The 144,179-nt window shown below is 43.5% G+C and overlaps 1 long non-coding RNA gene across 2 annotated transcripts; it reads right to left on the bottom strand.

Annotated features, from left to right (window-relative positions):
• Window positions 1-64,775: 64,775 nt before the first annotated feature.
• LOC125634008 (uncharacterized) lies at window positions 64,776-140,106 on the bottom strand. Of its 2 annotated transcripts, none has more exons than XR_007355763.2 (3): window positions 139,957-140,106; window positions 67,436-67,520; window positions 64,776-66,033 (listed from the first exon to the last, which is right to left on the bottom strand). It is a non-coding gene; the product is annotated as an uncharacterized LOC125634008 (long non-coding RNA). The 2 variants fall into 2 exon arrangements; XR_012667457.1 differs by lacking the exon at window positions 139,957-140,106 and adding an exon at window positions 136,566-136,673.
• Between the last annotated feature and the right edge of the window lie 4,073 nt (window positions 140,107-144,179).

Genomic DNA, 144,179 nt, shown 5'->3' with positions numbered 1-144,179 from the left:
AATCCTTTCTCAATGGCTTGAAGACACAATTTGGAGAATAGAGGGTCTCTCAAACAATTTCCCTGACTATCTAACAAAAAGATGATGCACTCACAGCTCCTCAAATGATCCCCAGGTTCAGAGCTGAATCTGGACTCCTCAGGACCTGCAGAGGGGCTGACAATTCCAGTTGGAGTCATTCTCTTTGCACAGGAATCAGGCTGCTTCTGTTCCCAAGATTTCCCCTCACCACAAAGGGATGCAGGGATCAGGTGCAAATCACAATAACTATACTAAAAATCCTAACTCCTACCCTAGAGCTCTGATACAGTCACAGAGGGTAAGCAACCCAGAACTAGTAGCCAAAGTAGTACTTGACATGGGGTAACTGCTTTATCTAAGCAGCTGAAGGACTAACTCAGCCTGGTTGGGAAGGGAGTTTTTCCAACAAAATTCTAGGCACTGGGAGCCACCTGGGACAGGAAAGGAACAAGTTTAGGGATACTGGGTCCAGGTACCTGGAGGCCAGTTATGAGGGGGATCGCATACGCAGGCCTGGGACTCATGAGCTCACCAAACAGCAAGTTCTAGCCTTTCAGTGCCTAGCTCTAGAACCTCTCAAAATGACTTCTCTCCTCCCACAGTGCTCTTGGAGGTGGGCATCTCACTCAGGCCCTTCCTTATTGGTCAGGATAGCTGTGCTTTCCCAGGCTCTTTCCTATCAATAATTTGAACTCTTCCCCCCCAGCCCCTTTCTCTCATACACTGCTCCTCCTCTGAGCAGGCACGCTGGTGGCCAGGCAGGCAAGCCTTCTATACCTCTCCTGAACTGACAGGGGCTCCTGTTGCTCCAAATAACATCTCTCCTCTCCCTTGCCTAGCAGCCAGGACTCTGATTGGCCCTTGGCCCCCCTGCCTCCCAGGGACAGTGTGCTTCTCCCCAAGTAACTAGCAGAGAGACACCCCAGAACCAAGGTAATTTCCATGGGGGTTACACATACATTTTCTTTGGCGTGTCTTTGGGAACATGATAAGATATTGGAGATTTTGGGGGCAAATCTCCACAGTGACAATTCTGAATATGGATTGGGCTCTTTGCAGGGGGAAGAGGGAAGGATCCGCCCCCCCCCCCCACAGGCTGGGGAGTGACATCTGAACCATTCTTCAGCTGCTAGTCAGGGCTGGAGTAGGCTCTCTGGTTTTAGCACCACTGCTTCACAAGTGGCAATGGCCATTTGGGGTTCTCCTGGCTCCTCCCCATACTACCCCCATGTGCATGACAGTGTGCCTGGAGCCTCTGTGAAGTTAGGCTCTGCTGTGCAATAGTACATCCCCTTTATACAGGCTCTTGAAATCTTGCTTGCTCAGTCAGTAGAACTGTTTTCAGTGCATCTGAGAATGCATGTATCTGTGGAGGATCTGGAGGAGATAGGATCTGCCTTTTAGTAAATAGGCCAGTCACTGTCTTCAAGGCATCTCTCAATATGCTGTTGACACAATTTACTACAACTTGAATGTGATGAGTGGGATTTTAGCCATGCGATTTCCACTGAAGTCCATAGAAGGCCTAAAGCTGAAGCTTTGATAATGTACAAATTGCAGTTTGTAATGTAGCAAACATTAGTCCTGAGGGCATTCTGTGCCAAAACATTTAAAAGTCTGAGCACAATATTTTAAAATTCTGCAAAATTCTGCAAGTTTTATTTGTCAATAAATAAATGCAGAGGCTCTAGCATGGCAGTGGGGAGCACAGACCACTGGCTGCACAAAGGTGGGAGATCACCCTGCAGCCTCTCCACCTTGGGGACACGGACTCAGTGGTGAGGCTGCATCCAACCCTGACACAGCACAAGGCCTGGCCCTGCCCCAGAAACACTCTTGGGCCCTGCCCCTCCGTGCAAGGTGCGCCAGGTGTGGGGCAGGCAGGCTCAACCAGGTAGGATCCAAGTGTGGAGGGGCTCAGTGTGGGGAGATCCAGGTGTGGGACAATCTGGGTGAAGGCAGCTCAGTGGGGGGTCTAGGTGTGGGGGGATCTGTATGCACAGAGGCTCATGGGGGGGGGTTCATGTGCAGAGGCAAGGGGACTGTGCAGGGGCTTCCAGGTGAAAGTGGTTGGGGCTCAGCCGGAGTGGGGGTGGGTGGTGTCTGGGTTGTGGGGGGAGTGGGGCTTGGTAGTGTGGTGGTCTGGGTGCAGCTAATTGGGGATCAGTGGTGTGGGGGTCTGAATGTGGGGGCTCATGGTGGTGCAGGGGGGCGGGGCTAATCAGGATGGGGGTTTGAGTGCAGGGAGCTCAGTGGGGGGTGGTCTGGGTGCAGGGGTGAGGGGGTCCATAGGCAGGGGCTCTGGGTGCAGGGGGCTCTGGGTGCAGTGGTTTAGGTTCAGTGGGGTGAGGTTCGGGGTGGGGTTTGGGTATGGAGGGCTAGGGGGGTTCTGGGTTTATAGGGTAAGGCTTGGGGGTGTGTCTGGGTATGGGAGATCTGGATGCATAGGGGTTGGGTGGGTGGGGGAGCAGCTCCATGTTCAGTGACCCCTCCCCGCGCAGCTGAGGAGCGATGGGGGCAGGAAGCAGAGGAGGATGCTGAGCTTCCTGCAGCTGGGGAAGATTTCTGACGGTGGGTCTGACACAGCCCCAGCCACTCCTTGCAGGGGAAGAGGATAAGGTGACCAGACACCAAATGTGAAAAATTGGGACGGGGGTGGGGGGTAATAGGAGTCTATATAAGAAAAAGACCCAAAAATCGGGACTGTCAATATAAAATTGGGACATCTGGTCACCCTAGAAGAGGAAGTCCCATCCTCTCCTGCCTCCAGCCCAGCTGGGACTAGCAGCTGATCCTGGCTCAGGGTAAGAGCCACTGGCTGAGGTGTCCCTAGCCCTGAGGTGAGTTATGCTCTGCTGGCTGCTCCGGGTACCTGAAACAACGTACCTGCACAGTTATGGAATGGTACATGACTTCTCTTGCAGCTTCCCTTTGCTTCCCTGTCAGAAAGTAATTTTTCTGCAGGGAAGCAAAGAAATCTGCAGGAGACATGAATTCTGTGCACATGCAGTGGCACAGAATTCCCCCAGGAGTAAAACGTACCTCAGAGTGCAGATCTGTTGGAGGACGTGATGCTGGGGAGATGAAGGTGTATGACTGAGGCAGCATCAACCATTCCTATGCTCTTCGTTTGGAGTGGCAATTGTTTTGCCTGCCCAGTGTGGAAGTCCCAGGTGGATCACCAGATTTTCAGTTTTGCAGTTCAGGATTTTGTCATGTGGTTTGAGGAACATTGTCCTGTGGTTTGGGCAGTTGGGGTTGAAGCTGGGCAGATTCCTGAAGACAGTTATAAACATTAAGCTTAGCTCCTTTCAGCTTTGTGTGTTTTATTAGTTTTATTCTTGGTACACTGCAATGTATATGGATCTTTTTTAATGTATAGAAATTGTCAGAACATTTTGGAGAAGATACTTGTTTACGCTTTCATCCATGTATGAGGTAATTAATTTACATTTAGATCAAATAAAACATTTTATATTAACTCCATGCCAATTCCATAATGATACAGAGTTATGAGTCACCATACAACTCTTGTAATGAGACATATCTTTAGATCTAATTGAACAATTATTATATTTTTATCAAAAGATAGTTTGCACATAAACTGAGATCTAAATTCATATAGTAGAGATGTATTTATTACACAGTTGTTAAACCTCAACATGTTCTTTATATCTATGTATATTTATTGCCTGCACAGAAACTATTATAATGGGCTTTATTTAATTTTGCCAGACTTTTTATGGGGTGATACTTAACAGTATGTCTGTCTGGACTTGGCAACTTGTTTTAAGATAGTATTTTCTATCTCTCCATCTCACTATCTGTTTAGGCATTTACACTGCAGTGATTGCCACGGTAACTTAGTTCCTCAACATAGTATCTGCAAATATCTCATTGATGAGACTTTCTTGGGGACATTTTGTTTCCATTATCACATTTAAAAGGAGTCTTGATTTAAGGTTTGGAACTCCAAGTTCCACATGGGGACTAAAAGTCACAGATGAAATGCCACACAAGATAGGACCATATCGTACTGAATTAACCATGAATAAAATACGTATTTGGAATATTTCACTGTTATCAACCACAAACCCTCCTTTGGCTCCGAAAGGGCTATCCGTATGAAAAAAAAAATTCTACCTCAATTGCATTAGCTACAGGAGATGGATATTTTTAAAAAAGAAAAACTGAGGTCATAGTACTGATTCAGAAAAAAGAGTTTTGCAGTCTCTGCTCAGATTCTAAGTTCAAAGCGTTAGCTTTCTGTGATCTCCCACCAAGCCGGCCTGACAGTGGTTTGCAGAAACAGGCAACAGCCACATTAGCATGACTCAAAGATAACACATTAAATGGGAACAGTAGGACTGAGATCTTTGAACAAGAAGTAATTCTTTCTAAGATGTTTTTCCACTTTTATCTCTGGCGGGATTGTGCGCAGTTAGAGTCATCTGAAATAGCAAGCCAGGCTTGGCTCAGCCAGGGCTCTTGTCCCTTGCAGAGAGCCCTTAACATTTATCATCAGCCTCTTTTGAAGACATGGCAGTCCAGAATGCATGGCCGCCCAGTCCCTTGCAGCATCTCAGGAAGCCGCCTTCACTAGGCGGCAAAGGCAAAACCTTTCCAGACATTTCTGTTTGTTCAGTTAAAGAAAACTCTCTGGACAAATGTGTGTTCAGGAGCATGCTATGGTAATGATGAAGAGCATTTGTGGCATATTTACAATTCAGGTGGATCCTCTAAATATGTAATTGTTCTCTGCTGAAGGAGAAAAAGCCAGCCAGTAACCTCATACTGCAGGCTGAAAAAGCAACAGTCTATGCCCTGGTCTACACGGGGGGGCATGGGGGGGGGAATTGATCTAAGTTAGGCAACTTCAGCTACATGAATAATGTAGCTGAAGTCGAAGTACTTAGATTGATTTACCTTGGTGTCTTTACCGTGGTGAGTTGACTGCTGCTGCTCCCCCGTTGACTCCGCCTGCGCCTCTCGTGGAGATGGAGTACAGGAGTCGATGGGAGAGTGCTCGGGGGTTAATTTTATCTCATCTAGACTAGACATGATAAATCGATCCCCGCTGGATTGATCGCTGCGTGCTGATCCAGCGGGTATTGAAGACATGCCCTATGTCTTTATTAATATTGTGGACTAAGCCAAGATCTTAGCATGCTCATCCTTAAATAACTTTATATGGGAGAGAGAAAATGGTTTAATAATAACTGCTGCTCTGTAAGGGATAAAGAGTAACACCCTCAGTAAAGGATTCTAAAGAAGATCACTTTAACTGGTGATGTTAAGACTGCATACAGACTACCGCTCCCCTCGTCTCATCCTGCTCACACATTACTCATTCTGTCAAAAAAAGTCTCGGACAATAGACAGGCCTAGCAAAAGCAAATAGCTCAGTATCTTATTTAGTGAGCCATGTTAAGACTAAGGAGGTCTGTCTTCTATTCTTGATTCTTCCACCTACGATCTATGTGACTTTGGGCCTGTCCTTTATCTCAGTTTCCTCACCTATACCTTCTGCAAACACTGTCCATTGCAATGTGGCTGTGCTAGGGAAGATGGAAACACTGAGAGGGATGTTTTGGTAAATCAAAGTGATTCTGCTGACAAGAATCTAACATCCACAGTTGCAAATTAAGCATGCACTAGCATGTGGTGAGGGGAACCACAGCGAAGTACCAGAATACCACTCCAGTCTCCTGAAAGATTGTTTCTGAAATATCCAAGTTAATGTTTTATAATTGTATGACCATATTACTTTGGTCCAAAACAAAGAGTTCCAATGACTCATAGCAGCTCTGGTCAGGAGTGACATTTTTCTCTTGAAGTTCTGGAATTGTAGGCACATGTGATTCACTATGTCGTCCCAATCCGACCATTGATCAACACATCCTGTGATTCCGCCTCTGGCAGAGCTCGACCTGATGCTTCAGGAGAAGGGGAAAACTCTCCATAATGCACCTAACCAATTGTGTGATGCTAAATATTGAGGGAGTGGTAGGGGGAATTCCTTCTTGACTCCTGCAGGAAACCATCTTATTTCCTGGAGCATGTGATTGCATTACTCTTAACGTTATCATTGCTAGCTATGTAATTAGTGGGTCTCCAATTTACCAAGCCTTTTAATACTCCAGCCACAAGTATTTGAGGCATCAGTCCATTTAGAGTTTGGTAGCAGTTATGTGGTCTTTATCAAACCGAGAAATGAAACTAGTCAGTCCTTGAGCCAAATGCTTTCTGGAAGAAATCCTTCAGCAGCTTCTCCTCTGACTAGGTGCTCAGACCTAGAGAGAGGGGAACTGCTATTGTCATGCAAATTGCTGTTGCCATTTATGAGCAGGGTCCAGGGCCACATCACCCCAGGAGGAGCCTGGGAGAGATTATATCTCTGGGAAGTATCATCTGCCAGAGAATCACCTCTGAGAATCAGCTGAATACTAAGACATGCCCATATTCTGGGAAGCCAATGAAAGACCAGACCCTACTTTGAGGGAGAACTTCCTTGGAAGTGCTGCTGTGAATAGACTATGTAGTGTTGCTTCTCCTGGTAATTATTATTACTGTCATTATTTATGATTTTACTGTGGTAGCACCTACAAGTTCCAGTCCAGGATAGGATCCCATTGTGCTGGGTGTGGAATTTACAGAGACTCAGGACACCATGCGGGCAGATTCAAAGGTCAGAACATGGCTGGCAAACATGCAGCATGGGGCCCAATGGTCATGTGACCTTTAGCTTTTTAAAACTTAAAAAGAAACCCCAAACATAAAGCATAAATCACATGCCTAAACTAAAGTGGAATCTCACTCAAAGTGTGTTGGCTTGAGTATTTCCATTTATTGGAACCTCCCACCACGAAGACACTTTTCCTTGGCAAAGCGTTCTGTGACGCTGTCCAGCTTGAACCTTTCCGTCTTGTCTTTCTCAATTGCAAGGAGAGCTAGGTCACTTAGCTGAGTCTGCAATAGTATTGAATGCATGTAGGCTTTGACACGTCTTTAACCTGCTCACTGTGCATTCAGCACTAGCCACTCCAGTTGGTATGGTGAAAGAGAATTGATACAACATTTTCCATTTTTGGTAAAACATCATCAAGAGAACTAGACACTGTGAAATTAAAGTAGCTCTGGATGCCAAATGACAAACTGAACACCTCTGTGTTCTTTGTAAAACAGTACATCTTGAAAGACATAATCTCATGAACCAAGTCTAAAGAAAATGAGTATTTTCCCATGAGTTTAAGAACTTCCTCCTTTGACTCTTCTAACATTATATTTTGAAGTTGTTTGGCATGCAAAAACTCAGTAGAGTAGCTACCTCTTGAAATGACTCACATTGAGATTTTTGTTCCCTGATCATCTTATCATCTTATCTAAGACCTTAAAATGTTTCCTTCAATGGTTATCCTCTGCTTCTAACACAGAATCATGTGCAAAGTCATCATCCCTGTGATGTGCATGTCACTTCCTGGATAGTTTATGTTTTCAAAATCCATTGCTTCCCACATGCTCTGAGATTCTTTTACAATTTCCTCATAATTTTCTTCAGATCTGAGATTGCTGAGCTCATTCACTGTGCCTTCAAGTGTCTGAAGGACCTGTAACGGGTCAATTTTCTTTGAGTGAAGGATTTCTGAGGCTATGGCTACACTTGCAGATGTAGAGCGCCGGGAATTAAACCAGCTCTCGGAGACAGCAGCAGGGAAAGCGCTGCCATGTGTTTACACTGTCAGCTGCAAGCGCACTGGCATGGCCACATTAGCAGCTCTTGCAACGCCAGAAAGAGCAGTGCATTGTGGTGGCTATCCCAGTGTGCAAGTGGCTGCAACGTGCTTTTCAAATGGGGAGGGGGTGGAGTGTGATAGGAGTGTGACAAGGAGTGTGTTGTGTGTATGTGGGGGGAGAGACAGTGTGTTTTGGGGGCAGAGAGAGTGTCAGCATGCTGTCTTGTAAATTCAGACAGTGGCAGGGGGAAACCCCGACATCAGCCCTCACCCCTGCCCCCCTGCCTCTCTCTCTCTCACACACACATGCACAAACACCTGCCTCGGCAGCAGCAGCATTCCACGCTAATGGTTGCTTAAGATGTCCCGCAGCAGATGAGCAGCTGGCTGTCAGAAACGGAGCTTTGAAAGGGGATATCCGCATGCCTGCAGCCAATTTCAGAATAAAGAGAAGAGTGGCCACTTGACTTCAGGGGATTGTGGGACGTTTCCGGAGGCCAATCACAGAGCTGTAATGCAACACCTCGTCCATACTGATGCCCAGGCATTTCAGCTGGGGCACAGCAAGCTTTATGCTGCTCCTGGAGGTGGATTACCAGGAGCGCTCCAGCTGCAGAGTCCAGGCACTCTACGTGCATTGCCAGTGTGGACACCTCAGGAGTTAGGGTGCCTGGGACTGCTTTAATGCGCTCTAACTTGCAAGTGTAGCCAAGTGCTTAGGCTACATCCATGCTAAGTAAGAACTTATACTACCATAACAAATTGAGGTAAAACATCCAATCCAACGAAAACAGGTTGCTTTTTGCTCGCCATATGTTCTCACTACTCATGCGTTCAGCGACAGTTTCATCTTCTAGGCATTCAGTTATACTCTGGAAATTTTCAATCATTGCCTGAGTGGCTTTCATTCAAGCTGCCCATCTAGTCTCGCAGAGTGCCTTTACATGTAAAGGTCTCTTTCATTCTTCAGAAGCCTGTTCAATTTCATCTGTTGTATCAGTTCTGTCAACTTCTTCAGGGTTCTGAAGTGTATCATCAAGTTCCGCTTCTCTTTGCAAAACTGTACTTTCTTGAGCAAGTATTTGAAGATAAAGATTATTTTTAGACATAGCCTTTAGTTTTTCCCATTGAAGGTTAGCGTCTGTGAAATATTTATATATTTCCTCCAGAGTTACAAAGAAAAGCCTACAGGTCAGGACTTCAGTAGCATGGAGCAAAACTAGGTTAATTTGATGTGGTGGGCAATGGCTGTATGGTGCATAGATTTCTTTTTCCTTGTCTGAAAGATATTCTCTCATTTTTGCTTACAACACTCCATGAGCTCCAGCCATAACACTGGCCCCATCATATCTCTGTCCAGACTTGTATTTGGGGTCTAAACTATACTTGGAAAATAAAACATTAGTTAACTGGTCATCCAGGGATGCAGCATCTATCTCAGTTACAGCCACAAAGCTTCAAAAATGCTCGTTTAGATCAACTTTTCCTTCGAGATGATCAATATTAACAAAACAAAGCAAAGCAAAATAACTATTTGAGCAACATGGCTAATATCCGTGGTTGCATGAGAAACAACATTAAAAAAACTTAGCTTCTTTGCCTCTATTACATATGTATCTCCCAGTTTCTGATTCCAAAAACTTATATTCATGAGTAATTGTCGTGCTCAAATATTTGATTCTCACGGTGTCATTGATATATAGGGCAAAAGTTGCACTAAGTGTGGCAAGTAGTTTAATGATGCTCAAGTAAATACCACAATTGTTGCTTTTCAACACTTCACAGTGACCATGGAAGAGGAGACCTAAACTAGCTAAATTTTTGATTGTGTCAAGCAATGTTCCCTCTAATTTTTTCCATTCATGTGCAGAATAATTTTGTTCTGTGCACCAATATCGAAGTAATGTACTGATGTGTGCCACAAGCAGAAACAAAAAACCTAGATGTAATCTATATTCTTAAAAAGTTACCATAGGGATAATTATTCCAGCCACGACATATAGGCATTTTAGAACTCACTACTCAGAGAATTAAATTTAAGCATAAGAGAGAAATAAAATTATGAAATGCATAGACCAGTCAAAAAATTAAAATAACAGCACTTTGAAAGAATAAAATTACAGAGAATATATGTGCATTGCAGGAAGTACCAAGAAGTAATAACAATAATAACTCAAGTATGTGTTGGGAGGTGAGTGTGAAAGAGACTGTGTGTGTGTGAGACAGAGACAGTGTGTATATGTAACAGACACAGAGACATTATGTGTATGTGCATGTGTGTGTGAGACAGAGACAGAGTGTGTGTGTGCTGGCTGCTGGGGAAGTGTATGAGAGACCACACCTTATCTCTTTAAGCGGAGAGGCACTCACCCACCAGTCTGAAGGCTCGAGCAGACCTCAGCAGCTGCCAGCAGCTCCATCCTGCTTTTGAGCCCTTTCCTCCCTCCCGCACTCTGCAGAGATGGGGTACATGGGTGAGGAGAGGGGGAGAGACAGTGTGGTGTGTGTGTGTATGTGAGTGAGAGACACACAAAGACAGAGTGTGTGTGTGCTGGCTGCTGGGGAAATGTATGCAGACCATGAACTATGTCTTTAAGATGCCACTGCATGCATCCGATGAAGTGAGCCGTAGCTCACGAAAGCTTATGCTCAAATAAATGTGTTAGTCTCTAAGGTGCCACAAGTCCTCCTTTTCTTTTTGCGAGTACAGACTAACACGGCTGCTACTCTGAAACCTTTAAGAAGGGAGGCACTCACAAAGAAGGCTCCTTCAGATCGCAGCAGCTGCCAGCAGCTGCGTCCTGCTTCCGAGCCCTAATGCCTTCCCCCTCTCTGTGGAGATGGGGTACATGGGTGGGAGGGAGGCAAGGGGAGGGGGACACCCTGACTTCAGGAAGCAGGAGCAGCTGGCCAGGGGCTCCAAGGCAGAGGGCAGGAGCAATGACTCTTGGGTGGCTGGGCGGCCATGCAGCTTAGAGGGAACACTGGTGTCAAGCAATATTTTTAGTACTTCTTGATATTTCCTAATATTTTCAGATGTTTATTTATCAACGCATAGCATTGATACGATGACTCTTTGTGAATTGTAGAGCTGCCACATGTGACTACATGTGTTGTTTCCTCCTCTCATGAACAAGCAGAGGCTGATGTGGGCCGGGGGGGTGGGTGGGCGGCAGATAGCAGTGGCAGAGAAATAGCAGGTGCAGCTAGGGTGGCCATTTGTGGAATACCAGACATTTCAGTATTTCCAGGAGCAGCATGTGCTTGCCCCCACTCGTGTGACCTCTCACGCTGCACAGAGGGTGCCGTTTTGAGGAGCATGCCATCCTGCCCCCACCGGTGTGACTGCACGCACAGTCCATGCGAGGTCACACCGGTGAGGGTGGAGCGGCATGCTGTACAAAATGGTATTCCCCGTCTGACACCAGACAAACCCATGTCTGGTTTTGCTCAGTACCAGACAGGGGGACGGGCCAAGCCATCCAAAAGGAGGACTGAATGGTTCAAAACCAGATGAGTAGCCTCTCTAGGTGCAGCTGCTGAGGGGCCCATGCACTTAGAGGGGCCCTGCAGGCTCAGGGCAGCTTGGGTGTGCACCATTGTTTGCAGCCTGCTGGAACTTCTAGGAAGAACAATGCAGCGGTCCCCACTGCCCACATTCAAATATGCCTGGGGAGGAAGCCTCTAAAATGGTGGCTCTGCCGTGAATTCTGATTAGTGGGACCACTGATGGCAAATCCTCCATTTTGGTCAGAGGCTTCTCCTCCCCTCCCACTGCCCGAGCAAATTCAAATGTGGGCAGCAGGAACCAGCCTGCCGCTCTTCCCAGAGGTCTCTGGCTCTAGCTCTGGTGGCGGCAGAAGTGGTGGTTCATGACAGCAGTTCTGGATGTGGCAGGAGCAGCGGTGATGGCGCTAGAAGCAGCAGCATGGGTGCATGGCCCCCTGGTTCAGGGGGAGCAGGTGGCATGGCGTGGAGCTGGGTGGAGAGGGGGACAACGGGGGAGCAGAGCGGGGTTGGAGAGCAGGGACGAGTGTGGGGGAAGTGAGAGTTTATTTGAATGTGGGGCAAATGGGGGCTGACAATAAAATCCTGCACTAGGGCTCATCTTTGAGCAGATGGGAGAGAGAGATGGGGCCCCTGGACCAGGTCGGGCCTGGTCAGCATTTATGGACCTTGCTGACTGTTAAATCTGCCAGTGGGTGGAAGTGAACACAAGATTGACTTTATTTCCTGTTTCCACAGGCTTATATTTCCCTGCTGCATGCCTCCTAGTGTCTCTATCTTTTCATAATGAACACCACACTGGGCACTATACAAACAAGTAAAATAAAGACTGAACTTTCCCCCATGAGCTCACAGTCTAGGATTATGACAAGATGTGGCAGTAGCTAAACAAAGGGGAGGAATAAGGGATAAAGTAACAATGAAGATGACATTTTTGTGTAAGTCAGGTCACCCATTGGCTCCCCAGTAGTAAAAGTGGTCGACTACACCTAGAAAAGAAAAGCCAAATCACTCCCAAACCACAAAAGACTACCAGTGACTGAAGCATGTTAATGTAGCTGGTAGTCATGAAGAAAGATTCATTGAAATGCTTTGGAAATTGTGAAATAGACACACCCCAAAATTTAAAACAAACAAACCACTAAAAGGTTTTTAATTGCACAATATCCCTGTGGAGGAAGAAAATGGAATCATGTAAAAATATGAACTGAAGACAGCAGGTGAAATAACTGGGCTAAATCTGAATATTTTTATGTAAGGGACAATACATTAGCCAGACATTAGCTTACTAATAGCTGCTGTCCAAGATGCAATCAGAAAAGAAAAGGCATGATGTAAACTGGGGTGATTCATAATGAACTAGATGGCAGAACAGAAGGCTGCATACTTATGACGATTATAATGCATAAACTCAAGCATGGAAGACTGAAATAATGCATGTGAGAAGCCAGTATTCTTACTGTCATGAGAGAACTCAGAAACTGATGGACCCATGATCAACTTGTCTGTAGCCTGCAAAACAATAACAAAGGAGTAGGTGAGATGAACACCCGGGCAGCTCAGTGACCACATTTGTACATCTAGAAACAATATTTCAGTTTTGTAAATCATTTCTTTGACCACATCAACTTCTTTTTGCTAAACAATTGGTAATGTCCATAATTAGATATACTTTTTCTTCACCTGAGCTTCCTATAGACTGAACTGGTACTGATTGTGGACAGAAGTGGAAACAGGGAACATGTTAAGTTCCCATCAAAAATTACAAAATACTAGGACATTCCTTCCATAATATATAGGAGCATCCTGTTCTCTGTGCTCAGAAACCACGGTGATGGATGCAGTGTAGGAACCTAGTTAGATAGATAGGATGTAACTAGTGACCATCTGCCTGCATAAATGGGGTGAAGTAAGATGAGGGCTGGAAGGTTTATAGAGCTAAGACCATAGGGCAGGGCTGAAGTAAACACACCAAGTAGCAGTATACAGTGACAAGCTGGATGAAAGACCAGCAGGATCACTTGGAGCTGTCAGTTATGTCTGAGTCCACTTTCTCAGTGACGAGGGACCATTAGTATATGACCTTAACTGGTGGCGAGGAAGAGATGAAAAATATTGGAGAAATCTTACAGAAATGGTCTAAGAAAATCTAAATGGCCATAAAAACCATCCAGTTCATTCCCCTTTTAAGCATATGGTATGTAGGAGTGTTTTATGTCCCGTATAACATGTTATGAAGCATCTGGTTCACATGACTTGGGATCAGAGCAAATGTTATAACTTGTAGTAATATGAAGAACAATTGCACAGTGCACTCTTATCAAAATTGAGCAGATGTAATGAAATGTTGGTCCAATGTGTTTTTTCAGCTGAAAAGTTGATCTGTGGCTGAGAGGGATTTTGAGACTCATTAAGTCCTCCATCTTCCCCCATCAGCCCCCCGGGATAGTGCACATATGGTGATGATCAGTATAGAAATGACTTGTTATTGTCATTGTGATCAGCTATATCACACATTAAGAGCCAAAGGCACACATGAGTTCAGGCATTTTGTACCCATTAATATGGAAGAAATTGCCTATAAAATGTGTTTATTTACAATTTCCTTAATGTAAATATGGTAAAGGAACTCAAGCCTGTATGGGAGGGGGGTTCAGGGTGAATGTGCTGCCATTTTTCTATGGGGAAGAGGTAGCCATTCTTTCTGAAGAGAGGTAGCCACTCTTCAGAGGTAGGGGAAGTGACTTCTGGAGGAGAAGTGGGGGACAGTGGAGGGCTGAGGCAAGCAGTGGGGTGCCTGAGAAGGGGAGGCAGAGAGAAACAGAAAGTCTGCAAGCAAACAGATAGGCAGAAGGAGGGATAAAGGGCAGCGAGAGGGATGTAGAGGGAAAGGGTGAGGGCAGAAGACAGGATGGAGAGGGCAGAGAGGAATGGAAAGGGCAGCCAGAGGGACAGAGGGAAACAGGGACTAAAAGAAACCAAGAGCAAGTGGAGAGACTGAGGTTGAGCAGGTTTTTGTAAAGGGAAATCATGCCTCACCAATCTACTAGAATTCTTTGAGGGGGTCAACAAGCATGTGGACCAGCGGGATCCAGTGGATACAGTGTACTTAGATTTTCAGAAAGTCCTTGACAAGGTCCCTCACCAAAGGCTCTTCAGCAAAGTAAGCTGTCATGGGATAAGAGGGAAGGTTCTCTCATGGATTTGTAACTCGTTAAATGATAGGAAACAAAGGGTAGGAATAAATGGTCATTTTTCAGAATGAAGAGAGGTAAATAGTGGTGTCCCCCAGGAGTCTGTACTGGGCCCAGTCCTATTCAACATATTCATAAACAATCTGGAAAAAGGGGTAAACAATGAGGCGGCAAAATTTGTAGATGATACAAAACTACTCAAGATAGTTAAGTTCCAGGCAGACTGCGAAAGGCTACAAAAGGATCTCACAAAACTGGGTGACTGGGCAACAAAATGGCAGATGAAATTTAATGTTGATAAATGCAAAGTAAAGCACATTGGAAAACATAATCCCAACTATACATATAAAATGATGGGGTCTAAATTAGCTGTTACCACTCAAGAAAGAGATTTTGGAGTCGTGGATAGTTCTCTGAAAACATCCACTCAGTGTGCAGCGGCAGTCAAAAAAGCGAACAGCATGTTGGGCATCATTAAGAAAGGGATAGATAATAAGACAGAAAATACCGTATTGCCTCTATATAAATCCATGGTACGCCCACACCTTAAATACTGCGTGCAGATGTGGTCGCCCTATCTCAAAAAAGATATATTGGAATTGGAAAAGATTCAGAAAAGGGTAACAAAAATGATTAGGGGTATGGAATGGCTGCCATATGAGGAGAGATAATAAGACTGGGACTTTTCAGCTTGGAAAAGAGACTACTAAAGGGGGATATGATTGAGGTCTATAAAATCATGACTGGTGTGGAGAAAGTAAAAAAGGAAGTGTTATTTACTCCTTCTCCTAACATAAGAACTAGGGGTCACCAAATGAAATTAATAGGCAGCAGGTTTAAAACAAACAAAAGGAAGTATTTCTTCACACAACGCACAGTCAACCCATGGAACTTGTTGCCAGAGTCTGAACCAAGACTATAACGGTTCAAAAAGGAACTAGATAAGTTCATGGAGGATAGGTCCATCAATGGCTATTAGCCAGGATGGGCAGGGATGGTGTCCCTAGCTTCTGTTTGCCAGAAGCTGGGAATGGGTGACGGGATGGATCACTTGATGATTACCAGTTCTGTTCACTCCCTCTGGGGCACCTAGCATTGGCATTGTCAGAAGACAGGATACTGGGCTAGATGGACCTTTGGTCGTTCTTCTGTTCTTATAACAGACAAATGTGCAGAAGAGGGTCCCTGCAGTTTAAGGTTGGTTAGTCAAGTTAATTCATGTTTGATGATGTGTTCCTAAGCATATGTTTGTTCCTGATCATTGGTTCAGGTTGTCTCCTGTCATTGATTCCTGTGGTCTCGGAGAGCCAGAGGGTCCTTCAGATCCCAGGGGTCTGGTCTAATGTTCATCCCTGCAAGCAAGCACCACTGGAGTTGAGTCCATCCCTTCAGAAAATCACAAGAGTTGCTTGAGACTCAAAGATTGACTTGGGGGTTAGACAGCACTCACTGAGAGATCTGGAGAAAGGGGAACCTTGAAATAATAATAATAATAATAATAATAACAATAATTATTAATAAGTAATAACCTACAAGATAATCACCTGTGCATATCGATATATTTATTTATTTAGCGGGTTAAATTTAATTAAGTACACTAGCAGTAAATTATAGTGTGTGTGTATGTTTGTGTGTGTATGTTTGTGTGTGTATATATATATTTGAACTGTTAATTTTTATTATTATATATTCTTTATTGATTTAATGTTTTTTCATAGATACTAAGGTCAGAAGGGACCATTATGATCATCTAGTCTGACCTCCTGCACAACGCAGGCCACAGAATCTCACCCACCCACTCCTGCGAAAAACCTCTCACCTATGTCTGAGCTATTGAAGTCCTCAAATTGTGGTTTAAAGACATCAAGGAGCAGAGAATCCTCCAGCAAGTGACCCATGCCCCATGCTACAGAGAGAGGCAAAAAAACCTCCAGGGCCTCTTCCAATCTGCCCTGGAGGAAAATTCCTTCCCGACCCCAAATATGGCGATCAGCTAAACCCTGAGCAGGTGGAATCCAGTTCCATTTGTTCTGGTTTAAATAAAATCCCCATTATGTTACATTTTTGCCAATCAATTGTTTTATCTTGGCTACCATTAAATAACCATTTATCAAGGAGTAAATTACCTGCTAGGTAAATTATACTGCCACTGTGATGGACCATTACTAAATCTTGCTTCGTCCTTTTCGGACAGGGTGACCCTCTAACATATTTCAAATTATAACACAATAACCCTACTCTCAGAGGTCTGTTTACACTAACCTCCACTATTCCTTTCTCAGGGAACGTAGATGGGGAAAGAACAAAGATACATCCAGAGATTCAGGCAACAATTATACTATCTGTCTAATCACGGAATCATAGAATATCAGGGTTGGAAGGGACCTTAGGAGGTCATCTAGTCCAAGCCCCTGCTCAAAGCAGGATCAATCCCCAACTAAATCATCCCAGCCAGGGCTTTGTCAAGCCTGACCTTTAAAATCTCAAAGGAAGGAGATTCCACCACCTCCCTAGATAACCCATTCCAGTGTTTCACCACCGTTCTAGTGAAAAAGTTTTTCCTAATATCCAACCTAAACCTCCCCCACTGCAACTTGAGACCATTATTCCTTGTTCTGTCATCTGCTACCACTGAGAACAGTCTAGATCCATCTTCCTTGGAACCCCCATTCAGGTAGTTGAAAGCAGCTATCAAATCTCCCCTCATTCTTCTCTTCTGCAGACTAAACTATCCCAGTTCCCTCAGCCTCTCCTCATAAGTCATGTGCTCCAGCCCCCTAATCATTTTTGTTGCCCTCCGCTGGACGCTTTCCAATTTTTTCACATCCTTCTTGTAGTGTGGGGTCCAAAACTGGACACAGTACTCCAGATGAGTCCTCACCAATGTCGAATAGAGGGGAACGAACACGTCCCTCGATCTGCTGGCAATGCCCCTACTTATACAGCCCAGAATGCCATTGGCCTTCTTGGCAACAAGGGCACACTGTTGACTCATATCCAGCTTCTTGTCCACTGTAACCCCTAGGTCATTTTCTGCAGAACTGCAGCCTAGCCATTCGGTCCCTAGTTGGTAGCAGTGCATGGGATTCTTCTGTCCTAAATGTAGGACTCTGCACTTGTCCTTGTTGAAACTCATCTGATTTCTTTTGGCCCAATCCTCTAATTTATCTAGGTCCCTCTGTATCCTATTCCTACCCTCCAGCGTATCTACCTCTCCTCCCAGTTTAGTGTCATCTGCAATCTTGCTGAGGGTGCAATCCACGCCATCCTCCAGGTCATTAATCTTTAAGTAATCATCATACTTACATGGTTCTCATTACCATAGTGTCTGTCTGAACACCTCACAGTCTTTAAGGGGAGGTGGTGTTGGTAAAGGAGACAACAACATATATAAAATGGGTCTCCTTTGAATTCATACAGGCACTATCTGGGGATGGCTGACTATTGTGCAACTCATTTTTAGTTTGGTTATGTTATGGATCTGATCCAAAGCCCACTGAAGTGAACAGAAATTCACCTGACTTCACTTGGCTTCCACTGATGCCAGGAGGGTGGTGGGGGCGGCTGAGATGTCCGACAGATGATTGCTAGGGACATTTTACATGTGGCAGTCATAGTAATTCAATGGCTTTTTAATGTTTTTCTCTGTGTTTCATTTTTAGTTGCCTTTGTCCCTCCTTTTCCTGTTGTTTCGGTTTATTTTGCCATTGGAATATTTTGAGTTCTTTACCAGGTTGCTTTTTCAGGGTGAAATTCACCCCTGTGCAGAGACCCCCCCAGCCAAGACTTAGGCACTGCTTAAATCTTTGAAATAGGAATTAGCAGAGATTAAAATAGGGCCTTCTGCTGGCCCTCTGCACAGGGGCAAATTGCAGTGAAAAGCTCATGATGGATTCTAACAAGCGTTTGGCTGTAAACTCTTCAGGTCAGGGAACTGGTCTTATGTGTATTTTGCTACTGTAAAGCCCTATGGATATCCACAGCACTGAGCCATTTTAACACGTTGCTAGAGGCTGCTACAGCTATATGAATACTCCATGCTGCCTACAGATTGGTGAACAGCACATCTGGTGACTGCCTTTACAGATTTCAATGGCATTAGTGATGGAAAAGCTCTAAGATGTTAACTTGCCCATCCACTGCCAGTGCAGGCTTGTTCCATGCAGTATATTCATTTTTTTATTTTATTTTATATTTTACACCATCCATCTCACACTCTTGGTGCTTTACAGATTATCAAATAACGATGTCCAGTACAAAACTTCTAACTGTAACCCTTCTGCCAGATGGAGACGGCAGCAACAAGGGCCAGGTTCAATATCTAGGGGTTCCTCTTAAACATACAAAACAGAACCAGCTCACGCTCCAACCCAGTAATCTGTGAAAACCTGGGTGCCTCTAAGAGGCAATACTTCCCCACTTGCAAGCACTGAGTCTGTGTATAACAAATGAGAACTTTTATTAAAAGTGAAAGGGAACCAAGCATTAGTTTGGGAAAATACCACTATCATACTGACAAACATGTGACCATAAGCAAACCTGGACACACAGTGCGGGCAGTGTCCTCTGCCTCAGTTTCCCACCTGGTGGCACGAAAGTCCAACAGTTTTCCCTTTAACTCATCACTCCCCTCTCCCCCTGCTGCACCCCACTCACAGCTGGCTGTCCTTGGTTAGCCAAGACTCAGAGTTCAGAGGGGCCCTCACAGAGTTTACCTCCCACCCTGGGGGAAGAGGAGGCATTGAGCAATGCTTCGGATGCTGCCTCTGCAACTGGCTCCCAGCTGCTGCTGTTTCTCTGCTGCTGCTGGGCACTGTTGTTGCTGCTTCTCTGTTGCCACTAGTCACAGAAGTTGCTGCTCCCACAATGCCACGCTCTGAAGTTCTGCCCCTTACCCCAGCTCTCAGTGATTTCAGCAGAGAGTGGGGAACCTCACAGCCAGGGAAGGCTCTGTGTTGTCTTTCACTATTCCCACACAAGGTCTAAACCTTAGCTCCTAGACATGCTCAGCAGTGATGTCAGCTCTAGGAATCTCCAACGGGAAACAAGGACTCTCAATTGAGTCCAATCAGCTCTGTTATTAAATACTGGAGGGAGCAGGTCAAATGGTGTCTAGGACTCTTTGGGCAGAGTCCACACACCATCAGGTAGGAACACCTGTCCTTACCCACTCCCATCTTCACTAGGATTTGGCATCCCTAGCCCCTGCCTAGCTAGTGAAATTCAGTTTAAGGTGTCCCCTTCAATGAGGGCCTGCAAAGCACAGTTCTGCTGCCCGTTACTCGTACAATAAGGATAACAACATTTCATTACCCCGCATTCAAATACTAGAGTGATTTGTAACCCAAAACCAGAAAAAATTGATCGTTTTGGCAAAGCAGCTCCATCATGCTGCGCACCTAGGCAGAGTAGGTGTGTCTATGCACCATGGACTGCTCCTCATGCCTTTTCCCCCAGTGCATCACTAGATGTCAGGGCAGAGCTCATTCAGACCCTGCTTACATCACCATTAGCATTTTAACTGAGTTGTCACATTAAATTCTCTTTAGCAACCTCCATGGAACCTGGAGGGAGGATCTTGGGTTGCGGGAGGGAAATATTTGGAGGGGACACCAGATTTTGGAATTTGGCCAACTGCAGTTGGTGCAGCTCTGTAAATAGCTGATTGAAGAAAGAGCTGATCAAAAATTCCCAAAGGGACCAGTGCTCCGTCAGAAAATGCTGTTGTGACACAGCCAAAATGTTTTGTGGGAGTGTGCTGATTCTGTCAAAACTTGTGATGGAAACCAGGCAGGGAGTTAAGGGAGCCTGGTGGGCTTCCTGGGCTCCCAGATCCTTGGTAGCCTGCTTGGCAGGGAGCTTGAGTGCCAGGGCTTCTAGAGCGCCCAGGTTCCACAGCACCCTGGGCAGCTGCCTCCCAGGCTCCCTGGCTCTTTGGGCAGCAGGCTCCCTGGGCATGGTCAGGTTGCACTCACTGAGGAAAAGGCTGAGTAGCGCATTGGTGGTTCAGTGGTAGAATTCTCATCTGACATGTCGGAGGCCCAGGTTTGATTCCTTCCCAAAACAGAAGCTTGCTGTGGGTGTGGCTGGCTTGTAAGCTGAGCATCAAGGTGTATTTTCTGTGCTGAGCTGCTTGAGGGAACCTCTTGTTTGCTCTTTGCCCCTTCCTTTCTTTTTGAGGAGCAGTGGCAAGGAGCAGCTTGCTGAGAAGAGTGCTGTTGTGCCTTCACCCCCCGTATGTCTCATTGGTGGGAGCTTCACCTGTGTGGTCCTTTCCTTTAGTGGCCCCTTGAAGAGTGCGATGAGCTTGTCTTTGCTTGAAAGAGGTTTAAAGGGAGCTCAATCTGTGGGGGCCCAGGCTCACACCACAAGCCAGGCAGGAGGCAAACCTGCAATCTCTTGATCCATAGGTAGATGCATTCTCCATTGTACCACTGGACCCTGTGTCTGGACCTTTCTCCCTTGGCAGCCGTGCTGCCTAAGTGAGGCAGAAAGGCAGCATGTGGGGAGACCTTCTCTCTCAACCCTGCTTTCCTCTCCCAGAAGACCAGAGGAGAGAATGCAAGAAGAAAGATAGTGGTGGGCAAAGGTGAGGAACTGGGAAGATGCAATTCCACAGCTGGGCAGCAAGTGGCTGGAGAATGCCTGCGCACCTTGTCAAAGCCTGCCTTTCTCAGCCTTGTCAGGAGCAAGAGCAGGGCTGTTTCTGCCTGGCTTTAAACTGTGGATCTTTTTTGTGTGTGAGGTGAATGTGATAATTGCTACACTACAGAAACAGAGGGCCACCTGCCTGCTGGTGCCACACTGGAGAGGCCCCCTTTGGCTGCCATGAAGGCCACAGCAGGCCCCAGAAAGAGGCAGAAGGACCTGGCTGGCGTTGGCTAAAGCCATTGGCAGAAAGCACATGGCCTAGTTGCCGTTGTTAAGGAAAAGTCTGAGAAGGGCATTGGTGGTTCAGCAGGAGAATTCTTGCTTGCCATGCTGGAGGCCCAGGTTCAATCTGTAGTCAGAGATGTTATCCATTGTGCCCCTGCACCATGCCCTTTTTCTTGGGATAGCGGTGCCACCTAAGTGAGGCGGAAAGGCAGCGTGAGGGGAGACCTTCTGTCTCTCAGCCCAGCTTCCCTCTCCCAGGAAACCAGGAGAGAATGCAAGAAAAAAGGCTTGGACAGCCTGGGGAGGCAGCTGCATGGAGAATCAGGGAGCCAGCTAGCTGCCCAAGGAGCAAGCCAGAAAAATTCTATTTTGATTCCTCCAACATGGATTTTTTCATGATTTTTCCTCCTGTAAAATGTTATGAATTTTTTACCTTTTGTCCTGACTTGGGATGTTGGTTTTTTCCCCTCCCCCAAAGTCAAATTTTTTGCAGGAGGAAAGTTCCCTTTTCCCACCAGATCTAGTTCAGAGAATGGAGTTCTCTCATGTTATTACCCAGCACTCTGCATAGCAAGCATGATGGCAAGAGTTGGTCTAGGAGGGTCCATAACACAGCAGAGTGGGACTAAAAGGACCACAAAGCAGCACCTATAACATGGAGCAGCCTGCATGGAGGGGCTCTGGCCCTGGGAAAAGCTAAATTTTCAGACATGAACTCCGGCGCAAGGTTAGAAGCAGTGGAAACAAGACATGAGCAGGTGTAGAGAGCTGGCCATAACCCATCCATCCATATGCTCCCAAATGCCTGTACAAAAAGTCAGGCTTTGCAGTGTGTCTGGAATCTAGTGAACCAAGGGGGGGAAGCAACTTCTAAAGTCAAGGGACCTGCATGGAGAGTATGTCCCCTCCCCCATCCCATTTAAACCAAGGAGACTCCAGCTTCCAGTCCAATGATCCCAAATATGACAGTGCTGCACAGAAGGAGAAGTGGTCTTGCTAGTAACCAAGTCTCAAACCACTTAAGGCTTTTTAGGTTAAATCCAACACCTTGAGTTCCATCCAGAAACTTATGGGCAGCCAGTGCCACCACAGAGAACCCGTGTGATATGCTATGGGTGACTCACCACTTCATAAGTAGGCAGCCACATTTTGAACTAGCTTCGATTTCCTTTTACTATAATCTTTTTCTGATAATAAACAGTAATTTCCCAGAATGCATAAAGGCCTGCAGCCAAACCATAGCCTCATGCTGAGCCCTTGAAGACAAAAACAGTACACAGACAGGTGATTCATCTTGAGTCCCTGTGCCTCCTAACCAGACAGCCTGCAACCCAGCCAGCTGAGAATAGTTCCACCTAACCCAGATATTCTTGAAAATGATCCAGTGAAAATAATGAGAATTCCAGCTTCAGTGGCTTAAATTCCACCTTGGCCTGCCTTTTTTTGGGTGCTACACAAGAGGTTACTGTCCAACTCAGCATGGCCATCTTTTTGCACAGTTTATTTCTTACCTTATTTCCATCCATAACGAAATATCATCTGAAGTGTCATGTCATAGGAACTCACAAGGAAATGAGATGTATACTACCTTGAACAGAAAGCTATGATATGATGTGTTTGTGTTCCCACTACCCCCCAATGCCCGCACTTAGGTAGGAAGTCAAGCAAACATATTTTTGGCATATGAACGTAGCCATGAGATTGTTTCTGTGCAGCTACTTTATGCTAGCCTGGGTAGCTTGAGGGAATGTGCTGACGTCACTGCTCTTGGTGAACACCCTGCCACTGATGTTTCTAGTCTGAACCTTTGTACATCTGTGCAATTAAGATTTAATAGCTCCTGTTGGTTTCTACAAGTTGTTTCTTTTATACTACAACATGTTTATTTTATGTGGTGGTCTACTGTGAACACAGCAGAATAGCCAGCAGCTAATGGAACCATTTTTTGGTTGTATTGGATGGGGAGGAACCAGAAACAGGGGACTTGGGCTGGGGGGTGGGATGTGGGGACAGGCAAAGGAGAGGGCTTGCAGCTGCAGAGGAGGCAGGAAATGAGGACAGGTGGTGTGACTACTTCCTGATCTCGGTGCAAATTAATTTGGTGTTTCCAAAGACACATAGCCTGGAGGTGACAGACAGTGCAGGTACCTTGACCACTGAGAGAAAAGAAATACATGTGCTGCCAGTGTGTGGATTCTGGATTCACACGGTTGCAAAAGGTTGCAAGAGACCAAGGAGTACCCCATGACATGGGGATTGTTGACGACAGACTGACCTGGTTGGAGAGAGGTGGCCTGCGTTGGCATCGTATTTTATCCACTGTACAGTGTCTAACTGGTGACTTAAGAAATTGTGATCTAGTGGACATGGTGAGGATTCACTCAGGCGGACATGAGCTGGGCCTTAGTCCTGGTGTGTACCTCATACAATGTATGAGAGCAGATTTGGACCACATCAGAGATTCGTGTCCAAGAGCTGTGATAATTTTCTCTGATTTGGCTGAGCATCTGAATAAATGCTACAGCGACCATATGAAAGTGATTAATAAGTGTTGAAGAACATGAGTTAGGAAATTAGAGGGTTCATGACTGACCAGAAAATATGTCCTGTATGGCATAGAAACATTACAGAACCCATCAGCCCATGCATTCTAATACCTAACTGTTTCTCAGAGATGGGGCATGTCTGTTGGACAGGGCTCAGAGGATCTTACTCTGAAACATAAAACTGTCAGTATGTGTCTCACTGGCTCTGCCAAAACCATTCTGAAACGTGCAGGAACACCATTTCCTTGTAACATCGTTTGCCTTCGCTCCAAGCGCTGCTGGTAAGTCGGTTATGGGTGGTGGTGGTGGGAGTAATGGCAGTAATTCCAGGGTAATCCACCGATCTCAGAAACATACCTCTACCAAGCAGAATTATAAACACCTCAGGAACGGAGGTTTGTTCGTAACTCTGAATAAAAGGTTACGGTTGTTCTTTCAAAAGTTTACAACTGAACATTGACTTAATATAGTTTTGAAACCTTACAGTGCAGAAGAAAAATGCTGCTTTCCCTTTTTTAAAAATAGTTTACATTTAACACAGTACTGTACGGTATTAGCTTTTTTTTGGGTCTCCGCTGCTGCCTGATTGTGTACTTCCGGTTCCAAAGGGGTGTGTGGTTGACGAGTCTGTTCATAACTCTGGTGTCCGTAACTCTGAGGTTCTACTGAGGTTCTATGTCTCCACCATTCAGTACAACTGCACCTGACACAGACCACATTCACTTTACCTGGACTGCATGCAGATAATAAGTGCTTAGACTACTCTCATATCCCAGCTCGCTACTGACAGTACCCTTTGCAATAACACCCTATGCCCTGCTAAATATATAATGTACACAAATGTGGATTGAAAAAAAGCATCCTGGATCCTGAGATACACATGCAGCTCTTTCCTTTGCTCCCACCTGTCAGAGGGTGCAAAACATAGATCTCCTCATATCATAATTGCAACTCTGTCAGACACGGCAAAATAATCCACACACGTCTTCATATCATAAACACACCTTCACCAAGCAGGCCTAAGTACTGCCTCCGCCACGTAGTGTAGGTACATCTAGCACCTAACATGCTCACTGTGCCTCGAGTATATGCAAATAATTCCCATTGGCTACTGCCAGCTCCAGGGGAACAGAAGGGTGGTGACTTGGGCAATATTTTTTCCTTTTCCTTTTTGTTCTTTAATAATGTTAGAAGGAATCCAGTGGGCGGGAGTGAATGGGTTGTAAAGGGAGGTGAAATGCCGAAGTGTAAGGAAGAGAAGAATTTGGACTCGTATATCTCACATTGATGATCTTACAGTCTGTTACAGTATTAGTCATAAATGTAGGTGAGTGGAATGGTTTTTCAAATAAGTCATTATTGTGAGCATCAGATTTTCCTGGATTTTAAAGAGAGGGAACAATATAGTCATTCTGAAGAGGGTCTATTAACCTTTGAATATTGCTTTTTTGATGGGATGGGGAAGGCAGATTCAGGCAAAGCTAATGGAAAACTGTAAAAAGGAATGAAAATTAGAGTCTTTGCTCTCAAAAACAAACTAAGGTACAGGATTAGTATATTTATTTAGAGGGCACATGTCCCTTTTCTGGCTTGCACTTAATGCTTAGACCCCACCCAAAGTGCCATTTAGTCTCTTTCCACAGCAGAGGCAGCTTGGGTTTACACACTTCACCGAATCTCAGTACTTGGGTGCTTGAGTTACACCCACCTGACTGATAAAGATGTCTCTTACAGCACCACAGGAGATCCAGTGCACTGTATACAACTGGATATATTAGTTAGCCGACATTAACATGACCCTGCAGCAGTGGAAAAAGCAACTCTCATGGGGACCTATAGATTACTGCCGTTGGCTCCGGTGACTGTCCTTTTTGTTAAAGTTTGGACAAAATGCTTTTTCTATCTTTTTTTCTTTCCCTAACTTCAGTCTTCTCCCCCCCCCCCCCCACCGGCCCCTTTCCAACCTGTAGTCAATGAGAGACTTTCACTTTCCTTCTCCTACACATTAACATAGTCATTTTTTAAATGGAATTGATATAATCCAATCTTTATTCCTTTCACACAGTTTTCTGTCTGTCTGTCTGTCTCTTTATCTATCTACACACACCTTAATTTCTTTTTCAGAACAAAGAATCTAACTTTCACTCTTTTTTACAGTTAGTGGTGTAAGGTAAGGTAGACCTCACCCCGCTCCTATGACGCTAGATCAGGACTCATAATACAAATCGCCACATCACTCCTGTAACTCTCTCCTGTCCCTGGGATGGAAGTTGGGATTCAAATCCCTCCCAAAACATACTTCCTCTTTAGTCTAGTTAATGCTAAGCTTGGCAGAAGTGCTGGCACACCAGCTCCCATTAACAAACACGTTCTTTAATACTTGCAATGCTGTAAACTATGACAGTTCTATCTCTAGCAACATAGGGTGTTTTGCACTGCAATTGCTTTGTCTGTTCATTTATAAGTTCCTAAGGGAAGAGAGAGCCTCTTTCTCTGTATTTTGTACTCGGTCAAGCACGCTGTCAATGCTTTAATAAGTAATGATCTCAGGACTGTATGAAATACTCACATGGAATGATCCTTTGTGCATTAACTGATGTTCTGTGCCTTGTAATGGGCCCTTCAGAACATTCACAAGGTCAGCTGTACGCCAACATTAATGATGGCAATACTATGGAATTCTAAAATGTTAGTGATGGAAGAGTATGATGGCATGCAGGTAACAGATACAGAATCCAAGCAAAGGTTTGGTTTGAAACTGTTACACGGCTAGTGAAAGGAATGCAATGGTTCTATTCATTTGGTATCTTCCAACACACCAGCCCAGACACAGAGAAAAAAACTAGGTGGAGCCATAAGAATTTCCAAATGTTTTTTTCTTTAAGATGGGGACAGAGCTGAGGAATAAATTACATTCAAATCTTTTTTTATAATGAATATAGCGCAGCGTTCAGAGCCCTGGAATGAAATTCCTGTGTGCACCAAACAGATGTGTACAGCATATCTCACAAAACTTGTCTTGAACATACTTGAAACCTGACTAGAAGGGCCTAACATCTAACAAAAAGAGGGTAATTCAGTTTCCATACCTGCTCAGTCCTTTCCTTAGTCTCTTCAGACTGCCAACAAGTGTTCAACCAGTGATGTGGACTCCCATATACCAGGACCAGGACTGGGACCACCCAACTTATTTCCCACAGGCCACTAGGAAGTCCTCACATTTTCACTAACAGTGTAGCCTGGCTTCACATCTAGTAGCAAATGGCTCTGAAACCATTCAGTCCCTCTAGGCTAAAAGTTTGCTGTTGAAAAGTAAGTTTTGACTATACTATCTCTCTTTTTTTCTGCACCCAGTTAGTGCAGTTGTCAGAGCAATAGAATGTGTTTTGTCTCCTATTATGGATAGGATTTTCTTTTATAAATGCGAGCAATAAAGTGTAAAGAAATAATCAAACCTCCCTGGATGTTCTAGGTCTGACAAACCACCCGCACACAGATGTACAGGGATCACATAAACGTGTGTGTCATGGCATCCCCCCCAAATGTGAAGTGATCATTATGACTGTATAACATGTCTATGTCACAATGCTCAGTTCTTAAAGAATATAATGCATACAGAGTCAAATTGCACCTTAAAGGCATAGGCCAGTGTCCGGGGCAGTATGGAGCTGCAGCTCCCAAACTCTCTCCTTGCACTGAGGAGAAGAATATTTTATGGCATCCCTTTAAGGGGTGCAGCAATTCCTCTGCTGACCCCACCCTTGTTCTCTTCTCCATAGCTGACTACTGTATGGGAGGTGTAGCAATAGCTCTGCCTATACCCTGGCCCTTCCTATCCCTGCTTCACTGAATTTTTCCCAGGGGGAAGTAACTCAGTGGCAACCACTGCACTCCACTGCACTCCTCCTAACACAACTATTCTGGCTGGGCCTTGTGTGGGCTTCACAAGGGGTAGGGAAAAGGGTCTGCTCACTTTCTTCCCACACATTATGCAGCCTCACTAGAGGAGGTGACAATCTTGCACCAGCGAATGGGGTAAGAGACAAGGAATAAAGATGTCTCATGTCATCCAAGTTCTTTGTCCAGGACCTTGAAGGTAATACAGTCCAGAAGGTAGGATTTGTTTGTGTAACTGCAGCTAAGTATTAGTTGTGAGTGGGGTGGGCCTAGCACCAAACAGTAGTTTCCATGATTATTTATTGAAATTTTATTGAGCACTTTGAAGATATGTTCTCTGTGAGGGGTAAGTTTTAGTAGCTGTTCCTCACAGACGCTTAGACCTTGATCTAGTCTTACAAAGAGGCCTATGGCAGATATACCATTCAAGGAATTCAATTATCTGAGTTATTTAAGTATTTACCACAAGCCAGAATCTATATATCTTGGGACATTTCCAAACCACAAGGAAGCAGGAGCCATGTAATATCTTTTATTCAGTGCATTCTGAGGGCACTTAGCATATCGATTGGGAGCAATATATGCTCTGTATAGTAGGAAGGTTTGGGAGTCTTGGTATTTCCTTGAGAAAGCTTCTATGGTAAATTAATCAGGCAGAGGATTTAGCAGATCTCCTTGAGGTGTTTCCTTGAGACTCTTGAGGGGCACTTCCTCCTTGGTTGGCAGAGGGCCGTTTAAAATAGAAATGGAATGGGGCCCAGTTTTTTAAAGACAATTGTGAGTCTGACAACACACCTCATTTTCATCCCTCTGTGGAGATATTTTACATAATGTCATACACAAAGCTCCAGATTTTTCCCTCAGATAGGTGCATGCTCCTCCCCCTGAGGGTTGGTCTAGGCTTACTTTGTCCTTCCTCAGCACAGGGAGCCAGACTAAATGACCTCTCAAGGTCCCTACCAGCCCTATATTTCTGTGCTTATTTGTCTTGTTGCCCGTAGAGGTCCCAATTGAGATTGGTGCCCCCCTTGTCTCGGCATTGTGCAAACACGTAGGGTATGTCTTTTTAACTTTGTTTTTATTCTTCGTATATAAATTATAAGCATGTAACATAACAAAACATATATAAATACATACACAAAGTGGAAACAGCATATAATGAATAAAGTTCACCGTTCATTATTTGCAAAACCTAAAAAAAAGCCAAACCCAAACTGAAGCCACAAAGGTCATGCATGGTTATTAAAGTGGCTAAATAGAAAAATACGTGAGAACATAGTTTCTGAGTATCAGGGACATATTTAGTATGCCTATGCTGGAGCTGGAGGTGTAATTTCCAGCCTGAGGAGAAATACCTTCTCTAGCTCTGATTAAGCTAGTGCATTAAAAATCGAAGTATAGCTGGAGTGGCAGGACTGGTGAGCTGCTCTGAGTACCTGCCTAGGGTTCCAGACAGGATCGTACTCGAGGCGGCTAACCCGTCCTGCTGCTCACACAGCCACAGTGTCATTTTTAGTGTACTAGTTCAATCACTGCTAGCACACGTAGTTTTACCTGAGCTGGAAATTACATCTCCAACTCCACTGGAGACACACCCGTGGTAACAGATTGTAAATTCTGGGCAGAGACTATCTTATCCAAAGTGACCACCATTGCAAAACATAGACTGAATTGTGACTAGTACATTTCAAGACCTAGATTGACATCATATTTATTCACTTTTGAGTAAGGTGCCCACAGGGAGTTGAATGAACTCCCACTGCAGCATTCCTTCTACTGGCAGACCTGGACAATGTGCTTGGCTGGGTATTCAATTTTAGTTTTCCACATGGGTCCTTCTCAGGGCTCCCTCATCTCTTGTTCGTCTTTGACCTGACAGGTCTAATTTAGAATTTAAGTGCCTTGGGGCAGGGACTTGTCTTTTTTATTTGTATGTAAATTGACAGGTACGCCTATGGCACTACAGAAATAATAAAAGCAGCAGCTAGAGAAGCAGAGCTACAATGGAAAGAACTTGGGGGAATCTACTGTGCTCAGCTACAGGGTACAGGGTATGATGGCTTAATCATAATCAGAGAGGTTGAAAAACGTTACCCATCTTGATTGTCTCATCTTTTTTTCCTTCCACCACTCATGGTCTTCAGAGTCAACAGGAGTCTCAGCACCAACCTGTAACTCTCTAAGCTTTCTCCTTTGACATATTCATGAGACCAAACAGCTTTCAACCTCCTATTTATATAAGGCAACCTTTCTTACTGGCCCTTCAAACCAACAGTTTTGGCCTGTGTGATATGGTTTGGGCCAGGCAGAGCAAGCCCAACTGTTGAGGCAATCCTTCCTTGTCAGTTGGGGAGCTCTGCCTCAGACCCATAGCCATGATGACTGTCCATGGTCCTGAAGTTGAAAACCAACAGAGTGGGGGATTTTAAGGGTGGGGTTTTCATGTACACTCAGCCCCGGTGTAACTCTGTTGCCACTGAAGTCCATATGAACTGATTTGTGTGGGAGCAGAGTTAGGCCAATGCTGAGTGTTTTTGAAAATCCAACCCTGAGGCTAATTCTACACTAGAAACATTTGCCAGTATAATAATGCTGGGTGAGCCACGCTTTTTTTGTGACATTTCTGTACTGACAAAAGCCCTAGTGTAGACACACTTATACTGGCATAGAGCACTTTTGCCAAAATAGTTTATTTTGCTCAGAGAACCAATATAAGCTATACTGGCAAAACAAAATTGTTGCCTGTATAGGCTGCATTTTCACTCAGAGGATTTGCTGGTACAGCTATCTTACAGTACCTATACCATCAAAACATTTCTGGGATAGACTTGCATCTAACACCCTTAAATCTGCCTCACAGGAGCATTAATCCCAATGAGGGCCTTCAAACTGCATTTGGAAGACATATAGTGGCTGTGTACCTATAAATGGTCTTCTTTGTTGCTTGCAGGATGGAGGGCTGATGCCTTCAAGAATTTAGACAGTAACTTAATTTAACCCAATTGTCAGGGAAAATGTCAGAGTATATCACTGACCTATTAACCTGAGTGGTAGGCTAATCCAAGTGCCGATCTTGGGTGTGAGACTCCTCACAGCAAAGTCCTGTGTAATAGGGCCTTACTGTTTCTGCACTTGCCCATATGTGCTGGTTCTTTGTACTCAGACACTCTAAGATTCTTTCCCAGTCAATTGTGGGAGAATTTGTCTGCTGTTTTTGTCTGCTGTTTAGGGGAATTGTGTGAAGGGCATTGAAGGATTATCAGTACTTGAATGATTTATCCTGAGTCTTCACTGCAAAGTGGGTGAGTTCCAATCTGAGTTACAGCCTTGGTTCTAACCTATACCCCCAACTGGGCAAGCTAGCCTGGGCTTACAGAACCCAGGTTGGAAGGTTTTCTATGTGGATGATTGTGGGAATTGGACTAAAGCCCAGGTTAACTGTGCAGTAAAACCATACCATGAGATGTTACTGAGAGGGTATTTTATAAGTTAAATCAGGGGTAGGGGATCTTTGGCACATGGCCCATCAGGGTAATCCACTGGCGGTCCGTGAGATATTTTGTTTGCATTGACCATCTGGAGGCACGCCCCCCGCAGCTGCCAGTCACTGTGGTTCGCCGTTCCTGGCCAATGGGAGCTGTGGGAAGTGGCAGGCCACAGGGACGTGCTCGCTGCTGCTTCCTGCAGCTCCCATTGGCTGGGATCGGTGAACCACAGCCACTGGGAGCTGTGGGAAGCCATGCCTGCGGATGGTCAACTTAAAAAAAAATGTCTTGCAGCCCGCCAGCGGATTACCCTGATGGGCCGCATGCCGAAGGTTGCTGAGCCCTGGATTAAATCAACCCTTATCTACACCATTAGTAAAAAGGGAAGCTGTCTGGCTATAGAGATTTGTTCCCCTCTGGCTTTTGTTAAGGTTGCAGACATGGACCATGGTTGAAAGATGTGACACAAAATGTTAGGAACCCTCATTAGACCAGGCTGCACAGTCTTGCCACAAGAGGTTTTCCTCTTGCCTTTCTTTGTATTTTCAGCCATTTCCTAAAACACGTGGAGAGGAAGGCCAAAGTGAATGAGCTAGACTAAGGACAATTCTGAAATAAAGAATAAAAGCTAATCACTTGTGCTGCTCACTGTGAGGCAGAGTGTCAATGGAAAAGCTAACAGGAACCCCCAGAGAGAGCCTGTGCTGGTGCCCCAAAATTCTGCAATATCATTGGTCAGTTGTACTTGTTCAGGCTTGATGAAAATGGAAACCAGCTTTGCCCCCTCAGAGAAAGTTAATTCCCTAGTACTGGTTTCTTTATCAGAACCCACAGTGCTGACTGCCGTTGCTACTTGTATGGGAAATCCACTAGTTCTCCTATGGATAGTGCTTACTCCAGCTTCTGTTTTTCCACATAGTGCTGGAAATCATAGAATCATAGCAAGGCAGGAGTGGAAGGGACTTCAGTAGGTCATCTAGTCCAGTCCCCAGTCCCACTGAGGCAGGACTAAGTATTATCTGGAATATTTTCTAGAAATAGCTAGAATAAAAATGTTTTGTTTCTGCCCTTTATTTGTTCTGAATAAAAGGAAATATTTTTTTTACCCATTTAACCTTTACAGAAATTTTGGAAGAAGCCAGTTCTTCCATTGACACCAGCCATATACTCTTGGTTACTGGTCTTTGCTATTTTGTCTGTAGCAGTGAACCACTCAGAATAGTGCTGATGTAGAGGTCTGTGTGTGTTGCCAAGATAATAACACACAAGGAGTCATAAACCCACTTCTTCTGTTTCTTTCCCCTTGCACATGATAAGCTGAAACTCAAAGCATTTCTTTAAAAAAATTCCCAGACTGATTTTTATTGACTATTGTGGTCAGGGAACTATCTATGCTGTTTTAAACCAGGCACATTATGATCTTTACTCACTGCTTGAAATGGGCTCACATTGCTTTTGCAGCCCATTTCCAGACATCACTGGTCTCTACTGAATCCTTCCTGCTCCCTTCCTTATGGTCCCTGAAATGCAGTCGACCTGCTTTCTCCCAATCTACTCTTGTGCGGGCAGCCTCTCCTGCTGATTCTTCCAAGCATGCCATTTGTGCAAATTGCTTTCTGCTACAGCCAAATCCAAAGCCACAAGGTTGGTGTTTGTTTGAAAAAGACAGCTGGCTTGGGTGGAGTTGGAAGCTAATGTGCAATGGAGCTGTAGTGAGGACGAGATCAATTTTCTTTGCTGTAGCTGGAGGGTTCTATACAAGCAGTTTTGTTCCTTAGTTCTTGGAGCAGTGTTTTTCAGGTGGGAGAAAAATACTCTTGAGTTCAAGTATGCTTTTCTGGCAAATCCCATTCGGCTGTAGAAAACAACCCTAAAAAATGAAAATGGGACTTGGGTAACTGGCCAAGAATGGCTCTGTGGATTTTAGAACATAAAAACAATATAAAAAAGTCTTTTAACAAATGAAGACTGTATGAAGTGTGGTGAATACAGTACCCTTGCAGCTTGGACGAAATGTGTATTTATTCATGGGAGCACATGATGGATTTTTGTTCTTAATCTAACACACAGTATATGAAATGTATCTGGGGCCCAAGAGATCTAGTTGGAGAAATTATCAGATGAAGTCCAAAGTGGAGTGGTGGTACATGGTGACAAGACCTTAGAAAAAGTAAAACCAATGCACTTTAGACCTCACCTTTGCCACATTCAGTACAAGTTTGACTTGCTTTCTTCTTGTATCAGAAATAGCCCTGTGGTGTGACTCTGGGGGTAAGACAAAGGACTGCTGGGTCCACTGCCCAGGTAAGCAACTTGCTTAATGTCACAAAGGGACTCCATGACAGAGCTAGGATCAGAACTCTGGAATACCTAGCTCCCCGGGATGTGTGTAGACCACTGCAAACATGCCTCTGTCAGGATGACATTCAACCATGTGCAGTGAGCTAGCACAAGACCTATGCATCACATAAGTCCCATTTAGGCCCTCAACACAGGTCTTAAGTGAGATGTAAGTATCACATAGGCCTTGGGCTGGCCTACTGCATAGGGGAGATTTTCACCCTCCGCAAGCTTCAAAAAAGACCCTTGGAGAAGAATTAAATTAAAGAAATGCAATAGCATGAGGGTATGTTTACACTACAGTGGCACTGCTATGGCATTCTTCCATCAACATGGGGCTGTCTAGACCTGAGGTTATGTTGCCCTAACCACGGCTCTCAGGGTATGAAATTTTTCACAGCCCTGGGTGTTGTAGCTAGATTGATCTAATTTTTTTAAGTGTAGGCCATGCCTTAGTCTCTGGAGACAGTTGCATATAGCAACTTACATCTGACTTCATTTGGTAAAAACAAAGCTCCACTCAGTTATTGATTTGAGGTTTTTAATTCTTGCTCACACTGACTTTTACTGGCTTCTTAAAATAATGCTGGTGTTTAAATGCAACTTTTCATCTGCACAGAAGATTAATTGATCTGGTCAGAATAAGTAAGAGAAGTCATGTGTATTTCTAAACAGAATAACATATACAAATGACTGATTTTTATCTAGTTTAGTCATTCAGACCTCTGCTAATACTTTTTTACGTAAAGAGAGAGACATAACAAAGCAAATGTTTTGGCCACATTATGTATCATTATTTACAAAATGATCTAATTCCAAGGTCAGAAGTCCTTTGCAAAGTGTTGTATGTGTTCCTATTTAGCTTTTACAGTTTATTTCCTAGTGCAACTGCATTTCCCATAAGAAAAAAATTTCAAAATAGGAGCATTCTTCACTGAAAGTCCTCACCAGATCTGATGGCTGGTTTTGGTGAGCAGTGTGGAAGGAAATGGTATCAGTGCAGTTCCCCAGGGGTCATGCCCACATCACAAAACCACCAACATCATTGGCACTAAGGTGAGGAGCCATGGGCTCAATGAGTATTTTAGTATTATTATTATTTATTATTTATGTGTATTATTATAACACCAAGGAGCCCTCTTCATGGACCTCTATCATACCCTGCAAGCTGCTGTGCATTATGGCTGCTGGATTATTCTGGACCACACCATGATACCATTACTCACACCAAGCAGTACTTCACTTTGTGAGTCGTGCCACTTAATTCAATGGAACCACTCACTGAGTAAGGTGCTACTCCCTGTGCCTCAGGGTAAGAGAACTGAGTACAAGTAATTGTAACTGAGAATAACAGGACAATTATAGCTAAATATTTTGCAGCTGGACCATTTTAGAAAGTCTGAACATCCCATTAAAGTAACAGGTCACTCACTAAACAGATGCACTGTATATGATCTCATAAAGCCACTTTCACAATTATCCTTGCCCCTTTAAATTGCTTCAGTTGTATTCCTGACAGACAGTTTGGGCCAGATTCAGTCATACATTGCTGCTCTTTCATGTCACTCCAGCAGCATAAAAGTGGCCCCTGTAGACTATCCCCATTAGAGGGGAGTTCTCTTACCCCCATAGAGCGGGTGTCACTTCGCTATGCTGTGCACCATCCTCTGCCTCCTGTCCCAGAACAGGGGCTGCGTCAGACTCAGGAGGGAGAAGGAGTAAGGCTGGAGCAGACTGTGCTTTAGCAATTCTGTGCCAGCATAACAGTCCACAGAGTGGGTATTAGAAGCCGGCACAATTTACAACAGCCTTGAGATTGTGCCAGCTTTTTGCCAGGAACCAGGCAGGCCTACAGCACTGCCCAGAATTAAGGAAGTGAAAAGGTGGTTTAATGCCATCTCCCTCCACCCCTGCTATAGTCCTACATCCAGTGCAGGAACTGAGCTCACTATCTCTAATTGGGTTGTATTTGTAGGGTATTCAAACAAACAGAAGGGAGCTGACCCTGGCATAAACCACAGCAGATACAGAATTTATAATGTTTAAGTTAAGCTATTGTTTTTTTTCCTTATCTGACGTGACCACAGTTCATCTTATAAAGTGTTCTCAGCAGAATAAAATGCCTGGCAATAATCAGGCAACAATATTACAACACACACCTTGAGGATGAGACTTTAAAAGAAAAGGTCCCCACAATGATTTCCGTGTCTCCTTATCTACATCATATGTATGTTTTTCTTCTATAAAATCATCAAACATATGGTATCTTTTAATTTACTTCAGGTCATATAGGGGACAACGCCCTTTGAAATATGGGATGAATAATAAAGAAATATAATGTCACAAAGTACAAAACGGCAAATTCCAAACCATGTAGAACTGTTTTCAGTGTCAGTAATATGGCTGGTTCATTAGATCAGTGCTTCTGTTGCTAATAGATTTCAGAGTGGTAGCCAGGGCCGGCCCACAACATTTTGGCACCTGAGGCGGGGAGCTCAAATGACACCCCCATGTCCCCTCATTTCAAAGGTCTCAATTCTGCCTTCTTCCTGTTCTACTCCTCTCATGGTACTGGTCTGCTACCTACCACAATAAAGGAGAACTAACAACTTAAAATGCCTTGTTCAAAAATTTTAAGTAACACTTAACTTTCAGGTTTCAGAGTAGCAGCCGTGTTAGTCTGTATCCGTAAAAAGAAAAGGAGTACTTGTGGCACCTTAGAGACTAACAAATTTATTAGAGCATAAGCTTTCGTGAGCTACAGCTTTCGTGAGTACCTATGTTGTGCTGGGTCTGTTTGTCCTATATCTTAAGTTTCTTTTCCTAGGAAGCCCTCCAAGTCCTTCTTGAAGCCTTTTCTTTTATTTATTTATAGGCTCTTATGCTCTTCATTATAGTATTTGACTCCCTCACAAACATTAATAGAGTTATCGTCATTATACACCTGAGGGGTAAGGAACTTCAGGTATTGGTATCCTCATTTTACAAGAAGGGAGAAGACGCTCAGCACTTTCTAGTGGCCAACTGTCAAAGAATGAGTGGCTTTCTTACGGGAATACTACATGCTGTCATGGAATGAGTTATGTAGCTGTAGAAGATGATTCTAACCAAGGTGGGATGGAGAATTTTCTAAGGACCTACCGGTGAACCGAGTCATGGTGGACAGTGGTTGGAAATAGTGCTTCTTGAAAAAGTGGAGTCATTAAGTCTGCTGACTGAATGGAAGGGAGATTTCCTTGTGTAACCCTTGGCCAGCAAGTACAATGTTAGTCCAATAAATTAAAAGGATTTATTCTTAATTAAAAGAGGGAAGGAATAGGTTTAGTTTGTAAATACAAATTCAAACACACTTGGTAACTAAGCAATTTGGCTAGGATCTTGCTTATATAGAGTAAAGTTAGCCATTGAGATCAGAATAACAGCACATGGCAATACATTACATATTTGTCATGAAGTGATTTCATCTGTGCTTCAAGGCAATATATCCCAGTGTGACTGCTGTCCTTTTTAAGAGTCAGACAGGGTAAAGGGAAAAGCTGTTGCCTTTGAAGAGAGAACAGCATACTCCATGTACTCAGATGTTAGAGACTATATTAATCTGCATTTAGATCTCATATTGGCCTTAATATCTCAAATATATTTTGATTCCAGTCTTTGTGCTCAGCTCTACCACAAACATACAGCTCTTACTAGTATTAAAAAGATGTTTCTGGTTTTTTTTTACAAAACAAAACAACTTCTGTACCTGTGTAACTAACAAATATTGGATAACTAAAACTCAAACCTTTTTTAAATTTGTAACTTACTTTTCACAAGTCATGCTGTGGGCTCACTTTTTGCATTTTTCTTGACTTGGACATTGAAAATAGACTAGTCAGTTTCACATTTGTTTCCAGTCAGTTTCAGTTTCAGATTCTCATTAACACAGTGCTGCAGTGCTGCTGGAATAAACACAGGAGGAAATGTTTGGATTCAGAACAGAACCCCCCCGAAATACTGGGGAAGTAAAAATCTTAAGGACTGGTTTGACCCATCCTAGAGGCAGATTCCAACTGTTGTGTTTGGATTTGAGCTAATCCAAAATTGCAGAGGTTTTTGGCCCCAAGAGACTGGTTTGAGTTTGTCTCTAAGTATTAGGTTCCTACAGTACTTCAGTGACCACACTGGGTGACACACTAACAGAGAAGGTGAGGCCTTTATCTTCCCAACACCTTGCTTGGCCACCATGGAAGCAGGCAATTTGCCTAATATCTGATCAATTTTCTTCACAAAATCAGAAGAAATGACCTTGCAGTGGGCGGGGCTCAGACCGCCTACAGAATGGAGACATTAGCCAGACTATGTACCACCTGGATCAAATCTGCTGTTTGAGGTTTTGTGGGTGCTATAGTGGAGGAAAATAACTTTTTTTGGCCTTCTACACAGCGACAGAATAAGATAAAGTCTTTATGCTGCAATTGCTCTGCCTGTGCATGGGATGCCTGCCACCAGCACACTAGCTGCCTTTTCTCTTGCTTCATTTGTCACAAATCATCCATAAATCAGGTTCCATCTCATCAGCAGAGGAGGGAAAAGATATACCAGTGATACTCAGACTGAGGCTCAGGAGCTGCAAGTGGCTCTTTAATGTGGCTCTTGTGGCTCTTTGCAGCATGTGATATTAAAATACTGTGTGATTTAATCATTAACCAGTCTAAGTTATTAACCAATCAGGATCTCTTACTATGTAATTAACCAATTGTAGTTGATAAAATAATAATATTTGGTCAGAATAACCAACTATATAAAATAGTAAACAAAACAATGAATTCACCCTACTGTGGCTCTTTTGGGAAATGTTGATTGCTAATTTGGATCCTGAACCACTGAGGTCTGAGTATCACTGTTCTAAACCATCAAAGGTGTGGTCTGTCATCCTTCTCAGATTTTTGGAACATTTCCCAGTATGCTCTTAGGGGCCATCTTCTTCTCTGAGGGCACTTTGAGTTCACTCCCATTGAGAACATTAGAAGATGATAGCCATTTGAAAATGGGCAGGGCTTCATGGAATATCCTGTAGGAGAATATTGTTCATCGTTTTCTGATGAAGAGGAAACTTTTAGTTATGAGGAATAATGGGAAAAAATAAAATCTTCAAATGTAGTCTATGCAAAAGATTTCAGTGAATGTAAACTATAAAGGAATTTTGAAGCATTTGTGTTAGTTGGTTATCATTCAGAACTAAAAAGGTCTGACACTAGATGCTAAATTTCTTAAAAGACCCATTTACAAATGAATTTGAATTGCTAAATCATTTATTTATGTGTAAAATATCGGAAAAATCTATCTATCTATCTATCCATCCTTTTTCCTATGTGTGTGTGTGTGTATTCATATATATGTGTGTGCTGGAAGAAGTAGATGAAGATGTGTGTGTGTATATACATCCACACACAAAGGAGATAAATCAAAGAAAAGTGAGATGATTATCCACTAGCACTGCATGAAAACATACATACTGCTATTATGCTGCTTCCTTTCATGATATGAATCAGTAATAATTATAGCACATAGACTCATAGACTTTAAGGTCAGAAGGGATCATTATGATAATTTCGTCTGACCTCCTGCACAATGCTCCAGGTAAAAAGTTCCTGATCCTCCCTTAAATGGTTTTCTTACTGCTCTAAAACAAAAGTTATCCCAGTTACCACAAAGTGCTTGAAATAGTATATTTAATAAGGTAGTGTATTTAACTAGTGGATGCTTTTATTTAGTCAAGTTAAATCTGTATCATAATATTGGCATGTTATTGTTGTAGGAAGGGTTTTTTTGTTTGTTTGGGAAGATTTAAATAGATATTTTGGTGTAGTTTTAGGCCAATAAGTTTTTAAAATGAAGTAGATCACGTCATGGAATGGCCACTCAAATGCCCCGAGAGAACATGCTTCAATACTGGAAAAAAAACCTCTCAGACCATACATCCCTAGTTGTCACCTCCCACCCCACAATGGAACTCTTAAACAACCCATAGTGGATGGGGACCACATCCTGAAAAAAATCTTTCCTAAACTCCCTTTTCTGACCCTGAAATATCCCCCAACCTCACTAAGCTCATCATCAGAAGCAAGCTCCCCACAGACGAGGACATGCCAATATAAAGCAGCACCAGACCCTGCCAGAATAATAGATGCAAAACCTGCAGCCATATCTCCACTTCTACGATGATCAATACCCCCCATAACACACCTTTCAAGATCTGTAGGTCCTACTCATGCCTATCACAGGTGGTGTACCTCATCCAGTGCACTAAATGCTCCAATAACAATCACTACACTCTCTAATGAACTCACACATAAAAATGATAAAAGAGAAAAACACTCTATCACTCATGGGCAAACACTTTTCACTAATTGATCACTCCATATCTGACCTCTCAGTCCGTGTCCTCAAAGGAAATCTGAATACCACTTTCAAAAGACAAGCCTGGGAGCTTAAATTAATAACTTTACTAGACACTAAAAATCTTGGTCTTAATAAAGACACTAGAGTCGTGGCTTATTACAACAATCTGTAAACCACTAATCACCCCTTGTTTGTCCTATTACTGCAGAGGTGTTCATGGTACTGTTCACCTTGAATGGTCTCTTAGAATAAGTGCTTAACTCCTTATGCTACACAATATGTTCCACCTTGTATTTAGCAGTGACACTCTGGCTTTCTCTACATACGGATAAAAACCCCATGGTTGGTCTGGGTCAGCTGACTCAGGCTCACGGTGCTCAGGCTGTGAGGCTAAAATTGTGGTGTAGATGTTCAGGCTTCGGCTGGAGCCCAAGCCCTGGGACCTTCCATCCTTGCAGGGTCCCATCAGGGGCCACAGAGTCTTCATAAAAATAGAGAGGCCATGAGGTCCTGCCTACTCTATGGCCCCACCCCTACCCTTCTTCTTCCTCTGAGGTCCCACCCCTGGCTAACCCGGAAGCTGGAGTTGGGCTGGAAACCCTGGGCCCCTCCACTTGCCCAGGCTTCCCAGGCTACTCTTACCTGGGCCAAGCTCCAGTTTCTGGCCTAGCCAGGAGGAGGGGCCTTGGCGGGGAAGAGGAGGGGCAGGGGGTTGGGCCCAGGGCGAAAAGTGGATGGGCCAGGCCTGTCCACTTTCAAAAATTGGGAGGGCCATGGGACCTTGGCCCCTCCTGTTCCGGCACTTTTGAGTCCCATCATTTCATTTTCAGAAACCACAAAGGGTTCAGTTTTTACTCCTGGGGGAATTCTGTGCCACTGTGCACGCACAGAATTTATGTTCCCCACAGATTTCTTTGTTTCCCCACAGAAAAATGACTTTCTGATGGAGAAGCAAAGGGAGCCACAAAAGCAGTCATTCAACCCTCCCCAGTAGTATGTTTCAGGTGCCCAGGGCAGCTGGCAGAGAGGTAAATCACTGTGGCGCAGGGGCGGGACTGGGGAAGACACGGTTGGTGGCTCCTACCCAGTGCCAGGCTCAGCTGCTAGTCCCAGCTGGACTCGGGAGGACAGGACTTCCTCTTCCCCTGTATGGCATCTGGAGCCAGGTCATACCGACCCCCAGGTTTCTCCCCCAGCTGTAGGAAGCTCTGCAAACTCCCCGCCATTGCGCGCTTCCTGCACCCATTGCTTCTCAACTGCAGGGGGAGGGATCACTGTACAGGGAGCTGCTCCCCCATTCGCCCAACCCCTATGCATCCAGACCCCCTCATACCCACACCCTCCTGCCGAGCCTCACCCTCCTGCACCCAGAACTCTCCGAACAAGCCCCACTGCCCCTTCACCCCAATGAGCCACCCGCACCTGGATCCCCACCCTACAGAGCCCCAACCATATGCACCTGGATCCCAACCCCACTGAGCCCCACTCCCCCAGAATCTGGACCCTCCCATGAGCCCCACACACTCAGACCCCCCCGCTGAGCCCCAATCACCTTCACCTTGAACCCCTGCAGAGTCCCATTACCGTTGCACCCAGAACCCTCCACCAAGCCCCTGTGCATCCAGATCCCTCCACACCCAGATCACCCACTGAGCTGCCCACGCCCAGATTATTCCACCAAGAACCCTCTCAACCCATACCTGGAGTCCCCCCACACTAAGCCCCTCCACACTTGAATCCGGCCGTGCTGAGCCTGCCTGCCCCCCACCTGGTGCATCAGGCAGGGCTCTGGGGTGTTTCTGGGGCAGGCCTGGTCCTTGCGCTGAGTGCAGCCTCACTGCTGAGTCCCATGTCCCAGGAGAGGGGAGCTGCACAGTGACCTCCTACCTCTGTGCAGCCAGTGGCCTGTGCTCTGCAGTGCTATGCTGGAGCCTCCACATTTATTTGACAAATAAAATCTGCAGAATTTTGCAGAATTTTAAAATATTGTGCACAGAATTTTTTATTTTTTGGGGCAGAATGCCCTCACAAGTATGTTTTGCAATGCTTACATATGCTGAGTAACACTTAATAATGAGTATGCTATGTCATTGTAGCTGTGTTGGTTCCAGGATATTAGAGACAAAGTGGGTGAGGTAATATCTTTTAGTGGATCAACTTCTGTTGGTGAGAGAGACAAGCTTTCAAGCCACACTGAGCTCTTCAGATCTGGGAAAGATACTCTGAGCATCACAGCTAAATGCAAGGTGGAACAGATTGTTTATCATAAATAGTTACCACATATTTTAAGGGACCATTTATGGTAGAATGGCCCATTAACACCTCTGCAGTCATAGGACAAAAGACCTGAAGAGCTCTGGGTAAACTTGAAAGCTTCTCCCTCTCATCAACAGAAGTTGGTCCAATAAAAGATATTAGCTCATCCACTTAATTAAGAGAGCATTTCTGCTGACTTCCATAGGTATTGTCTACACAAATGGATAGATTCTCTGCTGGTGTCAATTGTCATAGCATCAATGATTTCAATGAATCCTATCTTGAAATTAATAGAGCTATGAGTATTTACACCAGCTGAAGATTTTCTTCACAGAGCATGTTTTCAAGTTGGGAATCAACAATTAACAAATGACTATTAATTGGATGTGTAGGTGTGTCTGGTTAGATTCTGAGCTCAGTTACAGTGATGTAAACCAAGAATTGAAATCAATGAAGTTAGGCTGGATGTACATTAGGGTAAATAAGGTCAGAATCTGGCCTATAATATTTGTTTCTTGATTCCCTTGCTGGGTGTGTTGCCCAATGTCTCCTGGAGGGAAGTGTTCCTGGGTGTAAATGTGGGCTGTGATTTTCAACAGTGCCTAAGTGACTTTGGAGCCCACATCCTGTTGGAAATCAATAGGACTAGTGCTCCTACATCACTTAGACACTTCTGAAAATCCCATCCTTGGTGTCCCGATTTCCTGCTCATACGTGAAATCTCTTTCCGTAGAGCAGCTGTTTTAATTTGTCTCTGGACTCTTCATAACCAATTTCTCTAAACACAAGGAGCGGAAATCTCACAAACAAAGGGCATGTGTGTTTGGGGCCCTTCCAACCCATAGAATTATACTTAACAACAGGAGCCCTAATACCAGGTACAAAACTGGGGCTGTGCACTGTGTGCCTCTGCCCCCAGGGGTGAGCTGAATGAATTAAGCCACCCCAGTAAATTCTCTGGGAATGAGACCATGGCACGTGTTACAGTACTGAAAAACCCTTCTGTGGCACATGAATGATCAACCGGGCTGTGGCCCAATCAGATTTCCCAAAAGTTAGTTACAAGTCAGGTCAAAGGCCTCAGAGCACAACCCCAAAAGGATCAGAGAGGAAACTTCTCCAAGAGCAGCAGAGGACCATTAAATCTGTGAGGGGGACTCATTCCCTAGGAGGTAGATTGCTGCAGTCTAGGAAGCATGGAATTCAGAAGAATTTATAGCATTTACAAGCTCAGATTCACCACTGACATGCGTAGGCCCAGCTCCGTTGATTTAACGACCCACTGATGTTAGTGGGTGTAGGTTGGGGCAGAATTTGTCTGCCTGCATCTGCGTAGTTTGAAGATAGAGCAGGCTGCGCTCTGGTTTTCTCTGATTTAACATTTACCTTGTCGGCTTTGTTTTCTTTTAAGTATTAGATAAATTGATAAAAAATGGACTTTAATGACAAGGATTAATACTGAGAACTAAAGAATATGACTGAAAATAGAGTCCACATGACCTGCCATTTTGTGAGGGGCTGCTTTTGATCAAGGAGGAGGATGTAAATACAGCAAACAAAATGTTGTTGTCCTTTGTGACTGAAGATGACACTGATGATGACATTATGTTTTGTGAGTACGGCTGTGGCTGAAAAGACTGATGTGCACATGGCAGTCCTTTCCTCATTGAGTGCATATGCAGCTTGATATCGAGCGAGAGATTAGAGTCTGTGCCTGCTGAATCTGGGCCTGTTTATGAGACAGCCTCAGTGCCTCAAAATCCATCAACGATTAATCTTGAATTGAGTAATCCCATTGTTGACTGTTGCTCACAAGTGTGATCGGTCTGTTGCTGATGACACCCCGATGTCAATGTCAATATTGCACTGCTTCAAGATATCCCTGTGTGTCACAGGGTATATATAATATAATCTGTATCTCTGTCTTTATAGACCAGAGTCAGTCTGCTTTTCCATCATCTCTGTTGTGTTCCTGGTTCCACTACTCACTCATTTGCTAATCATCTTCTCTTTCTCTTGTTCCAGCACATGTTGATGTGAGTCTTCCTTAAGTCCTCATCCACATTTGTTCTTTTCTAGGCCAGTGGCCCCAGCTTCCTTTTCTCTTTATTCTATCCACTTTATTTCATTCTTTTTTTTAAACTTTCATTTGACATTCCATCTTTAGTTTCCATTTTCCCTGTAGCCTTGTGAGACTCTTGGGTTAACCATGACCAGCTAACTCATTTTGACAAAAGGCTGTCCTTGTCCCCCAGTAAGGGAAACACCATGTTAGTTTAACATCAAGACATTGGTTAACATGTTTTCTACCCTGATACATTTTCCCAGTATAGACTGCTATTATTTTTCCATTATCTCCTTCTCCTATTGGTTTCTTCTTGCTTTACACTTTCTGGCCTATCTTTCTGCTTCTGTATCCTTCTCTTCTTGTCTCTTCTCTTCTCCACCTTTCTTTTACTCCTTTCTTTTTGCTTTTATTTTATTCCATCCTCCCTTTTGCCCCTTATCATACTATTTCTCTGTCTGCTGCATTTCCTCTTGCTTCTGAGATGCTTTTCCTGCTCACTGATCGTTATTCAAAACATTACAGAACCAAGCAGTTCTCAGAGCAATTCACAGAAAATATCACAAGAACAGCTGTTTGCATGAGGTTTTCACCAGCAAGGGCATGTGTTGGTGAATGACTGCACTCAGGTCTCTGAACAGAGGTGCTTTGGTACCAATTTGTTTTTCAACAGATGACACAAAAGGGAGGGAAAAGTGGGATTATCATTCACACTGTTCACTCCCCCCTGCTTAGCTGGGACAGTGGTTGAATAACACTGGCATGGGCATGACTGGGAAGGGTAACAGGGAGAGCAGCCCCATTTCTAACAGCTCTGAAGAGATAGTAAAAGGGAAGAAATGAAAGCCAATGAGAATCACAAGGAAAAAGTTATGGGAGATGTGGCTTGCAGCACACGGCAATATGCGAAGAATGACTCTTTGAAAGGAGGATATAGTTACATTCTGTTGTAATATCTAGTGTGTTTCAAAGTGGTTTGAAGATTAGAAACAGAGGGTCAGGTTCTCAGCTATTGTAAATCAGCCTAGCTCCATTGACTTGATTTACACCAGCTGCGGATCTGGCACCAACTCTTTATTTTTCAATTAAGTGTTTAGTTTATATGTGAGCAAAACAGCTGATTGTGTTGGGCTTGATCCTGCAAGATATGAAGCACTCTGGCCCCAGTTCTGCAAAGCACCAAAACTCATGCATACCCTTAAGTATGCAAATAGTCTTATTGGCTTCAGTGGGACTACTCATAAGATTAAAGTTTAGCATACATGCTAGTGCTTTACTAGTGGGCAGAGTGCTCTGTAGCACCTTGCAGGTTTGAATCCCATGTGTGTTCTCAGACTGCTGCACTTTCAAGACACCTCCTGTGATTGGGGTATTCAGCAAACTTGGATGAGCTAACCTTTCAAATCTGAGCATGTGAAATCACTAACGTTCAGTCCTGCCTGGGCTCTACGCTTGGAGATCCTGCTGCCAAGGAGAAGGAACCCTATCAGAAAGCACCTCATAAGGGACTCTGGTGAAGAAGAAGAGTAGCACCATCAGCCAGCTTCCTAAAGATCATTCTGGGGAAAGAAGAATGAGTGGAAGGTAACGCAGGTTGCGGGAGATCAGTACCCGAGAATGATAGATCTTGGGATTTGTGGAAGGGATGTGTGGAACCGGTCCTCTAGGACTGTGCTACTCAAAGTGGTGGTCCGTGGACTGGTGGCGGTCGTGAGCCATCAGCTGCCAGTCTGTGTGCACACTGGGTAAAAGTATTGCCGGTCCCCCACATCAGATAGCTTGAGAGCCACTGCTCTAGGAGGTGGGAAATCAGGGGAAATGAAATCTGGTGTGGGTATCTACTACATGTGGACCAATGATCTAATTTGGGAGGGCAAATCCTAGATGGCTAGGAACCACCCCCCCACACATTTATGATAGTGGTTCATGTGACTCTGTGGTTCTTATTCAGGCAAAATTCCCATGGATGTCAATCTGCTTGGCCCCAAACCCCTGGAATTTTGGCTCTGCAGGATCAGGCCCATCACATGGTTCAGGAAAACTCTTACGTTTCAGGGCCCTGATGAAACTCCAAGTCCAGATGTCCACCATTTTTGAGTGCCCACAGCAGTTTCTTGAGTAACTCAGTCCCTCAAGTCCTTTCTCCGAAGTGCCAAGCATGCAGTAATTAAACTATTGAAAACAGCTTGCATAATGTGCAATGAACATGTGGGCACATTCTCTGTAAATTCCTTGCTTGTCTAAAGGACCTTTGGAGTTGGTTAAAATCATATCACCTTGCAGAAAATAGATCTATACGTTAGAGAAGCACGAAAGGACTGTTGGTTTCATCACCCAATGTATTTAAATTGAGGTGATCATCAAGCATTTTCAAGAGGTTTTGACACATCCAATAGCTCCAAAACAATATATAATATATATTTAATATACCCTTGTGTCTTGTCTTGATTTGCTGGACACTTTGGACCTCATCTGCAATGTGCTTAGTATGATCTGTGAGATGCTGAGTATCCTCACTGATTACTGGGGAGAAAGGATGGGCTTGTGGTTAAGACACCGAATTGGGACTTGAGAAATCTCAGTGCACTTCTTGACTCTGTCACAGAATTCCCTTGTGACCTTGAGCAGCTCACTTAGGCCCCAATTCAAAAAAGCACTTAAGTAGGTGTGTAAGTCCATCTTTGTTCAGCAGGTCCTTAAATGCGGAGAGTGGACAAGATGATACATCTGAGGGAAGAAGAAAAGGAGTACTTGTGGCACCTTAGAGACTAACCAATTTATTTGAGCATAAGCTTTCGTGAGCTACAGCTCACTTCCTCCGATGAAGTGAGGTGTAGCTCATGAAAGCTTATGCTCAAATAAATTGGTTAGTGAGCTGTAGCTCACAAAAGCTTATGCTCAAATAAATTGGTTAGTCTCTAAGGTGCCACAAGTGCTCCTTTTCTTTTTGTGAAATCAGACTAACACGGCTGCTACTCTGAAATCTGAGGGAAGGGAACAGAAGGAGACTCCGCCGATTGGAAGGCATGAGATGCACTGTCCTAGGGTTGGGGGTCCATGACCACCACTCCCAAGAGAAGGAGGCGGGTGGTGGTGGTCGGGGACTCTCTTCTCAGGGGGACTGAGTCATCTATCTGCCGCCCTGACTGGGAAAACCGATAAGTCTGCTGCTTGCCAGGAGCTAGGATTCACGATGTGACGGAGAGACTGTTGAGACTCATCAAGCCCTCGGATCACTGCCCCTTCCTGCTTCTCCATGTGGGCACCAATGATACTGCCAAGAATGACCTTGAGCGGATCACTGCGGACTACGTGGCTCTGGGAAGAAGGATAAAGGAGTTTGAGGCGCAAGTGGTGTTCTCGTCCATCCTCCCCATGGAGGGAAAAGGCCTGGGTAGAGACCATTGAATCATGGAAGTCAATGAATGGCTACGCAGGTGGTGTCGGAGAGAAGGCTTTGGATTCTTTGACCATGGGATGGTGTTTCAAGAAGAAGGAGTGCTAGGCAGAGACAGGCTCCACCTAACGAAGAGAGGGAAGAGCATCTTCGTAAGCAGGCTGGCTAACCTAGTGAGGAGGGCTTTAAACTAGGTTCACCAGGGGAAGGAGACCAAAGCCCTGAGGTAAGTGGGGAAGTGGGATACCGGGAGGAAGCATGAGCAGGAGCGCGCGGGAGGGCAGGGCTCCTGCCTCATACTGAGAAAGAGGGATGATCAGCGAGTTATCTCAAGTGCCTATACACAAATGCAAGAAGCCTGGGAAACAAACAGGGAGAACTGGAAGTCCTGGTGATGTCAAAGAACTATGAGGTGATCGGAATAACAGAGACTTGGTGGGATAACTCACATGACTGGAGTACTGTCATGGATGGTTATAAACTGTTCAGGAAGGACAGGCAGGGCAGAAAAGGTGGGGGAGTAGCACTGTATGTAAGGGAGCAGTATGACTGCTCAGAGCTCCGGTACGAAACTGCAGAAAAACCTGAGTGTCTCTGGATTAAGTTTAGAAGTGTGTGCAACAAGAGTGATGTAGTGGTGGGAGTCTGCTATAGACCACCGGACCAGGGGGATGAGGTAGATGAGGCTTTCTTCCGGCAGCTCACGGAAGCTACTGGATCGCATGCCCTGATTCTCATGGATGACTTTAATTTTCCTGATATCTGCTGGGAGAGCAATACAGCGGTGCATAGACAATCCAGGAAGTTTTTGGAAAGCATAGGGGACAATTTCCTGGCGCAAGTGCTAGAGGAGCCAACTAGGGGGGGCGCTTTTCTTGACCTGCTGCTCACAAACCGGGTAGAATTAGTGGGGGAAGCAAAAGTGGATGGGAATCTGGGAGGCAGTGACCATGAGTTGGTTGAGTTCAGGATCCTGACACAGGGAAGAAAGGTAAGCAGCACGATACGGACCCTGGACTTCAGGAAAGCAGACTTCGACTCCCTCAGGGAACGGATGGCCAGGATCCCCTGGGGGACTAACTTGAAGGGGAAAGGAGTCCAGGAGAGCTGGCTGTATTTCAAGGAATCCCTGTTGAGGTCACAGGGACAAACCATCCCAATGAGTCGAAAGAATAGTAAATATGGCAGGCGACCAGCTTGGCTTAATGGTGAAATCTTAGCGGATCTTAAACATAAAAAAGAAGCTTACAAGAAGTGGAAGGTTGGACATATGACCAGGGAAGAGTATAAAAATATTGCTCGGGCATGTAGGAATGTTATCAGGAGGGCCAAATCGCACCTGGAGCTGCAGCTAGCCAGAGATGTCAAGAGTAACAAGAAGGGTTTCTTCAGGTATGTTGGCAACAAGAAGAAAGCCAAGGAATGTGTGGGCCCCTTACTGAATGAGGGAGGCAAACTAGTGACAGAGGATGTGGAAAAAGCTAATGTACTCAATGCTTTTTTTGCCTCTGTTTTCACTAACAAGGTCAGCTTCCAGACTGCTACGCTGGGCATCACAAAATGGGGAAGAGATGGACAGCCCTCTGTGGAGATAGAGGTGGTTAGGGACTATTTAGAAAAGCTGGACGTGCACAAGTCCATGGGGCCGGACGAGTTGCATCCGAGAGTGCTGAAGGAACTGGCGGCTGTGATTGCAGAGCCATTGGCCATTATCTTTGAAAACTCATGGCGAACCGGGGAAGTCCCAGATGACTGGAAAAAGGCTAATGTAGTGCCAATCTTTAAAAAAGGGAAGAAGGAGGATCCTGGGAACTACAGGCCAGTCAGCCTCACTTCAGTACCTGGAAAAATCATGGAGCAGGTCCTCAAAGAATCAATCCTGAAGCACTTGCATGAGAGGAAAGTGATCAGGAACAGCCAGCATGGATTCACCAAGGGAAGGTCATGCCTGACTAATCTAATCGCCTTCTATGATGAGATTACTGGTTCTGTGGATGAAGGGAAAGCAGTGGATGTATTGTTTCTTGACTTTAGCAAAGCTTTTGACACAGTCTCCCACAGTATTCTTGTCAGCAAGTTAAGGAAGTATGGGCTGGATGAATGCACTACAAGGTGGGTAGAAAGCTGGCTAGATTGTCGGGCTCAACGGGTAGTGATCAATGGCTCCATGTCTAGTTGGCAGCCGGTATCAAGTGGAGTGCCCCAAGGGTCGGTCCTGGGGCCGGTTTTGTTCAATATCTTCATAAATGATCTGGAGGATGGTGTGGATTGCACTCTCAGCAAATTTGCGGATGATACTAAACTGGGAGGAGTGGTAGATACGCTGGAGGGGAGGGATAGGATACAGAAGGACCTAGACAAATTGGAGGATTGGGCCAAAAGAAATCTGATGAGGTTCAATAAGGATAAGTGCAGGGTCCTGCACTTAGGACGGAAGAACCCAATGCACAGCTACAGACTAGGGACCGAATGGCTAGGCAGCAGTTCTGCGGAAAAGGACCTAGGGGTGACAGTGGACGAGAAGCTGGATATGAGTCAGCAGTGTGCCCTTGTTGCCAAGAAGGCCAATGGCATTTTGGGATGTATAAGTAGGGGCATAGCGAGCAGATCGAGGGACGTGATCGTTCCCCTCTATTCGACATTGGTGAGGCCTCATCTGGAGTAGTGTGTCCAGTTTTGGGCCCCACACTTCAAGAAGGATGTGGATAAATTGGAGAGAGTCCAGCGAAGGGCAACAAAAATGATTAGGGGTCTGGAACACATGAGTTATGAGGAGAGGCTGAGGGAGCTGGGATTGTTTAGCCTGCAGAAGAGAAGAATGAGGGGAGATTTGATAGCTGCTTTCAACTACCTGAAAGGGGGTTCCAAAGAGGATGGCTCTAGACTGTTCTCAATGGTATCAGATGACAGAACGAGGAGTAATGGTCTCAAGCTGCAGTGGGGGAGGTTTAGATTGGATATTAGGAAAAACTTTTTCACTAAGAGGGTGGTGAAACACTGGAATGCGTTACCTAGGGAGGTGGTAGAATCTCCTTCCTTAGAGGTTTTTAAGGTCAGGCTTGACAAAGTCCTGGCTGGGATGATTTAACTGGGAATTGGTCCTGCTTCGAGCAGGGGGTTGGACTAGATGACCTTCTGGGGTCCCTTCCAACCCTTATATTCTATGATTCTATGATTCTATGACTGCTCAGAGCTCAAGTATGAAACTGCAGAAAAACCTGAGTGTCTCTGGATTAAGTTTAGAAGTGTGAGCAACAAGGGTGATGTCGTGGTGGGAGTCTGCTATAGACTACTGGACCAGGGGGATGAGGTGGACGAGGCTTTCTTTCGGCAACTCACGGAAGTTACTAGATCGCAGGCCCTGGTTCTCATGGGATACTTCAATCACCCTGATATCTGCTAGGAGAGCAATATGGCGGTGCACAGACAGTCCAGGAAGTTTTTGGAAAGGGTAGGGGACAATTTCCTGGTGCAAGTGCTGGAGGAACCAACTAGGGGCAGAGCTCTTCTTGACCTGCTGCTCAAAAACAGGGAAGAATTAGTAGAGGAAGCTAAAGTGGATGGGAACCTGGGAGGCAGTGACCATGAGATGGTTGAGTTCAGGATCCTGACACAGGGAAGAAAGGAGAGCAGCAGAATACGGACCCTGGACTTCAGAAAAGCAGACTTTGACTCCCTCAGGGAACTGATGGGCAGGATCCCCTGGGAGAATAACATGAGGGGGAAAGGAGTCCAGGAGAGCTGGCTGTATTTTAAAGAATCCTTATTGAGGTTACAGGGACAAACCATCCCGATGTGTCGAAAGAATAGTAAATATGGCAGGCGACCAGCTTGGCTTCACAGTGAAATCCTTGGTGATCTTAAACACAAAAAAGAAGCTTACAAGAAGTGGAAGATTGGACAGATGACCAGGGAAGAGTATAAAAATATTGCTCGGGGATGGAGGAGTGAAATCAGGAAGGCCAAATCACAGCTGGAGTTGCAGCTAGCCAGAGATGTTAAGAGTAACAAGAAGGGTTTCTTCAGATATGTTAGCAACAAGAAGAAGGTCAAGGGAAGTGTGGGCCCCTTACTGAATGAGGGAGTCAACCTTGTGACAGAGGATGTGGAAAAAGCGAATGTACTCAATGCTTTTTTTGCCTTTGTCTTCATGAACAAGGTCAGCTCCCAGACTACTGCACTGGGCAGCACAGCATGGGGAGGAGGTGACCAGCCCTCTGTGGAGAAAGAAGTGGTTCAGAACTATTTAGAAAAGCTGGACGAGCACAAGTCCATGGGGCCGGATGCGCTGCATCCGAGAGTGCTAAAGGAGTTGGCGGATGTGATTGCAGAGCCATTGGCCATTATCTTTGAAAACTCATGGCGATCGGGGGAAGTCCCGGACGACTGGAAAAAGGCTAATGTAGTGCCCATCTTTAAAAAAGGGAAGAAGGAGGATCCTGGGAACTACAGGCCAGTCAGCCTCACCTCAGTCCCTGGAAAAACCATGGAGCAGGTCCTCAAGGAATCAATTCCGAAGCACTTAGAGGAGAGGAAAGTGATCAGGAACAGTCAGCATGGATTCACCAAGGGCAAGTCATGCCTGACTAATCTAATTGCCTTCTATGACGAGATAACTGGCTCTGTGGATGAGGGGAAAGCGGTGGACATGTTGTTCCTTGACTTTAGCAAAGCTTTTGACACGGTCTCCCACAGGATTCTTGCCAGCAAGTTAAAGAAGTATGGGCTGGATGAATGGACTATAAGGTGGATAGAAAGTTGGCTAGATTGTCGGGCTCAACAGGTAGTGATCAATGGCTCCATTTCTAGTTGGCAGCCGGTATCAAGTGGAGTGCCCGAAGGGTTGGTCCTCGGGGCAGTTTTGTTCAATATCTTCATAAATGATCTGGAGGATGGTGTGGATTGCACTCTCAGGAAGTTTGCAGATGACACTAAACTGGGAGGAGAGGTAGATACGCTGGAGGGTAGGGATAGGATACAGAGGGACCTGGACAAATTAGAGGATTGGGCCAAAAGAAATCTGATGAGGTTCAACAAGGACAAGTGCAGAGTCCTGCACTTAGGACGGAAGAATCCCATGCACTGCTACAGACTGGGGACTGAATGGCTCGGCAGCAGTTCTGCAGAAAAGGACCTAGGGGTGACAGTGGACGAGAAGCTGGATATGAGTCAACAGTGTGCCCTTGTTGCCAAGAAGGCCAATGGCATTTTGGGATGTATATGTAGGGGCAGCAGATCGAGGGACGTGATCGTTCCCCTCTATTCAACATTGGTGAGGCCTCATCTGGAGTACTGTTTCCAGTTTTGGGCCCCTCACTACAAGAAGGATGTGGAAAAATTGGAAAGAGTCCAGCAGAGGGAAACAAAAATGATTAGGGGAGTGGAACACATGAGTTATGAGGAGAGGCTGAGGGAACTGGGATTGTTTAGTCTGCGGAAGAGAAGAATGAGGGGGGATTTGATAGCTGCTTTCAACTACCTGAAAGGGGGTTCCAAAGAGGATGGCTCTAGACTGTTCTCAATGGTAGCAGATGACAGAACAAGGAGTAATGGTCTCAAGTTGCAGTGGGGGAGGTTTAGGTTGGATATTAGGAAAAACTTTTTCACTAGGAGGGTGGTGAAACACTGGAATGGGTTACCTAGGGAGGTGATGGAATCTCCTTCCTTAGATATTTTTAAGGTCAGGCTTGACAAAGCCCTGGCTGGGATGGTTTAGTTGGGGATTGGTCCTGCTTTGAGCAGGGGGTTGGACTAGATGACCTCCTGAGGTCCCTTCCAACCCTGATATTCTATGATTCTAAATCTCATTGACTGAATAGGGACTGTTGACTTCTGTGGGAGTTAAGTTTAAGAGGTATCCTGAATGGACATATGTTCCTGAATCAGGGCCCTGATCTCTCTCTGTCTCAATTCCCCATCCCCAAATGGGGTTATTATTTTCTTACTTCACAGAGGTGTTGTAATGTTTGTGAGATGCTCAGATATCATACTGCTGGGGACCACATACCATCAGTAGATAGGAAAAAAGCATACATCTACTTTCAAAAATTTCCAGAAGAACCAATTTTTTAAAAAAAATCCCATTTTGTTTTTCAAAGTAGGGCTTGGTTGGATTCTGACAATGATTTTGAAAATCCCAGTTTCTGTTTCTTATTACTGACACATAGTATCACTTGCAGAAAGATCAGTGTGAGGTGCCATGTTTACTTAAGGGGTTCAAACCCTATTTTAAATGGAAAATGCTATTCAGCATCAAGTGTAGAGCCACTATGATGGTTCCATAATATTCTTCAGCGTGGGCAATAATGGTCCACAATATTGCAGTTTATAATGAGTATTGTTGGGGTGTGGCGGATTGTCACAGTTGACACTGACATTTTTAATAAGAGCTGAACGCTAAGGAAGTTGTGACACTCAGTTGAATGAAAATTTTTGTTTATGACACACTGGGGCCTTGCATAACGCTCCCATTTTGAAGTGCTTTCCACTGAGCTATCCAACCAGGAGAGGGTTTCTTTGGCTCCAGATGGGTGACCAGCTAATTCCGCTACTGTTTCTTGTGATCAGATTGTATTCTGTGGCACTGTAACTCCAAACATGTGTCAGTAACACTGGTGTTCTGCACTTTTCTGTACATATTAATTTTGTAATTGTGCTGCTTCCCAGGCCACCTCAGAGCTAATTGAAACATATGAGGCTTTGGCTTAGGGCTGGACTGGGACAGTAGGTATAAGCAGGCCACAGACTACGGTGTGCTTTGCAGAGGAGGCATAAAGCCCTTGGAGGGGATTAGGCAGTATTCTTCCAGGAAATTTCCCCCCTCCAAAACATATGCTATGTGGTGCAATCTGACGCATTTCACAGGGTTTGATCTTTCCTGGTTATCGTGAGGTGTCAGGAATAAAAGCCAGCAATAATCAAACTGCTAAATCGTGTCAGTAGGAGCGGGATGAACTCCACCCAATGTAGAGAAATCCAGCTGCACTCACACCCCTGTCAGTTCAAACCCTGGCAGGTGTAACGTGTTACTTAACATTATGTATTTGATCTTAAAATTTTGGTATCCAGGTTTCTCTCTATTTAAAAGTACAGGTTAGTGTATCTCTTGTATTTCCTATCTCTCCATCCATTTCCAATTGTTGTTCCCTCTTTCCTTCTTTCAAATTTGATCCTCCTCCTTTCTTTCATTACGCTCCATTTGCTACCTCCGTCCCTAACTTCTTGTAATTTCCCTTTCACAATCTTGTATTTCTTCTCTTCTTGCTTCCTCTCTTCCCCTTAATTTCACTTGTCTGTCAATTTCTCCCTCCTTCTGTTCTTCTTCACGCTCACCATTTCTCTTTTCTACACCATCCTTTCAGTTCCCCTATTCCCCCCTTCCCACCTCTCATTCTTTCTCTCCACCCTTTATCCCTGTATCTTCCCATCAGCTCCAACTTCAAAATTAACTCATCCACCTAATCTAATTGTCATATGCAAAAGCATCAGTCCATTCACTCTTCTACCCCAAACAACCCCATCCACATTTTGAATCTATTTACTAGGAAATCTCCTCCCCTCATTTTAGAGTCTCTTCTCCCACCTGTAACGCTCACTCACCTAGGACTGGGGAGTGTGGACAAGCCCATGGCCATTCTAAGTGAAGAAGCATTGGGTGTGCAGGTGATGCTTGGCAGGTGCAACGCAGAAGACTTGGGAATGCTATACGGTTTTGTAAGCAGAGAGGCACATACATGTCAAAGGGAGCAGACTAGCCATGTGGTTCAAGCAAATGAACAGCTCAAAGGCATTGTCCATTTGCTGGCATCGCAATTTGGGCTTGCTTTGCTTTACCTTGTTTGCTTTTATTTTGAGCATGTTGTTTTCTAGTCTGTGGGGATGCATAGGCACTATTGGGATGTGTGCCCAAGAACTGCAATATATGGATGTGAAAGGGCAGTTGGAAGATTCTTTGGGGAAGACTCTGGCTCCTTCTAGGGTCCCTTTGGGCAGCTTTGGTGACTGTAGAGCGGCCCTGCATAGCCGAGGAGTCCCCAGTGTGGGGAAACCTCGGGCTAGTGTAGAGTCAGCATAGCTCCCCTGGTATAAGAGGAGCACTGGGAGTGTTGTGGGGCATGGCTTAGCTCACTGCTGCACTCAGGCAGTCCTCGGCTCGTAGAATCATCCCTCGGGGGGCCATTACCAGCCAGTGTCAGTAGAGCACCTTTAAAAGTGCTTAAAGTTCTCTGTGTCCTCCCCATCTCCACGGCTGCTCTCTCTGCCTCCTCCCAACTGCACTGAGCAGAGTTCTGGGGATCAGGGATTTTATTTCCAGGAAGACTCCTTCTGCTCCTATGCTCACTTGTTGCACTGTGATACAACCCTTGCACAGCGACCCAGGCTGTATCCGATAGCGCTCCCAGTCCTAGCAGCATTCCATTTTCCCTGCCTGCAGATCGTGTGCTGTCCCTTTTCGCCAAAAGCATGACATAATTTTTCCAAAGGCAGCTGGAAGTCAGGCTGAGCCAAAGGTTCATGAAATAGTGAATCTCTCAGCATCCACTGCACGTTAAATGCCAAGTTGACGATGTGTCTTTCATTATCAGAATTAGTATGAGCAGTAATGTCTTCCAAAGACATGGCTTTAAAAAAAGCTCTTTGTGTTTGGAGAAATGTAATATGTCATCTGAAAATAAGAGGTCTAATTCTGACAATGTTCCCAAGGGGGCCGCTAAGATCATGTTGCATTTACACTCCTCCCCCCCAGCCTCTTTTATGCTACGGTGACCATTTCATTGCTAAATAAATCCTTGATTATGTGTCTCTTTTTGTGTATTGGGTGAATGGTAATGTCATGGAATGAAATCCCACCAGAAAGGTATATCAGCTTGGAAGCTGTAAGAGCCTTAGTCTTATTCGTAAGAGGAGAGGATCTTGCCTGACATCGTGTGGGTGGGGTTGACCAATAAAAGGTGGTCTTGGGAAGGAGTGTGATCTAGTGGGTAAGGTAAGGCAATGGAAGGGTTTTATTTCTGGCTCTGACATTGACTTGCTAAGGGTGCTCACTTGAGATGACCTGTTTTACAAAGATGCAAGCTATGAGGAATCTGTCCAGGCCAAACTCTTGCTGATTGAACTATTCTATCATCACTTCATTAGGTATTCTGCACTATACATATGAAATTATATGTGTATTCCTTAATCATTATACTCCTGGGGGAATTCTGCACCAAAAAATTAAATTCTGCACACAATAATTGAAAATTCTGCAAAATTCTGCATATTTTATTGGTCAAAATAACGTGTTTTTTTTTAATACAAAATTATCCACAATTATGGATTGAGAACAACGTTGCAGGATGTGCAAAATAATTTGTCCCTATCTGCATGCAGTTTTGTAGGGAATTCTCGAGCACAAGAAGCTGGTGTAGCCATTTTTGATGCATTATGTGAAGGCTATTCACATCGTGCAAAAGAACATATATCCCTTTGCCCTTTGGTAACTTCATCTGGACCTGGCTGGGTACTTTGGGAAGTGCTTGGTTCTGATTGTCCTGACATTTATTGGCTGCTTGGTAAATGTTTTATTTACCCTCAAAGTCTTTTTTTTAATGGGTAAGTAAAATAAATCCTGAGCTGTAATCCAACCCCATTGTGCTATTTTGGCACAGGAAAAAAGTGAAAAAGCACATAGAAGTTCCTAGATGAGGATTCCCTTACCGTCATTTATAAGGCTCCTTTAAATCACTCTGGCAATGTAGGAGCCTTAAAACTTTTACAGGTTTTATGCTCCGCGGGGAATTGGGTTAACTAACAATAGGAACATTAACAATGGTGGTTTTTTTTTTTGGCTGTCTTGCCATTTAAATATGAGTCTGTACATGTATAAAAGCCCCCGTGACTAGGGGTGAGGGGCATGGCGGGAGCCGATGAGCTGGGAGGGCCAAGCATCACAGTGATTGGGGTCTGCAGTCCATGGGTTGTGCAAGAGATGGTGGAGGGAGTGGCCTCCATCACAGGATGTCACTTGTCATGCACATTACTAGGCAGGCAGGCTGCTACATTTCTGCCTCAGCAAATGAGATCAATTAACTATCAACAGCAACATTAACAATGTTTTTTTATTTTTTACATTTCTACACTCTTTTATTGACAGTTTGAGGGAGAACAGTTAGTTTCTTCTTCTCCACATCCTGCTCTGCAGCTTCCTTGGCTCTTTTAGCACGATGTTACTAGGCATGCAGGCTGCTACAATTCTGCCTCAGGGACAGAGCCTGCCATGTGCATAATAAAAAGATCTACATTGCTAGCCCTAAACAGATTATAAGGTGTTTACCTTCTGAGGCTGCTCAGAAGATGGGTTAATCTGCTGACCCTTCCCCATTCCGTATCTATCACCGGGGGAGTTAAGAATGAAACCAACAGGGTCAGGTGCAAATACAACAAGGTTTATTAGACCAACATGGTCTTAAAAGCAGAACCCTCATTATAAAGCTAAATAACATAAGCACAAATAATAACAAAGCACGTGTAATAACAAATGGCTCAGTTGTTATCAGTAGATAGAAATGGACTTGAAGTCTGGAGCCTACAAACCTGATACACTGGGATAACCAAAAGACAATAAAAGGAAAGTACAGTTCCATCTCTCTCTTTGTTTTAGGCACAAACCCCGACTGTGCAAGGTATGGACCCCGACTGTCCCACAGAAGAAATCCCACCACACGACGAGGATGGTTCTGGAATCCTGGAGGGAACCAAGGAAGATAGGAAACGCTGGAGCTCAGGAACACCGGAACACACTGGAACGCTGGACAGGACGCGCTGATCAGCAGGTAAGTGGCTTGTCCTCTTCTTTCTTCTGTCTTCCATCTCCTGTGTGTCATCCTGAGTGGAAGTATGTGGACTTGCAGGTGGAGACAGAAACGAATGCATGCAGTGTAGGACACAGAGGTAACCTAGGATCTTACACTACAATCCTGGCCTAGCTGGACTCCTTCCACAGGCTGGTAACGTAGGAGACACTGACTGTCACTAGGATGGACAGCCCTGAGCAGCAGTGAGGCTGTCACCTGTATAGTCTGCTGTTGCTAGGCAGACTACGCAGTCACGTGTTCTGACCACTCCCTGCCTTTCCCGCTCTAATTTTAAAAAAGGCAGTTGGGGGGGGGAGGGGCGGGAAGCTCTCTGTGAAGGAGGGCATCCAACATGGAGTCCTACTTCTTGTTTAGTAAAACAAGATGGAGACTAGAGGAGAAACATACCAAAACAAGATTTTTACCTCAACAACTCCTCCACGCCAGGCATACCGCAATAGCAAGCGAGAGGGACAGAGTCTCTCTTGCTTGTTGGAATTCACACACGCCCCTGATGATGATCAACATCTTCCACACAGGCACGCATGCCCAATCCACCCTGCAGTGATTTGCGTCTCTGACGGCTGCTCCAGGGGCGCTGGAACAGACATGCTGCCAGGGAAGCGGTGCCTGTCCCCCACAGATTTCTTTTGAATTTTTCTGCACGGGAGGCACAGAAATATGTAGACCATAAGAATTCTGTGCCCCCACAGGCATGCAGAATTCCATCAGGAGTAACATTAAAAACATTAAGGTTGGAAAGTCAAGCACTCAAAAGTTAGGAAATGCCAGAATTAAAGTTGCCTTTGATATGATATATGATACCAGACCCCAGCTCCTCATCCCAATCTCCCTGTCCCCTTGCCCCCAGCTTCTTGCCTGTTTTAGCTCTGGTCTCCTTGCCCAGCTTGGCCCAGTCGTCCTCTCCAAGGTGCCCTTCTGAGTCCCAGTCTTCCCCTTACCCAAGCTCCCAGTCAGTCTCCCTTTCTCATGGCCCTCAGACCTTCTCCCTACCTTTTCCCCCCACACTGGCTCCCAGTCCAAGTCTCCTTGCCCAACCAATCCCAGACTCCCAGCTACCAATCCCTACCCCACCCATATTCTTTGCCCTAAACCACCACCCCACCGTTCCTCCCTTCTGGCTCTTGTTCCCTTTACATGCCAGTCAGGTAGCTTCCTCCTCCATCTGCATGGATGATAGCAAGGTGAACACTGAAAGCACAGGAAAGACCATCTCTCTGCTCTCAGTTCTGGCCTGCAGCAGCAGGAAAGGTACTTCTCAATCTCTGTAGCCTGGGATGGAGCATGCTGAGTAAAGATGGAATCTTTGGAGAATTTAGTTGCCAGACTCCAACATGTCTCTACTTAACATGCAAACAGAGGACTTATGACTTAGCCAAATTGGAAGTGTTTCCTCCCCCCACACCCCAGGAATAGCAAGAAGACACCAGGCCACTCCCCTGCTGAATTTAAAGTCCAAGCTCCAACCTTGGAAGTGCTAGAGCTGCTCAATGAAAAGGTTGTAAGACCGTTTCAACATGTCAAAACAATGTATTTCCCCATCAATCTTGTTCTTGGAAATGGCAAAACCATTTTTACTGAAACTTTTAAAAAAAGGTCAGCCTGAGGCAGGCACCCAATATGGGAATTTTCAGCCCCAGTGATTAAATTTTGGCAGAGTTATAAGCAACTGAAAACAGGGGTCATATAATGGAAAGGGTCAGGCAACCTAACTATAGGCAGTGCTACCAGCTCTGCCCATAATAACTCAATGGAAAGACTCTCAGAGTCTACAATGGACTTTGCATCAGGGCCTTAGAAAAATTAAGGCATGCAGCTGTTTAATTTGATGATTTCACTCATCCCCTTCAAGGGGGATCAACTAGAGGGAGAATGCAGCAACAGATCTGTGAATTTTATGAGAAAGGAGCTGAATTTTGGAACCTGGCATCTCATTTGGTGTGGGATGTTTCTTCAGAGCTGCCACATTGTGTGTAATGATACAGTATTTTGGGGTGAAGTAATGTGCAGTTAAAACTATACTCTGAGAGTGTGTCAGCACTTCAAACTGGAGGTGTAAATTGCAACTCAAGGAGACATACCTGCACTAGCTCTGATTGAGCTAGCATGCTAAAAATAGAGTGTAATCATGGCAGAACACGTGTCCGGAGGGCCTAGCCACCCAGTTACACACCTAGCATCTCGTATAGGTATGTCCTAGCTATATTCTATTTTTAGCATGCTATCTTGATCACAGCTGGTGCAGGTATGTCTCCTTGGTCAGGAATTTATAGCTCCAGCTCTAAGTATAGACACACCCAGAGTTATAGCCATGTCATGCCATAGCCTGCATGGGTTTGGTGGGTCAGAAGAAGCTCAGGTAAAGTTTAAAATATTCTTAAAGAAGAAAGATTTAGCCTTTTATTTTATTTAAAGTGAATTTTGTATTGTGGTCTTACACCACCATGGGTTCAGCTCTGGTGGCTCCAGTTTCAAGCTTAACAGAGTAAAAGTCACCTCTTCTACTTGCTTCAGATTTAGAGTCTCTAGGAACACATAAAGACCAAGGGTAGTGACCACACATACATTCACAAGTACAAGGTCTAGTCTGTTTTACAAGTTTTGTTAAAGTTGCAATTAAAGTTATGATTATAGAATTTCTATATGCTTAGGTAAAGACCTATGCACAAGTTACAAATATAGTTATACTCACATCCTCCTAGATAGTGTTAAGGTCTGATGGGTCAGACCACGAGTAGAGGGATGGTTCCTGCTGGAGTTTCCCATAGGAAACTCCTATGCACATAGGAAACCCTATGCACAAGTTACAAATATAGTTATACTCACATCCTCCTAGATAGTGTTAAGGTCTGATGGGTCTGACCACGAGTAGAGGGATGGTTCCTGCTGGAGTTTCCCATAGGAAGCTCAATCTTCCAAATTTTGGGCACCCATCCCCTTTTCATAATGTGATTCTGTCTATACCTATATTCTGCGCATGTCCATAAAAGTGTCAACCCTCTTTTTCCTTATTGGTCCAATATCCCCTAGAAACATAAAGCACCCAATACCTATGGGTTGTGTAGGTTTTGTTTTTCTCATTAGCATTGATGCACAACCTGTATCCTGTGGTTAAGACATGTTGGAAATGGATGTTCCTTTGCAGCATTTCTGTGATTTAAAATTTATCTTCTGGCTAATTTTTCGCAATATTACCCATTGATACATCTTTTCCTGTAATCTTCTGGCACAGAGTTATTCTTTGGTCACTTACTTTTGTCAAGCATTTCTTTGGCCTACGGCTAAGTTAAAATCTTACAGACCTTTTCATGTTTCAGCCTTTCTTACTTAGATATCTAAAACATGATTCCCTCTCAATACTGATCAATCTTATACTTCTATAAGCCTACAACTTAACTCAATGAGTATATATGACACAATGAGTATATATGACATAACATGTTAGTTAATCATAACAGCACACAATAAATGAACAATAAACTAAAATAATTGGCAAGAAAGAATAAATGCATTTAACTTGGCACAACACTGACTATCTCCTGTAGCTCTCAGAATGATTGAGAACTTTGGCTCTCAGTCTTCGACTTCAGCTTTGGGCCAAGTAGACATAAAAGAAGCTCTGCATTTTAGACAGCATTCAGAGACCATCTCCATTACCACATCCTTCCCCAGCTGTATTATTCTATTCAGCCAATTCATTTCTTCATGCAATTGTACGACTTTCCTTGGCCCCATGGTATCCAAGGAGGGAAGAGAGAGAGAGAGAATCCCTGGTTTAGCATAATGGTACAGAAATAAGGATTTTTACTCTTTTTCAGACTCCTAAATCCACATGTTTAGAGAATGTGTGATGACATCTGGGTTAGCAAGTTTGTTCCAAAGCACTTGGTGCTCCTGGAAATAAACAGAGCGCTAATGGAATCTAACGCAGCCCATATTGTACCAAAATGAATTTGCTGAACCATCCCAGCCCTGGAAATTAATTTTCAGTCAGAGAGCACCACTGTTTGTTCGAATTGTTTCCCTTTGCTAAGCAAAAATGAGCATGTCATCTTCTCTGATAACATCAGAGTGGATGTTAGGGTTAAGTGGAGATATGCTGTAGGTAACTGGCTAACAGTTTTGTAAGCTGAAATTTGCAAAAATGCAGGACTCCATTTGCTGAAATAAGCCTTAGGGTGAAAGTTGACACTTAAAAAAAAGAGTTTACATTGGCTTCCTGCAAAACAGAAATTCTCTTTGCATCTTCAAGGAGACATGCAAAGAAAACGTGCACTGTGTCTCCCTGTTGTGCACCGTACAGAAGTGTTAAAATTAGATATTTGCTTCAGGGTTTAGTCTCTCCTAGGTACCACAGCTGTCTGGTGGCGTCTCTGTTTACCAAGAAAGCCTTTGGTAGATTGAATGAGGGCTGTTACCAGCAATTTGTCTTGGGTTAGAACTTTTAAAAAATAGACGGTTTCTTCTTGTTTCTGTAGAGGTGGCAGTAATCACCACTAGTATTGCTCTGATTATTGCATACGAGAGAGAAGTGTAAGGGTAGGCCATTCAGTCTCATCTCTCCTTTCTACCCTAAGTTTATCATCTCTAGCTGAGGCCATCCATCCTTATGATTCCATATGGGAAGCTAGGGAGACAGGAGGCTATGAGATTAAGTGACGCTATGTAGCAATTTGTTGATTTTTATGTCATCCAATGGCTAGTCTATCATGAGTTTAATTCCCATCATCAATCACATGGAGTTTTATGTGTTTAAAATAAACTTTGAAAAATTGGAGGCCTTATGCATTCTAATTCATGGCTTTCTCGAATGAGGCTAATGCGCCCACCATTGACTAAAAGTTGATGAACATACCTGTTGTGTGGGAGTTAAATGCCTTCAGGGTATTGGATATATACTTATACAGCATCCCCTCTCTCATTTATAATATAAAAGATGATGTGTCAGTGACTGAAGCTTCCACTCACCCTGTGTGGGATCATTCATCTCTTTAAAATGCCACCTGTTTTGGATCAATTGGCTTTGGTGGGGAAAAAAATCCCATGTTGAGAAGCTATTTGTGCAATTTGTCTGGAGGTTCAGATGCTACCATATGAGGCTGAAAACTCTTGTAATTAACCACTGGAACAACTTACATGGGGGATTCTCCATCACTGACTATTTTTAAATCAAGATTGGATGCTAAAAGATATGGGAAAATTTTGAGGTAGTCCTACAGTCTACATGAGAAAAGAGTAGATGGTCACAATGGTCAGTTCTGGCCTTGGAATCTATTAAAAACAAAACCCCGCTCCTGTATGAAGATGGCTTTGAGTTCCTCTGCCTAAATCAATAGAACATTGCCTGTCAGTTTTGTTTTGGAAGACAGCAGTTTGGTCCCAGGGGATAATAAATCCCATTAGAAGCCTATATGTTCCATCTTCCATATGGCTACTCTCTTTCCCGACTGCTTGGTTACTTCCAAACTCTCAGAGAAGAACCCACTGGAGTCAGTGGGACTACTTGGGTTTCAGCTGAGAGCAGCATTCAGTCTCTGTTGTTTACTGCCCCAGTTTGGACATGGGAGGCAGCCTGTAGAGAGGCAGCTGGCTTCTGTGCTCTTTCCCCACTGTGCCTAATTCTCACTCATTCCATTTTCAGCATAGCCTGGCCAGCCCAATTTTCAAACTAGGTAGGAATGCCACTGGTAAATAAGGTCTGGCTGAGGTACCTGGGACAAGAAGACTCTACTCACATCTGTACCAAGTAACTCCCAAATTCAGCTGTACTAAACACTGGGGCTTTAGCTCAGCCCCGTGCTTAAGTTCTTTCTTGAAGCAGGGCCATAGGGATGGGGCAAGTTATCATGATTGGGCTTGTTTAGCGCACAAGATATCTTCATCTCCGAGACTCTGTGTTGTTCCCTTACTGACCTTTGAACTTTGCCTGCCTTCTTTCCCCCAGTTTTATCTCAGCCCTTTCAAAATGTATCAGCTTCTTAAAAAAGAAAATGGAGAGGGGGAACAAGTCATAAATAATGTAATATACTTTTAATATACTCTTAGCATACTAGGTTTTTATGAGGAAATGAAAGGATGAAAGCGTTTTTGAGTAGAAGGGGAAAAATGGGATCATTAACATTAAATAAATATGTATCTTTAAAACAACTTCAGACTTATAAAAACACAAAAAAATACATCTGTGTAATGTATAGTAAGTCATAGTTTCCCTTATTAAAGCACAAGACAGAAGCAACTGTACGGCAGTATGTTCCTTAAGAGGGTGCTATGAGTCTCACACTGATGAGGGGTTGCTAAGTAGGCTCTTTTACATTGATTACTAATGTAAACAGGGATACAAAGAAATCCCTCATATGGCCAGTGCTCTCCCAAAAACAGAGCTTGCTCTGTAGTATTAATTTAGATAGAATATATGGGCTAAAGGTGTTAACATGACCCAGTCATTGTCCACATTAAACCGTGGTAAACAAGGTTTGGGGTTTGGTATACAGAGACCTTAGCCTGCTTAGTATCAAGGCAAACACATCATTTAAAAAAACAACACCACCTTTTATTAAAGATACAGAAAAGAAAAAACAGTTAAAGCATTTGAAATGTAAAATACTAAATAAAGCTTTCATTTTAACAACACCCCATGTTCCCCTTAGCTGGAGGCATAGGTGCTGAAACTGGGGGTGCTACCGCACCCCCTGTCTTGAAGTGGTTTCCAGGGTTTACAGTTTGGTTCAATGGCTCTCAGCACCCCTACTATCCAACTTGTTCCAGCACCCCGGCTGGAGAAAGATTACAGAAGGAAAAAGCCCTTGTTTGACAGCCTTTTGGATGGTATTAAAAATGGTAACTGTCCTTCTGGAGGAAGAAAGAAGTTAGTTGATGAGGGCTGGAGCCGTTGATGTTGTTAAAGTCTGATCCAGTTTGCTAAGAAGACAAGACAAGACAAGACAAACATGCATAAAAGGAAGCAAAAAGAACAACACAGGTAGATACAGCTTCTGTCTGTTGTTGACTCTCACTTGCAACCTCACTACTCAAGAAACACAGGCACAGCACAAGGTCTTACCAGCCACTTTGAGACCTAGCAAGCTTACACCTGCATTGGGCTGTTAGGGCATTGTTTTTAGTTGCCTCTTTCTGGTCATAGACTGTTGCAAATATACAGTCTTGCCCAGCTCAACCAGGCTCTTATTAGACAGAAGGAAAAAGGAGAGGGATAGGAAAGGGAAGAAATAAAGTGGGGAAGGAGAAGAACACGTGGTGGGGCTGGAGGGAGGAGACAAAGTCTTACATCCCAGGTGGTGTTTGGGATTCAGTCAGAACTGGTGGAAGTAGTGGCGTCGTCTGACTCCCTCTCTCTGGCCCGGTTTGGTCGGGACATCTTTCAGGATCTGGATATCATAGGCCCAGGGAGATGGTGGGTGTGGTAAACATGATGATGAAGCTTGCTCCAGTAGCCCCTTTTTCCTTTCCAAAATCTTTCTGAAGAACCCAAAAGGAGTAATGAGTGGAATAAGGCATCCCCTCATTATTTTGTCAACCAATTAGGCCTAATAGCTGACAATACAAATTTTAGTTTATTAATTTTCAGTCCTCAGTTTCTCTTGTTTATCAGGTATGATCTCAACAGTTCTTGGGTTACATTAGTAGGCCTTTCTGTTTGTCATTTTCTCTCCCTTTCATATCTTTTCCCATCCACATTTGTTATTTTAGGTTATTGTGACATTTTATGAACTTTCATTTACTTTTAACAGTTGAGCTCATTGGGTAAATGTGTAGGTCCCGTTATTACAACAGCTCCCTGGCAACCCTAATTAGTATCCCTCCCCTTTGTGGAAGTGTGTCCAAGGGGATGCTTTTTTTTTCCTTTCAAGGTGGAAAATACGATACTGTGAAAAGAAAGAAAAACATGTTCGAGGCCTCAGCTGCTTTTTTGCTTGAACACGTGGCAGAGAAACGTTCAGGGTTCAATATTTTTGAATAAACCTTTTTAGCGATAGGGTTTAGGCACATTAGCTTTCATCCAGTCCCCAAGCTACACACTGGAAATTACTTTTTTTTTAGTGAGTAGGAAAATCAAAGCCCCCCTTAAAATGGTGTATAATTTTTATAGAGGGAGAAATCAAAGTATATAATAAACTAGTCATTAATATATGGGTTTCTTAGGCCACCTCTTTAGAGAATACTACACAGACCTGGCAGAAATTTTTTCAAATTGAAAAGCGGCCTGTTTTTCATATGGAAAATTTTCAGAAAAATGTGTTCTTTCATTGAAACAGGAAGATGACAATGTAAGCTGTTCTGTTTTTTTGCAATTTCAGTTCATTTTTTCCCTATTTTTACCTTTGCGTCTGCTTTTTCTTGCCCTCCCTCCTTTTCCTTTTTCCATTCTGCTTCCGGTGGGGGGGGGGGGGGGTGAGGGGGGAAGGGAGGCAAAGAATTTTTTTGTTTGGTTGCTTTTTTGCTTTTCCATTTTCAAAATAAAAAATTGTATATAAACACTTCATGAAAGATTTTGAATAACCAAAAAACCCATTCCTTTTTTAAACCTGCGGAAGGAAAATGACTTAAACATTTCTCTTCACCCATAGAGTGACCACCTATCCCAAAGGGGGTGGGGGACCCTCCACATGCATGCCCCGGGGATTGGGGACACAGGCTGGGGGATGCTCTCAGGCACCCTGGGCCCCGGTCCAGGGCTCCCCACGGTGACCCAGGCTCCCTGGGTACAGCTTACCATGGTCTGGCTCCATCTTCTGGCCTCGAAAGGGAGTGGGGCCTTGGGAGGAAGAAGAGGAGCAGGGGTGAGAGTTTAGGGGAAGAGGAGGAGTGGGGGCGGGGCTTTTGAAAAGGTGGTCACCCCACCCACCCCATGCTTTTTTACCTGCTCCAGTGCTGTAATATCCTCATTCTTCTGCATTTGGTAGCAGGCACGGACATTAAGCTGTTCTGCAGGAGGTGATGTTTTTCTGGATGTATCAGTACAGACATAATTTTGATTTATTATATTAACAAAACATGCAGATCCTGTTTCAAAAAGACCTGCAGCAACAGCTGTGCCTGCCTTCTCTTTTTTTCTCCCCTCCTACTTCTGCTTATCCTTTTTCATTATGCAGAATGAGAGTTTCCCTCTCACCCATTGCACACCCCCTTTCCACCCTATCTGCCACCTACATGCCCCCTATGTGAAGCACAAGGCAGCCAGACCTGAGACTGAGGACCTGGCCCTATATTCTTAGGAAAATCTGGAGAAAATAAGGGCATGATAACACTGAGAAGATCCAAGGATACTTTAAACTAATCCTCTATAAACATCTTTCCACACAATTCTGTCAATGTACCTAATTCCTGATCTGCAATTAGGTGTGTCCGAAATCAGGTTGGATTTGTTCTTAAACCAAACCTGTGAATAATTAGTCCATGTCCACAAGCCAATGATATTGGCTGAGCACTACCAAACTCATTTCATCTGTGACAAAATCCAAACTAGAACCGAGGCTATCACCTAGTTCTGTATGAATATACTGAAGAAATCTTTGTCCAGGGCAGTTTAACTTTTTTTGTTTTAGTTCAATAAATGTCTCCTTCCAACATACGGTAGGTTTGCAAACAGTGACATGTTTTGATGCCAGCAATGAGTAATCTGGTATGCAGTTTGGCTCCCCCCCGCCCCATTAACAAATAAACTTTAAAAAAAGTCAATTGGAGCACTGTATGGAGTTAGTTTTATGATTTCTTTGTCAACCAGCTGTTTGTTTTTCTTGGGATGGAGAGCCTATATCCCGTGCTATTTTGTGGTGTTTCAGGCGGCTTGTTATCCACTGGAACAAATGCAGTCTGTCCAAGTACATTTTCCTGGACATTTTTGAAATTTTTGGAAAGTTAGAAAAAAGACAGACTTTAATAAACTCAGTATTTGTTGCTTTGTGCCTCCTCTGGGATTTATTTCCTTTGTAGCCAATTTGTATTCACTCTATGCAAGATGCTTAGGGACATTTTGTCATTCAATATTGCATAATGCTGTGTTTCTTCTTCCTGGAGATAGTGACCGGCAGGTGACTGTGCTGTGGTGTTCCCTACTGGGGGAGAAAGGTATCATATTATGGCTAGAACTCGGGGAATACACATTGTAGAAGATGAGGATTGGAATACTAGGGGGAAAGGGGGCATGTTTGATATGTCTGTATAAAACCGACAAAAGAAGGCACGTTTCTGTTCTAATTTGAATGCTAGAACATTAAGGAACCTGCACCCTGAATCTAGTCCTGATTGTCCTGAGTGGGGAGAGAGATGTCCAAGCATTGGCCAGGAACCTGGAGATCAAATGGATCTAGCATTAAATGATGATTGCAGTTATATTTAAGCAGACCCTCACAATCAAATACTATTTAATGTATAAATAACTATTTATATTTCTTTTTGTCTTTATTTCCCTGGGAGCTGCTCTCTGTGTCCATTTCAGAGTCCTCAGGATTCCTTCTCCTTCAATTTTTTCCTCTGCTCTATCAGTCCCATGCACACACATACATGAAACTGAAAGGTCATAAATTTCAAAGCAGGGTACATTGGTTTTCCAATGAGCTGTGAATCTCAAACAGATTTTTCTGCAGATTTTTCTGATTTTTCTTCATTCTCCTTCATCTTCAGAGTAAGTGTGGCAATTCTCAGGCCAAAGTGGAGAGAGATGGGAGTCAGAAAGATCTTGATAAGAAAAGCTGGTTGCAATCTTAACTACAGAGAGGTTAGCGCCTCTCCATAATAAGAGACTGGACAAAAGCCTTAGAGCCAACCAACTGCTGACTTTGAAAAAGCTCATATCTGGATAGAGAACTTTGAAGCTCATGCCCCTCACTGTTTATGATTTGTTTGTCTGCTAAACACAAAGCACTGTGTTCACTTGTTAAAAGGAGCTTTGACATAGAAGGCTAGAGGGCGGAGGCCTCTCCTAGGATTATCTAACGTAAGAAATGTATCAAACAGAAAATGATGGCACGGAGGTTATACAAGGTAGAAAATCTATCCCAGCCGTTTAGAAAATGTGGTTCAAAAGTTTTACTTTTGCATGAATGGCCTGAAATATTTTCACCTGCAATTGCAAATATAATGTGTATTGACCCTAGACAGCTTCGCAAGGATTATTTGTCTGTCATCAACGTAGAATAAAACTTTGGAACTGAATATATATAACAGAAAACATCTGTTTTGGCATCTTGCAATTGCAACATACAGCAGTGGGAAAGTGTGCTTGTCGAACTAGTGTTTCCCAGGTAAATGGGTCCTCACAGACCAACATTTTTTGGGGAAATCTTTGGCTTTAATGGCTACAATAGCCTTGTAAGTTCATCTTTTCTATTTTTCTCAATCATCTGTTTAATTGTTTGTAGGAAATAGAAATCTGCCAGAAACACACTACTAGTACTAGTAAATGTATATGGGAACAATATGCACCCTCATATGCACTCAGAGTAAAATGCCAGTCCCAAGCAATATGAAATGCAAGGCTAGATTCTTCAGGGACTAAAAACAATGTCTTTCCACACACAGGCAGCTACTTCAAATTTAATACAGATTGGTTGGAAAAGCCAAAAGCTACTGCCATCTGATGCTTATTTAGTAGCCAAAATGAGTGATTAGTCCTATTTCTAGTGTAGAGATGTCCATAGCTCAGCTGCAACTTGATTCCAAGCTTTCAACTGGCATAGAGATTGATCTATCCCCTCCCCATTAGAGGCTGTCCCTACAAGTAATTTGAGCCACATTGCTGGACCAGCGGTGGGGAAGATTACACTACTGCTGCCCTTTCTTGTCTGTCAGGGGGATAAACAAAGAACTTCATCCTTCAAGGTTGACATTGTGGCACCTTGGACCAGAATTAACCATTAAAACAAAAGAAAAATCCACTGTCCAAAACCCCCAAACCAACATTGCTTAAACTGGTGTTACTGTGGATGTGATATCACTTGTTTGGAAGAATAGACTAGTAAACCACCACCATTCAACTGTATGAATTTCTCACTGAGTTGTCAAAGAAATAATCGTAGTGGAGTAGAAGTTCATCTTATGTAAAAGGAAAGGTAAGCAAGCATAAGGCCTCAACCTTTTTCCACTGAAGTCAGTGGCTGAATTTCCACTAGTTTAGGTAGGAGCATGAGGTCTGTAGCTTAAGTCAACTTAATGAAAGAGGAGGTATCCTATGTCCAATCTGTATCAAAACATCTTGACATAGCTTTGAGATGGATAGAATCAGAGGTAATAAGTAGGGAGGGGCACGTGTGCCTTCCCAGAGTTGCTGCTTGGCTTATACTGAGCATACTCTCACTAATTAAGCATGCTCAGTAACATCTGTTGAAGCTGCTGACGTCACTCTTCCCCCCACTATCGGCAGGTATGGGTCTGTCTCTGAATCAGTGTATTCTGCGAGCAGAAGGAAAGCAGCTGTAAGGTACTGCGTTAAGGAGATGCACTAATACTAAGACATAAGTGCTGGAGCAATAAGTAAGAACCTGATCCAAAGCCTATTTAAGTGACTGGAAAGACTCTCATTGGCTTCAGTGGGTTTTGGATCAGATTTTCTCTGCACAATGTCTCTGTTGTTAGAGCTTCTGCTGTTGTTCCACCTCCTCAGCACATAGTGACTATCAACTGATTCACTCTGATACATATTTCCTTTAAATAAATGTGTCATATTTAGGTCAGTCTATTCTCACAGCTTCTTTAGATATGGTCTATTCCTCCTAGTGTTATTAATAGTTAACTGCAAACTCCTGTTGGCATATTAGGAGCTGATTGTTGTATCCATCATTAGAAAGTTAATTTTCCGTGGATTTGATCTATAACTTCTACTACAGTAATTTGGGGATTTTCAATATAACTGTTCCTTGGATGGCCACCTCTGCTGATGTGCTCAATAATCCCTTCATGTACAGTACTTGTTTTCAGAAAGAATCCCAGACTTTTACAGTGGCGAATGTTCCAACTTGCTAATGACAGATTAGAAGGTTTATTCTAGTTAATAACAACAAAGCTGCCCTCCAAAGGATGTGAGATGTTTGTTTAATGATTACACAGACTTGCAAATCAAAGCTGCAGTTTGTGTTCAAGCAAGGATCTCAGTCTTTGCTTTCCATGCTGGGTTTCAGAGAGCAAGCGCTTTGCTTTGTTAGCTGATGATGAATGCCCTCTGCACAAAGGTAGAATGTTGGAAGGATGCCAAAAAACATTTGGGAAAAAAGTTTGGTTTAAAAATTTTTCTTATTGTCTTTTGACAATAAATGATTTCTTGGAACGTGTCCAAGACATCACACAGTAATGCTGGGGAGGAAGCAGAGGGGAAAATATCACTTTTTGGGTTATGTGGGTTCATTCATCTTGTTCGTGCACCAGGACAAACTGGACATGCCTAAAGGGGCTGGAAAACAGGCCCCTTGAAAGGCTACAATGGTGGGTGATAGACATTTATGCCTTCAATTTAATGAGATTGTGGACAATTTTCCATGCTGTGGTAAGAGATTTCAGACAGCGGGTGAGATCATGAGCTGGAGTACATTGGCATCGCTTTACTGAGGTCAAGGCAGCTACATCGATTTATCCCTGCTGAGGATCTGGTCCAGGGAATAGGCCCGATTACACTGTGTGATTTGAGTAATTACACTGGGGGATTAGCTAATTATACATTGGTCTATGTCTACACTGCAATTAAATACCTGAGGCTCGCCCACGTCAGCTGACTTGCGTTCTGGGGGCTGTAAAACATGCTGTGTAGACATTTGGGCTCAGGCCCAAGCTCTGGGACCCCACAAGAGGGGAGGGCCACAGAGTCCAGGCTCCAGCCCAAGCATCTACACCACCATTTTACAGCCCCGTGAGTCTGAGTCAGCTGACACGGGCCAGCCACAGCTGCAGGACAGACATTCCCCAAAATTCACCCTCTCCTGTGATTTTGGTTTTATGAACAAAAAGGGCAAATCTAAAACAATAGCAACTCCACCCTAAGCCTTTTCCCTTGGCTGGGCTGCTTCGAGCATTCCTTTGATTTGGATATACCTGTGCCAGACCCTAACGCTCTTTCTTTGCTTGAGGATTACCCCTTCCTCTTACATTTACTCAGGGTGGAGACTAATGAGCCACCCCTTGCACTGAGTGGGTCAGCTGCTATTACCTTTCAGCTCCCTACAGAGCTCTAGCACTTGCTAACAAGTTGAGGCATCAGTAGAGCCCTGCCACCCAGTTACAAGTGCCTGGTGGTCCTTCTTTTAAAATATACTATTATAAATGAGAAACCACCTGTTCCTCCCACCTCCAGCTTGCAAGCTGGTGTCTTAATTTAAATGTGAGGAAAACCTCACTGCAGATTGTTTTGTTGGGGGAGGGAGAGAGGCAGACAGACAATTTACTCCTTCTATCGGATGATTCTTCGTGGTTTCAAATTCCTTTTAGGCATGAGTCATACGTCTAAATATTCAAGGTCCCCCGTGACCATCTCTAGGCTAAGCCTATGAGCCTCTTCTCTGTATTTACCCTTCCTGAGCCTTCTGCTGCTTTTTGATAGCTCAGGCGCTTTCCTCCCAAACTCAATCTCGTCCCTAGGCTTTTATAAGTCTGGACTCTAGCTTTGCCAGGTTGGGACAGCTCATTTTAATCTCATAAAAATGGGTCGGCTTTTCTTACACGGATTTTTTTAAACACTGAAGCTACCCAACCATGGCTGAGTGCTTTGAGTAGCAGCTGAAATGCTGCTGGGCTTAAGAGCCAGTCTGACTCTTCTAACCAGCCAGGAGGCATAGCCAATCAGGCAGCCTACTGCAGACCAGTTGCACTTGTTAGGTTGCCATGAATATACATGATTGTGATATAAGAAAAGTCTATAGAAGGAATAAGGAGAATTCACACTAGAACTTCTGTAATCCAGGCAAATAAATAATCAGTCCAGAGCTTCGGGCTGAGTCTGCTCTCTGCTGCTCTTATACTGCTATACCTCTATTTACTTCAGTGGAGTTACTTCTGATTTAGGCCCCAGTTCAGCAAAGCAACTTAAGCTTGTGCTTATCATTAAACAAGTGCTGAATTTCATCTCTGTTCAACAAAGTACTTGAGCACATGCTTCAAGAGTTATACAGGAGGTCAGACTAGATGGTCATAATGGTCCATTATGATTTCTGAATCTATGGAAGGGCTTCATTTGGAAAAGATGAGCCTTCAGAAGCTGGCCAAATCCAAAGTAGTTTTCTGTCCTTCAAAGGAAAGGTATGCTTCTGACTTCCACTTAATCACCTCCAAGATGTAATTCACAATATAGTAAGATCATGGTTCTGTTAGACACTGATCATTCAACTAGAGGGACATCAGTGGATCTGTGTAACTTTTCAAGAAAACAGATAATTTATCAAAAGCTCCTCCCCCCCAAATTTGAATATGCCCACAACATGTCCGAAGTTGATTTCCCCCTCCCTGCTCCCTATTTTCCATGATTTTCACTGGCAGCTTGATAGTGGAATGTGTTCCAAGGACAACTTTTGAAACATAACATAAAATGTTAAATGTTAACGGGGGGGAAGAGGAAGGTGACTGAGCCAAAAAGGATGTGGAAATAGCCAGATCACGCGTTGTCCCAGAAAAAGTGAACTAGTTAACGTACCCTGTCTCTGCTCCATACACAATACAGCAAGCAGGGTTCCTCGTTTACTCACAAAAAAAGAACGAGCCAACTAGAGTGGAAATACTCACAATCACATAGACAATGATACTGAATGTGTGCAACAGCACACTTCCCTATCAATAGGGTCAACAAGGACATGACACAGATATACTTCTATTACCTTAGATTAAAATTCTACGAATGAAAATTACCTCATGTTTTTTAGTGGGGATTTTTCTTTTGGTAGTATCTAATTGTTTTTAGTATGTATTCATTTATAAGGTACCTATGGGTAAATTTGGCCCTCAGATTTGTATGCACAACCCACACTGAAGTCACGGGGAACTGTGTACATGTATCTAATGGCAGAAATTGGCCCTTAAACATTTTGATACTTGGGAAAATTATCTCATAATGCAAAACACTAACTGACAAAGTCATGTGGGAAACAGTGTAATGTAAATGCTGATTTAGATCGTGAGCTGTTTGGGGTAGGGACTGTCTTTTTGTTCTGTGTTTGTACAGCAACTAGCACAGAGGGACCTTGGTCCATGACTAGGGCTCCTAGGTGCTATGGCAATACACATAATAGTAAATAATAAAGCTAGACATACCAGGCCTGATCCAAAGCCCAGTGAAGTCAATGGGAATTAGGACTTCACCAGGAAAAAATATTCATAAGCATTTTTATGAATTCTTTAGTGCCACAACCATCTTTGAAATAGATGTTGGTTTAGGTTTAAACTAAGGTTTGGCCTTCCCTACCTCAGAAAACTTTGAGAGATTTTGAGTATGAACTGGGATGGTGGGGAGGGAAGGGGTACAATGGGGCCCAGTCAGGACCACTCTTTCCTCCAGGACAATTCCCCCAACCAAAAACTGTGCAGTGGAGACCCCTGACATTGGAGGCACTAGGACCCAAGTGGTGTCTCCCCACCCTTGCGGACTCAGGAGAAAGCTGCAGAGAGGAGCCAGCCAGAGACTCCAGCTGGTAGGAGCAGAAGCAGCCAAACCAGGGATCTTTGGATATACAGAGAACTTTCTACAGTTCTGACTGGACTTTCTATGTCCTGTGCTGATTGGCTGGCTGTTTGCTCCAACCTTTCCCTTCCCTCGGTCTCTTCCCCTCTGCTTCATGCCACACCTGCCCCTCTTCACCTCTTCTTCCCTGCTTCCTTCATCCCCCTTCCCTTCCCTTCTCTTTCCATTTAGCTGATTCCCTCCTAACTAAACCGTTTCCCAGAAATATATCATGGGACTAATCTGCCGTTTGCTGCCATCATATTGTTCACTCTGTTTGTGTGTTCTACCCCTCCCCCCACTCTTGTATATTTAGATTGTATGCTTTTGGGGGCAGGGACCATCTACTACTGCTTGTACAGTGCCTAGCACTCTGGGGCCCAGCTCTTGGTTGGCCCTCGGGCACAACTGTAATAAACATGGGTATTAATAATATGGGGAGATCTGTCCAGTCATTTGGTTATTCTGCCTGCCCCAAGCAGCCATTTTCTCTCACTTGTGGAAGCTGTGTCCCTGAGAGCAAAACTATGGGAGCAAAGTTGCTGGGAGCAAAGTGCACGTCATTGGGGCTGTCACTCCTAAACTGCACCCTCTGGGACATACATGCAGGGGAATCTGACTCCTATATTGCTGCTTCAGGGACGTTCCAAGTGGCAGGGAAGTTCAGCTTAAGCACAGCTATGAAGTTCAAGGTATCCATGTAAATATGTAAAAATGCTGTTACTGCTCTAATAGGAAATTTAAAAACACAAGATGTTCAGTTAATGCTAGAGATCTTAAAGAGCTATTTTGCCATCATTTTGGTATTGCTACAGCTGTAATGCAAGAAATACAGTAACCAGACCTGATGAAGAGCTATTCTCAGTTGCTGAATTTTTTGGTTGCCAAATTTCATGTAGATTTACATTGCCTTTTGGCAAAGGCTGAGATCTGAAATGCCATTTCCCCATGGCAGGCAAATCCAAATTCCCCTCCCCACAAACATTTCCAAAGCCATGGGTTGTTTAGGTAGCAACTTCTATGTATCTTAGGAACTGTAATTTGTTCGGTCTGTCCATCTCTGTTCTGTACCATGGAGAGGGTAATACATCCTGTCAAGCTGTCCTGCCATGCCACCAGAGCCTAGGTACAACCTCAGGGCAGACTGTTAGGAAACAGGGCACAAACCCCAAATTGGGTGTGACTTCTATACTTAGGTTTCACCAACCAATCATCAAATATAAATGCCTCACACACTATAACAGCCTTAACATGGAGTCACAGACAGTCCCCATATGGGTACTCCAATCTGTCTTGCCACTGAGGCAAGCGTGCCTTTGTGATAGATGGTCCCTTATACCAAAGATCTCAGCAGTGTTGAGGTTACTTCCAGTCCCAAAGGACTAGTCACTTACCAGAGGCCAACTGCACCTTAGATTTCAAACCAAAGACAACACTTGTAGCCAATCCTATAATAAACTATCTAAAGATTTATTTTATAGGAAAAGGAAATGAGTTATTTACAAAGCTAAAGGTAGACGTATATACACAGAAAGGAGTTCCAGTTTTAAGTTTCAAAAAGTAGTAGAAGCTTCTATGATAAGCAAGCTCTATATGTCCATTAGGGCTAACCCAGGCTAAGCACTGGGAATCATTTGATTATGCTCAGTAATCCTTGCCTTTCTGATGTTCCACATAATTCATCTGGTGTTGATGGGCCTTCTTTGTCTGGCAGCACATAACGAGTATTCCACATTCGTTAATGCTTCTTTTATGTCTGGTGATTTACATAGTTACAGAGGCTTACAATGCAAATGCTCAAATATTCCCTTGCAAGATGGGATACAGATGTAAGCGAGATTAATGCAGGCAGTAATTTACAAGCATTCGGTAAAAGCCTAAACACTAAGTACATTTTTTTAACTCTAATACCTATTTTACCAATACTAACACACAGGTGAACCAGACTGATTGCAGCTGTGTGTTTGTCAGTATCCAAATGAGGCCTGGGGAACCTTGGCATAAACTAGCACCTGGTTTTCTGCCACCAGACACCCCTTCAAAAGCAGTGAATTTTCACAAGCTGGAGAGGACATATAGTCTTATTTTTATATATATAAAATTGCTCCTTTTCAATCAAATGTAAGACACGCCAAAACAAACACGTTAAGTGTTATGGATTATAGGCATTATTTTATTTAGGCGTCTCCTCTTTTTGTTCCATCCAGGGTGAGGTATGGATCTCTTACATTTCCTTAATAGACTCCATACATAGGGTGTTTACAGGCTATTAAGCAACTCTAAAGACATACATCTGTGTAGCGCAAACCCTGGCGAAAGGATGCTTAGTGGGCAGGGGTTGAGTTTGTAGTTCCTTGTGAATTGTACAGATTATGGGGCTGTTTTTTACTGAACTCACTCAATTCCATGTTATGCACTGGAGGAAAAAAATAGACACAGCTGGAGCTGGGTGCACTGTACAAAATGTAACGGTGGAGATTTTGTTATCTGGATACATCTTGTAAACACGTCACACAGCTCTCACTCCTGCCTACAGTTCCAGTTATTGCCAGCGTTAATAGAGGGACATAAATAATTTCCCCTTGTTTACACTAAGCTTGAGACAGAGCATCTGTTGTACTTTAGATTATGTCAGCGCTGTGTTGAGATGAGGTCCCCCTCCAAGCATCTCTCAGCAGACATTGAGAACTGTGATGTATTTCTTTTTATAAACAGCCCCAGCTTCCAGAGGCTAGTGAATGTCTTACTAGAATCACGGGCTTTTCAATGATTGCTGTAAAGGACCTCTCATTTGTTTAATGCAGCAGCCCTTCCTACTCTTGCCCAAGAGCATCTTGTGGGCTGGAACCTACCAGGGGATTTCCTAATTGGGAGCGTCCCTTCAAGAAGGCCTTGGTGTCCTCCACAATGGATGGATCAAGCAGAGGCAGCTCTCAGCAGTGGAAGGAGGATGGGGCTGACTAGCCAAGCGTTTCCTGCTCCCAAACTCCATAAAGCCAGGATTTTAGGGCTATGTGCCTCTCCCCACAGCAAGTAGTGTTATGGGCAGTGCCTTCAGAGCCGTGGAGGCCCTAGTGATGTCAGCAGTTTCAAACTCTGAGAGCTGTTTTGTAGGATGGTCCTGGAGTCTCCAGGAATTATAGATTCATCTTTAATTAAAGATAATGTCATGTGATGAAACCTCCAGGAATTCGTCCAACCAAAGTTGGTAACTCTGAGTCAGGGGTAGGTGATGGGAAGGGTAGAGTGGCACCTTCACAGCCTCAGAACTCAATGACATAAATATTGTCCTGCCAGGAGTGCAGGGGATTGGACTAGATGACCTCTCGAGGTCCCTTCCAGCTCTATGATTAAGATATTAGACATGCACATTCTTAAGGGCTAGTTCTGAAGTCACACTGGCTTTTCATTGACTTCAGTGGGATTACTCCTGATGTACACCATTGTAATATCAGAATCAAATCCTTAGATGCTCCAACTACCCCATCACATTAACTGGAAGTAAATCCTAACGTTTGTTATGCTGTTCACAAACAAAAACACAGAGATCCTTTAGGAATCATAGCTTTGTAACATTGGTGCTAGGAAACCATGGACCCCTCACCTGGAGGGAAAAGGAAAGATAGCAGCAGAGTGGCTGAGGCTTTGCTGGTAGAACTGGGTGGGAAATTGATTTCTTGTGCCATGAAAATACTGATACATTGAAAAAATCCTGAACTGGGATGAATAGTAAAAACTTCATTTTTTGCTCACCAAAAATTCCAATTTTTTTTTGTTTTGAATCAGTCAAAACATTTTTGCTTTGACTCATTTTTGAAGAGTTTCATTTTGATTTTGACCATCTTTAACCTTTTGTGAAGTTTAAATTTACTAACACTTTCAAACTAAAAATCACTGACTCAGAAAATACAGAAATTTTGTTTTGAAAATTTTGAAACAAGGCATTTCCCCCATTCTGACACCCTCCCCCTGTCCCTCTCCTTCCCCCCAAAGAATTTTTTTAGTCTGAAGATTTATTCACTGCAACTGGCCCTGTTTTGTGAACAGTTTTGGTTTTGACCAAATCAGTATTTTTGGCGAAACAAAAAAACCCAAAAAACAGTTTGTCCAAAAAATCATGACCAGCTGTGGTTGGCAGGTGTTTCCACAACAGGAAAGGGCCGCTTAAGCATCACTGCAGCTTTGGGGGAGGAGACAGGCGCAGAACAGCACATATCCTGCTTCCCCTTTAAAAGGAGGGGAGAAAGGAGCAGAGCTGTGGAACCACTGCGCTCCTTTTCTGAAGGGGAGTGAGAACAAGGAGCAGAACAGCCAAGGTGGAGAAGAGTTGTTGCGAGGCCAGGGGCTGGAGGACATTGAAATATAGCCCTAGCCGGCAGCTGCAGTGACACCTTTCCTTGATGCGCTCTTTATCTTGTTTACAGCAATTTTCATTACACTCAGCACTGACATGAAAAGATGCGTGGTAGAAATTTCCCAAGAAGCTGAGGATTTGTAAAGTTAACAGGGCCCCTTTTCACATCAATGTGTTTTACAGACAGAGGGCCAAATTCTCTGTGCTGCTACACCAGCTTTATGCTGCTGTAACTCCATTGAAACATGGTGTAACTACACGCAACCCTATTTTACACCCACCACAGGTGTGGGGTAGGGTGGCGGCTGATTGGTACCAGCAGCACTGCCCAATGGTGTGTTTTCGGACTGAAAGAGAGGGCAACAAAAATGATTAGGGGGCTGGAGCACATGATTTATGAGAGGCTGAGGGAACTGGGATTATTTAGTCTGCAGAAGAGAAGAGTGAGGGGGGATTTGATAGCTGCTTTCAACTACCTGAAAGGGGGTTCCAAAGAGGATGGATCTAGACTGTTCTCAGTGGTAGCAGGTGACAGAACGAGGAGTAATGATCTCAAGTTGCAGTGGGGGAGGTTTAGCTTGGATATTAGGAAAACCTTTTTCACTAGGAGGGTGTGAAGCACTGGAATGGGTTACCGAGGGAAGTAGTGGAATCTCCTTCCTTAGACAGGTTTCAGAGTAGCAGCCGTGTTAGTCTGTATTTGCAAAAAGAAAAGGAGTACTTGTGGCACCTTAGAGACTAACCCATTTATTTGAGCATAAGCTTTCGTGAGCTACAGCTCACTTCATCGGATGCATCGGAAAGCTTATGCTCAAATAAATGGGTTAGTCTCTAAGGTGCCACAAGTACTCCTTTTCTCCTTCCTTAGAGGTTTTTAAGGTCAGGCTTGACAAAGCCCTGGCTGGGATGATTTAATTGGGGATTGGTCCTGCTTTGAGCAGGGGGTTGGGCTAGATGACCTCCTGAGGTCCCTTCCAACCCTGATATTCTATGATTCTATGAATGTACCCAAACTGAAGTCACACAGGGAAGATGAGTTAGGAAGGCAGAATACAAGTGCCTGAGTTTGAATTTAGCCAGGCTACAAGGGCTACTATTTCTATATTAAGTATCTTCTGGTAACAAGGTAATTTCTTTTAAAAAGTGGGCTTTAGTGAGTATTCTGAATGTTAAATCCAACAGCAGTCTGTTGGTCTCTTAAATCTCACTCTGATTTGAAAACCAAATTCAAAAATGTTAACGACTCAGTAAAATGTGACACAGAGCATTCTGTAGACATTTTCAGGCAATGTTAGACACCTGACCACTTCATAAATCCTCTTTATGCATTTTATTCACGTAGCAACTTGCTTTGGGGCATCGTTAATCAAGCAGCTGGAATTCATGCAAGGTGGAATGGGAAAAGAGGTGAATTTAAAAAAGAAAAAAGGCTTATTCTAGAATAATAAAAGAACTCCTTTTATGTCTCCCAGAAGATGCCTCACAAACTGCCTTTGTGTCATCAGTGTTAAGATAATACAGATGGTTTTGTTTTCCAGATGTCAGTCCAGATGGTTTGTTTTTGCCAAATAGCTGGCAAGTTTCAGGTATGGGGTGAATGAGCCTTTCACAAATGTTTGCTTAGGTGGCCAGGAGTTTCAGGCAGTTACTTAAGTAACTGTGCAGGGGATGGAGGCTCTGTGAAATTTCTCCACCATTGGACATATTTGTGTCTCCTTAGGTCATGGTCCCCATGTCAGTCACATAGGCTTTTACTGCTGCCAGCTGTGCACATTCCACTGCAGGATGTATGGGGGCACCAGACCTGTGATAGAATATTGTCAAGAGGTTATCGCCTTGTGGGGCCAAGATGACTTGACCTCCCCAGAATTGATGGTAAGGGACAAAAGGAAGCCAGAGAATGCAGCAGTTCTGAAAATGCAGGTGCATTGGTATTTATTGTACCACAATTTTACACCCATTCTATTTTTAGTCCCAGATTCTATAAGATCTACATGCTCCATGTTTCTCAAGTGCCATTAGAGTCTTTTTCCTTCCAGGAACCCAAAGTTCAAGTTGTTAAAGGGAGGCAGGCCCAGTATGTGCCCAAATTCTCCCTTGGTCAATACTTTCCTTTCCAAGAGTCGGCCCTGCTCCTGGGCCCCATTCTAGCCTTCCTGGTTTACTGGCCAGTCTCCACCCACCCAGCTTTCACTAGGCCATTCTTCAGAAAACAACAACAGTATCCTTCTAGAAGCAGAAATCTCCCTCTATCCCCTTTGGAATGAGGTGGCTCTTCCTTATAGAGGCCCCAGACCACTCCCACCTGTCTGAGGGTATTTTGGTTGGGTTTCCCCTGCCCCCATGTGACAGTTCAGTCTAACTCTTAACCACTAGTGTCATGTTCACAACAAAACTAGCTGACTCTTATGGGAAATTACTATGGCTATAGTTAACTCATGCAATTAACTAAAAAAAATTAGTCACGATTAATTTTGCACTGTTAAACAATAGACTACAAATTGAAATTTATTAAATATTTTTAATGTTTTCAAATATAGTGATTTCTTTTACAACACAGAATACAAAGTGCACAGTGCTCACTTGATCTTATTATTTTTGATTACAAATATTTGCACTGTAAAATTGATAAACAAAAGAAATAGTATTTTTCAATTCACCTCATACAAGTACTGTAGTGCAATCTCTTTATCATGAAAGTGTAACTTACAAATGTAGATTTTTTTTTACATAACTGCACTCAAAACTTCAGCGCCTACAAGTCCACTCAGTCCTACTTCTTGTTTAGCCAATCGCTAAGACAAACAAGTTTGTTTACATTTATGGGAGATACTGCTGCCTGCTTCTTATTTACAATGTCACCTGAAAGTGAGAACAGGCGTTTGCATGGCACTTTTGTAGCTGGTATTGCAAGGTATTTACATGCCAGATATGCTAACCATTTGCACGCCCCTTCATGCTTCGGCCAGCATTCCAGAGGACATGCTTGCATGCGGATGATGCATAAAAAAAATAATGTGCTAATTAAATTTGTGACTGAACTCCTTGGGGGAGAATTGGTTGTCTCCTGCTCTGTTTTACCCCTCATTCTGCCATATATTTCATGTTGTAGCTGTCTCGGATGATGACCCAGCACATGTTTGTTTTAAGAACATTTTCACACCAGATTTGACAAAATGCAAAGAAGGTACCGATGTGAAATTTCTAAAAATAGTTAGAGGACTTGACCCAAGGTTTAAGAATCTGAAGTGCCTTCCAAAATCTGAGGGACAAGGTGTGTAACATGCTTTCAGAAGTCTTAAAAGAGCAACACTCTGATGCGGAAACTACAGAACCCAAACGACCCAGAAAAGAAAATCAACTTTCTGCTGGTGGCATCTGACTCAGATGATGAAAACGAACATGCCTCAGTCTGGTCTGGTTTGGATCATTATCAAGCAGAACCCATCATTAGAATGGACGTATAGCCTCTGGAATGGTGGTTGAAGCTTGAAGGGGCATATGAGTCTTTAGCGCATCAGGCACGTGAATAGCTTGCGACGCCAGCTACAACAGTGGCATGTGAATGCCAATTCTCACTTTCAGGTGACATTGTAAACAAGAAGCGGGTAACATTATCTCCTGCAAATTATAACCAAACTTGTTTGTCTGAGTGATTGGCTGAACAAGAAGTAGGACTGAGTGGACTTGTAGGCTCAAAAGTTTTACATTGTTCTATTTCTGAATGCAGTTTTTTTGTACATAATTCTACATTTGTAAGTTCAACTTTCATGACAAAGAGATTGCACAACAGTACTTGTATTACTGCGAACAGTAGAGAGGCTAACAGAGGGAGTTTGGCTGGGGAGAGCCCACTGAGGATTACATCTTGCCGGCTTCTCTGAGTAGTTACTGTAACTCCTGAGGAAGCTCGTAGAAGGAAGGTAATATGGATGGGGAGTGTTCAGCTGTTGTGACCTGAGCTGGATGTGCTATGTTTGTCTTTCTTCCACAGGACAGAAGCAACTTTGTCTGTACAAAGTGCAAGCTGGTCTCCATATTGGAAAAGAAAGTTCTAGATCTGGAGCAACAGGTATTGACCCTGCGTTGCATAAGAGAAACTGAAGATTTTCTGGACAGACGTCAGGATATGCTTCTATGGACACAACGTTCTGAAGATTCAGAGCAGGCTGCACTGCGGGGACAGGAGGACGGTGAAGAAATTTGGCAGCATGTGACCTCCAGAAGAAGAAAGGGGAGCGTCCATGTACCAGCAACGCAGATACAGGTAAGTAACCGTTTTCATGTTCTCTCCACAGGTACTAATGCAGAGGGTGGACTAGATGATACATCCGAGGGAAGGGAACAGAAGGAGACTCCACCAATTGGAAGGCATGAGATGCACTGTCCTAGGGTTAGTGGTTCCACGACCACCTCTCCCAAGAGAAGGAGGTGGGTGGTGGTGTTCGGGGACTCTCTCCTCAGGGGAACTGAGTCATCTACCTGCCGCCCCGACCGGGAAAACCGAGAAGTCTGCTGCTTGCTAGGATTCACAATGTGACGGAGAGACTGCCGAGACTCATCAAGCCCTCGGATCGCTACCCCTTCCTGCTTCTCCACATGGGCACCAATGATACTGCCAAGAATGACCTTGAGCAGATCGCAGACTATGTGGCTCTGGGAAGAAGGATAAAGGAGTTTGAGGTGCAAGTGGTATTCTCGTCCATCCTCCCCGTGGAAGGAAAAGGCCTGGGTAGAGACCGTCGAATCATGGAAGTCAACGAATGGCTACACAGGTGGTGTCGGAGAGAAGACTTTGGATTCTTTGACCATGGGATGGTGTTCCATGAAGGAGGAGTGCTGGGTAGAGACGGGCTCCACCTTACGAAGAGAGGGAAGAGCATCTTCGCAAGCAGGCTGGCTAACCTAGTGAGGAGGGCTTTAAACTAGGTTCACCGGGGGAAGGAGACCAAAGCCCTGAGGTAAGTGGGGAAGTGGGATACCGGGAGGAAGCACGAGCAGGAGCACGCGAGAGGGCAGGGCTCCTGCCTCATACTGAGAAAGAGGGTCGATCAGCGAGTTATCTCAAGTGCCTATACACAAATGCAAGAAGCCTGGGAAACAAACAGAGAGAACTGGAAGTCCTGGCACAGTCAAGGAATTATGATGTGATTGGAATAACAGAGACTTGGTGGGATAACTCACATGACTGGAGTACTGTCATGGATGGATATAAACTGTTCAGGAAGGACAGGCAGGGCAGAAAAGGTGGGGGAGTTGCATTGTATGTAAGGGAGCAGTATGACTGCTCAGAGCTCAAGTATGAAACTGCAGAAAAACCTGAGAGTCTCTGGATTAAGTTTAGAAGTGTGAGCAACAAGGCTGATGTCGTGGTGGGAGTCTGCTATAGACCACCGGACCAGGGGGATGAGGTGGACGAGGCTTTCTTCCAGCAACTCACGGAAGTTACTAGATCGCAGGCCCTGGTTCTCATGGGAGACTTCAATCACCCTGAGATCTGTTGGGAGAGCAATACGGCGGTGCACAGAAAATCCAGGAAGTTTTTGGAAAGTGTAGGCGACAATTTCCTAGTGCAAGTGCTGGAGGAACCAACTTGGGGCAGAGCTCTTCTTGACCTGCTGCTCACAAACTGGGAAGAATTAGTAGGGGAAGCTAAAGTGGATGGGAACCTGGGAGGCAGTGACCATGAGATGGTCGAGTTCAGGATCCTGACACAGGGAAGAAAGGAGAGCAGCAGAATATGGACCCTGGACTTCAGAAAAGCAGACTTTGAATCCCTCAGGGAACTGATGGGCAGGATCCCCTGGGAGAATAACATGAGGGGGAAAGGAGTCCAGGAGAGCTGGCTTTATTTTAAAGAATCCTTATTGAGGTTACAGGGACAAACCATCCCGATGTGTCGAAAGAATAGTAAATATGGCAGGTGACCAGCTTGGCTCCACAGTGAAATCCTTGCTGATCTTAAACACAAAAATGAAGCTTACAAGAAGTGGAAGATTGGATAGATGACCAGGGAAGAGTATAAAAATAGTGCTCGGGGATGGAGGAGTGAAATCAGGAAGGCCAAATCACACCTGGAGTTGCAGCTAGCAAGAGATGTTAAGAGTAACAAGAAGGGTTTCTTCAGGTATGTTAGCAACAAGAAGAAAGTCAAGGGAAGTGTGGGCCCCTTACTGAATGAGGGAGGCAACCTAGTGACAGAGGATGTGGAAAAAGCGAATGTACTCAATGCTTTTTTTGCCTCTGTCTTCACGAACAAGGTCAGCTCTCAGACTACTGCACTGGGCAGCACAGCATGGGGAGGAGGTGACCAGCCCTCTGTGGAGAAAGAAGTGGTTCGGGACTATTTAGAAAAGCTGGACGAGCACAAGTCCATGGGGCCGGATGCGCTGCATCCGAGAGTGCTAAAGGAGTTGGCGGATGTGACTGCAGAGCCATTGGCCATTATCTTTGAAAACTCATGGCGATCGGGGGAAGTCCCGGACGACTGGAAAAAGGCTAATGTAGTGCCCATCTTTAAAAAAGGGAAGAAGGAGGATCCTGGGAACTACAGGCCAGTCAGCCTCACCTCAGTCCCTGGAAAAACCATGGAGCAGGTCCTCAAGGAATCAATTCTGAAGCACTTAGAGGAGAGGAAAGTGATCAGGAACAGTCAGCATGGATTCACCAAGGGCAAGTCATGCCTGACTAATCTAACTGCCTTCTATGACAAGATAACTGGCTCTGTGGATGAGGGGAAAGCAGTGGACGTGTTGTTCCTTGACTTTAGCAAAGCTTTTGACACGGTCTCCCACAGTATTCTTGTCAGCAAGTTAAAGAAGTATGGGCTGGATGAATGGACTATAAGGTGGATAGAAAGTTGGCTAGATTGTCGGGCTCAACGGGTAGTGATCAATAGCTCCATGTCTAGTTGGCAGCCGGTGTCAAGTGGAGTTCCCCAAGGGTCGGTCCTCGGGCCTGTTTTGTTCAATATCTTCATAAATGATCTGGAGGATGGTATGGATTGCACCCTCAGGAAGTTTGCAGATGACACTTAACTGGGAGGAGAGGTAGATATGCTGGAGGGTAGGGTAGGATACAGAGGGACCTGGACAAATTAGAGGATTGGGCCAAAGGAAATCTGATGAGATTCAACAAGGACAAGTGCAGAGTCCTGCACTTAGGACGGAAGAATCCCATGCACTGCTACAGACTGGGGACCGAATGGCTCGGCAGCAGTTCTGCCGAAAAGGACCTAGGGGTTACAGTGGACGAGAAGCTGGATATAAGTCAACAGTGTGCCGTTGTTGCCAAGAAGGCCAATGGCATTTTGGGATGCAGAAGTAGGAGCATTGCCAGCAGATCGCGGGACGTGTTCGTTCCCCTCTATTCGACATTGGTGAGGCCTCATCTGGAGTACTGTGTCCAGTTTTGGGGCCCACACTACAAGAATGATGTGGAAAAATTGGAAAGAGTCCAGCAGAGGGCAACAAAAATGATTAGGGGACTGGAACACATGAGTTATGAGGAGAGGCTGAGGGAACTGGGATTGTTTAGTCTGCGGAAGAGAAGAATGAGGGGGGACTTATAGCTGCTTTCAACTACCTGAAAGGGGGTTCCAAAGAGGATAGCTCTAGACTGTTCTCAGTGGTTGCTGATGACAGAACAAGGAGTAATGGTCTCAAGTTGCAGTGGGGAAGGTTTAGGTTGGATATTAGGAAAAACTTTTTCACTAGGAGGGTGGTGAAACACTGGAATGCGTTACCTAGGGTTGTGGTGGAATGTCCTTCCTTAGAAGTTTTTAAGGTCAGGCTTGACAAAGCCCTGGCTGGGATGATTTAGTTTGGGTTTGGTCCTGCTTTGAGCAGGGGGTTGGATTAGATGACCTTCTGATGTCCCCTCCAACCCTGATAGTCTATGATTCTATGATTGTATTAGGTGAATTGAAAAATACTATTTCTTCTGTTTTTTACAGTGCAAATATATGTAAACAAAAATAATATAAAGTGAGCACTGTTCACTTTGTATTCTGTGTAGTAGTAGAAATCAATATATTTGAAAATGTAGAAATATTTAAATATAAACGTTAAAAAATATTTAAATAAATGGTATTCTATTGTTTAACAGCATGATTAATCGTTCGATTAATTTGTGATTAATTTTGTTAATTGCTTGACGGCCCTAGAAATTAAATAATGCTTTTTCAACTTGAGACTTGCTCATCTCTAAAGTTCTCAAATAATGCCTGTTGCTGACTGATATGCACCCTTTCAGGCTTAAAGTATGTAGCACTGATAACCCTGCACAAGCTGTCAGCAGCAGGAATCAAACCTGGGACCTCTAAGCCTCTACTGACTGAGCTAAAAGACCAACTTCTTTTAGCCAAGGCTGTAACAGGCTCTTCAACCTCTCTCTGGCCTAGCCATCACTAGAGGGCAACAGAGTACCTCATCAAGCGGGCATGGCTTACACAATCCCCCTGACCGGGGAAGCTGCTCTGTTAGAGTGAAGAATTTGTTTTTCTATTCGATGTGAAATGGCTGCAACGAACTGGGTGTGATATGAAGTGTGTTCATTGTTCATGCTGTAGTTACTAATCTTCTCGCTAAAGACAAACAGTGGTATTGGCAATGATGGGCAAGGTAGCATCCATGGATCTGAGCCATGGCTTATTACAGTATTTCAAATATCTCCCTTGTACTGTTTTTAACAAACGAATGAAGCAGACATAGACGATGCATAATGGAGGCTGGGGGAGGCCAGCCAGCCAGCCGGAGCAGCTCGGACAGACAGGCCGGGGCTCCTTTGGCGAGAGTGGAGGGTGGTGGTGGAGTGGGGGCAGGGGTTCGAGCGGACGGGGCGGGGTAGGGGGCTGGCCACTCCAGATGGGGGGTTCACATGCCGCCCGTGAGAGCAGAGATTGTGCTATACCAGCACTAGGGAAAAAATCAGTGTGAAGGAAAACAGTCTTTGTCTCTCTTACATGGGATGTCTCAAAGACAGATGATTATTTCCATTGAGTAGATGAGATAGGTGCATGCAATTTAGGCATGTAGGCTTGGTCTACACTAGGAATTTATGTCCGTATAACTACGTCACTCAGGGGCAGGGAAAATCCACACCCCGAGCGACAGAATTATACTGCCTACAGTGCTATATCCACACGAGGGCTTCTCCTGTCGACCTAGCTACTCCCTCCCCTCGGGGAAGTGGCTTAACTACAGTGATGGAAGAAGCTTTCCCACCAGCTCAGGCAGCATCTTCAGTAAGCACTACAGTGGTCCAGCTGCAGCACTGTAAGTGTAGACAAGCCGGAGTGAGATGTCCATTGTAATGTGCAAATCTGCTCATGTCCTGGTTTCTTTTTCCACCCAGCTTACAATGGGGTGTTATTTTAATTACTGTAAGTGTTTGTTCTATGAGGCTTCAGTAACTGTTTCAACTACGCCTCAACGTCCTGTTTAGAAATGTTCTGGGTGAATAGTTTATTCTTTGAAAAATGCAGTTTCAGTCAACCCCAAACTATTCATGAAGTTGACATGAATTCGCCCACCCATTTCCTCATCAGCCCAGCCTCCCTGGTGGGCTGATGGGAGCTGAGAACCTGGAAGCCCCAGCTCCCAAGGTCTGAGGCCCTGGCTCTGCTAGAGCTGGAAGGCTCCCAGCTCCTCTACAGCTCACCAGGCAACTGATGGGGAGCCAGGAGCCTGGCCACCTGGACTCCCGAGTGCTGAGGCTCCTGGCTGAGCTGGAGCTTCTGGGCTCCCAGCTCCTCCGCAGCTCATCATGCAAGATGACAGGAAGCTGGGGGCACTGGCTCCCAAGTTTCCAGGCTCGTGGCTCATTGGTAGCTCAGGCTTCCAGTCTCCATGGCTCTGGGGCACCCTACCAGGCAGACTGGAGAATTTGGACATTTTGGTTTTTGTTCCAAATCAGAATGAAACCAGATTTTGAAATATTGAGATGGAATGACCTTTCTCTACACAGCCCTAGTCCTCATGCTATGAAACAGTTCATAAAAGGTAGGCCTGTTCTATTTTCACTGTACACATCAGAATCTTAACTACCACAATCAGGACCCCTCTATCACTTTTCTGACCATTTAAAATAATCCTAGTTTTTGCTTTCTCTCATAAGTTTCCTTCTTGAATCCCTAATAAACAGTTTTTGTGGGTAAGAATTAAGGAACAACCTGAGAGCAACAAATGTAAGTGCAAAGTTACCAGAGCAAATAAGAGATTCATAAAGGGATAGGAAAAGGATCCTTTAATTCATATTCAGGAAGGAGCTACAATTTATGTTCTCACATCAGACATTTAGCAACAGGCAAGACCTGGGCACACTAGCACTACACGCTACGCACACAAAATGTACGTAGAAACAGTTGGAAGTGCCATAACCCTAAGGTAGACCCAGAGTGCTAAATCAAACACAGTCAGCTTCATTTCTTTGAAATATCATCTAGTTTTTGGGACAATCTGTATAAGAGGATGTACAGTGTTTATTTTAAATGGTCACGCATGCAGAAACTGTTCTGAGACTAGGAATACATAATCCTAACCACATGACATTTAACAATTCCACATGGAAGATGCACTTCATTCCCTCCAAAGGCATCGCTGAAAGCTTGTACTGAACCATATGGGTTCAGTAATATGTCCACATATACATACACCATGAAACTGTTTCCTTTTGCCAAGGATGTTTATAATGGTCCTTTTTGCATTAGCGATCCCAAGGCTAACAAGTATATGACAATTACAGTTGATTGAGAGAGAACCCATTCTTCTCTCTCTGAAACTATGTCCAAACTATATGGCAAAATAAGATAATTATCAGATTACTTTTAATGTAACACAACCAAAGAAGGGTCAGCCACATCAAGTGACCTTTCTTCTTAACTCCTGTTCTCTGTTATTGGACATGATTCTCTACTGAACTGAGATCTTCTCATCAGGGAGCTGGTTAATGCTCCCTGAATCACAGGCCACATCTGCTCCAGCCCTGCCATAAGTTAAAATAACCTAATGGTGCTCCAACTCAGAGTTCAGTCACACCGGTGTAAATGTGGATTAACGCACTTACACTGCTATAAGTGAACTCAGCATCTGGTTCCATTTTTCCAGCTAATTACAGCAACGTCCCCTGTCTTTTTTGTGTCTGTGTTTCTAAATCACAGTGGTGTTGTAGCTGTGTTGGTTCCAGGGTATGAGAGAGACAAATTGGGCAAGGTAATATCTTTTACTGGACCAGCTTTTGTTGGTGAGAGAGTCAAGCTTTTGACTGCGTACATGTCACCTCAGGACAGGATGCAGAGATAAAGTTTCTTGACACCTTAAATGACTGCTTCTTGGAGCAGCTAGTCCTGGAACCCACAAGAGGAGAGGCAATTCTTGATTTAGTCCTAAGTGGAGAACAGGCTCTGGTCCAAGAGGTGATTATAGCTGGACTGTTAGGTAATAGTGTCCATAATATAATTAAACTTAACATAAGATAATTAAATTTTTCCTCTGGCGGGGAAAAAACACCACAGCAGCCCAACACTGTAGCATTCAGTTTCACAAAGGGGGACTACACAAAAATGAGGAAGTTAAACAGAAATTAAAAGGTATAGTGCCAAAAGTGAAATCTCTGCAAACTGCATGGAAACCTTTTAAGGACACCATAATAGAGGCTCAACTTAAATGTATACCCCAAATTAAAAAACATAGTAAGAGAACCAAAAAAGTGCCACCGTGGCTAAGCAACAAAGTAAAAGAAGTAGTGAGAGACAAAAAGGTATCCTTTAAAAAGTGGAAGTTAAATCCTAGTGAGAAAAATAGAAAGGAGCATAAACTCTGGCAACTGAAGTGTAAAAATATAATTAGGAAGGCAAAAAAAGAATTTGAAGAACAACTAGCCAAAGACTCAAACAGTAGTAGCAAAAATTTTTTTTCTTTAAGTACATCAGATGCAGGAAGCCTGCTAAACAACCACTGGGGCCACTGGACCATCGAGATGCGAAAGGAGCACTCAAAGATGATACGGCCATTGTGGAGAAACTAAATGAATTATTTGCACTGGTCTTCATGGCTGAGGATGTGAGGGAGATTCCCAAACCTCAGCCATTCTGTTTAGGTGACAAATCTGAGGAACTGTCCCATGTTGAGGTGTCATTAGAGGAGGTTTTGGAACAAACTGATAAACTAAACAGTAATAAGGCACCAAGACCAGATGGTAGTCACCCAAGAGTTCTGAAGAAACTCAAATGTGAAATTTCAGAACTACTAACTGTAGTTTGTAACCTATCATTTAAGTCAGCTTCTGTACCAAATGACTGGGGGATTGCTAATGTGACACAATTTTTTGTGATCCTGGCAATTACAGGCTGGTAAGCCTGACTTCAGTACCGGGCAAATTGGTTGAATCTACAGTAAAGAAAAAATTCTCAGATACATAGATGAACATAATTTGTTGGGGAATAGTCAACATGTTTTTTGTAAAGGGAAATCATGCCTCACCAATCTACTAGAATTCTTTGAGGGGGTCAACAAGCACGTAGACCCTGGGGATCAAGTGGATATACTGTGCTTAGATTTTCAGAAAGCCTTTGACAAGGTCCCTCACCAAAGGCTCGTAAGCAAAGTAAGCTGTCATGGGATAAGAGGGAAGGTCCTCTTATGCATTGGTAACTGGTTAAAAGATAGGAAACAAAGGGTAGCAATCAAATGGTCAGTTTTCAGAATGGAGAGAAGTTAATAGTGGTGTCCCCCAGGGGTCTATACTGGGCCCAGTCCTAATCAACATATTCATAAATGATCTGGAAAAAGGGGTAAACAGCGAGGTGGAAAAATTTGCAGATGATACAAAACTACTCAAGATAGTTAAGTCCCAGGCAGACTGCGAAGAGCTACAAAAGGATCTCACAAAACTGGGTGACTGGGCAACAAAATGGCAGATGAAATTTAATGTTGATAAATGCAAAGTAATGCACATTGGAAAACATAATCCCAACTATACATATAAAATGATGGGGTCTAAATTAGCTGTTACCACTCAAGAAAGAGATTTTGGAGTCGTGGATAGTTCTCTGAAAACATCCACTCAGTGTGCAGCGGCAGTCAAAAAAGCGAACAGCATGTTGGGCATCATTAAGAAAGGGATAGATAATAAGACAGAAAATATCATATTGCCCCTGTATAAATCCATGATATGCCTACATCTTGAATACTGTGTGCAGATGTGGTCACCCCATCTCAAAAAAGATATATTGGAATTGGAAAAGATTCAGAAAATGGCAACAAAAATGACTAGGGGTATGGAATGGCTTCCATATGAGGAGAGATTAATAAGACTGGAGCTTTTCAGCTTGGAAAAGAGACAACTAAGGGGTGGCGGATAAGATAGAGGTCTATAAGATCATGACTGGTGTGGAGAAAGTGAATAAGGAAGTGTTATTTACTCCTTCTCCTAACACAAGAACTAGGGGTCACCAAATGAAATTAATAAGCAGCAAGTTTAAAAAAAACAAAAGGAAGTATTTTTTCACACAATGCACAGTCAATCTGTGGAACTCGTTGTCAGAGGATGTTGTGAAGGCCAAGACTATAATAGGGTTCAAATAAGAACTAGATGAGTTCATGGAGGATAGGTCCATCAATGGCTATTAGCCAGGATGGGCAGGGATGGTGTCCCTAGTCTCTGTTTGTCAGAAGCTGGGAATGGGCGACAGGAGATGGACCGCTTGATGATTACCTGTTGTTCATTCCCTCTGGGGCACCCGGCATTGGCCACTGTTGGAAGAGAGGATACTGGGCTAGATGGACCTTTCGTCTGACCCAATATGGCCATTCTTATGTTCTCCAAAGAGCTCTTCTTCAGGTCTGGAAAAGTACTGAGGCCCGGTCTACACTACAAAATTAAATCAGTATAACTGCTATCACTCAAAGGTGTGGAAAAATTCACACTTCTGAGCAACATAGTTATACCAACCTGTGTAGACAGCACTATGTCGACAGGAGAGCTTCTCCCATCAATATAGTGACCACCACTTGCAGAGGTGCATTAACTATGCTGACAGGAGAAGCTCTCCTATCAGCATAGTACCATCTTCACTTAATGCTCTACAGCGGCACAACTGCAGCATTGAACGTGAAGACAAGCCCTCCAAGTGTCATAGTTAAATATAAGATGGAACAAATTGTTAAGCGTAAGGCATTAACACACGTTGCAAGAAACCATTCAAAATGAAGTGGCAATTATGAGCTCTGCAGTCAAGGACGAAGAAGAGTTATTGGGTTACAGATTGTTTTAATGAGAAATAAAATCAGTGTCTTTATTGAGTCTATGATTTTTGGTGTCTAGCAGAGTTATGAATTTAAGCTCCCAGACTTGTCTTTTGAAGGTGTTGTGCAGGTTTCCTATGGAGTGATCATTTTGTGAAAAAATTTGGATGAAGTTTTTTTTTTGCCCAGCTCAATAAGTGACAACACATAATCACATCACCAAGCACCCACTCAGCTGCAAACATCATGATTTTTAAAGGGTAGTCTTTGTAATGTTTTTTGTCACGTTTACAAAGGCACAGTGAAAAAGGCATGAGAAGGGGCTGAATGTCATGTTAGAAAACTGAGGGCGGCTCCGTTCAAAACCCTGGACTTGAATGTTGCAGTTTGGACCCAACTCTGTTAGAAACAAACACAAAATCTTAAAGTAGTTGTAATAAGTTACTGTATTCTCATTTATGGCTAGTGTTCTGACTGCCAAAGAAGTGCAAATTCAAAGCAATAAGACAATATGAATTAATAAATCACAAAAAAGGTTAACTACTTTGGTACTGTTCAGCATGCCCATAACATTGGATATAATACACCATTATTTTATCCAGTGTTGTTCCATATATACTAGGTAACGTGGAACCAATGAAGGGCCAATATTTCCGTTGAATGTTCAGTCTTAAGAGGATGCTGCAGTGCAATCCATCAATGATATAGTAATAAAATACCGAGGGACAAATACTGCTCTCAGTTGAACTGATGTAAATCCTGTGGTCCCGTTATTGATCATAGAGTAACCATCTAAAATAGTGTCATTTCCTCATACCTAATTTACCATAACCTTGCCAAAGATTGGCCCTGAGTATTTTATCTCTCATTGTAGCAGCAGGTAAAAATAACTAGGTTTGGCAGAATTTGATTTTTATTTTTGCGTAATTTGAAGGGATAATATCAATGTTTATTAAGCATTTTTTTCTATTTTTATCTATTTAAATTTTCACAGTTGTATGAAATTATGTGGGAGGGGTCAGGCAATAAGGTGAGTCAGACAATTATTTAATGAGAGTAGATGTTGAGATTCAAAAAAGTTAAAGCTTTATAACCAACAAAACGCAAACGGTCAACATCATATGTCAAAATATACTTAGTAAATATCCTTAAATCAAACTCTACTAGGCTGTAGAGCGGCACTTTTCTGACTTTAGGTTTCAGAGTAACAGCCATGTTAGTCTGTATTCGCAAAAAGAAAAGGAGGACTTGTGGCACCTTAGAGACTAACCAATTTATTTGAGCATAAGCTTTCGTGAGCTACAGCTCATTTCAGAGCTGTAGCTCACGAAAGCTTATGCTCAAATAAATTGGTTAGTCTCTAAGGTGCCACAAGTCATCCTTTTCTTTTTTCTTACTTTACTTTTTCTCACTTTCCTATCTTTAAATGTCAATTATTATCAACAGAAATATTTGTTCGTCAGTGTGTGTGTGTATGGTGAAATAGACATTTACCAATAAAAATTGAATCCTTCCAAGTCTAAAAATAACCCATTACAATAAAATAATAATAAAAGTACTGATAGCAATATAAAATAGTATGAGGAATGGGATTTTGTAAAATGGATGTGGTTGAATTTTTATTCTTTTAGAGAAGAAAAGGAATGAATGTGTTTGGGGCTAGGAATCTATTTCCCCACCCCTTTCCCAGCCTTCACCCCAACCTCTTTGGCAAAGGGGAAAGAAAGTATGTAAGAGAGGACATTGAAAACTTTTTAAAATTAATTTTATTTCTTTCCATTTTTAAGAGGGGCTTTATCTTAACATTTTAAACTGCAGTGTACTCTCCTGCCCGCATCTCCCTGTGCCAGTGAAAGTCAACAGCCGAGTACTGAATTCTCTGTAAACCAATGGTGACTCTTCCTAACTGCTGCAATAATTCCACAAAAAGTCAGGTAACCTTATTCTACCCTTTTAACCCCATCAGTTCAAGGATGGCTCTTTTCGTTTGGGAATGTTGGTGTTAAAGAACCTAGAGTGGGATATGGCCTAGGAGGTTTCCTCCCAGAGTCCATTTGTGAGTTCAGCAAAGGAGTGTAGGTAATGGAATATCAGAACTACAGACAGGACCTGGACATGGATTTCCAGTTTGATTACAGGAGCAAAAGCTGCCAACACAGCCACCCTAATAGCATTGGATGGTGTTAGTTTTGTTTGATTGAAGTCCACGATGGGCCAGTCATACCAGTTTAGACATCAACATGAAAAAGTATCACCCCTAAATGCATACCCCCTAGATACAGCCCCTCATATGAGCTTTATGCCTGATGGCTCAGTGGATTCTATAACTTCAGCTAGAGCTCACTGAGAAGGCCATGGTGGTAATGATATTCTTCTGATAATCTTGGAGGCCTCTTTGAGGCTACTGTAGGGTACACAGGAGAGCAAAACTTTCACAAAGGGGAAACGGTGGCTACATGAGAAGCTATCTCCTTGCCTTAGCATTCTTATAGCCACCAATATCCCCTCCCCAAATGACGAGCATGGCTAGATGGCTATACAGATTAAGAAGTTTGGACTGGGGGAGGAAAGGAAGTGCCTAGTATCAGTCACCTAGTAAAAGTTACTAAAGCTAATGGTGCCTCAAGCAGTAGTAAGTCCCCCTTCAAGACCTCCCCCAAGGAAGAGATCACAGAGCGCAGGCACCGGCTGGGAGCCAATAGCAGTGTGGCCATGAGCCAGCCATGCTGCCATAGCTGGGAAGAAGGCCAGAAGAAGTACAAAGATGCATCAATGGCTGGGGGGTCTGCGTAACTGGGCCAAGTTCTCTCACAGGTCCTAGACTCCACTAGTTCCCCATGCCCTATCGCTTTCCTGCACCACATTCTGTTGTTTGCATGGCAGGAAGGTGTATGGGCAGAGGGAGGAATGGCAGGATGAAAGTGCCACAAAGTTCTTTCATTAATTTGTTCTGTTCAACCCTGATCTCGCCTTGGCTATACCATGCCTGATGCTCACATAGTTTCTCTGGCTGTGCAGCTAGACAGTTTATCAGGGGAAAAACCCTCTCCCTGCCTGATTATTGTTTATACTTCTTCTTGAAAAAGAATATGAATCAACCTCAATATTCATTACAGAGGAAAAATCTTATGTTGGGATGAATTTGTGTATAAACACAGTCCAAAGCACAATCGTACTAAGCAGGCTGGGTAATCTGCATCCCCTGGGTATTTTAGTAGGTCCTGCAGGAACCCTCAGGAAAAATGGGTGTTTTGACTGTGTGACCACCCTTCACTAGTTTGGAATTTTTTGTGTGCTTTGTTTTTACACATGGATCTACTCATATGTGCATCTGGTGATGAGTTTACTCCCAAGAATGTGAAGTAATTTTTGGCCTCCAAACTCAAGATATGAGATTTTGCTTCTTAACTTCTTGTTGCTTCTGGATGTACAGCACAGCATGAACAGTTACACTGCAGTAATAAAAGCTCTGAAATGTTCCCTCTCTGCTCTGCTGCTATCCATAAAAGTGGTGTCTCTGAGAGAGTGGGATATACGGCACTTAAGGTATGTCTACAAAGCATTTTGAACTGAGCCTCCCAGGCCAGGTTGACGGACGCCGGCTAGTGGGGCTCATGCAAATACTCCAAAGTGCTATTGTCAAGGTTCCTTCCCCACTCTGAACTCTAGGGTACAGATGTGGGGACCTGCATGAAAGACCCCCTAAGTTTATTCTTATCAGCTTAGGTTAAAAACTTCCTCAAGGTACAGACTTTGCCTTGTCCTTGAACCCTATACTGCCACCACCAAGCGTGTTAAACAAAGAACAGGGAAAGAGCCCACTTGGAGATGTCTTCCCCCCAAAATATCCTCCCAAACCCTACACCCCCTTTCCTGGGAAAGGCTTGATAAAAATCCTCACCCATTTGCATAGGTGAACACAGACCCGAAGCCTTGGATCCTAAGAACAATGAAAAAGCAATCAGGATCTTAAAAGAAGAATTTTAATTAAAGAAAAAGTAAAAGAATCACCTCTGTAAAAATCAGGATGGTAAATACCTTACAGGGTAATCAGATTCAAAACATAGAGAATCCCTCTAGGCAAAACCTTACGTTACAAAAAGACACAAAAACAGGAATATACATTCCATTCATCAGAGCTTATTTACCAGCCATTTAAACAAAAGAAAATCTAACGCATTTCTAGCTAGATTACTTACTAACTTAACAGAAGTTCTGAAGAGCATTCCTGACTTGGTCCCAGCAAAAGCATCACACAGACAGACAGACAGACCCTTTGTTCCCGCCCCCCCCCCTCCAGCTTTGAAAGTATCTTGTCTCCTCATTGGTCATTTTGGTCAGGTGCCAGCAAGGTTATCTTAGCTTCTTAACCCTTTACAGGTGAAAGGGTTTTGCCTCTGGCCAGGAGGGATTTTATAGTTCTGTATACAGAAAGGTGGTTACCTTTCCCTTTATATTTATGACAGCTATCTATACAGCTGTTTTTAAAGTCTCAGCTCAGGCTGGAGCTCAGTCTCTCAAGCCCATCCTGCTGTCTAGGCTTCAGAGTCTGAGCTGCAACTTCAAAGCACTGTCCATACGGCTATTTTGAGAGTTCTATCATGAGCCCCACTAACCCATGGTTTGTCAATCTGGGCTGGGCGATTTGCTCCTAAGAGCTGTTTAGACGTACCCTTAGAGGTTTAACTGTTAAGTTTGGAAAGGCATTTTCATTGTAATGAATGTTAGAAGTGAACATGTCACTGTCATGCATGTCATCTGAGTTAAAATAGGACAGGATTCTGGATATACTCGAGATAGAGTTGTCTGTTGTGTTACTGGAGATGCAGAAGCTAGATCTATTTTGGGTTATGTTTTCGTACATTTTTTTCAGGAAAGGAATTTTTAGTTCCACCATTTTTGCTTTTCTAACATTGGCTTACTGGCCTGTGATTTATGCAATCTAAAAATGCTTTATTACGGGTAGATGCTGAAGTCCAAGAAAGTCCTATTGGTAGATGGTGAAGACTTGTTTCAAAACTCCATCTGGATGTATTACTGTAAACTCCATGATCTAACTCTCCTAAGATAAGTAGCTTTCTCTTGCTGAGAAACAGGAGGCAATCGAACTCTATATCAACAGCAGAAAAAGGCATACTAAATCCTTATGCGTGTGTGTGTCTGTGTGTGTGTGTGTGTGTGTGTGTGTGTGTGTGTGTGTGTGTGTGTGTGTGAAAGAGAGAGAGAGCCAAAGAGTTGAAATTTGGGTGTGAAAATAGTTTGAATGTCCGTTTCATGTTCCAATGTTGCCCTTTAGGGCTATGGTATAAAGAAGAGGCATAATATAATTTGGTCCCAACTGAGCTTAGGACGGAAGAACCCAATGCACAGCTACAGACTAGGGACCGAATGGCTAGGCAGCAGTTCTGCCGAAAAGGACCTAGGGGTGACAGTGGACGAGAAGCTGGATATGAGTCAGCAGTGTGCCCTTGTTGCCAAGAAGGCCAATGGCATTTTGGGATGTATAAGTAGGGGCATAGCGAGCAGATCGAGGGACGTGATCGTTCCCCTCTATTCGACATTGGTGAGGCCTCATCTGGACTACTGTGTCCAGTTTTGGGCCCCACACTACAAGAAGGATGTGGATAAATTGGAGAGAGTCCAGCGAAGGGCAACAAAAATGATTAGGGGTCTGGAACACATGACTTATGAGGAGAGGCTGAGGGAGCTGGGATTGTTTAGCCTGCAGAAGAGAAGAATGAGGGGGGATTTGATAGCTGCTTTCAACTACCTGAAAGGGGGTTCCAAAGAGGATGGCTCTAGACTGTTCTCAATGGTAGCAGATGAGAGAACGAGGAGTAATGGTCTCAAGTTGCAGTGGGGGAGGTTTAGATTGGATATTAGGAAAAACTTTTTCACTAGGAGGGTGGTGAAACACTGGACTGCGTTACCTAGGGAGGTGGTAGAATCTCCTTCCTTAGAGGTTTTTAAGGTCAGGCTTGACAAAGCCCTGGCTGGGATGATTTAACTGGGAATTGGTCCTGCTTCGAGCAGGGGGTTGGACTAGATGACCTTCTGGGGTCCCTTACAACCCTGATATTCTATGATTCTATGAGCTAATTTATGGACTAGAGAAAAAGAAACAGACAGAAAAGAAAAACAATTATTTTCTGATACTGTGTTAATATGAGGCACAAGAAAAGATCAGTGCACATTCAGCTTTATTTTCTTCAGAAATTCCCATTTATGAGTAAGTGCAGTAATAAATCCTCAAACTGCAAATAAATACAGGCAGGAAACAATGTGTAGAGTGACTGATTGTGCCACTGACTCTATCTGCATTTCCACTCCCAAAAATGGGATTGTGCACAAATTTGAGTGGACACCTAGTACCTACCCTAATTTAAACCAAAAAATATATAAAAATGAGAGCAAAGTAACGTCTAGTATTTAAGACACATGACTGGGAACTGGGGTTGTGGGTTCTAGTCTCACATCTGTCCTTGACTTGAGGTGTAACCTTGTACAAATCACTTAACATCTCTGTGCCCTCATTTCCTCATCTGTAAAAGTAGGAGGGGAAAATGACACTTCCCTCTGTCACAAGGCTATAGTGTCACTTCTGGCCTCACTGAGAGCAGGCAGTTCCTGATCTTGCAAGATTTCCAGTCCACCTTTCTAGACTCAGAAATTTAGATGAGGTTTGTAAAAGCCACTGATCCTGTCAAAGAAGCTGGTTCTCCTTCACTTTGCAAAGGGAAAAGGTTGTTTTAGAGCTAATTTTCTGTTCAGCACAATGAACCAAACAGTGCCAATCATAGTGCCTTTGCATTTACACAGAGGGTACGATTCTGCACCATTGAAGTCAACAGGAACTTTGCCATGAACTCCAATGGTGGCAAGACAAAGCCCCTAGATGTAAAGATCCATAGCAGCAGGAGTACGTTCTTGATGAAAGTGACTGGTTTGAAAGCAACTTCCTCTTGACTTGGATTTGGATATGAAAATATGCAGCAGAAGCTTGAGGACTTCTGGGCCGCTGTCCTGGCAATACTGCCTTTCTGTGCAGATGTAAATATTGTTACATGTTTGTTCTCCAGGCTGGAGAGTCCCTTCTAGTGTGGTACATTCTGGGTGCCTCAAGCCCAGAATGAGGTGAATAGGCCCTTAGAGCAAGAGACCATTTCCCAGCTTCACTTCTGCTGATGAATGGGTGCTGGGTAGGCTGGGCAGTGCCCTGAAAATATTGCCTTTAGATTGGGGCGGGGGGAAAGAGTAGCCTTACCTTGCTTGCTCCAAAGAGTGAAGATGATAGGAACAAGCTATCAAGCCTCCAGCTGAAGATGTGGAAGGTAGCTAGTCAGCTGCCCCTTGAATGTAGCATGAGAGGGGAGGGGCTTGAATACTCCCTGATGCCAATCTAACCAAAGAGGGGTTTCCTGGGATGGAAGGGAAAATGCACGTCTTCCCTGAGATTTGCTGAACTTCAGTAAGTTTTGGGTTCATGCTGAAACTAGGCCAACCATGCTTGGTTGGGGGAGTTAACGTCTAAGCTTTTCACAGCCCTATAGAGGGAAAGACTTTACTCTTCTGGCAAGGACTCGTTTGTCATGCAGGGAAGTCAGGGCATCTTCAGGGAGGATGCACAAGGCAGGAAATGGAGCCCAGGATGAATGAGAGTGTTGTTCTTGTGTGTTTTCCTCTGCAGGAGGAGGAGGAGCTGGGCTGCCAGAGCATCCGGAGCACTGAGGGGATGGCTTATGGGCTTGTTTTTAAAGCACAAAACACTAACTATGAATGGTAACAATAGCCCTTCTTTAACACATTTGGCTTCTTCCAAAGACAGAGTCGCGATCAGGAATAAACAAAACATTAACACTGTCATGGCCACATTCCAGCCTCCAGCATATTCCCAGGGCTCTCATTTGATGAAGTCCCATTATTTTCAACACAGAAATGTAGAGGGAGTGTCCAGCCTATAACTGGACAGGTGCTTCTTGATGGGACTTGTGTATAAAGTGCACTTAGTGCGTCAAAGCCTTCGGTGCTGCGTGTGTCTGGACAGTAACACAGAGCATTCATTTAGGTCAACAGAACAGCAGGGCTCTGCTCCAGAACCACACACTATTCCAGCTAAGAATTGGAGGGACCTACCTTTAAAAAAAAATGCAACAGCATCTAAGTCATTGGTCCAGAACACTATCCCACTTCTAACGCAAGCCGTGAGCAGCCAGCGTCAGCTACAGCCGAGAGTGCAAGGGGTATACGCACCTTTCTGCCGCACAGGGGTTGTTCAGGGCACTGAGCCCAGGGGCCTGCCTCCCTGCCTCCTCCACATGGGAACCATCAATAGTTGGAAGAAGCTTGCAGAGATGGACCAGAAAACATCCATGCATTTAGGGCTCCTTCCACCCAGCATCACTACAGCAGATGCCACAGGCAGTAAATCACAGCTTTCCAACCCAAAGGATATGCCAGAGGCCTTTCATCTCCTTCTCCATGAAGGGAACAGCAGGAGCAGCAGCAGCTGGGTGGGAGGAGAGGGCCTGGCTGGCCTCATCATTCACTCAGCTCGGAAACGTAGATGTTGGATTTTTTTTTCTCATTTGCGCTATTGCCATTGTTTGCCAGTCCCCCTTAACTCTGCCCATCTCCTTTCACTGCAAATCTCCAGCCCCATGTCATCACTGTCCCTGCCCATTGTGCTTTTTAGCCTCCTCCCCTGCCCTCTCTCCTTTCCATCTCAACCTCCCTGCCCCTAAGAACATGTCACTACCCTTTATCTTCCTCTCACAACCCACTGCTAGGCTCCCTCAGGAGTTCTTCTAGGGAAAGCAGCTTTCCTTTCAGGTAAAGGCTCCACTAAAGCCCCACTGGTGGATGTTGCACCAGGGATGCACGAGATGCCATCTTTCCCCAGATGTCCTAGCCACGCTCCCCTAGCCAGTGCCACTCATTTTTGGGGTAGAACAGACCACACATGAACCCTCTGGGGAAACAGAGGTTGCAGCTTCTTTTGGCTACCACAGTCTTTACGCCCAGTGGTCTCCCACTGGGGCAGTGCATCTGGGTCAGCCATTAGAAGCCAGCACAGATCTGAAAGTGAATCTGGCCTGAGATGTTTCAACTGATACATAAATGTCTTGGCACTCTCCCATGACTGAGAAGGAAATGCAGGCACAGAATATAACAGTGAATTGGGCTACTGATGAAATACTTTACAGTTTTGTAGGTAAGACTGTGGATCTTCAAGAGAAATCCTGGTTTTCTGTGTTATTCCTTTGGAACTGCTGCAACATATTACTTTCTGGGGAAAACACAGGAGCCACAACAAATGTTAAAGGAGGGGAGATGGTTCCTAGAGCATTGCAGGTCTTCCCTAGCATCCTGGTGTGGTTGATTATTCCTTTCTCACTCTGCAGGGACCTTTTGGGGTGGAAAGTGATGGAGCCATCAGTTTTGCATTATTAGCATTGGTGTAAATTTCAAAAGTTCATGTCATGATTCCTACATGTTATCCAGATCCACCAGGGGAAGCTATTCAAATCTTGAGAAATCATTGGTGGCTGGGCCTCAGTGTTCTTATGAAAAATAAATGTATTATTTCCAATGCGATCTCTGTAATAAAGTGTTTCCTATTGTTCAGGCCTGCATAGCATTTTGTAGCTGGGCTCGGTATGTGCTCACAGGCTGGAAAATAAGTGTAATAATATGCTGCTGTTCTGTTCTGTCAATATTCATCCAGCTTTTACCTTGGGATAATACGAAAGTTACTGCCACATGTGTAATGTGTAGAAGAAGACAGCAGCTAGTAATATAAGCTTAAACCTAAATCTCTTGATATTTTGTATTTCAAAATATTGTGTGTTGCTCTCTATAGTTTGCTGAGCTGCCTGTGCTGGTTCTGTATCCCTCTGGATGGGAGACAACACACTGGTACATGGACAATATGCTGGGGTCCAAATCCACATACAACAGACACAGTAACTTCCTATTGGGTTCAGTCTTGCTCACCACTGGTGGGTGCATGGGATTTGAAGGACAGCAGATTTGATGTTGTTTTGCCAGGTAAGCGTGGGGATGATTTGCAGGGGAGGTGCTGGCATTATCTGCATGCGGTGATGTACTGCTTGATGGGGACTAAAATCTACAGCACTAGTGCGCCAATGAATCCAGGCAATCCACTGTCCAACTCTCAACATGGGATGGAGGATATAAGTGACCTTCTGGAGCTATTGCTTCATCTCATGGCCTACCATGGCTGCTCCATCGCCTGTGGGGGAGGTGATTCCATTAATCAAACCCCAACAAAACTCTCCATGCACAAAGTCCATTTATTTGGGCCCTGCAAAAGGTGAGAAGATTTAACCCACAGACAGAATGTGTCACTGTGATGGGGCATACACCTCCCACCCTGCACAACAAGGGGTTAAGGAGCTGCTCTGGGCTCAGCCAACTCCACTCTGCCACAGCTGCCAGGCATCTACAGGCTGGAGGAGGAGTTTAAAAGGGAAGCAGAGCAGCTCACTTTTGGGCAGACCAGGGAAGAGAGAACAGACCTTCAACCCTCAGTTCCTGAGGAGAGGGCTGGCTGAAGGCCAAATCCTGATATGCCCTGAGATGGTGACATTCCACCCCACCTTACTCGCTCAGTTTATTTGTGTTAGTTCCCCTTGCTTTGTGTTCATGGACTACCCTGGAAGGGGAGAGGTTTTGAAGTGATGCGGCCAGTGGGCCAAGTCACAGGAAGAGGCAGGCCACTGCAGATGTGGAGCACTCAATAGCAGCAGATGCCAGTGCTGAGACAGCTGCTATGCCACACCTACTCATGAGGAGATGCCACTGGTGAGTTGATACTTTCACAGTAGTACATAGTAATATCAGCATATTGTGTATGGCAGTCCACTTTTCTATCTGCCTAAGGCACTTTTGTGGCTCCTATTACCTGAGTGCTTCACAAGTGCCAGCGTATTTATCCCAACACCACTGTGAGGTAGGGCAGTGCTGTTGTCAACATTTTACACAGGGGGAGCTGAGGCACAGAGAGGCGAAATGCCTTGCACACAGCCATACAAGAAGTCTGTGGTAGAGCAGGGAATAGAACGCAGTTCTCTCAAGTCTCAGGCTAGTACCAATGGACCAGCTTTCACTACTAGAATAGGATTTTTTTTTTAATGTAACCTGTCTGCCGGGTATTGTTGGCAGCAACATATGGCCTCTTCAAATACCTAAGGGTTCTTGTACAACAAACACCACTGGCTTGAGCCACCACCCAGAATTTCTGGGATCACTAAACCTGAGTGCCCTTACTAGTTGCCCACTTGTGAGCACTAAGTCTGTATGAAATTAGGAAAATTTTATTAGGGGAAAAGGAACACCGCATCAACTTGTGAGACCACAGCCACAATCCATCTATAATAACAAATAAAACACTCTCCCATACTAACTTCAGCAGTTGTCTTTTAACTTGGTTCCCGAGTCACCAGTGTGAATGTCCAACAGACATATATCCTTTTACTATGTCACTTCCCCTTTGTTAAACCCCACTCACAGTTTCGTGTCAGTCAGTATTGTACTCCCAGAATGCTGAGCTATGCAGAGTCCTTGGGTAGGCATGTCTCCAGTCTCTTAGGAAGTGCTTTCTGGTCCTGTCTTGAGGCTCCACCACCTAAGCCAGTTAGAGTGACTTCAGCTTTATTTAATTTGTGGATAGAAGGAGCCTCACCAGATTTCACACGTAACTGAAGCTGTAGAGCCCAGCAGCAGAGATAACAGCCAACTCTATATAGCATCCTGTTAAAGAGCCCTGTCTGAATCATCTCCTCTCAAATAGTCCTTCCACTAGATCATTAGTGGAAGAGAACTTGCAGCCTACAAGACCTTCAAGCAGAGTCATTGCCACCAAAGATGCATGCTTTGCCACAAACTAGGAACTCTTCACCTTTCCCCCTCTTCGGCTCCGCTACCCAATCAATTCTGAGCTTGCATATAGTTATGCAGACTCCCACAGTGTCACTGGAGGAATTCTGGGTAGAAAGCATATGCAGATGAAGCAGCAGTGAGGCCATTTCCCCCACATTCATCAACAGATGGGGGCAGAGAGTTCCATACCCTCTGGAGCTTTAGGCCACAGGGCTTACATTTAATTAAACAATTCTGGTAAATTAAAAAAGTTCTTTGGAAAGGTTGGTCTATTTTAGCTCTGATTCTCATTTACACTAAGGCCCCTTTACACCACTCCAGAAGGGTAAATGGGTCTTAATGTTGCAGGGCAATGCCCATCTATTGTTTATGCTACATTTTTTCCAGTGTTTTTCCCTGCAGGTGGCAGGCTTTTCCCTATTAAAATCCTACTTTATATGACTCCAGTAGGCAGGACCTCCAGTTTGGGCACAGTGTGGTCACCAAAGGAAACACAGAGAAGATCAATCTAATCTAACTTATTTCAGAAGGATGGATCTTAGTATTGTGTCCATATTTAAAAATTAAGTCCTATATTCCACAATGAATAAAGTTTGAACATTTTACATTTTGAACTGTAATGTTTGTAAAGCACTTTAAATGCTCAGCTGGAAGGCACTATAGCAACAAACAGTATTATTATTGTTATGGCTTGCCTATGAGGGTTTGTTGATTTATAAGAACCTGGGATAAAACTCCCTATAAAAAGAGTTGGAAGTCTCCATGCAGTAATCACAGCCAGAGCCATTATTGTGTGGGTTTAAATGCTTTCATTGGTTTGATAGTGAAAGCTCTGAGGTTCCTTTTGTTCAGCTGCTCTGCAGTACAAAATGAGGGAGATGCCAGGTTCCCGTTTCCAGGCTGGGTGATCTCTGTGAGCCGTCTTGGACTACAGCTTTCCAAGCTGAAAAGCTCAGGACTGGGGCATGAAGGGGCAACACTGATGTTAAGCAGTGAGACTTGTTAGGCTCCTGCAGAGTGTCAGAGGCAAGACAGCTGCTTCTGTGGGAAGGGTAGTGGTGCCTGACCTGAGCAGGGAGTTGCCAGTATGCTGTCTGTTGGCTCCTCTGTTCTAAGGAGCAGGACTTGTGTATGTTTTGTAAATAAGCAAGTTACAGTTAAGAAAATACCTAACGCTGTCTCACTGGCTTCTGCTCCAAACAGGAAACTGGCTTGCAAGGTCCCAAATTCTGCTACTCCGTGGCAAAGGGGCAACTATTATTTATTTCATATAGATTGTAAGCTCTTCAGGACAGGGACTGTCATTAACTAGATGTTTGTACACAATGTCCACCATACACAAAGTTTATGCACCCTACACAATGGGTCGCAATACTGATTGGGGCCTCAAAACACTACTGCAATAATAATAGAAACTGGAGACATTTGTTGCAAAGGCTAGACAGCTGTGGCTCTGTAAATGAGTATACCCCTCAAATGGACTAAATTTGCATTTGACCAGCTTTTGAAATGCTGGTTGGTTTGTGTGTCTGATGGCAAATTACAGTGCATTATTCCAGAGGTGATAGGAATGTGTTTTGAGGAATTTAAAACTCATGTTAAATGTCTTGGATGCTGATGTTTCCTGGTGAAACTAGACCTTCTGAAGCTTAGGTCTGTTTAAGCCTGTACAAGGAGCAGTCTGAATGAGAGCTCACTCACTGATCTCTACTTCTAGTCAAGCTTTTGCAACTTGGCTGAGAGGTGCAAGAAGAAGGAGGAGGAGGGGTGGTAACAAGGAGAAGAGTTAAACAAAAATACAACCCTAACAGGATATGAACAAATAGCCTTGGAACTATGGTGCAGACATTTATCCAGTGGGCTACAGTCTTTTGTTGGCATCCCTGGAGTTTAATGGTATGACTTTGTTCACTTTTAGGGCTCTCATATTTTTCCCATTAATGACATATTCAGTACTACAAGGAAAAACTCAACATGCAGGGCGTAAAGTTCAAAGAAAGAATGTTCCCAATCCACATGCATGCAAAATTTCACAAAAATGAGACTTAATGCTGCATATGTTTTGCTCGTTGAACAAAAAGGGCTTAGTCATAAGTGTTTGCAGCATTGAGCCCATCAACCCACCTTCATTTAAACCCCTTTGTCGAGCAAATCAAAAAATGAAAATCTCTTTTCGCAACTTAATGTGTTCTTTGTTTCAAAGCTGACCGACTGCTCAGAGTTCTCAACTTTTTTTATCATAGACACTAGTGAAATTCAACACTTTTCACAAATCAAAAATGAAACCATTTGCTAGTAAAGTTTGTGATTTTTTTGGGGGGGGAAAACATGGAACTTTTCATGGAAATTTTTTTTAAAAAAACAGGTAAATCTTTGATGATGTTTTGTTCAAAAAATTCAGCTAGATCTACTGAGTGCTTCTGAACTATAATGCAATATATCCACTTGGGTAGGTAATCTTATCATTGGTGGAACGGTAGAGAGATTGGACTAAATCCAGCCTTGGTGTAATCATGTGCAACACCCTCTGAAATCAATGGGTGAATTGAATCTATTGATGCCATTATTTTGACCTTCAGAAATCTGCCATGGGAAATCTGTTAGATATTAGGGAAACCTTTCTAACTATGAAGATAGTTAAGCACTGGAATAGGTGGAATAGGCTTCCAGGGGAGGTTGAGGAATCCCTGTATGACACTAAACAACCCTGTGTTCATATCTCCCACACCATGGCAATATTTGTACAAACTATTCCTTGTAAGATATCATTTGAAAACTAATAGCATGCTGGTTGTTAATAGAAGGATAACATGCATTTTACAATATGTGAAGTTATGAATTCCCTCTGTACAATGCCACTAGGACACGTTTAAGAGGATGGCCTAGTGTAGGTAAAGATGATGATCAGGTCTGTCCCAGACACAGGAATGTGGGTTTACCTCAGTTTTCATATTAGCCATAAATGAAGCTATCAAGCAAACCAGCAGGATTTGTCTTGAGACAGAACAGGAGAGACACAGAATTGACTTTGTTCCTACACCCCAGAGATACGCAGAAGACTGAATCCCTAAGAGGCTTTGCTAACTTGAAGAACAAAGACCATTTTTTGGGAATATAAGGGTCAGAGACTCCATCTTTCACTTAAGACAAGGGAAACCAGCACCTCCATACTTCCGCGGAAGGTTCTGACCGAGAGACTGTCAGCCCTGCTGGACAAAGAATAATTGGCAAGAGGAGCCATCTTAAACAACTGTATCTTACTAGATTTAGTTTTAGACTTTCTGATGCATCTTTTCACTTTGCTTATCTTAACCATCTATACCTCTATTACTTTTCCTTGGTACGACTTAAGCTATGTCCTTTTGTTAATAAAATTGTTTTTTTATTAACAATACCACCCAGCACCCCAGTGCTGTGTTTGAATTGAAGTAATTATTAAGTGCAGTTAATATGGAAAGCTGCTGGGTAAAGGAGCAAACAAACGTTATTTCTCTGAGTGGTCAAGAAAAGGGTTGGAGATTTCAGAGAATATGGCTTTAGGGAAATTTAGGACTGAGGGTGTGTTTGGGTCATTTGGCTTGCAGTAACCAAGGCTGGTGGAGACCAGAGTGTGGCTGTGGTGTAACATGCAGGTTACTGTAGTCACAGTTCCTGAACCAGGGCGGCTTATCACACAGACACTCAGTACGTGCTTGTATGCTGGCTGTGAGCATCCCAACAGGAAGTTACAGCAGCACAGCATTTTAAGGCACTCAGGGTGACAGGACAAGTAGTCAAACCATTTCTCACTGGTCTGGGGTGCATCCCAGAATGTGACACCCCATCACTGGGGGTTCTTAAGAACAGGTTAGACAAACACTTGTTAGGGATGAATCATAGAAATGTAGGGCTGACAGGATGGTCTAGGTATATTTGGTCCTGCCTCAGCACAGAGGTCCAGACTAGATGACCTCTTAAGGTCTCTTCCAGCCCTACATGTCTGATTCTCAGTTTTTTCCCCCACTAATAAAATGTAGAAATATAGAAACTAGAAAGATATTGATAATTATAAGGGGAAAAATTACAAGATTATGGAGCTACAGATTTAAGAAAAAGCCTGTTCACTAGCTAGAATTCAGTTCTGGGAACTGTGGCAGAGCTCCAACCTTGTCCCCGTGAGTCCTTCGCTTCCAGGCAGTTTATGCTAGCTTCAGAGGCTCACTACAACTCTCCACGTAGCCCTTCTCTCTCTCTAGGGCCAGGGATACAGTCTACTGAGCCCTTTTCATCATAAGCCAGCAATGGAGGTTGGTGAGAGAATTCCCACAGTCTCTGTTGCTCCTACAGTCTTATACCAAAACAGTTTAGCCTCCTGTCCTGATTGGGGCCTGTTTTCCCCTCCCAGGAAGTGTTTCTGTAGTGGTGGGTTGTGGGGAACCCAGGCCCACCCTCTACTCCAGGTTCCAGCCCATGGACCCTATTGGTAGAGGCTGTTGGCAACCAACCTTTCACTGCCAGAGTTGTTACATTTCCCTGGGCCACTTCCCCACAGCTGTCCTGCTTCTCCCTTACAAATGACTTGAGGGTGTCTTCATTAACTAGCCCTTCAGCTGCACTTCCTCTCCTCTGGTTCCTTTCTGTCTGACTGGAGTGAGCCCTTTTATATTATCAGAGAGTCCTTAATTAGTGTCAGGTTGTCACATTAGCTTAATGGCCTCACCTGACTCTTTGCAGGTTAATTGGAGTCAGGTGTTCTCATTAGCCTGGAGTAGCTCCTGCTCTGGTCAGTCAGGGAACAGAAAACTATTAATCCAGTGGCCAGCATATTGCCTTCTGCTACTCTGCTGTATCCAACTGGCCTGGGTCTATCACAGAACATACAAATAGCCTCAAGCCAGATCTCAATTACTGTGTGTTTTGCTTTTTCATATAAAAGTAAGAGGATTATGACGTTTCCTATATTTTTACTTTAATTTTCTCTGTAAGTAGGGCAACAACTATTGCAATGCTTTTTGTATATGTTTTATGGGAAGTTAGGTCTGTGCAAAACTACAATAAGAATGGTGGGTCAGTGCTTGGTATTGTCTGGGAATGGAGAGGAACAATGGCCTACTGGGTAGGGTGCTTCCCTGGGATTTAGGACTTCAATATTCAATTTTCTGCTCTGCCACAGGCCTCCCATTAGCCCTTGTGCAAGTCACTTAGGCCCAGATCCTCAAAGGTATTAGGTGCCTATTTCCTACTAGAATCAATAGGAGTTAGGTTCCTAAATATGTCTGAGGATCTGGACGTCAGTTCCCCATCTGTTATCTGGGGATAACAGCACTTCCCCACCTCACAGGGGTCTTTTGAGGATAAATATATTAAAGGTGAAGTGCTCAGAGACGATGGTAATGGGGGGCCATATAAATATCTAAAATAGTAGGATAAAATCCGGGATTCCTCATCCAATTCAATCCAGGGTGGATATTTGGCCTGATCCCAGCAATGAGCGCTGTGCCCAACAGTAAATGAATGCAGGAATAGTTCTGTTAAGGTCAATGGGACTATTTACAGCAGTAAGTACTACACCCAGTAGACGGTGGTGCAAGGTCAGGCCTATTGACGCTAGAGGCTGTAGGAAAAATGCTTGGGCTTGATCCTGTGAGGAGAAATTAGTGGGAACCGCATGTGCTCAACCCCTCTCAGGGTCAGTTCCGAGGTGCTGATGTGGGGTGCATAAAAACTTCATTGCAATGTATCTGGGATGACAGCATTGCTCATAAGCCAAGCTGTAGAAAACTTTTTGGTTTATAAAGCCTGAAACTGCTTGCAACCCTCTGCTTTTCGGGTTTGTTACAAAATCAAAACTGTCTAGGGTCATCAGAAGAACGCCTCTGCTTCCTGAACACTTTGAACAAGATAGGCCTTGTTTTAATATACAGAGTTTACTAATTTATATACTATAATATACTAATTTATTGTTCTCTAAGGGACCCTGCAAAATTCACTGTTTCCTGTGCAACCCGAGGGTTTTGACTGATCTTTGCTCTGAGTTTTGGGGTTCTTTCAAACCTGAATCTCAAAGTTAAACTGGAGAGTTCAGAGTACCTGTGAGTAGAAACTGAAACAGCTGACACAAACACCTGTTAACAGAAGCTGTTGAATGTTGCTCAGTTCTACCCATGAATGGTCGTGCTAGGAATGTTTTATATAGATCTTTTAAAACAGGTGGCAATGAAAACTTTGTAATATCCCACATCATCATATATTGGGCCACATTCATCCCTGCTGTAATTATATTCCCTGCAGTTATACCATAGTTGTATTTGGCCTCCTTTATCCTTTTAAACATCTTTTTGCTTTCCCCCTTTGATTTATACTTGGGAAATGACAGCATCCTTGGTATGAGCAGACCTAAAGTGACATTTACAAATACAGTATAAAATCAGTTTATATAATAGTTTGCAATTTACACTGGGGTTTGGGACATCTAGGCCTTTGTGCGATGGCTACCCTGACCACATATGTGGTGGTATAGAAATATTTAATGTGGACAGGTATAACAGAACTCATTGTTAAAATTCATTTTTATTTGGTATTATTCTTATCTGCAAATACTGTTGGCCAGATCCTCAATTGGTGCATACTGACATTTGCTGATTGAAGCCTGCTAAAGATCTGGCCCTCTATGTTATTTTTATTAATAATGATTTGTATTGTAATAGTGCCTAAAGGTCGCAGTCGAGATTGGGAGATGCATAGTGTTGGGCATTGTGTAAATACATAGTAAGATAGCCCCTGCCCTGACCAACTTAAAAGCTAAATAGACAAGAAAATGATGGTTAGGAGAAAGGAAGTGCTGTTATCCCCATTTTACAGATGGGGAACTGAGAAGCAGAGATTAAGTGACTTTTCTAAGGTCACACAAGAAGTCTGTAGCAGAACCAGAAACTGAATGCAGATCTCCCATGTTCCAGTCCAGTGCCTTAACCACAATGCTCTCCTTCCTCGTACATCTTCCTCTCTCTTGGAGAGGGCCTTCCTGTCTCAGCTGTGAGTACAGAAAATAACATCCTGTTGTCATATGCCTACAAGCAGTATTCCCGTTTTGTTAGCTCTGCAGCTATGCATATTCTCCAGCTTTCTTCAAGGTAAGAAAGACTCTACATATTTCAGTGAGTGAGTAGTTGTTCTTTGCAAGTGAGATATTTGATTCTTGTATAATAAGCGGCCCACATGTTTACATGATGTCTTCTGGGGCAAAACAAAAGAACATATTTTCAGAATCCACATAAAGCTATTGGGTAATATAACTGGGGATGTTGGGCACCCTTTTAGACTCTATGGTTCAGATCCTCAGCTGGTGCATATCAGAGCTATATAAAAGGACAATATTAATGGCATTTATTGAATTGGATGGCATTTAGTGATTTGAATATTCGAAATAAAATATTTTAATTCTTGCACATAATAACCCGCTTCTCTTCCCTTTTCTCAAATATAATGCAATGCAGTTGTGGTCACCGAATGCTTCTCATTTACCACTCTGTAACATGCCATGGCCACTTGGAGTTTCACAGAACTGGAAGGGATAACATTCAGTTCCTTTGGCCACAAGAGCACATGCACTCCCATTTGAGCTATAGCTGTCGATGCTACTGGTAAAGAACTCCAGCTCTATCCAAGAGAGTGCACTGGGATGCACACATACTCACCAGCTCACTCCCCTCCTATTTACTGTAATTACTTTGCTGCTGCATGCTGCCAAATACACGGTCATTTGGTGAGTGCAGAATGTTTTATTACTACAGAGGACAGCCTTTCTTTCTATTACATTATGCAGTGGACTGATAGCAGCGTATCCTGCTAGAGTTAGCAGAGAACAGCTGGAATACAAGGAAAAGATGCTCAGAAATAGGTACCTAGGCACATGCCAACACTATACAAATTACATTTCAAGTTTGAGTCGAAACTCCTTCAGGGTTTATCATCAGCATTCATTTTTTCTTTTGGATTTCAGCAACCGGATCGTTGGAAAATTTGTCATGCCATTACCAGGAAGGCAGGACTGCTTGCTTAAACTCTCAACATTAGCTACAGAAACTTTTCCCTATTTCTATATGTATTCCCAATACCAGCAATTTACCATGTCCACACATAAAGATTTAGCCCTAAATTACACAAGGTTAAATCTGAGGTAACACCACTGAAGTCGATAGTTTACTCAAAATTGACATTAGTGTAACACTGGAAATTGGAATCTAGGCTTCAATTCTCTTCAGATTCTTATGCTGCAACCACTACCATGATACCTGAGAGCTTGTGTACATGGTGGGGTAATGTGCTTTACAGAGGTATGATTTCTAAAGCACACTAATGTATTGCTCACTAATTGGTCCGGGTAGACCCTGCCGGTGCACTTTAAAATAGTGCTATTTGAAATAGAACTATGTTAAAATACTCTAGGCCAGTAGCTCTCAACCTTTCCAGACTACTGTATCCCTTTCAGGAGTCTGATTTGTTTTGTGTACCCCAAATTTTACCTCACTTAAAAACTACGTGCTTACAAAATCAGACATAAAAATACAAGTGTCACAGCACACTAGGATGGAAAAATTGCTTACTTCTCATTTTTACCATATAATTATAAATCAATTGGAATATAAATATTGTATTTACATTTCAGTGTATAGTATATCGAGTAGTGTAAACAAGTCCTTGTCTGTATGAAATTTTAGTCCATGCTGACTTTGCTAGTGATTTTTATGTAGCCTGTTGTAAAACTAGGCAAATATCTAGATGAGTCGATGTACCTCCTGGAAGACCTCTGCGTACCCTCAGGAGAACGCAAACCCCTGGTTGAGAACCACTGCTCTAGGGAACCTCTAGTGTGCACCAGCAGGGGCTATGCAGACCAATTAATGTACAACATGTTAGTACGCTTTAGAAATCACCCCCACTCCTCCACCCAGAGTCCCAGTACTCCACCATGGAGGCAAGCCCTGAGTCGCTTCTAGAAGTGCTTTAAGCGATATGATGTGCATCTATCACATTTGCTTCTTTTCTTTTTTGTCCCTTCCTCTTCCAAGGGGAAAATTAGGGGATCTGGAGGTTTAAAAAGAATTACAAAATACCTCCTACATTGTGCTATGTGGTTTTTTTTATTAGTGAAGAATGGGTTAAAGAAATATGCCTTCCACTTGGAGTGGGAAAGGTCTCACTGGCAGCTGTGTGCCTTGCCCTTTTACCACAACACATTATTTAGTCAAACTAACCTATTTAGATCCTATTGTGCAAACATTGCCATAATTTGCTCATGTTATTCCCTGATGCCAAGATCGTGTTTGTCTCATCCAGTTGAGTCTTTCTGCAGGGATACTTGCAAGGCTTCACTTAGTGCTCATTCAGGTCATCATATAAACAAGCTCAGCTCCCAGATTAGACATTCAGATCACATTACTTTAGTTGGGTATTGTAATGAGTGATGATGTAGAAACTGTTTTAATTTGTTTGATTTCTAAGACACTGTGTGGTCTTAAGCTCTGTTTACCCAGCAGATGTATTGACTCTGTAGATCAGTGTGCTCTTTGAATACTTTTGAGAGGAATGTTTGTTGTTTAGGCATTTGACATGTTAACGGTGTGTAATAACTTAGAAGGATGTCGCTTTTTATGAAGCTCAAACTTGTTTACAAAATTGCAGCATGTCTGTCTCTTTGTGAAGTGCCACTAAGCATTTTAAAGGATATTCTACACCTATGTTTATTATTAACTAGTGAAAGTAACAACTCCCACAGAGGAAAAATACGTGGGATGAAGCTGGATGTTAGATGTTTCTCTTGGGTAAACAGACTGGGTTTAGGTGAAGGCAAACCAAATTAATTCTACATGATTAAAATATCATTTACCTTTTGTACACCAACTTTCATTCTAAATGAGCCCAAAGTGCCATACAGACTGCTGCATATATAAGGAGCAATTTATCCGCTCCACAATAGTAGCTTCTTGGATGGAACATAGCATCCATTGAACAGCACAAAGCAGCACTAGAAAACCGATAATTTTTCAGAGAATAAATTATCCAACTGAAACTACTGGGTGAATTTGTGGAGAAAGTATAAATAATCATCTGGAAATCAGATGAAATAGGGCAAGGGGAAGAAGAAGAAATCAGGAAAATACAGATTTTAAAACTAGCTGGATAATGTTCTCAAGACCCATATGTCACTGAGAAATCCCACAGCTCCTTTCATGTCTGAGGAGTATAGAGAAGGACACGGGCGAGGACGGGACTGCTGGTGAGAAGGGACAGCAGGACTTCAAGTTGGAACTGGTGACAGGAAAATCGGATTTCCTCTCCTTTTCTTCTACCAGAGAGACCTATTGCATATGTTCTGCTTGGCTGTTGTCCTGACTCCTGGTGGCCCTTAGGAGCTAGTGCAGGGTTCTTTACAGGGTGCTCCATAAGCATGACCATCTTTGATTAGGTCCTTTGAAACGGACATGGCAAGACTGCACAATTGAACAACCTGTATCTGCTCTTTGGGGAACAGCCCATTTCCTACAAAATGTTCACACAGTGCCGAAAATACTGGGGCTCCGATCTCTGCTGAAAACTGTAGTTGCTCTTGTAATACAAAAAATGATCATGCTAATACATAGCTGAAGTGAGCAGTTTGTGAGAATCAGTAGTTTGAAATTTGTCCACACAAAGTGTTTGAATAAATATATAGAGATTTGCAAAAATCAATTTTTATTCAAAAATGACAGCCCAGGAATAGGAAAAAAATAACCCTAAAAAACTGAGGCTCCATGAAAAGCACTTAATACAGGCTTATTATCATTAACCTTCCACTTAAATCCCAGCTTCAGTGCTGTCCAGAATAGCTATGCTTTCCTGAATCATAGAATCATTGAATAACAGGGTTGGAAGGGACCTCAGGAGGTCATCTAGTCCAACCCCCTGCTCAAAGCAGGACCAATCCCCAATTAAATCATCCCAGTCAGGGCTTTGTCAAGCCTGACCTTAAAAACTTCTAAGGAAGGAGATTCTACCACCTCTCTAGGTAACGCATTCCAGTGTTTCACCACCCTCCTAGTGAAAAAGTTTTTCCTAATATCCAACCTAAATCTCCCCCACTGCAACTTGAGACCATTACTCCTTGTCCTGTCCTCTTCTACCACTGAGAATAGTCTAGAACCATCCTCTCTGGAACCACCTCTCAGGTAGTTGAAAGCAGCTATCAAATCCCCCCTCATTCTTCTCTTCTGCAGACTAAACAATCCCAGTTCCCTCAGCCTCTCCTCATAAGTCATGTGTTCCAGACCCCTAATCATTTTTGTTGCCCTTCGCTGGACTCTCTCCAATTTATCCACATCCTTCTTGTAGTGTGGGGCCCAAAACTGGACACAGTACTCCAGATGAGGCTTCACCAATGTCGAATAGAGGGGAACGATCACGTCCCTCGATCTGCTCGCTATGCCCCTACTTATACATCCCAAAATGCCATTGGCCTTCTTGGCAACAAGGGCACACTGCTGACTCATATCCAGCTTCTCGTCCACTGTCACCCCTAGGTCCTTTTCTGCAGAACTGCTGCCTAGCCATTCGGTCCCTAGTTTGTAGCTGTGCATTGGGTTCTTCCGTCCTAAGTGCAGGACCCTGCACTTATCCTTATTGAACCTCATCAGATTTCTTTTGGCCCAATCCTCCAATTTGTCTAGGTCCCTCTGTATCCTATCCCTCCCCTCCAGCGTATCTACCACTCCTCCCAGTTTAGTATCATCCACAAATTTGCTGAGAGTGCAATCCACACCATCCTCCAGATCATTTATGAAGATATTGAACAAAACCGGCCCCAGGACCGGCCCCTGGGGCACTCCACTTGACACCGGCTGCCAACTAGACATGGAGCCATTGATCACTACCCATTGAGCCCGACAATCTAACCAACTTTCTACCCACCTTATAGTGCATTCATCCAGCCCATACTTCTTTAACTTGCTGACAAGAATACTGTGGGAGACCGTGTCAAAAGCTTTGCTAAAGTCAAGAAACAATACATCCACTGCTTTCCCTTCATCCACAGAACCAGTAATCTCATCATAGAAGGCAATTAGATTAGTCAGGCATGACCTTCCCTTGGTGTATCCATGCTGACTGTTCCTGATCACTTTCCTCTCATGTAAGTGCTTCAGGATTGATTCTTTGAGGACCTGCTCCATGATTTTTCCGGGGACTGAGGTGAGGCTGACTGGCCTGTAGTTCCCAGGATCATCCTCCTTCCTTTTTTTAAAGATTGGCAGATTGAGATTGAATCAGAAAGTCTAAATTAACAAAGCATATTGTTTATAACAAATAATTAACTACCATAGATTTACTCCTAAGTACAGTATCCTCTTTACAAATGAGAAGTCTGACAGGAGGTTGGTCTGGAGGTTGAGGTTGCAGTTGTGTGTAGAACACAAAGGTAGATGGTTTTTTTCTTTTAATTGGCATCTTGGTTTCCCCCGGACTGGACCAGACAGAAAACTGTCTGCAATGAATTTACACTAATGCCATTTGGAATAAGGTACCATCCTGCAATGAAGTGTACTGCAAACTGTTCATGAGTGTGATTCAGACATTACGCCTGCAGGAAAAGAATCTCTAGGGTTTTGGAGGTTTTTTGTTAATGAAAACAAGCCACTGGAAATGAACATACTGTAGAAACGGAAATATTTCCTTCATGAGTGAAAAGCGAAACAAATGAGTTCAGAAAAAAAGGATTTTATGACCCCAGTTTTTCCATGCTGCACTACCGTAGGAATGAAACTGAACACAAGCAAATGAGAAATGGAAAAGTTCACTGCTGCTAACACTGAGGGGATATTGTTGCATGTTTAAAAATCAAGACAATTTCCATTCTGCCATTATTCCATTTTTTCTTTTTCTGCACTGTGGGGAATAGAACTGTAAATATCCTTATTTGATTCCTGAGCAAATGAAAGCAAATAATTATGACCATTATGATTGGTTCTTATCTGCTCTCACTCTACCTCCTTGTTCCAGTGATGTGTTTTCAATATTTGAACAAGGACTCTTATAAAAATTTCCTTGTTAGCCTGTGATGCCAATGTGGGCTTGTGTGCTCATAGGTCTCTATTGAGCAAAGCACTGACACATAGTCTTAACTTTGATCACACATCGTATGTTCCATTGACTTTAATGGTATTTAAACATCCGTTTAAAGTTAAGCACATGCTCATGTGTTTTGCTGAACAGGGATTGTTTGCTCAGTCAGGACTACAGAGAGTATGGGTGTTTGGGTCACTTGTTAATTTTTCTCTTTATAGCAGAAATGCTTTTAAAACTCATAACAATAAGCAAGAAGGGGAGTCAATCCCACTTGGCAAACCTATGTATATTAAATGCAAATGTTTATGCTTTGTTTCTGAAAAATATATGGAGTAAATTGATGGTATAGTACAGTGCTCAGTTTGTGTAATTTGTAGAGAGGATGGAGGTAAAAACCTCGTGGAAGGCCTGGAGGTGGCCTCTCTAAGGAAATACCTATCATTTTGTGCAACCTGCTCCATTCCCAAGGCAAACAAAAAAATAAAATAAAACTGTTCATCAGAAGTATTTCCAGTGCTTCCCAGAGTAAGTATTCCCTAGCAAGAAGGACTTTGTAGTATCCACACCAGTGGTGAATGCCATTGGGAACCGGGTAATTACCCACATGGTATTTTCAGATTGGTGGCAAATTTTTAACAAAGGGCTCCTGCAAACTTCCTCCAGAACATCACTGATCTATACAAGGGGCTATCTCCTCAGCTGGTATAAAAAGGAATGGTTCCATTAATGTCAGTGAACATTCTTTTGTAGTCAGCAGAGCTGTGGAAATTTACAGCAGCTGAGGAGATAGCTAGAGATGTTGGTCAAGTTTAAAAGGCGCGGGAGGTGTCTTTGGGTACAAAAATAGACCTCTCTGCATGGCTAAAATGCTGCATCTACATTTCAGCAGAATTCATTAAAACGGCATAGTGGAAGGAGTTCATACTCGAGCTGAAAGAGGGGGAAATTGCCTACTGGTTGCAAGCACAAACAGAGTCAAAAACCCCCAGTATTTACAAAAAGGTTACCATAAAGTTTCTCTTCACCGTTTGACCCATGCTGTGAGTCACTCCAAGATAAGATTGAGCAGGGGGGACAGTCATGTGGGAAACTGAGCAAAGGGAATTTCTTCTAAAAACAAACTTTACTCAGGAGAACTATGAAAAAGCAAACCCAATTTTTTTGTTTTTCTTTTCAACAGAAAAGAAGTCATGGAAGAGAAGAGATGCGTATAATGGCAATTAGGTCACCAAACTTGCTTCCATCAAAGAGGAAATTCACAGCACTGCAGAGACAAGTACATGGCTCTCCTAGCACTGAGGTAGGTGCTTGTGCTATGATCTGGAGAAACACTTTCTTCATTGGCTTAGCAAATCCTGCCTTTGGAGTTAAGTACTCTATTTAAAAATATCAACCCACCACTTTTAAATGTGCAGGAAATGTATTTTTAACTTTTGTGATCACCCTTGTTCCCTTTGTGGCTCACTGAAAGCCTGCTGAATTCAAAGGAAAGACTCCTATTGACTTCAGTAAGCTTTGTATCAGGCCCCGTGGGATCAGTAGCAATCTTCCATTGACCTCAGGGGTGTAGGATCAGCCCATATGATGTTACTGAATAGAGGGCCAGTCTGCTGGAAGATGCTAATGGCTGCCATCAAATGCATCTTTTATCCTAAAACAATCACAGAAGTCCCTTTAAAGCCAATAGGTGTGCCAAGTCCTTTTTCAGGCTCAGTGGAAGGAGCAATTAGGCTCCTTCTACATAGTAAAGACAGCTGGAAACAATGGAAGGACAGGAAGTGGCAGGACAAAATCAGGTGGGCTGAGGGGTTTGGCCTGGTGGAAAATGCAAGGGCTAGTAGTTTGGGTTTGTAGGCTGTGGAGACTAGAGACATAAAGTCTGGAGAAGAAGTTGTAAGCAGGACCCTGAGAGGAAACAGAGATGGAGCTGCTTGTGCAGAGAGCTTGCTGGAGTGGCAGACATGGGGATTTCTGAGTATGTGAACTCCCTGCTGCTGTTAGAGTTTCTATGGTGTTCAGTGAAACAGAACTTTGTGTACATTTTTTGTAAACAAACAAAACACCAAGAATATTGCAGATTTATATCATGTATTCCTGCTCCTGAAGGAAACAATCTCGCTAGGCCCTGAATATGGGGTAACTGATTAGGCCAAAGGGGCAACAGGGAGCGTAGGTGGGTTTTAAATAAGGATTAATCAAATGATCAATCATGAGATTAAAAAAAATAGTCGCGATTAATCAGTTTTAAATCACACTGTTAAGCAATAATAGAATACCATTTGTTCAAATATTTTTGGAAGGGGGGGGAAAGTGTGTGTGTGCTGGGGGAATGTGAGACAGGACGTGTGTGTGTGTTGGGCAGAGTGAGTATGTCAGCACACTGTCTCTTTATGCAGAGCATTCACCAGCCTAAATACTTTTTCAGACAGCAGCAGCCACCGGCAACTCTCACTATGACCCAGAGGCAGCATAGACCTGTTCCCTGACCCCGAGACCAGGTACACAGGACACCCCAACATGATCTGCCCCTTCACTCTGCACAGAAAACAGGAGGCTCCTGGTCCTGAGTAGCTTGCCCAAGGTAGAGGGGTAGGAGCAGCGGTGGTTGCAGACAGCCGTAGAGCGGAGCAGTGGGAGGAGGAGGAAGAGGGGCACCCCTGCTGCGGGAGGCACCTCCCTGAGCACAGCACCCTGGTGGTAGCCCAGCCTGCCGACCCTTAAGGCTGGCCCTGCTCCTGAGCCAGCAGCAGCAGAAAACAGGCTTCCCCTGTTCCCTGATCCCAGCTCAGCAGCATCCAGGTACATGGGCAGGGTGAGGGAGGACACCCTGCCATCAGCCCCCTGCCCACTCTGTGCAGCAAACAGGAAGTAGGCTCCTGGTCTGGAGCAGCTTGGCCAGGGGCAGCTCCATGGGGATGGGGTGGAGAAGAGAGAGGTGGAGCAGGATGGCGGGAGGAGGGGCACCCCTGCCCCAGAGGCACGCAGCGGTGCCCCCCAGAGCATGGCATCCTCATGTGTGATTAACGCTCATTTAAAAAACGAAAAAAGCAGGCAAATTTGTTTTGAGTTAATCACATGCATTAATCATGATTAATTGACAGCCCTAGTTTTAAAGCGTTTTTGTAACAAAAAGCTTTGTAGTTACTTTAAGCAGCAGGCAGGAATAATTGCATACCGAGGGCCAAGTCCTCACTTTTGTGTTACACAGTGTAAGGGGTTCTGCAATCCCTTACTGACATGTACCAGGGAACCTGATCCCAAGGACCTTTGGGCATGGTGCTTGAGAGGGCAATGATTTCATCCTCCACTTCCCAGCCAAGACAGGAATGAAGTCACAGAGGCTCCAGAGGCCACATTCACTATACATGGCTGTTTCAGAAAGGTTGGCTTCCTTCAGGATTTGCTTAGGCTCCTCCAGAGACTGGCAGCTTTGCTGTTTATGGGCTCTATCCCATAAACAGGTAGGGCCAGAACTTGCCCCAATAGTTGAAGTGCACTAGGTTGGTTTGTCATGTTCCAGTGCTGCTGAGCCTTATATGAGAGAGCCAGGTCACTCTCTGCTGAAATGATCATTTGCCAGCTAACAGTAGGGCCAGCCTTCCAAAGGCCATTGTTAAGGTTTCATAGCTAGCTATTGGAGAGGAATGATAGCAGCTCATACCTCTTAGAGGGCCCAATCCAGAGCCCCTTGAAATCAATGGAGAGGCTCCCCACTGACTTCAGTAGTACACATGAGAGGAAGTAAATTAATGAGAAAATTCATTGACAGTTTTTTTTGGATCAGCACCTTTATAAAAACCAGAAAGAAAAAATAAATACCCAGGAATTGCAAATCTGCTCACAAGGTGAGAGAAGGACCCTTTGGATCTGTTAAGCAGAATTCCAGCTGAAGAAAAAAGTCGTCACTTGCTGCCTGTCAGCACGGAGCTTTCAAACAGCTGCACAGCCTCTTAGGAGAGCAGGTGGGAGACATTAATAAAGGAGCATAGCTCCTCCATTACACAGGTCTGTTCTGCTAAACTTGTGTGCATAACTTGTGTACCCATGTGTAGTAAGATTAAGCACCTGTGTACTGACCTTTGGAGGAATCTGAAGTCTTTGACTGTTTAACGGTAGCCTTTTCCGGTGCTATTACCTACTGGTACAACCACTGCTACATTATTTATTAGGACAGAGCAGCGAATTCAGAAAAACCTTTGGCACTGCCTTTATTAAAGGAACATGAGATTTTTACAATCAGTTGAATGTTAGGGTTTGTGCCTTCTCTACAGAGTAAAGCTTCTTGGTTGTGCTGATTCATAGATCCAGAGTGGAACCCCCTTCTAATCACCTCTTATGGTGAAGATCTGTTTATAATGGAATAAAAAGTCTCAAATGTTTTCAGTTGATTGCAATATGCAGACTTCAGTTCCAGCTAGTGCAAGCCCTTAGCTATAGTGACTTTATGATTATTTTTCATGTAGAGTGTACGTATAGTATCTTTCATTTGACAGCCCGAATTCTGAACACTTTTCAAAGACACCATAATAGAGGCTCAACTTAAATGTATACCCCAAGTTAAAAAACACAGTAAAAGAACTAAAAAAGAGCCACCGTGGCTTAACAACCATGTAAAAGAAGCAGTGAGAGATAAAAGGGCATCTTTTGAAAAGTGGAAGTCAAATCCTAGTGAGGTAAATAGAAAGGAACATAAACACTGCCAAATTAAATGTAAAAATGTAATAAGAAAAGCCAAAAAGGAGTTTGAAGAACAGCTAGCCAAAAACTCAAAAGGTAATAACAACATGTTTTTTAAGTACATCAGAAGCAGGAAGCCTGCTAAACAACCAGTGGGGCCCCTGGACGATCAAGATACAAAAGGAGCACTTAAAGACAATAAAGTCATTGCAGAGAAACTAAATGAATTCTTTGCTTCAGTCTTCACGGCTGAGGATGTTAGGGAGATTCCCAAACCTGAGATGTCTTTTGTAGGTGACAAATCTGGGAATTGTCACAGACTGAAGTGTCACTAGATGAGTTGGAATTAATTGAGAAACTTAACAGTAACAAGTCAGCGGGACCAGATGGCAATCGCCCAAGAGTTCTGAAAGAACTCAAATGTGAAATTGTGGAACTATTAACTATGGTTTGTAACCTGTCCTTTAAATTAGCTACTGTACCCAATGACTGGAAGATAGTTTATGTAACGCAATATTTAAGAAGGGTTCTAGGGGTGATCCCGGCAATTACAGACCGGTAAGTCTAACATCAGTACTGGGCAAATTAGTTGAAAGAATAGTAAAGACTAAAATTGTCAGACACATAGAAGAACATAAATTGTTCGGCAAAAGTCAACATGGTTTCTGTAAAGGGAAATCATGTCTTACTAATCTATTAGAGTTCTTTGAAGGGGTTAACAAACATGTGGACAAGGGGGATCCAGTGGACATAGTGTACTTAGATTTCCAGAAAGCCTTTGACAAGGTCCCTCACCAAAGGCTCTTATATAAATTAAGTTGTCATGGGATAAGAGGGAAGATCCTTTCATGGACTGAAAACTGGTTAAAAGACAGGGAACAAAGGGTAGGAATAAATGGTAAATTTTCAGAATGGAGAAGTGTTCCCCAAGGGGCAGTCCTAGGATCAATCCTATTCAACTTATTCATAAATTATCTGGAGAAAGGGGTAAACAGTGAGGTGGCCAAGTTTGCAGATGATACTAAACTGCTCAAGATAGTTAAGACCAAAGCAGACTGTGAAGAACTTCAAAAAGATCTCACAAAACTAAGTGATTGGGCAACAAAACAGCAAATGAAATTTAATGTGGCTAAATGTAAAGTAATGCACATGGGAAAAAATAACCCCAATTATACATGCCATATGATGGGGGGCTAATTTAACTACAACTAACCAGGAAAGAGATCTTGGCGTCATCGTGGATAGTTCTCTGAAGACGTCCACACAGTGTGCAGCGGCAGTCAAAAAAGCAAACAGGATGTTAGGAATAATTAAAAATGGGATAGAGAGTAAGATGGAGAATATCTTATTGCCCTAATATAAATCCATGGTATGCCCACATCTTGAATACTGCGTACAGATGCGGTCCCCTCATCTCAAAAAAGATATACTGGCATTAGAAAAGGTTCAGAAAAGGGCAACTAAAATGATTAGGAAAAAGAAAAGGAGTACTTGTGGCACCTTAGAGACTAACAAATTTATCTGAGCATAAGTTTTCCTTTTTGCGAATACAGACTAACACGGCTGCTACTATGTAAAATGATTAGGGGTTTGGAACGGGTCCCATATGGGGAGAGATTAAAGAGGCTAGGACTTTTTAGCTTGGAAAAGAGGAGACTAAGGGGGGGATATGATAGAGGTATATAAAACCATGAGTGGTGTGGGGAAAATGAATAAGGAAAACTTATTTGCTTGTTCCCATAATATATGAAATTAATGGACAGCAGGTTTAAAACGAAGTTCTTCTTCACTCAGCGCACAGTCAACCTGTGGAACTCCTTGCCTGAGGAGGTTATGAAGGCTAGTACTATAACAGGGACTAAAAGAGAACTGGATAAATTCATGGAGGTTAAGTCCATTAATGGCTATTAGCCAGGATAGGTAAGGAATGATGTCCCTAGCCTCTGTTTGTTAGAGGGTGGAGATGGATGGCAGGAGAGAGATCACTTGATCATTACCTGTTAGGTTCACTCCCTCTGAGGCACCTGGCATTGGTCACTGTCGGTAGACAGGTTACTGGGCTGGATGGACCTTTGGTCTGACCCAGTATGGCCGTTCTTATGTTTCATTTAAGGATCTCAATATGTCTTATAAGGGTTAGTTATTTAAGCCATACAACTCCCCTGTGAAGTAAATATTATTTATTACCAGTTTATATGGTGCACATCGCCACATTATCATCTCCATTTTACTGACAAGTACCGTATACTCCAACCTAGAGAGATGACATGACTTGTTCCAGGTCACACAAGTCAGGGGCAAAGCAGGTACTTGCACCATAGTGTTTTGATGTACAGTCCCCTCCTGTGCACTGTAGACAATGTCTCCTCGCTCCGCGGTGGTGGTGGTGGGGAAATCTCACTACGCATTGACTCTGTGGGATTTCTTTTCTCAAACTATAATTTGATTTTCTAGTCTTCACAAATTCTGCCACTACGGCTGCTCAAGACATATTGCCACTCACAAAGAGACAATGCTGGGCTCACTTATTCAGAGCACAGAGTGTGCTCTGTTTCCAGAGATGGTATCTGAAATAAGGAATGATTATGTGATATTTCCTTGCATTTCAGAATTCCCGTCAGGAGCCTTAAAAAAATAGTTTTCAAACAGCCTTCATCTTCCCATGGCAAAGGAAACTCCCAAACTCCTACCTCATTCCTTCCTTAAAAACAGGCACCAGCATTCCATGCTTGTAATGAGGGAAACTCTGGGTTTAGGCAATGGGAACAGATGGTTCACTTCCCCTGAAGTTCTTACCCACACACACACACACACACACACACACACACACACTCTCTCTCTCTCTCTCTCTCTCTCTCTCTCTCTCAAAGTGGCTAATTCCTGTAGACTCAACCCTCACTCAGGCAAGACTCCCAGTGAAGCCAATAAAAGTTTTGCCTAAATAAAGAGGCCAGCAAATATTTTTATCTCCCATCATTTATAAATGGTCAAATCAACATTCACTTCTGGGTGGACTTCTTAAAGTGATACAGTCAAATAGGAACCCCTGGAAAACAAGACTTTATAAAGGAAAAGGGAACAGAGGCCACCCTGTATTGTTGGGTCCAGTTATGAGAAGTCTACATCTGCTGCATTAACAACTAAATCCATATAGTTATCATTGTTCCTCTATACAGAGATTTAATTTATATTGTACTTGGCTTCTCCTCATTGGCCTATTCCTTAAAAATGTTGTCAAGTTTCTCTAGTGTAACATCCCACAATAACATACATTACCTCAAGCACATTGTGATGATATTGTCTCCTTAACGGACTGCCTGAGATTTATCATATTAGCTGACTGGACAATTACAGTCCAAGTAGATCTCAATAGAAGTGTCACCTTGACTTAAGGAGACACTGCTACTGTAAAATGGTCACATCCCACTCCCAGCCCCCAAATCTCCTCAAGTATATACAGTGAAGAAGAGCATTTATTATTTTGTGTGGTATGACAAGGTTAATTTCAGCATTAACTACTTTATAATCAAAATTTCTCCTGCCAAAGTTTCATCCCAAGTGAGACAAAACTCTAACTAGATGGCAAGTGAATCCATGCTATTGCGAATCAACAGAGTGACAAAGGTTATAGTGACTCTACTGAGAGCTCCCATAGCATGTGTGTAAAAGCTAATTAAAAAGTGACCTCCTACACTGTAACTTTCAAGTTCAGAGCTGCTGCTGACATTGTCATTTTTATTCCCTCTAAAAGCCAGTTTAAAAATAGGCCACTGTTCGTGCACAGGACATATTGTCTTTTCAAGACAAAAACAAATGGTAATCACTAAGTGTGAAACCTTCTTGCCAAGTGGTTTGGATGCTTTTTGAATGTTTCCCTTGACCCTTGTCACCTTCCATGTTGACATGACCATGGGGTGCAACAGGAACAAAAAGATGTGTCAAGCTGCCAAAGGGATGTTGACTTGGAGGATTATCAACAGACGAATTAACTGAGAGACCATCAATACTGTATAAGTTGGGCCTCACTGGGCAGCAGACTCCACTGGTGAGACCTATGTGTGAACACTTTCATAATAAATTCTTCATCAGTAAATGAAAATGTGTAGATAAAGGTGAAACAATATTTTTAATTCAAGGGTCAGCTAACTTTATTGTGTATAAACTGCATTTAATGAGTAGCAATCCCTGCATTTTGGCGGTCTATTTGCTACTCATTTTTAAACCTAGAGAAGATCAATGATTCTCAAAGCCATAATACCTAGAGCAATTCATCAAAATTAAGACACAGAGTTGAGATAATATATCTATTTAAAAACACCCTGGGCTGTTTGAACAATACCTATTGAAGCTGTCCTGTCTATTACTAGAATGTCCAAAGTTCATCATACTACGGCTACCTAGTAGATTAAATTACTATAAATTGGGTGCACAACAGGTTGAAAGACTGTACTCGGAAAGTAGTTATCAGTGGTTCACTGTCCTATTGGGAAGGCAGGGTCAGTCCTGGGCCTGGTACTTTTCACTATTTTTATTACTGACTTGGATAATGGAGTTCAGAGTATGCTTTAAAAATATGCAGATGACACCAAGTTGGGAGCAGTTGCAAGCACTTTGGAGGAGAGGATTAGAATTCAAAAACAACCTTGATAAATTAGAGAATTGGTCTGAATTAAACAAGATGAAATTCAGTAAAGAGGAGTGCAAAGTACTTTACTTTGGAAGGAAAAATCAAATGCACAATTACAAAATGGTGAATAACTGGGTAGGTGGCAATACTGATTAAAGAACCTGGAGGTTTTAGTGTGTTACAAATTGAATAGAGTCAACAATGTGATGCAGCTGTGAAATGGTGAATATTCTGAGATGTATTAATAGGACTGTCATATATAAGATGTAGGTAACTACTGCTCTAGTCAGCACTGGGAAGGCCTCAGCTGGAGTACTAGGTCCAATTCTGGGTGCCACACTTTAGGAAAGATATGGACAAATTGGAGAGAATCTAGAAGAGGAGCAACAAAAAGGATAAACATTTTAGAAAACCTGATCTATGAGGAAATGTTAAAAAACCTGGGCATATTTAGTCCTCAGAAAAGAAGAGTGAAGGGGGACCAGATAAGTCTTCAAATCTATTAAGGGCTGTTATAAAGAGGATGGGGATCAATTGTTCTCCATGTCCACTAAAGGTAGGACAAGAAGGAATGAGCTTAATTTGTAGCAAGGGCAATTTAAGTTAAATATTAGGAAAAAACTTTCCAATCATAAGGGTAGTTAAGCCCTGGAATATGCTACCAAGGGAGGTTGTGGAATCCCCATCATTGAAGGTTTTTAAAAACAGATTGGACAAACACTTGTCAGAGATGGTGTAGGTTTACTTGATCATCTCACAGTGCAGGGGGTTGGATTTGATGACTTCTTGAGATCCCTTCCAGGCCTACATTTCTGTGATTTATGGGATCTTCAGAGAGTTACCATTTAGTATGACATTAGCTCTCACTTAGTGCATGATTGCACAGCAGTCAGCTCTATCCTTCATATAATCATAGATCAACAATTACTCTAAATCTTAGACACCCATTTAGTAACTGGCCTACCCTGTCCTTGGTTTTCCTCTTGCTTCTAATGTATTTGTAGAATGTTTTCTTGTTACCCTTTATGTCTCCAGCTAGTCTGATCTTGTTTTATGCCTTGGCCTTTCTAATTTTGTCCCAACATACTTGTGTTATTTGTTTATATTCATCCTTTTGTAATTTGATCTAGTTTCCACTTTTTGTAGGACCCTTTTTTTGAGTTTCAGATCATTGCAGATCTCCTGGTTAAGACAGGGTGGTTTCTTGCCAAACTTCCTATCTTTCCTACACAGTGGGATAGTTTGCTCCATTCAGTCTGTTCGAGAGCATACTAAGTACACTAGCTGCTAAAAAGGCTTTTGATTGGGTTAAATTGGATGTCCTGGGGTATGTCCTGGACAGAACAGTATTTGGAACACATTTTATAAAACTGACCCAAAGTTTATATGTGTGGCCAATGTCTTTTCTGAGAGGTAATGGGGCATTGTCAAAAAACTGCACCCTGAGGAAACCATCAGGGTTGCTCCCTTGCTCCTCTTCTTCATACATATATCTCCTCATTTAAAAAAGCTGAACTGACCCAGATGGAGTGAGCATTAAAGTCAGATGATACATTATGGTTCTTATACTCTGCTCTGTTAATACAATCAATTAGTGTAATTTGCCACATGCTAAGAACAGAGCAAATGTGGGTAGGCTCCCTTTATAACTGAACCTTATTAAGTAAAAAATAAAAGTAACACTTCATAGCTACGTAAATGTTTTATTAATGAGAGATCTTGGTGAATGTTATGTTTTGTTTTTAATTTTCATGACAGTTTTCAAGATTTCAGATTTTTTCCAAAAAAACCCCAACCCCTCCCAAAAAAGAGAGAGAAAAGTAGGAAGGGGGAGAAAAAAAAGGAGAGAGAATATAAGACAAAGGACAGAGAATGTAAACTAATTGAGATAAACTAGATGTGCCTTTAATGTATGAACAGCTGGGCCAAATATGGCATAGACTAGTATCAACTATCCATGGGGGTGAGGGTGGAGAGAGAGAGAGATTTCTTTTCCTATTCCAGGATCTGACATAGACTTCATGTATGACTTTGGGTATGTCACAATCTCTTTAGTAAAAAGAGGATAACATCTACCTCACAGCTTATTACATTCAGGTTTGCCATGTGCTTTAAAGTTCTCTGATAGAAGAGCTGTCTAAGTGCAAATCATTATGGAGCAGGTCCTCAGTTCAGGTACAACAATTTAAATGGACACTATAAGATACTTTGGGCCAAATTCTGCTGTGAGGCTAAGTCAGTATACAACATTCACCTTATTCTATCCTCACTGTATGTAGGTTATAACAACTTGACTCCCTTACAACTCAATAGTCTGAATACAAGCAAGTCTGAGTGGGCATAAGGGAGTCCAAGTTACTCTACTTTACATCTTACTTCTGAGTTTAGCACTTATGCTCACATCCACTTACCAAATATGTAAATTAAATATCATGTAATTCAACTATGGATGGGCCCCAGGGAAGGTGTCTTCATGTATGGCAGTCTGACGTACACAGATTTACTTCTCTGAGTTTATTCCTCTGTTTGTGGGATTAAAACCCTTCGTGTCTCAACAATGTGTCTCAACAATGTGAGTTGTTCCAGTGTGTAAGCAAGTGAATCACCTCTAACAGTTACTGGTGAATTGGGAGAATGGAATTATCTTTCTTTAACTTTGATATACAAAAAATAGTTCTGAATTACCGTGAAAAAAAATTTTAATTCCCCTTTAAACTTTTAGCTGCTGAAGTTTATTTTAGGATGTTTGTAGTTATTTAATACAATGATCTCCGTTGTACCTGCAATGTGACTGCAGAGCACTGGCTTAGATACAGAGGGCCAGATCCTCAGCTAATGCAAATCTGTGTAGGTCTGCTAAAGTCTAAAGAGCAGTTCACACTTGATACTTGGTTGGTGAAATCTAATTATAGAGAACACAACCAATGTGGGGTTTATGCCCTGGTTTGTAACAGTTGGCCCTGAGGTTGGCACTAACAGTCATGAGCCTCTCCAGACAGCTTGACACTTTGCTGAAGGACATTGGAACAGCTATTCTGTAAATAAGGACGGACATAAGAATGCATCCATTTCTTTTATGGGCATCCACAGTACATTTTACTAACAAAAGTCAAAAGGTATTTTAATTATTCCTTGCATTTTTGACATATCTGGTGTCATTTTGATTTGCTTAGTCTGACTGATCAGGTTGTGTGTCTGTCTTACAATGAATGAACTCTGTGTCTTTTACATTTCCCCAATTCTTTCCAGACATGTTAAGACATTCATTAAGTTTGCTGAACTACTGCATATTTATGTAGGATAATAGCTATCAATCCAAGTGAGAGGCCCCAGAAGGGTGCTATCGGCAACAATGAGATCACTGTGATGAATTTTGGCTTTTCTGCAATATAGCAGTGCAAAGTGCTTTGTGTGAAATAAAAAGCAGTTCATTTCTGCCTTTAGCATTATATTACTAAAGAATAGAAGACTGAAAGAGCCTTTTAGTCTCAGTGAACCTACGCATTTGGCTTTTCATTAAAAGAAGGTGAACAAAGGCAAACGCTGCAGTGGGTTAGATCACATGTACAGTTTTATTGCAAAGAGATGCAGTGATATTACAGTGGGGTGTGCCCCTGAGCAGCAAAAGAACTGCATGGATTAAAGGAAGTCAAAGAAATAATGAGTTTTCCACGGTGAATGTTATTCTCAAAGAAAATTTCACTGAGCATCCTACCAAATGGTTCTGGATGCACAGTAGCAATGCAACATCCTCTTAACCAGGCAAGATGCATTTATTCTAGGGACTGCACCCAACTGCACCTGCCAAAGGTGATTATCTGTTTATAAAGCTGATACTCTCTGTAGAGTATAACAGCTGTTGATCACTGCAACTCTCTGTAGTCATCCCCGTGCTTAAATTAGAGGATGGGAGGGGTGTAAGGCTTGGGTCCAGCAAAGCACTTAAGCACATTCTTACTTTTAAGCAAGGGAATGGTCCCACTGGCTCCCATGTGCATACCAGTAAGCACATACTTAAGTGCTGACTAGATAGGACCTAATGCAATAATGTCACACCCCCACACTCAGCACTGCCTGCTGGGTGGAACAAGTGGGTAGGTTAGGGAGCAACATATCACTTTTCCTTGCTTGTCCAAGCAGTAGGTCATCCCTGGTTAAAATACTACAGACAGTAGCATATATAAATAAAAGATTGTTATGACAAGCTCTCCAAAATTTAACTCTTCTGTCAAGTACAGTCAGCAGCAAGAGGGGCCGGGTTCAATATCTCGACATTCCTCTTAACGTAACACAACAGAATTATCTCGAGCCGTTACCCAGTAATCTGGGAGAATTATAACATCACCCTTTGGAGAGATCTGTATTAATGTTAATAAATGTTAACTGTGGACTTGGTTATTGTGGTGTGGTTGGTTCAATGGAACCTGAAGGGTTAATTCCAGCTGCAGCTCTCCCCAAAAACTCAGCATAGACTTGAATTCGATTGCCTGGTTCTCAAATGGATGATGCAATGAATCCTCTGCTGAAAGCTTGCCTCATTTCTACCTGGAGAGATGCATAAACCAGTTTGCCCAGGTGTAGAAGCTCCACTTGAAACCTCAGGGGGTCTTTTGTTGGGAATCCTTGAACAAAGGAACTTTTAAATAAGATTGTCTGCATCATGAGGGACTCTGACACACTGACAGGAGTGGTCAGAAAAGCAGCAGCTATAGGGGGTGCAAACTTGTCTCTCCAAATCCTCCAATGCAAGGGATTCCTCGGAACCTATTTAAACTATGAAGGAAAGGCTAAGTTTAGGTAAGACAACATGTGTGTAAGCTTTTGTTATTTGAACCCCTTTCTCTCTTCATGTTCCTTGATGTTAAATAACCAGCTTGTTTTGAAAAAGCTGTCCTGAGTCACTGTATTTTTTACCCTGGTCACAAGCTCCCAGAGAGAAGTCTATAGCAGGGCTCAAACCCAATGGGACCTGCTGAGATGACACTGTTGGGAAGTAGAGGGTGCTGTAGACTGGTGATTTAGTCTACAAGTGGGATAAATCACAGGATTCCACTTTGAACAAAGTGCAGGTATTGTCTGTTGAAAAGGGTGCCCATAGAGAAAAAGGCAAAAGCTCACCCCTAAACATTAAGACAGCCATGTTTTTGCAAAAACTCAGTTATGCTTTGCAAAATCCAGCTTGAGGGTGATTTGGATGCAGGTTCCAATTAATCTGAAGCACCAAAATTCAGGGGGGTGGATAAAAGGTTTTGGTTTTGTCCCATATCTACAATGATCAAGTCAGGGTGGTTTGGATTTTTGGTTTGCCAAGCCTTATCAGATTTTGGTTCTGCAAATTCAAAGCTAATTGTGGTTCAATATGTATCCTCACCACTTAAGTTATTTTTTGGGGGAGTCGATTTCAGATCAATTGTCCCGGTTTTGGCTTATCTAGTTCTTTAGTCCTCATTAAGGCTCAGAGTAACTATATTTTATTTGTGTTGCACGGGTCTGGAATTCATATTCTTAACCAGATAGAAATAGAGGCTATTCTGCCTTGTATGATAGACTTGTATGACAAGCTAGAGCAAAAATTTACCTGCATGCTAGCAAATACCTGTTCTGAACATTCATAACTTTAAATTTTTGAGCCTATTTTCTCCAGACTCGGCTCATTTCTTAATCTCAATGAGAATATACAACACTAGCCAAATATGATGGTTCTTTTACCTTCCCTTAAATGTTTTTCAGTTATGAATGTGTAAATCTTTTGATTGCAACACTGGAGGAAGACTGTTTCTTTTCATGCATGCATTACTCAAAATCAGCTCCAGGAATTTTGCTCAAACTATCAGGAAAAATTACCTCTCTCTGGGCCAAGTCCAAGGATGGAAAATTTCATCCCAAAGGAATTTGTTTGAAAAAGTTCTGAGAAAAGGAAATGAGTTTTGAATGGAATTTGGCACACAAAATTAATTATATTATCTGCTTCCTCTGCCCAATAGCATTATTAATGGCCTTATGCTCCCCTCCATGTCTGTATCTGTATAAGGAGGGAATCCCACCCCTGCAGCATTCTTCCCTCTTCCCACTGACCCTAGAACAAACTGGCCATGAATAAATTTAGCCTGGAAACTAGAAGGTTTCCAGTCATCAGAGGAGTGAAGTTCTGGAACAGCCTCCCAATAGGAGTAGTGGGGACAGAGAACCTAATTGGTTTTAAGATACAGCTTGATAAGCTCATGAACAGCATTATGTGATGAGGTTGCTTGCAATAGCAGGGTACTGGACTCAGTCCTATGTTCCTATAAGTCCTGCATCACTGAAGTCAATGGAGGGACCCATAGTGAGTACAACAGGAGTTGCGGGATACTCAGCATTTATGAAAAGGAGGTCCTTTATTTAGATACTTAAATATGGATTTGGGTCCCGCTTACTCACTGTAAATAGTTCCATTGACTTCTACTACTCATGAGTGCTGAAGCACATGTGTATGTCTTTGCAGGACTGGGGCCTTAGGAGCCCAAATTTTAGCACCCATTTTTGAAAAATTTGGCTGAAGGTTTTGTAAGTATTTTTCACTGCCACATTAGTTTCATTTCTGCCACAGAATTCAGTGCAACGCTGCTTCATTACTCAGGGGCCCTGATGCATATTTTAGACGTAAAGTGCTGCATGTTACAGGACCCTTCATCATAACTTGCAAAAAATTGTAACTATTTTAAATAAGTGCAAACCCCAACATGTTTCTCTAAGTGTGCAAACGCCCCCTCCTGGCCCTGTGTCCAACTGTAACATACACACAGCCCTTGCCCCGTGTTATTCACAGTCACTTTAAAATCTCAGATTTACAAACTTGTAAACACAGAAGAATGGAAAACCAAACAATATCATTTCAGATACAAGATAGTTTGCAAATATGCCGTACAGAAGAATTCAAGATTTATAAGTTCTACCTAAAAGCTTGCTGGACCTTAATTTACTAGAGGGAACGCTTGCTGTATTTACTACTTTCTATAAGTCGATGCAGTTTCCTGAACACAAGAGGATTATATGTGTTGTGAACTACATTCCTCAGTTTGTGTCTTGTTTCCAACAGCCAAATTATAAAGTTGTTTAACAGAGGTCTAATAGACCCTGGCATATGATTTGGTCTCTCTTCCTTCTTTGATCTCAATCAGGAGCATCTGTAAGTGCTTGGTTTTGAGCCATTGGTCATTGCGCACAAAAGGTTCTCACAGTGGTAAGCCTTGTTTGATTGAACAAAGCATTTGTGCCTGTTGCCTGTGTGCTTTTCATGAAAACAAATAGCTGGATGAACTGCACTTATGAGTGAAATGGACTTGGGGATTAATTAATATTTAAAAAACACATCTTGTAAGAACATACAACCGTAAATATTGGGGGAAGATGTTTATAGATGTATAAATTAAATAAGTAATGTTAGTAGAGGCTATTACATTTGCAACTGGCCAGATGCCCACTAAATCCAACACAACTCACACAGCCCTGATTTTAACTGTTGTCTGGTATAATATTGATACTGAACACTACCCCAAACAATTGTAATTCCAGCTGCAAATGTAGTGTTAGAGTTTACAACTGACCTGTAAATATATGTAAACAACATGTTAACAGTTCCCACAGTGATGGGATATTGCAAACCTGGCATCTTGCACAAAGTTTACATGTCTATTCAGAAAACAAAGGCTATATTCTGTTCTAATTTACATCTCCTGCACTTCCACTGAAGTCAAGGAGGCTGCATGGACTAGCTGGGTGAAATCCTGGCCCCACTGAAGTCAATGGCAAAATTCCCATTGACTTCAGTAGGGCCAGGATTGAACTCCCAATTTGTACCTATCTTGTGTAGCCTTGTTTTCCCATGTATAGCAACCAAGACGGATAGTGTGGTCCAAGCAGCCACATGTTCTGACAAGAGTCAAAGCTTTTGCTGGTGGAGCAATTTTAGTTGCAATTTGCAAAACTGGAAACGTTTGAATTAAAAATAAGAGAAAGGTGCACGATTTTCTGTGATCCTCAGGTAAAACAGAGGGAGCTACTGCAGTACTTTATTACAGACAAGCTATTTGTTATGCATTAGAATACTATAGCTGGTATGGAAAGAGCAAGGCTTGCATCTCACATAGCCCAGGCACTACAGATACAGGTTACAGAGAATAGCCAGCAATGCCAAAATTAGAGTATGCCTGGTCCGACGCAAACACCGCAAGACTAAAGATGGACTAAAACGGGTTTCCATTCTGAAACCATCTTCATGGTCTGTGGAGGTCATATTAACATCCCCAGATCCAACCCTACCCCTACAGTTTTGGATTCAGGTTGGATCTAAAATCAAAAGTTGCCTGAGCCTCTGTTCTGGCTCCGATGCAGCTGAAATCTCAGAACAGCAGCCTCTCTGATGAGATATTAAAGCAAAATGGAGGAAGTCTCTGGAGAGAACTCCAGTTTTAAGATGAGCTGTCAATGGTTGTCTCTTACCTTGTGCAATTTCTTTTATTTTGGGCTAAAGATGTCACAACCCTATCTGATGTGATTTCAATGCAGAGCAGTAGGCCTGTTTCAACCTCAGATCCAATCCCTGCACCTTATCCTTAAACACAATCCAGAGTTAAAAAACAGTCTCTCACAAATTGGCCCATCTCAACTCAAAATATTAGCACTGATAATTGATCTGCTCTGAAAGGAGAACTAACATAAAACAGATTCAAAACAATAACAGTTGATTTCATATATGTATTTATTAATTTCACTGTAGTATTCTTCCTGGCTGCTTTCCATTGCCTTCAAATACACAAGCATAGCACTGCCATTGGATAACTGACAGGATGCAAACCATTTGTTTCCTAATTAAAAGGACAGTATGTCCATGTAGAAAAAAAAAATAAAATGTGTTTTTGTTCATCCCTCTTAGGAGCCAACATTATACTCCAGCTAGTCTAGCTGATAAGAAACGCAATTAAGTTTTTGACTTTTTTCTCTGAGCATAGAGATAAGCTAAATCAAAGCAAGCTGGTTTTCTGCTAGGATTTACACCACCACGTGGGTGGAGTTCCTTATTTAGATGCTTAAATATGGACTTGGGCCCCACTTACACACTGTAAATAGTTCCACTGACTTCTACTAGAGTAGTAGAGTAGCAAATACTTTTTCACTGGCATGGACTGTTCTCATTTGTTGTACTTCTGTAATTGCACCAGGCGACAGGATCATTCATTATACACATAACACCTTAAATAAAACATACTTCATAATGTGTGAAAGATTCCCATTTGGAGTTTGCTAGCTCCTGGAACTCTGGACCACAAGTGCCGGCTTCCAATTTTCCCTGGGGGTGTTCAATCCCTGCTCAGCCTCAGGCCTCGCCCCACATTCCACCCCTTCCCCCAAGCCCTCACCCCCCACCTCTTCCCACCACACTCTGCCCCTGGCCCCTCCCCCACTCCACCCTTCCTCCAAGGCCCCACCCCACCTCTTCCCACCCCCTCACCTGAGAGTGCCCCATCCCCACTCCTACCCTCCCTCCCAGCACCTCCGGCATGCCATGGTACAGCTGATCCATGGCAGGCGGGAGGCACTGGGAAGGAGGGGGAGGAACTGATCGGCAGGGCTGCTGGTGGGCAGGAGGCGCTGGGGGTAGCGAGAGTGGGAGTGGGGGAGCTTGGCTGCCAGTGGGTGCTAAACACCTGTTAATTTTTTTCCCTGGGTGCTCTAGGGCTGGAGCACCCACAGAGTCAGCGCCTATGCTCTGGACTGAGCCTTGAGGGGGGTGTGGCAGGGCCCATTCGCTCCTGCTTCTGCTCAAGTCCACAGACAGCTCAGATACCTTCATGCTGGTAAAACACCTGGTGTAGTTTATTTACAGTGTTGGTTCTCACTACCCTTGCACACTATACAGCCTTACTCCTATTGTTTTAGGGAGCCCCCGGCTCCTGAGGGAAGAGCAATCACAACCTCGCTCTATCCACTTCCTCACTTCCTTCCTGTGCCTTTTGTATCCTCCGCCTAATGCCTTAATTAGCCTCCCAGCTCTCCTCCAGCCCTCAGTTAGGCACAGCTCTTCTTAACAAGGTCTGTTCTGCAGTGACCAGAGGGCTAGCTGAGCTGTTGATGTCCAGCACTCTGTCACAGCGGGACTATAACAATAATGGCTACCAGAGCCCACTTTCACACTGCTTCCCAGTATGCTTGGAGTCAGTGGTGGGGATGAATGGACTAGAAACCCCTGCTGAGGCCTGTAGAGAGGCTTCTGCATGGGGTGATAAGGACAGGCAGTTTGCTGGGCCACTGATGAGCCTGGGCTGGGCTTAGCCCCTCAGAGGGAGGGGACAGCCTGACTCGGAGACAAAAAGACTTAGTTTAGTTTTGAGTGAGGGAGCTGACAGGGAAGCAGAACAGCTTAGGGACTCTCTGATTAACTCTCCCCCTGCCAAGGGAGGCTTTGAACTGCTGGGGGAATCCAGTGCATGGGTCAGAGGAAGCTCCAGCCTTGTAGAGGCCAGTGCCCAGGGAGGCAGAGACTCAATCTGGGGCTGGCTACTAAGAGACAAACAAGACCCCCCACAGGACAGGATCTGTGAAGACACTTTAAGAGGACTCCATTTTGTTTAAGCTGGCCAACATTCACAGCACTTGTCTCTGGATTCATGTGTAGTGTACCACCTGCCTGGGAAGGTACACGGGAGGGAGCTGGCAGTTGGTATAAATTGTAAGTGTTGGGACGTGGAAAATGTGTTTTGATGCATTAATACTTATTAGTTATTAGTTAACTTATTAGTTAACCCTAACCCTTTCCTTCCCCAAATCCTATTTTCCTGCTCCCAGTAAAGTCCCCCTTTGTTATATAGTTATAATTTGGTTGTCACTTCTTTGTGTTGATGCATTTTATTATTTCTTGTGTATTAGGTTTCATACTCCTTGTCAGCAGTGGTATTAGTCATTTTTCAAAGGGACTGCGCCCCCTGTGTCTAGGGTGGAAACACCAGGCATCACAGGAAAGAAACCCAGGACCCAATCTTTGTGAGGAGAAGGGAGAAGCCACTTCAAGTAGCAAGTACCAAGGAGGAGGCTTGAGCCACATCTGGGGGGGATGACCTACATTAGTACGTTTGGGGACAGGATGTGGGAAGCTGATATGCTGTTCTGCATACTTCATGCTTGAAGGGCTAAAATCCGTATGCTGTTTGTCGGGTTTTGACATGTTTATACTCCAAATATTCTCAAGGGCTGATTATTGCCTCTCCTTTTGATGCCATGGGATTTTACTCACCCTGGCTGCTGACCTTGTTGGGAATGTACATCTTCCCCCTTATTTCTGTGGTCTCAATCTCCACAAATGTCAGCCTTAATGGGGATTTATGTTTCCCCCCTTTTGAATACTGTGGTCTAAATCTCCACACTGCCAGCTTTGATGGGGATGTACATCTCCCCCGCTTTGAATACCGCGGTTAAGTTACACACAATTGCCAGCCTTATTGGAGACTTGTGCTATTCGAAGGCATGTACGTCACATGCCTGGGGGGCGGGGTGCTCCCCTAGGGCTTGCAATGTTACGTGCAATGAGGAAATGGGACCACCAGTTTGCACTGCCTACCACTCGCATACCCAGCCAGTCCTGGGCTTAACTCATGGCCAATCGCTTGCTGGTGGTTTATTCAAATCCTCCATAACACACCCCTTAGTTTAAACAGTACATAACCCTCTTGCACATGTCTTCCCTCCCAACTGGTACCCTTACTAACCCCTCTGCTTATACTACACGTGTCTAGGTTCCTTTGCACTTAAATTTAAAAAGTGGGAACAAGATGTGTCTGAATGGGGATGAGAAACTTCTATCCCTGGCGTAATGAGTTGGTAAATTAAACATACTCACCTCCTTTTGGATTTCAGTCTCAGTTCCTCAATCAGTTCACAAGCGTGTATCCCGGACGAGCCCCCATCTGAAGGAACAAATATGGACACCGTGTAGAATCAAGCATGTGGGTTTATTACGTACAGCACTGATGGAGTGTCACCTCGCTTATTAGGCTCAGAGACACTGCCAAACAATTGATTACAATGGATTATATGGATTTTCCATGGGTGGAGGGAAATGACGGGGTAGGCAGTCCCACACCCCTGGGTAGGTCTAGCAGCAAGACAAGATAAGCACAGTAGCCAATGGTCAAAAGGTTACATAATGTCTCTGCCCATGGTTTCAGGTTAACACATGACACTTAATTAGTACACAGGTGTTTTCCATTAAACAATATATAGAGTGTGTTAGTATAAAATATATATGTTGAATTCTGATTTGGGATCCATAGGAATGAAGTAGCTTCCCTGATTGTCCGACAGGTACACACCTAGGAGTTAAAGCAAAAGAACAAATGAAAAGTATATAGCAATAAAGATTGTCTTTTAATTGTTCATTTGTGTTTCTAAGGCAGGCACTGGCAATGACTTGGAGGAGAGGTGCACATCTGTGAGAGGGAGGATATCATATCTCATACTGATATATTTGAACCTCTTCCATAAACTCAAGGCTGGTGTGTAAGAAGGCACCTCTTCTACAGAAGAAACAGGGCCCCTTTCATTCCTTTGGTCTGTTTGCAACTTTGAGATAAAGCCTGCAATTATAATTTCCACTTGGCTTCTTGTTGACCAAGCTTATCTTAGCAAAAAGCAAGGTTGTCCTTTGTTTGTTCTGCTTCTTAGCTAATATTGTTCACTATTTGCTAGGCCTCCGTCTTCTTGACCAAACTCTGGATTTTGGGCCTGTAAAAAGAGCTGACACAGTCTATATTTCAGGTTGTAACATAAATAGCATATGGATTTTAGCCCTTCAATGCTCTAAAAAAGGTTCCTTCACCAAATCATTGGCAAATGATGCACTTAAATGTCTGTCTTGCCCAGTGGGACTAATTTTTGAATGTCTTTAAGTCTCATCATGTGTTGTTTGTCATAAAGATGTGAAAATGAAAGAAACTGCAAACAAGCTGTGAAACATCATAGTTTATATGAGGGAGAAGCTCCAATCTCTCATTCAGCACACCTCTTTTATGCACATACCTGCTTCAATGAGATGGCTTCCCATCTGCTTTTTAGGTCAACAGTACTATGAAGTGAGTGATAGACTGTAGCACAGTATCTGACTTGTATGCTGATTACGATACTGAACCCATTTTGCACTTTGCTGGCTATCTAGGGGCATGATTATTTGAATGTAATGAGGCAGGAGCATTAAGTGGAGCTTCCTTTTATCAAGAGACGGACTATGTTACCAAAACCAACAACCATCCTTCCATAAATATTTTCATTTTAGCTGAGTGAAGTCATCTAAAAGGGTACTGCCTAACTCACATTATCAAATGTCAAGGAATTACAAGCTAGGCTGAAAGTTGCTGCCCATCCATGATGGAGTCCTAAGCTAATATTTTTCTTCATACACATTGGGTTAGAAGTTCTTGTCTGCTAAATGAAATAACACTGAAGTTTTCTGTGTGATATCATTTGCACTTGACACAACAGAGTAATATGTAGAAACCACATAAGTACAATGATGTCCAAATTATTGTGTTTTCTCCTATGTACACAGACACACAATTTCTCTGGGAGGCTTCTAAATCATGGAATGCAGTGAGCGCCACTAGTGGGCTCACAAACTATTTAAAGTGATACTACCCTATTTCTGTATGCTGCAGCTTAGAAGGGCTCAATTCCTTAAAATGTTGAGTGTCTTTCATTTCCCATTGAAGTCCATAGGTGGTGAGGACACTCAGAGCCTCACAGGACTCATATCACAAGATTTTTGTAGGTTCAGTCTAAGAGTCAAATGCTGATAAAGCTGTTAGGAACTCTTGTGAATCCCTTTTGGAACTGAGGCATGGAAAGCATAGGGGTATATCACTATGACAAGGTCCCTGGGGTACAACCTGGACAGTGGGACCGCTGAGCCTCTGTCCCATCAACCTGGGCTACCTCTCAGACTGTGAGGCTGATGTCAAGCTACAGACCTCTGACAGACACTGCACTGCACATCCACAGGCAGGGACACACCCAACTGTGTTATATGAATGGTCTCTAGCCACTCATGAACTGTCAATAGAGAGACTCCAGCCTATTTCCCCCATCTTGCACCCCAGAACTGTACCATCTTGCACTAGTCAGAAGCCTGGCCAGTGTAAGCTCATTACTTAGTTTGCCCCTGCTTCATAGGAAAGTGGACATGCACCAGCCTTTGTAAGCTGAGCTGAGATTTCCCAAGCACTTCAACCAAAGCACACCATTAGGATTAAAATATTAAAATAAGTTTATTAACTATGGAAAGATAGATTTTTAAGTGATTATAAGTGGTGGGCGTAAAGGTCAGAGATAGTTACCTTAAGAAAATAAAAAGTAAACATGCATTCTAAATCCTAAACTTTTATACTAAGCAAGAGTCAAATTGAACAGCTTTTCTCACCCCCAACAGATGGTACAAACAGCTTACGGTTCTTCAGTACACAGACTGGACCCCTTTCTAGCCTGGGACCAAACTCCCCAGTTCAGAGCCTTTTTCTTCCAGCCAGTTTTCCAGGTGGTGAGATGCGGGGGAGAGGCCCTGGCCTTACATTGCAGTATAGACATACCCAAAGTGAGTTGACTGAAGTCCCACAGCAAGTCTGGCAGAGCCAGGAATAGAACCCAAGTTTCCTGAGTCCTAGTCCAGTGGCCTCCAAACAAGATTTTTTGCCTCCTCATCTTGAACCCTATACTCTGCCAAAATGGTGTACTGTACTGTAGCTCAGTCTTCTTGTCCCATAAGTGACTTTGCACCTTTCCCCACACCAGCCCTGTGCCTGGAATACCCTTTCTCTTTGGGTGTGCCATGCCGTTCAGTGCGAGTCTCCATTTTGGTCCTGCACACCACAGTTCCTGCCCTCTTGACTAACAGGTTTGGTCCTTCAGTGTGTAGCAGTCATAAAGCACCTTATTAAAACTTGAAAATGACCCAACATTTGTACAGTACATAAGTATCTCTTTGATCTGTTACTGTTATAACCCAGGCAGAACAGAGAACTTGGGGAGACATAGTGGAACTGCACCGCTAGGGAGCTGAGGGATGGTAAGAACTGTTCAGCTAAGGAGCCATTTGCAGGGTAATAACTTTATTGAATGTACCCGACTCTTATTCGCTAGTAGACAGTGCTCTTTGTATGTCCTTACTAGCTACACACCCCCATACTTACACAATCTGCTTTTGAAATGCAGCTCTCATAACGGGAGAAGCCTTACCTGAGGCCATAGCCAATATGGAGGCACAAGGCATGTGTACAGATGCTTCCTGTAGCCCATAGGGGAGCCACCAAGTATGGAAATGGGCCCCATACCCTTGTGTAGAGGGTCAAACCTGCTCCTCTGGGTTGTGACAGACATGTGGTGGTGGTGCTGGTGTTGCTGGAGGGTGTTCTGTGAAGAGGGCCTCATTGGGATTTCCTCCCAGTGAGCCTCCTATTTTTAATGTGGGGGGACCATCTGACCTACTATTCATTCACCAAAAGTAAGGAAACCTCAACTGACTTATTTTCCCCGGAAAGATCTAGGGATTTGGGTTGTAAAAGCTCTGAAGGCAAAAGTTCAGGATACACATGGCTAGAAATATTTGGGCCTTATTTTTCGACAAATTTTTAATAAACCTAAAACAAATAAGTCCATTTGGAATTTTCTAAGAGGATTAAAAAATGTAAGCGGGGGGAATGAATCAGACTTTACCAATAATAAATCAGATTATACCTGTAACCAGTGCTCAGCTAAGGAGAGAAATATGAATGAATTCTTATATTTTGCATGAGGCCTGATTCAAAATCACTGAAATCAACAAGATCTTTCCGTTGATTTCAGTTGGTATCAGATCAGGCCAATAATTATTCCACCACTGTAACTTCTGGCATAGTCAAATCAGCATGATCATGAAAGAACAGGAGACAAGAGGTGCTCTGTGTTCTCGCTCTCTTTTCTCTTTCCAAAGTTTGATTTCATCCAACTCTCCATTTTTTCAACTGTTGCACCAGTTTCTTCTTGTTCAAGTGAAAACAGTTTTTATTTGAACTCCTTGGGAATGCTGTTCTTTCTGGA

This window comes from Caretta caretta, chromosome 3, assembly GCF_965140235.1.
Source record: "Caretta caretta isolate rCarCar2 chromosome 3, rCarCar1.hap1, whole genome shotgun sequence".
Classification (NCBI taxonomy): Eukaryota; Metazoa; Chordata; order Testudines; family Cheloniidae; genus Caretta; species Caretta caretta.
The sequence above is the reverse complement of the archived record's forward strand: the minus strand, read 5'-3'. Positions and strand labels throughout refer to the sequence as shown.